Below are 144179 nucleotides of genomic sequence, written 5' to 3'. Positions count from 1 at the left end.
AGAACTTATTCAGCCTATAACTATAAATGTTTCTACCCTCTGACCAACCACCCTTATTTCTCTTGCCATCCTTCTCCTGGTGACCACTTTTCTACTCTGTTTCTATGAAGACCTACTGTCTTGAGCATGAAATATCCTTCACTCTCCACTCGCAAGGCAGCCCACGTTTTACACAGGCAAACACCTAAGAACCCAGATAAATTCACCACACTACTGTGGAAATGTAGGGCTGATGGCATATCCCTTCCACTGTGGAATGTTGGGCACCTTCCACTGAAAACTAGCCTCTGTCCTTCTCACTTCATGTTGGTAAGGACAGTTGATACCCCTTTTTCCATGCAGAGAGCTCAGAGTAATATTTCCCATTCATTAAAAAGGCCTAACAGAGAAAACATACACACACACACCAACAGAAGACTAGTTTCCTTCAAATTCACCCAAGTTTTCAGTCCTTAAACATGAACAAACAACGACCGATCGCCATCTGAAGGAAACAACAGCGTTAATTAAGTAAAGCCCCCAAAGGAGCAAACAGGATCGACTCACTAGCATGTGTTTACTTTGTGATTACAATCTGTATACACATATAGACTCTTTCTGTGGTTGAAGAATAGACTCTACTGTAGACGTTACAACCTTGAGAGTGTAGAGGTAAAGGTGGAGCGGACCCGAGTTGGGAGCAGAGGGAGAAGTAGAGGTAAAGACAAAGCAGACGCTTCAGCAGCAGCATCTTTCAAGGTGACAGAGGTTGTCAAGAGATATTGTTTCAATTTGATGGAATAAGGGAGAATACATTACTTCAAGGCATGAATGTAGCTAATAAAAGAACAATATCAAAAATATGATAAGATGATGGGAAAGGGGAGTGCCGTGTCAACTAAGTTCTTTCTTTTGAATGTATAAGTAAGTAGACATATCAATAAATCAAGTGATATAAGAGTAATCACCAGAACAAGCAAATATTGAAACTAGTAATTTTTTTTTTTCCTCTGGAAAATGACACTGAGGATGTTGAGTGTGTACAGGGGACTGTTGGTCTTCATTATAAGCCTTTTCTGTTCTGTTTCATTTCTTATCGTGTACATAAATTACTTTAATTTTTTAAAATTAAAGCTGTCCCTGGCCAGTGTGGCTCAGTGGATAGAGCACCAGCCGGTGCACCTAAGGGTCACATGTTTGATTTCCAGTCAAGGGCACATACCTGGGTTGCAGGTTCAATTCCCAGCCCTAATCAGGGTACATGTGGGAGGCAACCAATCAATGTATCTCTCTCATATTGATGATTTCCTCTCTCTGTCTCTCCCCTTCCCTCCCTTCTACTCTTCCTAAAATTCAATGGAAAGCCCAGCCGGTGTGGCTCAGTGGTTGAGCGTCGACCCATGCACCAAGAGGTCGCCAGTTTGATTCCCAGTCAGGGCAAATGCCCAGATTGTGGGCTGAATCCTCAGTGTGTGTGTGTGTGTGTGTGGGAGGGGGGGTCATGCAGGAGGTGGCCAATTGATGTTCTCTCTCATCGATGTTTCTTTCTCTCTCCCCCTCTCCCTTCTTCCCTCTCTAAAATCAATAAAGAAAAAAAAATTCAATGGAAAAAAATATCCTTGGGTGAGGATTAACAAAAACAAATAAAAAATGAAAGCTGAACATTTGTGCAAAAGAGAATTATTTTTTCTGATTTATGCCTAGATGTCCATTGTTTAGATGTCATGTGTCATAACTTACTGACGTAATTTCTTAATTAGTGCAGGTGTCATTGGATTGAGTAAGTGGTCCTTAAGCACATGCAAAGGTCAGATCCATCTGCTTAAGTCTCCTTGTCAAACCCCACACGTATTGCCACAGAATAGTGCCCAGGTGACCCAGGTGGAGAATCACCATCCTAGGCATCCAGGCATTGAGAAAGCCGATACACACCTCACGACCCTTGGCTCTGTCCACTGTTCTCTCTCCCTCAAATCCTCCTCTTTTTTTTATCTTCCACATCTCTCTCTCAACATAAGATTGCACCTCCCTTTTTCCTACTTCATGTTCAACCATGACTTGTCTCTAGATCCACTTCTGACTTCATAGCTTAATTCTGATTCCTTCTTAGTCCCTGGATTTATGGTTTAATTTGACATTTTTGGTCTTTAACTGCTTTGCTGGCCCCATCATCATCACCATCATCATCAAAGCCTATATACCACAACATTAAACTGACCTAGACCAAATCATTTCTACAAGATACCACACAATTCTGAAGAAGTTATAATGACACTCCCTGAGGTCCCTGTATTGACACAATAATTTAGGTAATTTGGATTAGGAAAATAATACATAGCCAGGAACCTGGGCAATCAAATTTGTAGCATTCATCACACCCTGGAGGGTGTTTCAAAAGTTTGCCTTTGTTCATACTACATTGTACAAATACTTTTCTCTAGGACCTACTGTGAAATATTTAAATCATAGTTCATTTTTATCAGTGAACTAAATCAATTTTATAAGATACTCTAATGCACATTTCACCACTTATTCCTAATTGCACACTTTACAATGTAGTTTGAAATGCATTTGTTTTACATTCTGCAGGTACTCCAGATGAGGGAAAATGGACATCAAGATCCTGCTAACACTAGGCAGAGCATTTACCAATGAAGAGTGCCAAAAGCTAGAGGGTCATTAAATATCTTAGCATTCACCCGGTAATTGCCTTATAGTGTTCGAACATTAAAACCCTTCCTTTTGAATACCCAAAACAAACATGTAACCATCTAGTAAATAAATTTGTTGATCATTTAATAGAAAACTTAAGTCTTAGAATGAAGATAATATACATTGAATTCCTTCTCTACTAGTCAAAGCTTAGAAAACTTGAGTAAGATTCATAATCCTTCTGACCCTTTTCCCTAAACACCCGAATGCAGATGGACTGACTATTCAGGGCTTTTGTTTACAAACACCAGAGAACAGCTCAGACTAATTTAAACAGAAAAGGGATGTATTTAAAGGGTATTGGGTTGCTCAAAACCTGAAGAATATTCCAGTATAGACTCATCAAATGATAAACAATTTAGGGAGGTGAGACATTGCTGAGATCTACACCACAGATGTATCAGGTTCAGGAAATCATTTTAGACAAACCCCCTGCATCTGTGAATTTCTATCCAGGCAAAAGATAGGCCCTGCTCCCACCTATCTTGGATTCCCTGAAAATAAAAATAATAGCTAATATTTTATAACACTTGCTTCATGATACACACACACACACACACACACACACTAACAATAACCACATGGGATTTTTTAATCAACTAACTAATGAGCTACATGTGAAGATTATTGCTCATTTCACAAATTAGGAAGCTCAGGCACAGAGATGATAAGTAACTTCTCAAAGGCCACACAGTTGGTGAATAGTAACGCCAGAATTGAAACCTGTTTTTTTATACTAATTTGTGTGTCCTTTGTGGTGATTAATATGCCAACTGCACAGATTATCAGGGTGCTGAATGCTCAGGGATTGTGTGATAATCATGTAATTTTATGTGATAATTTCCCTCAAATCGTCATGAAACAGGGATCACTAATAATGACATATTTTATAGTTGTTTGCTAAAGTACTTATGCTTTAGAAGTACAGACTGGCTTCCTATATTGAGTGGGTACAGTCTCCCTCTCTGGTAGAAGAAACATTAGTGTCTGAATATCCAAAATGCAGACAATGGGGAAACATATTGACAATGAATCCAAGAATAGCACCTTAGCACAGTGCCTCCCATCCATTTCATATCATAACATTCAGAGGAAATGATAGTATTTGCACATACAATAGCGAAACAGACCAGAAGGTTGGCAGGTGAAGCGGCCCCCATCCCACCTGGCCTCTCATGAGAGCAGAAGACACAGGTACCTGCAATCCATTCACAAAGCATCCGGATGAGGAACGAACAGTGCCTCGTCTGCCATAGAGAATCTTTTCAGATATTGATAATTGATTGATAATTAATACTTGAAAATATTTTAATAAAATATTCTGTTTTCTTTTTTTTAAAAATTACCAAAAGATTACTCACCAGACTCAAATCTCCTTATTTCATTTGCAGAGACCTTCAAGTTTTTGCAAGTAGTATTTGTAAATTATGTTATGTAATAGGACAAACCTATTAACACAGAAGTTAAAGAAGAACCGTTTAGTTACTATGATGCCTTGGGGTGTTGATCTCTTGTCAAACATCCACTTCTGTTTCTTGTGAAACATCTTCACATGTGTGGTCCTCACAATATTTCACAGAATGCAGTGTGAGAAGTGCCGATTTATACAGAACAGTCTTCTCTCTTCTCCTAATGCTACACCCTACTCACAAAATACCTATCTCTTCTTCCCCAAATGTGCCAAATTTTCATGTCTGGCCTTTGCATAAGGTATTCACACAAATGTCCTTCCCTCTTGTTTTCCAATGCTTTACCTAGTTAGCTGTCAACTCTCAGCAAGAAGTCACTGCTCTGACTCCATAGGGTGCCATAGGTACTCTTCCTTGTCACATTCCTTTGTCACCTCCTGTCATGGTGCTATTCATTCTGCAATACAATGGTTTATTTGGTAAGCATGGCCACCTGTGCCCCCAGCACCAAGCTTAGCATTCAGCACCAAAGGCTCGTGTTTTTTCTTCCTTCCTAAATGGTTCGTTGTTAATTTCATTTTCTATCTTTGTCACCCTGTATTCCCAGAATCAACCATTTTGATTATTACCAATGGAAAATAAAGAAGTGTGTTGACACTACTCTCTTTGCCTAGAGAGTAGAAAAACCTTTCAGTCATGTTGAATTCCTCCCCCAAAGTAGACATAACCTATGCACAACAGAACATGACAATATCTTCCACTGGCTCCCTGGAAACTCAACTTGTGTATCCAACCTCCTACTTGATATCACTCCTTGAATGACCAAAACCTTTCATTCATTCTTGATTCCTCCTTTTCACACCCTATATCCAGTTTGTTAGCAAATTCTGTCTGGTCCGCCTTTGAAATATACAAATATCCAACCAATGCTTACCATCTCCACTCCTTCTACTCTACTGCAAGCTAACCATACTCACGGAGACTACTGCAGTCACCTCACCTGGCAGCCTCCTCTCACCCCACCTTCCTGCAATCTTCTGTGACCCAGAATCCATCAGGCACTCTTCTGCTCAAAAATCTCTGCTCCCTGCGGTTCTACCTCTCATTCAAAGTAAATGCTGAAGTATTTTCAATTGCCTATAATGCAGTCCCTACATGATCTTTCCTTCCACAGTTTTGATTCTATCTTCATTTTAAATTATAATCCTCTTTCTCTCCCTCCAAATAATGTTTACTGTTGCTTTAAATGTTCCAGGCAGTCCTGCCTCATAGCATTTGCCTGGTTCTTCCCTCTGTCTGTCATTTTCTTCCCCCATATACCATGCCTACCTGGCTCACTTTCTTAGTGAGACCTTCTTTAAACATCATATTTAAAATTTTACATCCCACAAGAATATTCCTGACTTATTTTTTCCACAGTACTTACTACCATGTTAATGACTATGTATCTTATTTATTAATGTGTTTATTATCCATATATGCCTATTGGACTATAAGTCAAGGGTAATGTTTTTGTCTGTTCTGTTTATTGCTATTTCCTAACACTTGGAGTGATACCTGGTCCACAGAAGATGCTCAGTAAATATTTGTTGACTCTATGAATATTGAACAAGCAGAATTTTAGAATGGACTCTATATTATGGATTTGAGCACATAGCGGGCAGCTGTCAAAGGGCATCTGCCTAGATGTGTATGGAATATGCTTGTTCCGTAGAGTGTAGCACCAAAAAAAGGATACCGACTTGCAAGTCACATGGAACTGTTTCTAAATCAGGATTTGATTTTGGGTGGTAAACACACATCGCAATATACACATGATGTATTTTAGAATTGTAAACTGGAAACTCATATAATTTTATTCACCAATGTCACCCCAGTACATTTCATTTTTAAAAATCACCCAATCTCTTGAGTGTCAGATCCCTCTTAGGTGAAATAGAATACTGATAACACTAATAATTGCAGTTGTGATAATATCCACTTTGCAAGGTTTTTTAAAGGGTAGAGGTAATGCAGGCCAAGTATCTAGCACAGAGCCTGTTAAATACTAACTGCTCATTAAATGGTAGTTATTACAATCATTTTTATCACCATTATTATTTGGGAGTATGAGGTAAACGAGAAAAAAATTTCTGGACAGTGGTATCTATTTGAAAACTTATTCTAAACCACTTGGAAACGGTGTGATTTATTTGTTCCTGCTTACTTCGTATAAGTAGGGAAAATGTATTCTCTAGAAAAATTTTTAGTGTTTTGTGACCCAACAACAGTGTCAAAGACAACGAGCCAGAATCCATTTCTGTCCTAGGTTCTGTAACTGAACAGCGAGGGCAGTGAAGGAGGATTCTTGACAATTGACACCATTCTTTGGTCACCTGGGCAAGCAAAGTTACCTGGAAAACCTGAGAGCTTACCACCCCAGGAACTCGGGCACCATCCTGCCCATGTCTCCCTGCTGGCCACTTAAGGGATCGTTACAACAGCAGGGTTCTCCCTGGGACTGAATAAAGTGGAGGCCAGGAAAATTAAGCCATAAATTAAGAGGACAAACTGCTCTTAATGAGACTATTGCACGCTAAAATCAAATCGTTGCATAAAAAAAATAAATGTCATCAGTTTGGATATATTTGGGCAAAATATCTCCTTGATCTTTCAGAAACTTATCTTCAAAAAAAAAAACTGTGAAAACCACTAGAGTAAATAACGATTTTCTAACCTTGAGTGCTTTTTCACACTAAGGATGAGAGAAAATAGAGCTATAATATAAAGTCAGTCATCTTAAGACTCCTAAAATCACTTAAACATTCAAATTAAAGTGCACATGTGCTCCTCATAAAACACACTGCTCTGTTAGAGCCCCCCAGGACTCAAGCTCAATACTGATTAAAGGAGAATGTTTCCCAAAGTAAGAGAAAATTAATAATAATGCATCAGGAAACATTCTCTGGCAGCCCGAGTTTCAAGATAAAGTCCCCATTACCTGGCTGTGCTTGGCACTTGGGATTTGCATTGTAGCCCAGCAACAACATCAGGCCTCCTACAGCTCACAGGTGTGGCCGCTCTGCAGAGCTGTGCGGAGTGTCTCACCTGCTCTCCTGGGTGATTCAATCACAAGTCGAAGAGATGTGAGTACGGAATATTGTGTGCATTGCTGTCGTTATTATTCATTGTTTCACTTTTCCTTTATACCTTTCATAGATGCTTTCAGTGAGTGTACCCTGATAAAAAAATAATTATTTTAGGAGGAAAAGGTGTATTAGCAATAGCAAAAAAACCTCAGCTACAACATTGTCATTCTGGACCACCTCTATCAAAATCCAGGAGTCTTCTGCCCCCAGTTCACCATCAGGGTCTCAATCTTGTTCAAAACCCCACTTGCTGCAGCCATACTTCTGCTGGCCCCTCTCCCCTGCCACCTGCCACCCAGCCATGGGAATTCTCCCTCCTGGAGTGACTATTGAGCCTCAGTGTTCTCATGCACACCCTGAGCCAGGCACAATGCTGCTCCTTCCAAGGTGTCCCCTAAATGCATGCAGCTTAGGAAAGCTAGACGTGATAGATTTAAGAGCCAGCCATGTTTCCTAAGATGACTAGTTCTCTTCCCCATGTCCTCTCTGTGGTCTGAACACTGAGAAGTAATTTAATTGAAGTTGTTTGCAGCTTTTGGTTCTGTAGGAACCAAGTAGACCCATCACCAGGTTACTTGATTTTATGACAAACTATATCACATTTGATACAGCGAGAGACAGAGGTAGTGAGTGAAAGTGTGGGTGACTACAACATTATGGCAGAAATTTTAAACTTCATTAAAATTCATTCTAATTTTTGTAGATGTCTATGATCACATACCGTCTCTATGTGAATATATTTTTATATATGTATATGTATATAAGGGTGCTGTATTGTACTCTTCTCGCCAAAAATTATCTCTTTCTTGCCAATATCATCCATACCCCTGCCTTCTATTATCACCTGTGAAAGGTGAATCACAGGTGGAAATCTCTAGCCCAGACATCTCCTCTGAGCTCTAGCCCAGGCTATTTGATACCTTCTCAAGCTGAACACGTATCAATTTACTGTCTTGCTTCCTTTTTCCATGGGGCAAGGTGAAATTAAGGGGAGTCTCTTCAAGTGTCTTCTTATATGCTCCCATCCACTGAGCAAGATAAAACAGAAATCTGAGTCATCGGTTTCCCTTCACTCTCAGTATCCAATCTATCACCAAATCCTGTGCATTGTATCATGTATTTTTTCTGGTCTAGTGAATCATCTCCATCTCCTTTAACACCATCATAGTCCAAACCATATAGGAATCCAAATAAGATTTTTTTTTATTTCAATAAATAAAAGCAGGAGCTAAAGTTGGGAACATGAAGTAAAAATTACCCATATTCTGAAGACACCAGAAAACACGCAGGGGCCCTATACCTCTCCAGGATTTATTAAGAAATATCCAAACCAGCAGGAGCCTCCAGCCACGATCCTATTGTCTTCCTTTAATTTATAAAATTAATGCCTATGAGGAGGAAGAACATTCAAGGAGAATAGGAGAAGCTATGATTAGAGAAGAGAAGAGTTCTGCAGTTTTGCAAACCACCAATAGCCCTGCCAACACCATCATTATCCCCAGGGAGTCAGGTAGTCAGGTAGTCAGGTAAAGAGATGGAAGGGTGGCTTCCCTTTCTCTCTCTCTCTCTCTCTCTCTCTCTCTCTCTCTCTCTCTCTCTCTGTTTATAAACTACTTGTGACTATTTGAGTGAAGAAGAAAAAGAACTGGAAACCGATGTCAATTCAGAGATGCAGGCACTTGTGTGAGTTGCCACATTTTTTTCCATGGCTCCAGTAAACACCAGGGGAGCGATGGGTGTGGATCATCAAGCCAGCACCTTCTGCAGGAGGACTGGCTGCTGGGAAAGGAAAAGTCAGCAGCAAGAAGGTGTGGGTGGGACGTGAGAGGTACCAGCAAGAGCATTGAAGCCACTAGACAGTGAGGAGGCTCTCAGAATGCTAGGTAAAGGATTCGCACATGGACTTCATCAAAGAAAATGGTATTTAGAAATTTTCCCCAAAGGGAATGTGGGAAAATCACCAAGTAAAAACAAAAAAACAAAAAGCATAATCTTCCTTCAGATCCCAGCTCAAACATCATTTCCTTAAAGCACCCTGCTAACCAGCTTACGACCCATGATTAAAATTCTCAAACTGTGGGTAACGCCTTCTGGCATTCATCAGAAGTGCATTTTTATATTAGTTTGTGTAATTATTTAAATTGTCTCTCTTCGTAATCTTCATCCTCCCCACCTCAACATTATGCTTTGTGATGGCAGAAACAGGGTCTGTTGATACTCTGTTTTGTATCCCATCTGTCTCACACAGTGTTAGACGCAGAGTAAAAAATAAGTCAATGTTCGACACATGAATGCAGTATAAAATGTATGTATTATGATCGTAAAAATAATAGCTACTAAATTTAAAATCCTGGAGTTCATCAGCAGCTTTTTCTCTTAATCTGGATTGTTGTTATTGAATCTGCCAGTGTTCATCAATATTTTGGTCAGTTGGTCAAAGACTATAACAGTTTAAAAAGTTGATGCTGAAACTCAAGATGCAAATAAGATCTCAAGTTTTAAGTCTTTGATCCACGTACCCCTGGGTCGTAGAGAGGCTACTCCTGAACATCTTCAGGTTAAACTCAGGGAGCTCTTAAATAAATCTTCTAAAGAACAAATATCGAAGAACAGAAAACACAAATATGCAGACTTACTGACAGGATCTACTTTCTAACACTAAATGGAAAGGAAATTATACCAGCAAAAGCACTATGACGGTGAGTACATAGTAAGTCCCTGGTAAATGTTAGAAATTTACTGTACTTATTAGATAGGCATAACATTTATTTTTTTTTCTTTATTGATTTTGAGAGAGAGAAGGAGAGTGAGATAGAAACATTCATGAGCGAGAACATCAGTTGGCCACTTCCTGGATGCCCCACCCCCACTGGGGATTGGACCCACAACCTGGGCATGTGCCCTGACCAGGAATCAACTGGTGACCTCTTTCTTGGTGCATGGGTTGACACTCAACCATTGAACCACACCAGCTGGGCGAAATATGCATAACATTTCTGTTTGCTGATAAAGTATGATCATATGCAAAATTCAGTTGCAATTTCTTTCATGTTTAATTTTTAAATACATTAATATAGTTAAATTATGACAAGCTAATTTTTATACTTTAATAATAGACATTAAAAAGTCAAACATTTTTACATTTTTATTTCCATTTTTCTTACATTAAAAAAATCAGTCATACACTGTTTTATTGGAATTCAGAGACATTAAATCAGCTTTATTATTTTTATATTTCAATCTAGAAACAGTTGACTCTTATAGACATGCAGCAACCAACTTTCTCAGCACCAAGCAACATATGGAAAGCTACCCAAATTACTCCAGATTCATTGGTTAACAGAAGCTGTCATGGCTCAGTAGTACTTTGTGTTTCTGAAAATGAAGCAATGTCAGTACTAGATGAGGTTATTCAAAGTGTGAAATTGGCTGCTCCCCTCTGGGAATACCATTTAGAAAATAATCTAATGTTTTTTTAGTTTATTCTAAAAGAGATTAAATAATTTTCAAAGGGCTGCTTCAGGTTTGGAGAATTTTTTTCCTCTCTAGAAAGAACTTGACCATTTTTCAACCCCAGAATGTCATCCTCAATCTACAAAATAGATCATACACTAAGACATTAAAGTAAAAACCAAGCCTTATATGTACATCAAAGATTCAGTCTGTGCCAAACAGTGACAAGCTTTAAAATGAAGAGAAAAGCCAGCGTTCTTTGGAGTATAAGTGCACTAACCCTTCACCAGAAACTCTTTGATTTCACATGTGGTCTCAGCTCCGCAGGCCCAGAAGTTCCACATAATTAAAAACATATTGAAGGCAAGAGTTTCTAAAAGACATATTTATACAATCCTCTGTCTTACTTAATCCAAAAGAACATATGCAATCTTATTTTAGATATTAACCTTTATCATGGAAACTGTGGCTCAGACATGGCAATGACAGTTTTTCATTAATTTTTGTTGAGTGTAACAAGGTTAATAATTAGGACTTGGTTTAAATGAAAATAGCTCGTTGCTTCTCTCTCTCTCTCTTTTTTTCTTGAATTCCTGGGGTGAGCCATAATCTAAAATGACTATCCCATGTTATTATTCATGACTTTATCAGTACCATTTATAAAAAAGAAATTATGTTTCTGTGGTTACTACTGTATAAAGTCATTAAGCATTAATGTGAGGAGAAAACACACACACACAAAAACACCCCATGATAAAAATGACATTTTTTCTTTCTACAGGTGTAGCCTGCAAATCGATTCAAATAAAATGAGGAGGGCTGAGCTGCAGAGGGTAGAGAAGTGGTTGAGACCCCTGTATGAGAATATGATGTTCATGACTCATTGTCAGGAAGCCATGCTCTTTAAATTTCAATAATGGTGATGACTTTGTCCTGAGTCATCCACTCTCTTGCCCAGATGTTTCTGTGACTAAGTGCTTAATTTTCAACAAGTGCATTTCAGCAAAGCAAACAGATAGCACAAGATATGTATATTAATTTATATTGTTTATAAAAACCAACAATGTAACAAATTACTATAATTTCTAAACCATCTCTTATAAATATGTACAAATTTCCTTCACAAAATGACTGAGCCATAAACATTTTTCAGCCCTAGTGACTAAAGGCTCTTCCTCTCTGATTTCCAGCTGCTCAGCAGAGTTTAAGTCACCAGCAGCTTTAAAGGACAATTTCATATTACCAGTTGCTAGGGTCATTTTACTGCTATTCCCAATACATCTAGAGGCACAGATTTACCCCCTTTATTCCACAAAACAGGAAGCAGAAAGAGATTTTTCAACTTGGCTCTGTGCTTAGAGAAAGTGCCGACATATGTTACAGCCTTCATTTCAGTTCGGTTGTATGGTTTCCTGTAAAAGGCAACCGGTTCAAGGACTAGGTGATCATAATGAGTACTCTGTCACTACTGAGCAGTATGTTCTAGTCAATGAAGCCTAAAGACAGTTGATTACTTTGAAAAAAATAGTTCAAAAACTACAATCCATATTTACATAAGCCATGAGTATTCTTATAAACACCACCTTTGAAATACTTGTTGAGAACAGAGGTCGACCACGCCTTCTTAGGGTGGTATGCAAGAGGATAGAAACTGAGGCAACAGAGTTCTCCTAAGGGGGGTTGAGAACACAGTCAGTGCCATACCATTATGGGGTTCTGAAATATTAGGTGAGGTTAGGCCACATGTTTTTTGAAAAACCGTTGAATCCAAAAAGGGCTAGCTTTTCCCATACCGTGCACTTGGGAAACGTTAGCGCTTGACCTTCTCTCTCCAGGTCTCGCAACTCAACGACCTGCTGAAACTCTGGAAGGAAAAAAAATAAAAGGTAGCAGGATCAAAAACCAATGGATCTCTTCAGAAAGCATCAGGCTGCAAGAAGACTAGGATACATTTCAGTAGCTTTATCAAAGACCCCCCTTTCGAAGGCATGCAGGGGATGTGCAAGTCAACTGGAATCTGCGATTCCTGACCAATGCGCAGAGTATGAAATTATAACGTGATGTCCTCCTGAAATTCACGAACTTCCTCTTTCTGTCCTGCACTATTTATATCGATTGTCTAATAAGCAGAGCTCATATAAGATAGAAATTAAGCATAGTTGATACTAGTAGTGAATTTACAGTGACCTGCATGTCTGCCTGGTTTTTCAGTGTAATGTCTTAGAAACAGAAATTGTGATTTTTTGAAAGAAAGTGGCTCTGCTTAGAATGGTAGACATATCTTGGATAGGTAATTCCTATCTCTCCATTGTTTTTCTATTATTATAAAATGCATAAAGAAAATATGCCATTGCAGAGATTTTTAAAAATATTTTTAAACAGAGGGCATTATCAAGTGTGCATTTTGTAAAATACTGTGGGGGCGATATTGAGAGTGGCTTTGAGTGTAGAGAGCACAGAATCAATTAAAAGGCTATTTTCAACCACCTCAGGCACATAGGAGCCTAAGACTGAAGGTCTGGTTTTTTCCTGTGAGCCCAAACCAGCACCACTACCTATTCTTCCATCACTCCTGTAAGAATTCAAATGAAAGCCAAGAAGAGAATCAGTGGAACTGAAGTAATGATCCAATGTGACCGGTGAGAGTCAAAACTCATGAACAAGGTAAGGTAGTGGGTGACAGGAAGACAGCCCCAAACAGTATTTTAGTCAAAAGGCTGGAGAACAGAATTTCTGGACCTTTGTAGGGAGCACTTTTTATTAGGGCCTTGAGAATACCCTGATTTCAGCACTTAGTGGAGAAGAGGCTCTCAAGAAGAGAAGATTGGAAAGAAGAGAGCTTTGAAAGCAATACTGCAGGTAAGCAGCGATGTGGACTGAAAGAATCATTGCAAATCATTGCAAATTTGGGCAGCCAATGTACTGTTTACTACAAAGCGAAGCATAAGATGATTCTGCACACAGGTGTGGGATGGAAAGGCTGAACACCATACTTTTACTTGGCTCCAATATTTTATTTGGAAGTTTGGATATTCCCACCACCAGACCCACTCATATTCAAAAGGAAGTTCAAAAATGCAATTAATATCAAAGGTCATTTATTTCTGTGTAATCATCTGTTTAGGATTAACAATTTGACTACATAATAATATTTGCAATTTTAATCATTTCTAAATGTACAATTCAGTGGCATCTGTTACATTCACATTGTAATTAAATAATTACCACTATTTCTAAAACATTTTTGTCAACCCAAATAGGACTCATTAAATGATAACTCCCCATTCATCCCTTCTCCACCCCCTGGTAACCTCTAATCAACTTTCTGTCTCCATGAAGTTGCCTAACCTAGATATTTCATCAGAGTAAAATCTTACAATATTGTAATTTTATGTTTGGTTTATTTCATTTAGCATAATGTTTCCAATGTTCAGCCATGTTGTAGAATGTATCAACATTTCATTAATTTTTCTGGCTGTATAATATTCCATGTTATGCATGTGCCACATTTTGTTTCTCCAGTCATCTGTTGATCAACACTTGTCTTGTTTCCAACTTTTGGCTATTGTAAATAATGCTGCAAAAAATATCATCATACAAGTGTCTGAGTCCATGTTTATAATTCTTTTGGATTATACTTAGGAGCATACTTGCTGGGTCATTTGATAATTCTGTTTAACTCTGTGAGTAAACACCAATTTTTTTTCCACAGTGACTGCATCATTTTACATTCCTACCCGCAATGTAGGAGGGCCCTGATTTCTCTATATTCTTATTACACTTATTATTTTCTCTTTTTTTATTATTATTTTAGCTATCCTTGTAGGTGTGAAATGATATGACATTATGATTTTCATTTGCATTTACCTAATGACTAAAGTCCATTTTTTTGTGAATGTCACATTTAGTAAAATATTTAATATTTATGTTTCTAATTTTTTATTTCTGGTCTTTTATTTTCTAAGGTAGTCTTTAAAACTTTGTAACCTTAAATCAATATTTTAAAATGTGTTTTAAAGGAGAGAATAACCTTATTGGCTTTTTTTCATTTGTAATATATTCTAGAGTTGAATTCAGCAATGTTTTAATAAAAAAATATATAGTTTTAATTTTCTTAAGTACAAATATCCATGAAGAAGTTCAAACAAAACTGATAGCAGCAGAGAACATATTCAGTGTTCAGACATTGTTAAACTCTTAATAAAAGCTTCTGGCTTGGCTGGTGTGGCTCAGTGGTTGAGAGTCGACCCATGCACCTAGAGGTCGCTGGTTTGATTTCTGGTCAGGGCACATGCCCAGGTTGTAGGCCTGACCCCCAGTGAGGGGCATGCAGGAGGCAGCCAATAGATGTTCTCTCTCATCGATGTTTCTTTCTCTCTCCCTCACCCTTCCTCTCTCTCTATAATCAATAAAGAAAAAATAATCTTCTGATTCATCTTATTTAAAGAATATATAAAACACTATTCTTGTTCAATGAGATACTGTTTAAAAGATGATATATATGACTTATTTCTTGTATTATCTTCTTGATCAAATATTATGCTGCATTATTTTTAAATGTGACTTTGATTTTTGGGTTGTTTGTTTGTTTTTTAATTGTTGACATTATTACAGATGTCCCCAACTCCCTTCCCCTTTATCCACCTCCACCCAGACCCCTCTTCCCCTCCCTCTGGCCCTCACTACATTGATGTCTGTGTCCATGGGCGATGCATATATGTTCTTTAGGTATTCTCCTCACCTTCTTGCATCCTGTCTGCCCCACCCACCTACCCTCAGACATCTGTCAGTATGTTCCATGTATCCATGTTCATCAGTTTATTTTGTTCATTAGATTCTACATATAATTGAGATCTTATGATATTTGTCTTTTTCTGACTGGCTTATTTCACTTAGCACAATAATTTCCAGGTTCATCCCTGCTGTCCAAATGTTAAAAGTTCCTTCCTTTTTACAGCCTTGTAGTATTCCATTGTGTAAATGTACCTACAGCTTTTTTATCCACTCATGTACTGATGGGCACCTGGGCTGTTTCCAGACCTTGGTCAATATAAACAACACTGTTATGAACATAGGGGTGCATATATTTTGTTCTGATTGGTGTTTAGGGATTCTTAGAATATATTCCCAGAAGTGGGATTGCTGAGTCAAAAGATAGTTCTATTTAATTTTTTGAGGAAACACCGTGGCTGCACCAGTCTGCATTCTCACCAGCAGTGTACTAGGGTTCCCTTTTCTCCACTTCCTCTCTGGCACTTGTTGTTTGTTGATACATTGATGGTGGCAGGTGTGAGCTGATATCTCATTGTCATTTTAATTTACATTTCTCTAATGATTAGTGACTTTGAGCATTTTTTCAGATGTCTATTTGCCATCTGTATGTCCTCTTTGGAAAACTGTCTAATCAGATCCTTTGCCCCAAAAATGTGGCTGTGTTTTTAAATACCTTAAAAATGTCATCTGAGCCACATGACTTTGTAAGATACAAATAAAAATATTTGCCTATCTTTATACTTGGTCTTCTTCCATTTCATGCCTGTTTTTATATTCTTATTTTGTTTTACTCAAAGTATAAAAATTGGAATTTGTTTTTAAAGAGCTGTTGGGCATGATACACAATGATTATCATATAGTAAACATAAGTGGAGTGATTCTAAAAATATATGTCTATAACTTGGAACTTAACCTGTAATTTGGGTATCCAGTGATTTTAAAACATTAAATTCTATACTCTATGTAGACATGTATATTACCTGTTCCTTATTTTAAGATAAATAAATCTCTTTCTAAAAAATTGTTATTTTTATAATTTATTCTCCATAAAAGTATACATTAATTTGGCATTTTGTGTTCTAATTTCTTAATCCATATGTGCTATCACTGAAGTATATTCAACAATTCAATGACAATTAAACAAATATTTCTCATTCTTTATTAGCATGTCATTGAAAGTTCTAAAATAAGAAGTAATGAAAGCTTTTCTGAATTCTCTTTTTAAAGTGAAAGTCACTTAAGAGATTGCTAATTTGTCTTTAAGATTTTTCTCTTATCTGTCTCCAAGAGCCATGCTCACCAACAAACCTCTCCCACTCAAAAGCATTGAAATAGACATGCTGAAAATGTGTCAAGGATATACGTCTGCGGTATGAAAACAGGAGTGGGTTGCTTCACTTCCATCTCCTTCTGGAGGATTAAACTGATACTAATCCTGAAAAATACACATAGAATATTTCCTTTCCTTAAACACACACTCACACACAAGTCATTTAATAATAGGGGAGGGATTCTTCAACAGCTTTAACTTGGAAGAATGGGAGAGTGATTTTGAATTGCTAAGATAATAGTTTAAAACATAAATTATTATCGGTAGGTTTTGAACATGTATTGTCCAGAAGACCCTAATAATACCCTTTACTAACCATTCCTCACATAATGGAGGGAAGTAACTGACAGGACATTCACAAAGACAGAAAATGGGAGGGAATAGCTGGCCTAAAAATTAATAACTGACAAACATTGTACTCTGGTCTCAACTAGACTTCCCCCTACCAACGAGAAGAAAATACACCTTGATAGCACGTAAACTTTTGAGTTCATGGGTAGCATGTGTAGTCTTATTACCAAGAATAAAATTAAACACCAATGAAAACATAAACTTAGAGTAATGTTTGCCTTGGATCTTAAAAGAAATGGTTGTGTGTGAATCTGAGGAACACAGCCCACAAAATGGATGATGGAGCACCATTCCACCCTACAGTCACCCCTCCAGACTCTTTTAAGGTCTGAGTGCATGAGGTTGAGAAGAGAGTGCACATGACTGGACCCAAGAGAGCTGCAATACCCAAATGACCCTCTACCCTCAGGGAGGGGTGTTATCACTTAGGAAGTCCATCTCAATTCATTCTTTAAACATGACCAAAGGCCCAATAGAGCCAAAGCCAAACTCTCCGGAAAGAGCTCTTCACTAATTCACTGCCTCTCAGTTGCAAAGAAGAGGACATCTAAGTGATGAAGGGGCTGTGCTCTCAGCTAAGTGCAGTGGGTATCTGAGAACTCCTAAGGAATATGTGGGTGTGTGTACATACACACCCTGCAAAAAAATATCTGAGAGAAAGTGGCTGCCATAAGGAGTCAGCCCACTGTGAAATATCTAAACTATTCTCTAGCAAAGAAAAGTGCTTGGATTTTTTTTTTAAATCAACCATAATACATCACCTGACAGTCTCATTTGCCCTAAATAAAAGAACATCAAAATAATGGTGTTTCTAAGCTTCAATCATACACAAATACTTACATCTTCTCTTGATAAAATGGCATAGATATCTTGATCAAAAATATACCTAAATGTATTATGGGATTTTTTTTAAGATACAACAATACATACAGTAATAAATGTTCTAAGCTATATATTTTACAATATCCTTTTTAATTTTTATTATTTGTTATTTCATATAAATGTCCCTGGACCTAATATTCATAGATTTACTTTCATCTGTCTCCTCCAACTTCCAGGAAAGAAGAACCTATCCTTTAACATACAAATTTAAAAATGTGTACACAGACTCTTTTTTCACATCAGAACAGAAAAATTGATAGTTTCACTGGGAATCCACAACCTTACTGTAACACAAAAGAAATAGCTAATGTCTGTCTCTGTGGTTAGATTTCAAATAAGGTGGCTGCTTCATCAGAGCTCCTGGTTTCTTCACCAGCTGTCTCAAAATAACTTCTTCTAGACTCTTGCTTCTCAACTGAGCATAGACACCGCTCCTAATTTTTCAATGCAGAGTTAACATAGAGCTATGGTGTTTAACCAAACTTGATTCATCTGATTCTCTAGCAAAGTCAGAGACCCCAAAACTCAAAAAAAGAATGTCCCAGAACACACTAAAAAAAAAGAGCAAATAACTATTCAAAATTGAATTAAAATTTGTGCTGCCTCAGCCTTTCCCCTGGATTTAGGTTAGAAAAGGGAATTGTACCTAGACCTCTGAAAGTTGAATAAACATTAAATAACATTATGCTTATGAAAATCACCGTGGTTCACTATACGCATGACATTTTGCTGATAAGACCCAGTGAGGACAAAGTAGCATATACCCTCAATACCTTCAGGGGAAATAGCATGTCAGAGGATGAATAATAAAGTCCAGGGAAATTTAGGTATCTTTCACTACAAGTTTCTAGGTATGCAACATTGGCAACATTTCTTTTAAGTCCCAAACGAAATACATGTTGCTTTATCTTGTACATTCTACCACTAAGAGAGAGTCACAACATTTGGTGGCCTTTTTGGAATTTGAGGTAACATATATTACATTTAGATGCCCTACTCTGACATGTTTACCAAACAACCCACGAGGTTGACAGTTCTGAGTGAGGTTAGTATAAGAGAAAGCGTTAAAACTGGTCTCAGCTGGATCAGGCTTCAGGATAAGGTGTTATGCTATCAGGTCTTTAGGAGTCATTGTCCATTAATCTATCATGGTTCAACAAACCACCCAAGTCATAATTATTTAAAATCAGAATAATCATTTATTTAGTAAAATTTGGACAGGGCTCCATGGAGATAACTCATTTTTCTTCTGCAGTGTCTGGGCCTCAGCTGAGGCGACTCAATGGCTAGAGGCTTGGGACTACTGAAGATTAGTTATGCAATCTCTCCCTGTGGCCTCTTCACATAATAGTTTCATATCATGTGAGCTTCCCCATAGGAGGACAACTTTGGAGTGACTGTATTTCTTACATGACTGTTCAGGGTTCCAAGTAGAAGAAGTAGAATCAGCCAGTCCTCAGAGCAATCTGTGCATTACTACTGCCATCCTTCATTGATCAAGCAAGTTAATAAATCACCCAGACTCAAAGGGAGGGGATTAGAGTAATTTTCAATAAGCATAGTAAAGGAGATGCAGCCATCTTTAATCTTATGACAGTGCTCACTCAAATTATGTGTGACTGAACAGACTGTTGTTACAATCCTGTGGCAGGACTTAAGTATAAAACCACAGCAGAAGTTGTGGACAAAACCATGTCCTCTTTATTGAGTATCCGTTCTCTTTTTGAAAAATAGTTTTTGGGCTCACTGTTAAATTCAGACACAGACTTAACACATGACTATGAAACACCAAGTAATCAAGTGACCTGAGGAGCACATTATCAGTTGGGTATCATCTGATTGACCAAGTAAAGAAAAGCATGCCCATCCAACTTTTAATTCCAACTAGGAGAGGGATATACATTATCAGGCTTAGGCAGGTCCTGAATAGACAATACATGGGGGGATGGGATGGTCATATCCCCAGGGTGATTATTCCTGCTGCAAACACCCGGGTCTCATTTAGAATTCCCTCATACTAATTGGTTGAGAAGGAAGAAAATCTCAAACCTGGTTGACAGATGGTTCTTCATGATATCCTGATATCACACAAAACTGGATTGTCATAGCTCTATGTTTTCCATTTAGGGTGGTCCTGAAGGACAAGGGGAATGGCAACTCCTCCAAGAGGGAAGAAAGTCAAGCACCATGGTCATTGTTGTGTTGTCTTGGGTAATTCTTGCCATCCAGAGTTGATAGGAGTGTTGATGCATGGTTGGAGATAAGAAGGATTATATCATGACTGCTGGGTCCTTCTTACTGCACCCACATACATTTGCATAAGAGAAAGAAATTATTCACGAGCTAGTACAGGCAGGATCATTAAGTGTTCAAACCTCTCAGGAGTAAATTTCAAGTCACCTGTCAGCTAAAGAAAGTGTCCAGTGAAAATATTGGCTAAAAGCAAAGAAAATATGAAATGAATAGTTAGGAAAGAAATTATTATATATAAAATATAACTTTGTGAACAGCTTTATAAACAAGAACTATAATGATGACCCACATTTTTTATTGTTCTATTCTGTTCTTATTTCTATAACATTCCTTTTCTTTTCCACACTCCCTTTGACCAATGATATTATACAGGATGTGCAGGTAATGATAGCGCAAAGACTACAGGATATCAAGATTCTGCTAAATTATGAATGGAAAGAAGAATGAACATAAGGCAGAGATTAATGCAGGAAGGAATGAGACTGTGCTATCATTTTCAGAGGGAAGGTTTGTTTGGGTTTGTACAGGAATAAGTTCATTATATTAGAAGTAGCACTTTAAAGTTACAATGTAGTTATTTGGAATTTTAAATATTGAAAGATAGATAGATAAATGTTGAAAAGCCAAAGGATGTATTGAGCAGAGAGTGTACATCAGCTCACTAAATACCAATTTGAGTCCCCTTGAGTTTATCTTCCTATATTACAGTGACTGGAAGTAGAATTTGTGTATTAACATGCCAAAGGGGAAAAATTGTTATTTTAATAGGTATAAAAGTAACATTCTGAAAAAATCAACTTGTTTTCCTGATTGTTTCAAAATTCTTTGCCAAAAAGAAATAGAAGTAGGAGATTCCAAAATGGTAGCAGAGTGAATGGAAGCTACACAGGCCATCTCCCAGGACCAAATGGGAATTACAACTAAAATAAAGACAAATCGTCAGGAAAAAGCAACAAAAAAGCAGCTTTCGAGGACCATATAACCAGGGACACTGGCTCAATCCTGGTAGGATTGCGGAGGTACGAGAGGAGGGCTGGGAGCCCACAAACAGCAGCGGTCTGAGATGTGAGCAGCACCCTCTGGGTTACATTCCCAACTGGCTCCACAGCACAGACCTGGGACAGATGCTAAAATAGCCACAGCCACTCACCTTGGGCTCTGGCAGAGGGAGGGTGGACTGGACTGGAACTGTGTGGGGACACTTGGGATTTGGGGAGCACTCAGAGCTTTTGCTGAGTTGCAGCCACACAGGACAGTGGCCTTACTCCTTCCCAGGGCTCAGGGGAGAGGTGGTGGCCCCTCCCTTGGATATTCAACCCCACCCGGGGGGCCACTGAAATGCAAATTGAGGCTCATTAACAACCAGCATCTGCTCCACCCTTGGGAAATCCCCTTACCCTGAGCACCTGAAGGAGTTTTTCATTCAACTGAGAACCCAAGGCTCTTCAAGTAACCATGACTAATAGTCTTCAGGAAAAAAACTAGAGGATAACTGAACCTTTCTTGGGCTTGCAACTCTCCCCAGGAAAGTAAGACTTGACAGTGGTGTTTAATGTGGGTCCTCCCACACTCATCCAAAGCCAGGAAAGGGAGCCACAAATAGCAGAATTCTAACACCCAAAGGGAAAATTTGGCAGGCTCCAAAGCCCACTGTGATAGCCAAAATGGTGAAACACAGAAACAAATGCCAAATGAAAGAAAAAGAGACCTCTACCAAAGATGAGATAAATGAGGAGCAGTTAAGCAAGTTAACAGAGCTAGAATTCAGAGCCATGATCTTGAGGAAGCTCTACAGCTTGAGTAAGGACATCAACACTATGAGTAAAGATATAGAAATGTTGAAAATCAACCAATTGGAATTTAAAAACCACTAAGAACAAATGAAGAATGACATATTAGAAATAAAGAACACATTGGAAGGTCTAAACAGCAGAGTAGAGGAACCAGAGGACCAGATCAGTAAATTAGAAGACAGGGTAGAAAAAATACCAATCAGAAAACCATAAGGAAAAAAACAATTAAAAAACAGGAAGACAGCTTAAGAGAACTGTGGGACAACTGGAAATGTAATAATATTTGCATCATAGGAGTCCCCAAAGAAGAAGAAAATGAGCAAGGGTTAGAGAATATATTTGAAGAAATAGTGATAGAAAACTTCCCTAATTTGGTGAAGGAAGAAGGCATTCAAGTTCAAGAAGCACAGAGAGCCCCAAGTAGAAGAACCCAAACAGGCCCACACCAAGACACATAGTAATTAAAATGCCAAAAATTAAAGACAAAGAGAGAATCCTGAAAGCAGCAAGAGATAAGCAACAAGTTACCTACAAAGGAAATCCCATAAGGCTCTCAGCTGACTTCTCGACAGAAACACTACAGCCCAGGGTGGAATGGCACAATGTAATCAAGGTCATGAAAAACAAGGATCTGAATCCAAGACTACGCTACCCAGCAAGGCTATCATTCAAAATAGAAGGTCAAATAAAAATCTTCCCAGACAACAACAACAAAAAAAAGTCTAAGGGAATACATTAGCACCAAACCAGCACTGCAAGAAATGTTAGAAGGACTGCTGTAATTAGTAGAAGAAATAGGAAGAAAAATATAACCACACTAAACAAAAATGGCAATAAATAAGTACATACCAATAATCACCTTAAATGTAAATGGATTGAATGCTCCCATGAAAAGACACAGAGTAGCTGATTGGATAAGAAAGCATGACTCATCTATATGTTGTTTACAAGAGACCCACCTCACAACAAAAGACTTACATAGGTCGAAAGTGAAGGGATGGAAAAAAATCTTCCAAGACACAGAAAGGAAAAAAAAGCTGGGGAAGCAATACTCATATCTGATAAAATAGATTTCAAAATGAAGGCCATAACTAGAGACAAAGAAGGCCACTACATAATATTGAAAAGATCTATCCAACAGGAACATATAACCTTGATAAGCATATACACACCCAATATAGGAGCACCAAAATGTATTATATATCTTCTGGAGGTCTTCAACAGCAATACAATCATAGCAGGGGACTTCAACACCCCGCTGACATCACTGGATAGATCCTCTATACAAAAAATTAGCAATGAAACAGAGTCTGTAAATGAAGTACTAAACCAAATGGATGTATTAGATATCTACAGAGAATTACACCCCAAAACTACAGAATTCACATTCTTCTCAAGTGCCCATGGGACATTCTCAAAGATAGACCACATGTTAGGACACAAACTAAATCTCTACCAGTTCAAGAAAATTGAACTCGCCCTGGCCAGTTTGGCTCAGTGGTTAGAGCGTCGGCCTGCGGTCCTGAGAGACCCAGGTTCGGTTCCCGCTAAGGGCGCGTACCTCGGTTGCAGTTTGTCCCCGGCCCTGGTCGGTCGTGCGGGTGGCAGCCACTTGATGTGTTCCTTTCACATCGATGTTTCTCTCTCTCCCTCCCACTCTACCTGAACAAAAAATGGAAAAATGTCCTCGGGTGAGGATTAAAAAAAAAAAAAAAGAAAAAAAGAAAATTGAACTCATATCAAGCATCTTCTCGGATCACAATGGCATGAAACTAGAAATCAATTACAACAAGAACAAGCAAAGACATTTGAACACATGGAGGCTAAATAACATGTTATGAAACAATGCATGGGTTACCGAAGAGATCAAGAAAGAAATTAACAAACTTCTTGGAAACCAATGAAAATGAACACACAACAACACAAAATCTATGGGACCCAGCGAAAGCAGTTCTGAGAGGGAAGTTCACAGCACTACAGGCCTACCACAGGAAACAATAAACATTTCAAATAGACTATTTAACCTCACAACTTAAAGAACTACAAAGCAAACAAAAAGAAAACCCCAGAGCAAGTAGAAGGAAGGAAGTAGTAAAGATCAGAGCAGAAATAAATGACATAGAGACCAAAAAAACAATTCAAAGGATCAATGAAACAAAGAGCTGGTTTTTTGAAAAGATAAACAAGATTGATGGACCCTTAGCTAGACTCACCAAGAAACAAAGAGAGAGAACCCAAATACACAAAATCAGAAATGAAAGAGGAGAAGTAACAACTGACACCATAGAAATACAAAAAAAAAACCCCAAAAAACAAACAAACAAACAAAAAAACATTAACAACTACTATGAACAATTATATGGCAACAAATTCAACAATCTAAGTGAAATGGACAAATTTCTAGAAACACACAGTCTCCCAAAACTAAACCGAGAAGAGATAGAAAACTTGAACAGACCAATAACAACTAAGGAAATTGAAGAGGTAATCAAGACTCTCCCAGCAAAGAAAAGCCCAGGGCCGGATGGATTCACGGGGGAGTTTTATTGAACATTCAAAAAAGAACTAAACGCATTCTCCTCAAACTATTTCAAAAAAATCCAAGAACAAGGAAGACTTCCAAACTCATTTTATGAGGCCAGCATAATTCTAATTGCAAAACCAGAAATATACACAACAAAGAAAGAAAACTACAGGTCAATTTCCCTGATGAACATAGATGCCAAAATCCTGAACAAAATATTAGCATATCGGATCCAGCAATACATCACAAATTATTCACCATGACCAAATGGGATTCATCCCAGGGATGCAAGGCTGGTACAATATTCGCAAATCAATAAATGTGATACACCACACAAACAAAATGAAGAATGAAAACCACATGATCATATCAATATATGCTGAAAAAGCATTCGACAAAATCCAGCATCCATTTCTGATAAAAACGCTCAGCAATGTGGGTATAGAGGGATCATATCTCGACATAATGAAGGCCATATATGAAAGACCTACAGCCAACATCATACTCAATGGGCAAAAACTAAAAGCATTCCCCTTAAGAACAGGAACAAGACAGGGATGCCCACTTTTGCCACTCCCATTTAGCATAGTACTGGAAGTCTTAGCCACAGCAATCAGGCATGAAGAAAAAATAAAAGGGATCCAAATTGGAAAGAAGGAAGTGAAACTGTCATTATTTGCAGATGACATGATATTATACATAGAAATCCCTAAAGACTCTATCAAAAATCTACTAAACTTAATAAAGGAATTTGGCAAAGTAGCAGGATACAAAATTAACATGAAGAAATCAATGACATTCTTATACACCAATGATGAACTCACAGAAAGAGTAACTAAAAAAACAATCCCATTTACCATCACGGCAAAAAAATTAAGATACCTAGGAATAAACTTAACCAAAGAAGTAAAAGACCTATTTGCAGAAAACTACAGAACATTGAAAAAAAGAAATAGAGGAAGATATAAAAAAGTGGAAGCATATACCTTGTTCATGGATTGGAAGAATTAACATCATTAAAATGTCCATACTACCCAAAGCAATCTATAGATTCAATGCAATTCCCATCAAAATACCAATGACATATTTCACAGAACTAGAACAAATGCTTCAAAAGTTCATATGGAACAAAAGAAAAAGAAAAAACAAAACAAAACACGGAATAGCCACAGAAACCTTGAAAAAGAAGGACAAAGTAGGTGGGATCACAATGCCGGATATCAGGTTATACTACAAAGCTACTGTAATCAAAACAGCTTGGTAATGGCACAAGAACAGGCATATAATCCAGTGGAACAGAACAGAGAACCCAGAAATGGCCCAAAGACATTACGCTCAACTAATATTTGACAAAGGAGGCAAGAGCATACAATGGAGTAAAGACAGCCTCTTTAATAAATGGTGTTGGGAAAATTGGACAGCTACATGCAAAAAAAAATGAAACCAGACCATCAACTTACACCATAAACAAAAATAAACTCAGAATGGATAAAGGTTTAAATGTGACCGATGAATCCATAAAAATCCTAGAAGAAAGTGTAGGCAACAAAATTTCAGACATCATATGCAGCAGAATTTTCATTGATACATCACCTAAGGCAACAGAAACAAAGGAAAATATGAACACATGGGACTACATGAAACTAAAAAGCTTCTGCACAGCAAAAGATACAACCATCAAAATGGAAAGGCAACCCACTGTATGGGAGAGCATAATTGCCAATAATACATCAGATAAGTGGTTAATTTCCAAAATATATAGAGTACTCGTACAACTCAACAAAAAGGAGACAAAGACCCCAATTAAAGAATGGACAGAGGAGCTGAATAGACACCTCTCCAAACAGGACAAACAAATGGCCAAGAGACATATGAAGAAATGCTCAACATCACTAATCATCAGAGAGATGCAAATTAAAACAACAATGATGTATCACCTCACACCTGTCAGAATGGCCGCCATCAACAAATCATTAAACAACAAGTGTTGGCGAGGTTGTGGAGAAAAGGGGACTCTAGTACACTGCTGGTAGGAATGCAGACTGGTGCAGCCACTGTGGAAAACACTATGGTGTTACCTCAAAAAATGAAAGAAATTGAAAAAGGAGTAAAATATTCAAACAGGAATTCACTGAAAAGGAAACTCAAATGGGAAGCAAGTGAATTTTCCAACTCCTTTGAGTTTAGGTTGGATCCATGTAACAGTTTGGGCAAATGGGAGGTGGGCAGATGTTATGAAGGCCACTATGGTTTTGGCGAAAGAAGAGAATGAAATGGAAGAGGATGAAGGAAGAATGCTTGCTACTATCTCATAACTTGTTTCTATATCCCAGTTAATGACATCTCCATGCCCAGAAATGTTCTGCCTCCTCTTTTTTTTTTAACATCCAACATCCAATCCATCAGTGAATCTTATTGCTCTGCCTTCTGAAAACACTCAGAATTGAACTTTGGTAGTCATCTTCCAAACGATCATCATTTAGCACTTGAGTAAATGCGATAGCAAAAAAATTACCCTCCCCGCTTCCTTACCCATTTTTCTATACCTAATCACACAACAATTCTCCTGAAATGTACATCGGAATTTCTGTAACATGATTGTGTCAGCAGTGTAATAGTTTTAAATTTTCCAATGTCTCCTGAAAACCAAGTAGAAAAACCAGTGCAGCTAAGGACAACATAGACAACACTCCCAGAATGTGGGCATGTGCTGGTGACATGCCCAAGATTAACAGCTGTGTAACAAGGCAGCAAGAAGTGAAAGACAACTAAATGTTTTCAAAGTCCCAGTAAATATGCGCCCCGAAGGAAAGGACTTGCCCTAAGAGGAAGTGGAGGGAAAAAAATCTGAGAAAAATGAGTGCAATTAGAGAAAAACCTTCATAAGCTCAGAGTTCCAGGTAAGTGTCAAAAATGACCCAGACATGGGGGAAGGTAAATGGATATGATGGCTCTTCAATAAAATCTCACAAATATCCAGAAAATACTTCCCTCCTCTGGAAGGACAGTGCCTCACCTGAGCAAGAAAGGAACTGTGTGAAGGAAAGAGAATTTTCAAGGCGCTCAGAAAAAAGGAACCCCAGGAAGTATGATGTACTTTGGGAGGAAGGGCTTATAGACTTCAGGGCCAAGAGGCAGACGGTCTTTCTAAGTCAGAAATAGCTTCAAGAAAAAGTGGCTAACAGAGAGGGCATATTTCGAATCTTTACCAGTAAAACAGAAAGAAAAATTTAAACCCTGATATAGAAAAAGCTACCTTGGCCTGTATTTCTCCTAATATCCCAGGAAATGTCATCTTATTTTGTTCCTGATTCAAACATGGGGCACGCACACGCACACGCACACACACACACACACATACACACACACACATACAGAGAAACTTCTATCGTCATACAAATTACTATTAAAATATAAGTGAGGCCTTAACAACATTCAGACAAACAATGAGAATTCACCAGAAGAATGAGGTCATGGAGCAGATGCAACCTTCAATGTAATATTTCAATATTAGGAAACAATTAAAGCTTTGATACAAACAGCAGAAATAAGAAGTAAAAGAGCTCAGGAGAAATTAATTGATATCAGCAAAGAGCTAAGAACAAAGAAAAGCTCTTCCATAAAAAAACTAAAAGGTACAACATCTCTGGCTTTAAAGATGGAAGATGACCATTAGCCAAGGAATCCATGTGGGTGGCTCTGGAAATGGGAAAAGGCAAGGAAATCAATTATGCATTAACCTTGACTTTATAGCCTAGCGAGACCCATGACAAACACCAAACTTTTAGAATTATAAGATAATACATGTGTATTCTTTTAAGTCATAAATCTGTGGTGATTTATTATCTCAGTGATAGAAAACAAATACAATATACATGTACTAAAATTGTTTTTTAATGTATAAGAATGAATGAAAACAAAATATGGAATCACAGAGTATACTCGGAGACTTCTGATGTACTGGGAAGTGTTTTTAAAAGTCTCAAGATGGCAAATATATAGTTATTTTCTACTAGTGTTAATTAAACTGTGCATACACTCTTTATTGTGAATTATATGTTTTATATATAAAAATATTTTTAAAGACAAAACCAATGGACCAGGGCTGCACGCTACATTAGTAGCATTGCCTTCCATACCCTGAATGGACATCTGCTTAGGCTGTGGATTTGTTTGTCAGTCCCAAGACTCTACCCCTTAAGACAGCAACGTTGTGTGAATTTCTCGAGATTGTGTGGACATCATGAAATGTATCTATGTCTGAGTCCATTGCTGGCATCCCAGTCAAGAGGGCTGCCCGCTCGCTGAGGAGATCCAACCTCCAGAGACTGTGAGGAGACCACCAGTGGCAAGAACTGGTGTGAAAGGCGCTGTGCACCTGCTGGAGCAGCCGCTGGGTCTCAAACAGAGGGAACTGTACAGTGCTAGTCCCTGCCCAGCCTGCTTAAGAAACCACACATGTGCTCACAGACAGCCAGCATCTGGACAGGTGCCACACAGATGCAAATGACAGCCCACTAGTGTGTCTGTCTCCAAAGCACATGCAGCCAACAAGAGCGCAGTGGCCAAGACCAGCTAAGTAAAGAGATGTGTGCCCTTTTCTCTACATCTCTCCTCCCCAGCTCCCTCTGACCGAGTGAAGCTGGCTCCCAGCTAGCAGAGGTGGGGGAGGACGTGACAGAGAAGACTGTGCCCAGTCTCCATTCCAAGTCCCTTGTGCCAACAGCCTGTCCTACAAGGGGAAGAAAAAGAGTTTTGAGGAACATAAATTAAAATTTTAAACCAGGCGGGAGTGAATTTAATGATGGAACATGACCAGATAATTATGGAATCTGCCCAAGAAATATATCAACAAGGAATGGGGGGAGGGGATTTGATGTAGAAAGTTATAAGACTATAACTGAAAAAAAAGGAAACTGTGTCAACTTAAATCTACCAAATTGATACTCTTTAAAAAAAAAAAAAAAGTTACGTAGATAGAAAAGGGTCCCATGATCCTCTCTAAGCAGCTAAATGCAATGTTCAAGTTCAAAAGTGGTGGGGACTGAAGCCTCTACATCAAGCTCAGGCACTCTTTAACCCTAGATAATTTATGTAAGCTGTAGTTTGCTAGTCTACAAACTGTAGAATAAATACTAGAAAGTGCATCTGTTTGCTCAATTTTAAAAAGGATAATAACAGTAGCTGTTTTCTAGGGTTAAAAGGATTGAATCCGACTATAGGCACAAAGTGGGCACCAGGGAGCTTGACGGCCAGCCAGCGCTCACTGAGAACTGGAGTGACTGGCTGGGAGCTAGGGAACTCAAGAAGACTTTTCAGGGATGGCAACACTTGAGCTACAGGATCAATTATAGCCTAGAACCTGGCCCAGGAGGGGTGGTGGTGATAAGAGGGGAGGGGGATATTCCAGGCAGTGGGCACACATAAGCCGAGAAACAAAGCAAGACACAGAAACATCATGATGTTTGAGAGTGCCCACCCCTCTAACATCACAGTGGTATACAAACAGCTTGTGCGCCACTGGGGATGATGTACACACATTTTAGTGTTGCTGAGGCATAAACTGTTAGGGAATAAAGTCTAGAAAATGGATATAAATACTAGACCATGAACAGCCTTGATGACACTATTCCGTATCCTTCTGCATCCCAGTAAAGGTCCAAATAATTTAGTTACTATACATACGAGGTCCTTGTCTATCTGGCTCCTGGACATTTGTAAAGTCAAAAGCTCATGCACGCGTAGACAGGTTTATAAATGACTCCAGCATGACCTGAGCTTTCCTGAGGGCATTGCAGGTCTCATGTCACAATACTCTGCTCACACTAGTCTTCATGCTTGAAGCAGGCTTCTCCTCATTTAGGTGATGAATTTCTTCTTTCAAATTTAATGTAATTGCTGCCACCAATGGGAAGCCTTGTAATTCTTTCTTTCTTTTTTTTTTACTATTCAACAAATACTTATTGGCACTTCTTCGTACATGGCACTGTGCAAGATTTTAAGGGCCCAAATGTGAGCATGCAAAGTTACTGTCCACAAAAGGGAACAGCTTAGGAAGGAGACGGCCAAGTAAATAGGCAATTATTAAACGACGTTATGGCTCAGATTAGTACAGAGCGCTCTGCGAGCCCTAGACTCCTAACCCTGGCCTCCAGGGTCGAGGACGTTTTCCAGCAAGCCATGACCTCTCCTGTGTTCCTATCACACCACGTAGACAGCTGAGAGAAAGCAGGAGGGAAGAGATGAAAATGAAGCTGTGCTTACCTTACTGTGCTTCGATACGTTCAGAAGCAATGATAAAGCACTTTCCGTGAGCATCTGACATAATCCTCACAGCTCCAACAGATAGCGAGTCATCATTCCCATTTCAAACGTAAAGAAACTAAGGTAACTGGGGTAAATTAGCTTACCAATGTCCCGCAGCTAGTGAATGGGGGAGTCAAAACTCTGTCCTTGAACAATTAGGATGCAAAGCACCACACCATGCCCTTTGTACAACAATGAGATGTGTCCATGTTAAAAAGATGATTGTAGATTGAGAGCAATTTACTGTAAATATCGTTGACATGTCCACATTAGCCCATGTCATTCTAGACCCCAAGAGATCCTCTAAGGCATAGAGAATAAAGCCTGTATTGCACAGGAGTGGGCAAAGGGATGTTTACAGTGGTAATACAAATAAATAATACATTAATTAATAACAATACAAGAATAAACTCTGTTTTATGTACTCACCGCTGTAAACCTATTGTCTCTAGTCTCCAACAGAAAGATGACTCAGAGTTAGTCCTCAGTAAATGTTAACTCAACTGTATTAACACAGACGTGAATGAACGAATCCTCCAGTGAATGAATTATCATAAGAACAAGAAAGAACTGAATACGTGGGAAAAGGCAGAGAGCTTTAGAGGAAGGTGACAGGTGACAGCAGGTAATGAGCAAAGGTCCAGGGCAGGATGGCAAGTTGTCAGCATCAGAGAGGTCCAACCATACGCAACAGGCAGATGTCCTGGCAGCCTGGTAGATCTGTGTCAATGGATTTGGCAGTAGGGAATAATAGATGGACAACCAGGCAGGCAGGTGGTTCGCACCAAGGATTTTTGGAAGCAGGTAGCAGGCAAAACAAGACCTCATCCCATTTAAGGACCGGAGTCATAGAGTAGCACTCTGATCCCAGACAACAAAAGTGGCAAAGGAAACAAACAAAAATACAAGACCTGAAGCTTGGATTCCAGGTCAACGCCAGGTGAGAAGCTGATAGAGGCCAAGCCAGGAGGCTTTGCAAACAGGTCTCCCTGTACTGCCTCGTTCTAGAATCCCTCTTGCTCTTTGGACCAAGAGGTCCTGCAAGGACTGTTGGTTAAGCCTGTTTATGGTAATTTATTGGTCTCAGCTGTGGGGCTAGGCAGAGTCTGGAAGAAGGAAGTCAAGCACATCATTATTAAAGGAAAGTTTCTGTGATCCGGCCAAAACCAGTGGAGTCATCCTTGATTCCTCAAATTCTTTTATGCCACAAATCCAAACAGTCAGCAGATCCTGTAAACTCTACTTTGAAAGTGTATCAAGCATCTGATGACTCCTTAATAATCCCACTGCTATGACTCTGGGCCATGCCACCTTTATCCCTACCAACCAAATAGCAATAGCTTCCAGCCACACCCCTGGCTTCTGCTCTTTCCCCTCACCCCCGTACCCTTGCCTCAGTCCCTCTTCAGCACAGTAGACAGTGACTTTATTCTCATTGTGCTCCATTTTCTATTTGGCTGTTGTCTTTTTTTCTGATTGATATTTATCAGTTCTTTATAGAGTTGTGTTATATACACATTGCAAATAATCTTGAAGGCCATGGCTTGTCATTCATAGCATTCCATTCACAACCCTCCAACGTATGAGCTACAAGGCAGTACAAAATTATCTGCTTTTCTCTCTTACCCCATCTCTTACAACTCCTTCCTTTGTTCATTGCTGCTCTGTGACTATGACAGGTAAGCTCTCACCTCAGGGCCTTTACACTGGCTGCCCTCTGCTAGAATGCTCTTTCTCCAGAGAGCCTCTGACTCAGCCTCTTGCTTCCTTCACATTTGGACTCAAATATCACTTTTTCAGTGAGGCCTTTTCTGCTACTCTGCATATAATTTCAGAAGCCCTTCCAACTCACATATACACATACTAACCCCTTTTCATGATTTACATTTTTCTCTTTAGCGCTTATAATTATCTAACTTGCTATATATCCCATCTACTTCCCTTGTTTTTTGTCTCTGTCCATCACTAGAACATGAGCCCCTTAAGGGCAGGGACTTTCATGAGTTTCCTTCCTTTCTCTATCTCCAGTACCTAGAACAGTGCCTGCCACATGGCCACATGAAATTTTCAACATGAATCCACCAAATGAATTTTAAAAAATAGAGATTGGAACATTTATGTGTGAAGAAGATCCTGGTTATGACTTTGTGATTAACTAAAACCAATGTTAATTTTATTTTAATTTAAATTATGGACTCAATAAAATTGAGCTTCTGCTACTGTGTGTGTGTGTGTGTGTGTGTAAGAGAGGATCTTAGATATTTCGCAGCTATTCTGGCTATTTAAAATCAAAGTTAGAGCCTTTAATATGCCAATGCATTTATTAAATCCCAAGAAAGAAATGTAGATATCAATTTCCATTATGCTGGCTTATTTACCAAGTGAATTTATTGTTCTAAGAATACCAATTTTATAGGCAAAATAATGGTTTGAGAGTTCTTCAAAAAAATTGTCCTAAATATGTACGATTCCCCTTTCTCAAAATCATTTGACTCCCAGTTTATAAGAACAGAAACTTCAAATAGTAGACACATGTACCAATAGTCAGATATTGATAATAATTACAACAATCTTTCTTGCTTGCTCTCAGATTTGACCTCAGAATTGTATTCAACACACTACTAGTAGCAGTTGATTAGAGCACACCAGAAATTTTAATTGTACCCCCAATCACAATGTAGCCTCAATCTACATTTAAAACTGAATAAATTCATATAACCAAGCCATACTAATCAATTTTTTCTGTATATATCCTGTAATTTTCACTGAACCAACTCAGAATCAGTACACTACAGTGTGATGTTCACCCCAAATGTCTCAGCATATATACATGGTCCCCATTCTTTGCAGATCACTCAAAGGACCACGCTCATTTATAACCACTGAACTGAGCAGGATCCCTTTAGGCTCTATGCTACTCATCACTCTATTCCTTACATTCTGATTCACCTACGTAACCTTCACAGAGCCGGGCACCCATCTTGCAGAGTGAAGGTGCTTACTATTTTCTAAGTATCTGTCAACTAAAAATACAACAATAACTTCTTATTTGAATATTATATTCTACATCTCTCCTTCCTTGAATTCCTTTACAAATCTGCAAAGCCATTCAAAAACAGTTCCATGTAAGACAAGAAAGTTCTTAGCGTGTACTTCAATGGGCTACTTTGATCAGTCATTTTTATGCTATGCAGTTTAGACTTTTGTTTCTAAAACAAACCATTTTATTTTTTATCATTCTCTGGCCTACCTTCTGGAAAAAAATAGATAATCCCAAATTATCTCAAGTGCTCTCCTTGATTTCGTCTGGTTACTGTAATGTATGTAAAGGCTGTCTCGCTTGGATTATAAATTCTTAAAGATAGAAACAATATTTTCCACTGTGTTTTTATTCTCCACCCTGCCAGGACAGACACTTTCGAAGAGCTTTTTAAGTGAGTGGTTGAATGGCTGAATGGCTGAAATTTAAATAAGGTCTCATACAATATTAGGTAAATTCTACTAAAATCTCATTGTGAAGATTTACACGAGGCTATAAAGGCCTATAATACACTACTTTATCATATGCATAATGTGATCAAGAAACCAAAGAACCTTTAATACAACTTTTTGCAATGTAAATATAGATCTTCTGATTTGCAATGCAATTCAAAATCAGTTACCTGGGCCCTTCTAGATACTAGATATTTTTAGCAAGCTACCCCTCTCCACACACACATGCACAAAGATCGGTGTTAACTTTACACATCTCTGAACTGGCTCTGCCATGAACCAAAACATAATAAAGATGGGAGAAGCTATTGTGAAATCAAACCTCTGTCTCTCTCCACCCTTCCTTCGATCAAACCCTGGAAGTAGGGCTGACAAGGCAGCACCTGCTCCACAATCCAGCTGCTGCCATCTGGAAACCTTCAATGATCTCAATAAAATATAACATGGACCCTAAAATTCTGTAACTTGCTCCATCCACAAAGAATCTGACTGTAATAATGAAAAATCACGTTCTCCGGGGTAAGATAAACATTTTTATTATTTTCCAAGAAGGAACAGAGGATTATTGTCCTATATTATGCGACAGATCTGTTAAAAAATAAATAAATAAAAGAATGTGAATATACAGGCTCCGTCTAATAATCACTTTTATAAATTATTTAGGCTGACTCAAAACCAACTCTATACTGTCAAGCCATTGTGGGAATGTATGATATACAAAATTGGGTGCAACCAATACAAATCACATACAGTTTTTTACATCTAATTCCATAAACTCATCCAATTATGTTGAGATGTAAATGTACTAATGCTATTGTAAAACAATAATATTCAGCTTTTTCAGTTCAATGGTGGTAAGTTAAATAATTACAAGAACATTAAAAATAAAGTACATATAAAATATAAAACTCTATATCTTATCTTATATATTTGGGAGGTAGATTACCTTTTCTTTCTTTCCTTTCTCTCACCTTCTTTAAATACTGATGAGGAAACATAAGCATTTTCCATCTAAGTAAATTCCCTGAGAAGAGCCACTCTCTAAGGTTTGATTAAAACCAGCTGAAGAAACATGATAAGCCCTGTTTCCTAAAAGTAGAGAAAAGGTGTGTTTAAGCAGTCATATTTTAACTATTCCTTCACGCTTCACTCTGGAGAAATTCACTAAAATAAAGCAGTCAGGAGTTCCTAGATTCAAGCAAATTTTTTCCTTATCCCTTTGCTTTTCAAAGGTAAAACAGTTGATTTTTTTTTTTTAATGAGCATGTGAGAAAAGAATAAAATGTAAAAAGTGCTACATAATATCCTCCTGAAATAACTTTCCAAGGGTACCAAACTCACTGAGGTAGATTCCAGGTCTCCAAATGATGACAAATATCCCAAATTATGAACAAATGTACTGTAAATATTTTGGTGCTCTGTCCTTTTCCAATATCTTCTCTCTGCAAATATCTTGCCTGTAACTCTCCTGTGTGCTTTACTATGAGGTCATTATACCGAAATCTGTTGCTGTACCCAGATTCTCTTTACTTAAAAAACACGTTCATAATGGCATGGAAATGATCGTGATTAAATACTGTTTTTCATAGTTACTACACAGCTGTTCAAGGACCAGAAGCCCAGTGAGCTCTGAAATTCTTCACAAAGAGAAGGCACACCATAGCTAAAATGAGTGGAAATCCACTTCTGAGTCATGTATGATAATTTTATATAACATTTATATTTTTTGCAAGAAGCTTGAAGACATAATACCTGGCATGTAGTAGACATTAGTGGAGTTTGTTGAATTGAATGATTGACATCGTTATACTTTGATGTCATTGGTTTTACACACATGGACTGCTATTAATTAAACTCTATGAGGTGAAGAAAAGTTGTGGTTGGTTCCACCACCCTGTTCTACACTCAGATCACAGGCAACATGTTTGATTCCTAGAACACTATCGTTGAAGATTCTGGCTAACACATGAAGGATTATACAACAAATTATAACCATGAAAGAAAGTCACCAACAAGTTACATTTGACTTTGGCAAGTAAATTATTGGTGGAATAGCCAAGTTGTTATAGGTGCAAAAATTTGCCCAAACAGCCATTATGACAATCTAGGGAAGTTCATGGAAGTGTGCTTTTTATCAGGAATGCTCGTTTGAAAGTTGTTTCTTGGGACACTTGTCTGGCATCTAGCTGAAATGTGTGCATTGCATGGAGCCATCCTTGACAGGGTGGGTAGAGGGAACATGTATGTGGTCTATCTGTGCACTTCTAAGAAACAACAGGTTCTGACAGGCAGCTATGATGATCCAAAATGAAGAAGCATCAAAAGAAATAATAAATATTTTTTAATATAATTTTTCTTTATTGATTTTAGAGAGAGAGGAAGGGAGAGGGAGAGAGGTAGAGACATTGATGAGAAAGAACATCGACTGGCCACCTCCCTGCATGCCCCTTACTGAGGATCGGCCTATAGTCTGGGCATGTGCCCTGACCAGGAACTGAACCTGTGATCCCTTGATGCATGGGTTGACACTCGACCACTGAGCCACACTGGCCGGACACTAAATACTTACTGAGTATGTACTGTGTGCCGATGCTAAATCTTGTTCTAGGCACTAGAGAAAAAACAGTGAAAAGTGCAAGCAAAGCTCTTAAGACACTAATTCGGGGGGGGGGGGGAGCGATGAGGAACTAATAAACAAGTAAACCAATGTAAGCTGATTCAGGTAGTGAAAAGTATTTCAAAGAAAATAAAGCAAGGGGATCCAACAGAGAACTCTGAGGCAGAGTAGACTGGGTGGCTAAATAGAGCCTGGGAGGATGATATCTGGGTAGAGACCTATAGAACATTAAGGAGCTTACAATGGAGAGATCTGAGCACAGAGGATTCCAGACAGAAGAATAGCAAGTATAAGCTAGACTTATTCAAGAAAGTAAAGGAAATAGGCCAATGTGACTACAGCACACATAGCTATGGTGTATAGGAGCACCAGCAAGACTAGGACAAGATTGGATAGAACCTTCTAGGCTGCGGTTAGGATTAGGGGTTGTATCTAAAATGCAGTGAAGACTCACTGGAGAGTTTTAAGCAGAAGCATCACATGATCTTGCTACATTTCTAAAAGATCATTCAGCTGTTGCTTAGAGAATGTTTTGTTTGAGGGCTGTGGAGGAGAGACCAACTGAAGACTTTGGTAGTAGTTCAGGTGAGAGAGGGCACAGGCTCTTGGACCATGGTTATAGCAATGGAGCGGAGGACAAGTGGGTGAATTGGGTGTATATTTTTGAGGAGGAGACAACATTAATTGGATGTGGGGGTAAAATAAAGGAACAAAATTAATTGCTATGTTGTACACATGAAATTAATATAGTGTTGCATGTTAACTGTCATTGGAAAATAAATTAATTTTTTTTAATGAGAGAGACAAAACAAGGATGACTTCTACATTTTACTTGAGTAACCAGGTGGAACAATTTGAAGAGGAACAGGTTTGGAGGGGGTGCTTTTGAGATGTCTGTGAAACATAATAATAGTATCTACCATGTAGAAAAAAGAATATATGCAAAACAGATCAGTACCTAGCACACTGTACTTGTTCACTAAATATTAACTATTAAAATTACCCTTCAAGTGGAGTTGCAAGGGTATTGAGGACACAGAAGGGTTCTGTGAGCGATCGGGACACAGATATAAATATGGGGGTTTTGTATAATTCAGTGCTGCTCAAACCATTTTTGGTGAAGGGCTTTTATTTTGAATGCATCAAGGACCAATACTTTTGTAAAATTCGACAAAAATGAATTAATTTACAAACAAAATAAAATTTACCAAGTACAAGTGACTAATGTGCTTCGAAGCCAAGGCAATGTCAAATCGCTATAAAAGTTTCTATATCTTACTCTCAATTTCTGTATTTATCTCTCATTACAGACCAATAAAGGACAATTTGCCGACCAACACCAGGGCAGGAAATACACTTTGAAGAACACTAGAGAAAGGAGGCCCTGAGCAAACCCTGAGACATATTTAACTCACTGGGGGGAGGGGGGTGCAGAGAGGATGTTCACTAAAGGAGTCTGAAATAATCCCAGCACTGTTTGAATGCATGAGCTCACAAGCAAAGGAAAATCATGTATATTTACGAGTGATCTGTTTTAAATAGGTAAAAGAAAAAAGCCTAATCATTCCTGCCAGGAACTCACTCTTCTTCCCACAGATGACACATCTGAAGAGAGACACCAGCTTCCGTAATTCATCCTCGCAAACACTTCAATCTAATCATGGGAGATGCAATCTAGTGCTCAGGATGCATTAAGTATCCAAAGCGCCTTCACTACCAAGCTAGGCTCCGCTTGTGAATAGAACAATTATCAGACCTGATAGCTCCTGAGCTGTGCCTGTCCCTGAAGGATGCTCCAGGCCCCAAGCATCAACCTCTCTGTCAATCATTCAAGACTCTTGCCTTGCCGTGGCTCTCTCACTCAAAACTCTGGCCCCGGTGGTCCAGACGCCGGAAACCAACATATGCCCCAGATCAGAGGGCACCTGAAATAATTCTTAGGGTAAATGGTCAGATCTCTGGGTAAGGACGTCAACAAAGTAAAAACTCTTCATAGAGTCTAGCCTTTGGTAAGCAAGACTTGCTTAACTTCCCAGGTTCTTTACCCTCCTGCAAAACACCGCCCCCGCCCCCGCCCCCAGACTGCTTCCACCGGGACCCCGCTGCAGCAGTGCTGTTTTGTCCCTTAAAGACCTGCTGTGGTTACCGGCATCCTCCTAAAACACAGGATAAATAACTCCGGCTGCGGGTGAACTTGAAGTTGGAGGAGCCTGGGCGCCAGAGCGTCTAATTACAGGGAGTCTCGCAGGTTTCCGAGGCTCCTGCGAAGCTCCGGACGCGTCTCCGGAGCCCGAAGCCCCACTGGAGACCCTCCGCAGCGTGGGCGCGGGACCAACGCGAGCGCGCGGGGCCCTGACCTCCGGGGGGGGGGGGCAGGGCTGTGACTCACGCGGCCCCGCGAGGGGGAACGAAGAGGCACCGCGGACCCAGCCTGCGGAGGGGCTGAGCCGGCTCGCGAGACGCATGCGCGCTGCCAAGCGGCTCCCCTCCCTCCCCGCCCACCGCTCCCTCCTCCCTCGCGCCTCCCCTGCATCCTCGCCTCTCTCCCTCTCTCCTCGCCCGCTGGGTGCTGAAGTTGGACGGATGGCAGCAAACAGGCTCCGCTAGAGGACCAAGCAGCCCAGCCTCGCGCCCCCGGATCTACCTGTGCGCTGCCCACACCTCCAGGCTCCTGGGTAAGATGTTGCCTCCGAAACCCAGCCGTGCTAAGTAAATGACAGCAAAATGTCTGCTTTGCACCAATGGATGAATTTTTTTAAAGGTGGTGGGGGAGGGAAACGAAGGCAGGAGGGGGCGGAGAGTGCAACTGCCGCTGCCCCGGTGGGGGCGGCTGCTGCGCGGGGGTCTCCGGGCTGGGAGCGGGGGCCGCGCCTCCGGGCTGGGAAGTTGAATCCCGCGTTGCTGCCTCGGCGCGGTCCGCTCGCCGCCTCCCGGGTGCTGCGGGCGGCGAGGCGAGTGTCCTGCCCGCCCAGGGGACCCTCGCTCGGTCCCTGGAGGAGAGCTACCACCTTCGGGCAGCCCGCAGGGAGGGCCGGGCGAGGACGGCGGAGACCCCGAGGGGGCGCGAGGTCCTGCGGGATTTTTCTGGTTGGTTGTTAGAAAACCGAATGTGAAATTAACAGTGTCCAATCGACCGAACACCTCGGGCGGTATTTTTTCCTTTCTTCACCTTGGGGAAAATGCACTATTCAGGTGGGGAAGGTGTAAAAACCGGATTGCAAAAACGCATACCTTGAGCATCTGAGATATCCGTGTGTGTAGGGGGTGGGGGTCTCTTTTGTTCCTTCCCCTCCTCTTAGTCGTAGCAGAAGAGCTCCTGTGTGCTTGGCTTGGGTAGATGCCCACCCGCCGAGGGGACGAGGAGCAGGAACGCCCACCCAGCCCCTGGCCGCTGCCCGGGTGGGTGTACCCGAGGCTCCCTTGCTGTGGGTGATGAGGATTCTTTTCATTATCCACGGATCACAGGTTAATAGCTGCCTCCTCGCCAGCATCCCTCTTCCTCTCCATGTGCTGCGGCAGAGGCTGGGCGCAGACACTCGGCGGTTTCCTCCCCTTCTTGCTACCTCCCAGTCTCCGTGGAAAATGTCGGAGGGCTTGAGGATGGCGGAGGGACAGAGCTGGCCTTGGAAACGCGGAGGCTGAGATGCCCGTCGCTGGCCGGAGGCTGCTGACCGAGCGTCCCGGGCAGCCCGCGCCATCCTCCGGAGTCCCCGGGCTCCCGGAGGAGAGCAGGGGTCGCCTTGCCAAAGAGGATGCCTTCCCTGCGGGCACCCACTCTGCGCCTCCGCTTGCATCCGGAGCCCGGACGCCCTCTCACCAGGGGCAGTCAGACGCTGGGCAAGGCTCCTGGCATAGTTTTCCTAACCTCCATGACCCTTTGATAAAAGCTTCCTTTTTAAGAGCCGCTGGAAGGTTTGTCAAGAGAACTTTGCAAGCTTCCCATAGATGTTTCATTTTTTTAAAAAATTGTTTTACAGCGAGATTATTCCCACCATGGGATAACTCTCGCAGATAAGAAAAAGAAATCGTATAGTTTGGTTCCCGTCTAGAATGAGCATTTCTGACCCTGGATGTCCTCTGCATTTCCGGCGTTCATTCATCCTGGTTTTCCCGGGTGATGAACCATTCTGAAAATCAACGGGAGAAATGAGAAACAGTTTTTACCCTTGTAATGGAAAATAATGTTTTCCTCCTGGTTTCATAGCTGCTAGACACTATGTATATTAATTCTGAAAGCTCTGAAACACTTTAAGTAAATATTTGTTTCTGAAGTTCTTTGTAGTACTCGTAGCAGTGATCCATGCAGTATACATTATAGCACTAAAATATAATGAAACTGTGATTTGTACTCATTAATTCAAATGAATGAACGGTTTGACCTTCTCCAGTTAAGTTACTATTATTAAGCTATTTCTTCTGTTAGCGTGAACTAAAACAGTAATTAGCACACTTGTGGGAGAGTAGATTCATTCACTATTTTTATAATCTTAAAAACTATACTGGGAGAAACTATGGAAGGGTACTTTATTTGCGATTTTTGGAGAAGAGAAAACAAAAGCAAGTTATTAATATTACAAAGTAATTGGATGGTATAATTTATTAAAGAAGATGAATCTCTACGGCAGTGATACCTGATCTCAGAACCATGGACACTTACCCTTCTTCTTGAATTTGTAGTCTGAAACATTACAAAACCACTTGATTTGCAGAACAAAAAACATAAGACTGTGCCAATTTCTACCCTTTTTGCTCCAGTTCCTCAGCTTTTCCTTGGTATTTAGTCCCCATGGAATGGAATTAACAAGGAGTATTCATTTGACCTTATTGTATCAGCCAAAGCTAAATCTGAATCTATAAAAATTCTGGTTGACTCATAGACTAAAAAGTAAGAAAGCATTTACCTGGTAATCCAGTTGTAGAGACAGTGACCTTAGTATTAGAATTCAGTTTGCTGAAAGACATGGGCTTTTCTAGAAAAGTAGATGGTGGACATGGTCACAGAAATATGGAGCCAAAGGGGATGGGATCCTTCCAACTGCCTTTCTGCTGAGAATCCTTTTTCTGATTATCCAGCTCTATTTACCTCACCATGAAGATTACCACCACCCAGAAGTGCAGATGCAAGGACCACTGTATACCCAGTGGATAAGAATGACACTATATGATGTTGAAAAGCATTTATTTCATCGTATTACTATAGTTTCAGTATGACTGCATTTACAGGCTTCAAATTGTATGACATTTCTGGAGGGATGTCTGGGATCCTAAGAAATACAAGTTCTTATGGAAAGCTTAAAAAGAGAAAACAGTCTTTTGATGTAGATAGCCAGAACTTTTAGTTCAACATTGAGGGGATACTTTCACCTTCCCCATCTCTGTCCATCTCCACTTATTCCTCAAAGACTTTCCTAATATTCAAAGAAATTCATTTAGAGTGTTGTTCTTGCCGTGTGCCAACGCCTAGCACATTACCTAGCAAAGGTAGTTGTTAAATAAGTATTTCTTAAATGAATAAATTTTGTGCAATTGATATGGCTCACAAAAGTTTTCCAAGTTTGGGATTACATTTTTTTTTAAAAAGAATGATCATGCTTATTACCAAACACAAGTTTGAGATAGTGGAGATCATGTTCACCATCCTACATCTTTTGAGGAAGCAGTTTCTAGAATTATCACTTTGTGAATATGCATGCTTTTAATATAACATTTATATCATTGATTTGTTTCCAAATTGTAAAAACAGTATATACTCATTTTAGATCCCCCAAACAGATTAAGTATTGTATAAAACTGAAAGTTTAAGTTACCTGTTGGGAGGCCTGGCTGGTCCTGGCTCATCCATTTTATAGCTTTGTCACCAAGATCTAATGAGTCTCAGTTTCCTTAGGTATACAATAGAGATAAAGACACACCTTCTAACATGTGTCTAGCATGGACTGAGTCCTTATAATTAACCCAATGTCTCAAGAACTGCTATTGAATATACTGGGTAGTTTACCACCAGTACATTTTCTATGCATAAATGGACACACACACACACACACACACACACACACACACCTGCTATATTTTTAAGAGTTAAAATCACATTGTAGAACTTTATACTTGCTTCTTTAAAAATTAACAATACTTTGCTGGTGTATCCCAAGAAATTTAAATTGGTATTTTTCATACAATTTAGTGACTGCAAAATAACTCATCTTGTGGATGTCTTGATTTATTTATACACTCTTCTTTTTGAATTTTTATACTCCAGTATTTTCCTGTTTTAACCAATGTACATCCGTATGCCTAGGTTTTGTCTTCATATCTGTATAGCAATGTTTTCCCTTTGGGCCTGATGCTTAGAACATCTAATACTTACCAATATGATATCATCTTTTTAAAAACCTTTGTTAACTCGATAGGTGAAAATTATATTTTTCATAATTTTATTTCTTTGGTTACTAATAACGCTGATTAAATTTTTGACATGCTTACAAGAAAAAAAATTGTCTTGTCTTTAAGTATAGCTTGTTCAAGTCTTTTGCCCATTTTTACATTGGTATCCTGGTCCATTTTTCTTATCTTGGGTGGTAATATTAATTTCTTAAAAAAGGCAAAAGAAAACAAAGGAAATGCTTAGTGACAAAGAAGACTTGTGACAAAGACAGAATTCGTTGTGGCTGAACCAGACTGCAGCTCCGATGGAGTACAGCAGGCTGGACATGGATCAACCATGGGATTGTGGCTGCTGTGGTGTCCAGAACACACGGCCACCTGCCACCAGGCCTGGGCTTTCCCATGTGCACAGTACCTTCAGAAGCCCAGAATCACTTCATGGTTGGGGTCTGTCATCTTTCTGCTCAGGTCCTTTACTGTGAGAGTTTGTACATGAGCAGTTCCCAGATTTTCATGGACTGTTTCTGCCAGTTGCCAATGTTATAGGCCTTTGGAGTTTCCTTAAAATAAATGAAACCGAAAGGAAACATGGGAGTAGATGGACGTCCCATGGAGCATGAATTGAAATTTCTTATCAGAATGAAATCCATCACATTTAATTATAAAACCGTGTCAGATTAGCATCATATCTCCAATTTTAAGCTGTAGTGAAATTTAAATATTTAGAAGGCAAGAATCTAATCTAGTCTCTTAATAGTGCCTCATATGATTCAGTACTCTTGTAAACGCCTGGTTTTGACACTTTTAATTCCACCACTTTTGACAAATTTGGTTTCAAACACTTAAATATTTAGCTTGAAAACATTATTAAAGTCCCTTGGATATTAAACTACCTAGAAAGAGTAAAGTTGTAGAATTATTGCAAGTTTCAGTTTATCCAATATGGTAAAATGCTCAGTAATTCAGAATTAACAAGCCTGGGATTGACAGTAAATGGGAGGCCCCCGGAGGAGAAGCAGTGAGTGGTGGGGGAACCCAAAATCTCATTTCAAATAGAACTGAGTTTGAATTCTTGCTCTGCTGTTCCCTAGATGTGCAGGCTTTCTTATTGACTTATATAAATGCTTCATACTTGAAATTCTAGCCTGTGTAATAAACATCTAAAATCTCTCCAGATTTCTTAAACTTTGTGTTTGAGATTAAAAAAAAAAAACAACTCTGTGTCAATAAACGTAATTTTACTATAGCCCATGTGTTTCACAAAACAAATATTTACTTCCTTGTATTAGATCACAGGCTTTTCACAGGACTGCTGACTGGCTATTGAAATACAAAGGTTATAATTCAAGAGCCATGGCATTACAATAAAGCAGACATAACCCAGGGGAAATTATGACATAAATGAAATGAGCAGGTAAATATTTACTTCATTTCTTTAGTTATCTCAGGTTTCCTAATGGCACAGTGAGTTAAATCCAGTGAAAACCCTTTTGTGAAAGTTGACAACACTGTCCCTATTTATTTCTAGACTCATTGAGAGGTGGGTACTTGTTTCTGGTGTATTATAAAAGGCTATCTAATCTAGAGGTTTTATGAGCCAATTTTGGTTCTAGGAAGACTACTCCATGTCCTCCCCCCCCCCCCCCCCAGTTTTCCCTCAACTGTTCTACTATCTTGGGCTTCAGTTAATCAAAATCAACAAACTCTTTGAAAGTCTGCTGTATGAAAAGTAGCAATCTATATGATTTAATTTAGAGAATGTGAAAAAACAGATGGAAAATTGCCTTTGAAAAAGAAGACTTTGAAAGCAGAGAATGTAATTTGGTAAACAAAAAAAAAGCCCAGTTTTTGGATTCAGATAACCAGGATTTAGCCTTCATTAAGCCTTGGTATCATTATCTGTAAAATCGAAGATTATTGAAGGAGTCAATGAAATTTTGTCTATAAAATTACTTCATATATATATATATACACACACACACATATATATATACAATCACTATGAGATTGTTAGATACTGTACTAGAATTAAATAATTAAAATAAACCCAAGAAACACTCCATAGGTGATGTACTTGAAGGAATTTTAATTTCTTGACAGTATTTGTCTTAACTAGTGGTCCTTATTAATGTTGAAGTTGCTCTCTGTGTGTTTGCTGTGTTATCCTTTTCTGACCAGCTTTCACCAACCACTTACATGACTCATTCATAAACATTCTTGAGCACCAACTATGCGCCAGGCTCTGTGATAGGATGTTTGCATGCAAAAAATTAATTAAATATGGCCTCTTTCCAAAGGAATTCACACATAAGCTTCTTCAACTTACTATTATTTTGCATGTATCTAGTAAGTAATTCTAACTTTACAAGTCATAACTAAATATACCTTGGGCGTAATATGCAAGGATCTCCTTATGATTTAGCATTTTCAGGCTAATTGATCTCTAAGTGTAGAGGTCTTTACCCCTAACAAATGCTGCTAAGCCGAGACTCAGATAAGGGGAAGGAAAAGCAGGAAGTGTCTCTGCTGGTGGATGATCTAACAACCACCACTACATACAAATAACAAAACCCAGGAGGCTTAACCCCCTTAGTGAACCTAGCTCAACTCCCAGTTCTCCCTCATTACAGTAAAGAAAACATATACATACATGTGTACGATACCTTTTTCCCCCTCACTTGAGGCTACCCTGGGTGATTATTATAATATAATTTAAGGTATATTAAAAGGTTGGGATAGGGGTTGTTAAGCCAAGGGAGACTAAGCAATATCCCCACACTTCCTTAGGATCCACATTTCCCATGCAATAAAAGTATTATAGAGTTTTCTCCTATACTATTGCAGTTGTTTCTCTGATAACACTCTTTTTGTAATATAGCAAATTGACCAGAAATTCAGGGTGCTCCCTTCAGATATTTTTTTTCTTTTTAAGAGAAAGAAAACTATTTCAATACCTACTTACAATCACTAGGGTGTCCTCGAAATCTAGCCACTACCAGGTTGATTGTGCTATAGGAAGATTAGATATCATTTATAAAGTCAGGGTAAGGACTTCAGTTCTTCCTAGCAAAATGATGTAAATGTACAGTTAATTTAAAAACATACAATAATGAATTAACTTGAAAGAAAGCCTAACTCTCATTTCAGCCACTAAATCAACTTGCTTGTCATTAAACCACTAGATGGGCTGTTAAGAAATAACTGTACCTGCTATTTCGAGGTTTGAACCTATTTCTTTTGCAGTGTATTTCTACTTGGCACTACCATAGAGCGTTTTACCTGTGGCCTGTGAGTTTAATATAATCAAGACTCAGTCGATAAAAGCAAAGGAAAACCTAGCATCTTTTATGAGGACACTAAAGCATAGACATTCTATAAAGTAAAATAATGACCTATATAATTTATAAAACCTTAATACAAACTGAATGCTATATTTTGAATTGGAGTATTAAATACTCTAAATTGCAGTGTGAGATACTCTAGTGTAAACTGGACTATTAGCTTTTTTTCATACCTGTTATGTAGGAGAAGCTAAACATTTGATTTTTCCCTTTCTCCTTTTATTATTATTATTATTACTATTATTATTATTATTATAAATATATGTTATTTCTAACAGATAAGTTGAAGAGAAAAGAGTATCAATTATTTTTGCACATCTAACACTGTACGTAAAATAGGTGTATTTTTTTTTGTAATTTTAGGACAGTTATATGATTTTTTGACTAAAATGTAAGACATATCAGGAATTCAAATGTTAAATCTGTCAGAAAAAAAAGTTCTTTTATTTTCTTCTAGTAGTCAGAAACAAACTGACCTGATCCTCATATTTCTCTAGATGACGAGTAAGTAACCTTGACGATTTTGATTCAAGCAACTGGAATCCATGTTTCCTTTATCTGCTCATGTCCAGTAATCGGAATGTTTGCCGAAGACGTATTGTTGACTAAATTGCCATTAGTAAACCTAATGTCTAATGGCCCACCTATATTTAAATAAATGATGGGTTTAGTGGAAGCATATATTTACTGTAATGCGGCAAACAAAGCGATAGAAAAATCTCTGCAAGAATTGTTTCCCAAGTTGATTATTTGGCAGAGATGATGTCTGTGTCGGTGTCTGAGCAAGTGTGGGTTTCCCCTTTCTGTCCGTGGCTTGTAGCAGGGAGCAAGCAACCTGATGTTTGTGTGCCCACAGCCCAGCGTTTAGAAAGCAAAGGTACACGCTTGGGAAAACAAGGGGAGCGTCCAACGAGATAAGAAAAAAAGTCAAGCAAGATGCAGGAAGGCCAGGCTCAGAACACAAGACTATTAGCTTAAAATTCATTATATCTTAAAGCATAACATCATTCAATATGTTATTATATAACCCTGCTGTGTTATGTAACCACTTCCAGTTTTATGAATTCATGTGACGTAATCTTAAGAAAGTAATTTTTTCCCATTAATTCAGTAATTTCATTGACTGAACATCTGAGTAATGCAAGTGGTGTTTTGTGAGGTAGAATTTCATTAAATAAATGTTAACTCCAGGAAGGAAAAAATGTGAAGCACTTTCATTGACCTGACATGGGTTATGGTAAATAACTAAAAATTCTTGTAGTTGATAACAAGATTCAATCACATTGATTTAAAAAAATAAAAATCTGTTCCAAATAATTTAAAAAGTAGAATGACTCCTAACTTCATCTTACATAAAAATCTATTTTATTTTTGTGATGTAGAGAGACCTCTACATTTTACTTTAAACCACCAGCACTAAAGAAACGCACCGGCTGAGCTTTGTTTTGTTGAGCAGTGGGCAGTTCAATGACTAAATGTCCAAACTGTTTATTAAGACTTTGGGTAGTGACATAGATGCTTGGAGAAACTTGTCTGCTCCTTGTCACTGAGATTATTTTTAAGGGAATGTAGAATTAATACTTAGTAGGATCACTGAAATTAGTTACTCTGTGAAGCTGCTGGTTCCAACCAAAATCAGCGTTGGCACGTGGTATGTTGGCCTCACCACTAGCCCCAGGAGAGTTCTAGATTGGTTAGACCTCAAGGAAAAAGCAGGCCATGTGCTTGAGAGCAGAGCTCAAAGGGTTTAATCCAAAACATTAAATTAGGGTCAGGCAGAAATAGCGGGAGGAGAGAGTGGTCTTTGGTGCATTTGTAAAGATGGTCAGTTGGTCTGATTTTCCAAGCGTTTGCATTGGATTTCAAAGTTGTCTTCATCGCTTCTTTTGTTTCCTACCTTCTTATTCATAATTAATGCAACTAATTGGAGTCCTACTCTGTGACTAGGAAGACTAAAATTAAATAAGACACAGCTAAGGCTTTGGGAGCCTAAAAACTAATGCAAGAAAGAAAATACATGTGTACATACCTGCCAGAATGCTGCCATCAACAAATCATCAAACAACAAGTGCTGGCGAGGGTGTGGAGAAAAGGGGACTCTAGTACACTGCTGGTGGGAATGCAGACTGGTGCAGCCACTATGGAAAACACTATGGTGTTACCTCAAAAAATTAAAAATTGAGCCCTGGCCGGTTTGGCTCGGCGGTTGGAGCGTCAGCCTGCGGTACAGAGAGACCCGGGTTCGGTTCCTGCTAAGGGCACGTACCTCGGTTGCAGTTTGTCCCCGACCCTGGTTGGTCGTGCGGGTGGCAGCCACTTGATGTGTCCCTTTCACATCGATGTTTCTCTCTCTCTCTCTCCTTCCTCTCTCTCCCTCCCGCTGTATCTGAACAAAAAATGGAAAAATGTCCTTGGGTGAGGATAAAAAAAAAAAAGAAAAAAAAAATTAAAAATTGAACTGCCATTTGACCCACTGATCCTACTTCTAGGAATATATCCTAAGAAGCCTGAAACACCAATCAGAAAGAATATATGTACCCCCATGTTCATAGCAGCACTATTTACAATAGCTAAGAGCTGGAAACAGCCCAAGTGTCCATCAGTAGACGAATGGATAAAAAAGCTGTGGTACATATACACAATGGAATACCATGCAGCTGTAAGAAAGAGATACCTCTTTTTTTATTATTAATTTGTTTTAGTTACAGATGTTTCTCATTTTTCCCCCATTGACACCCTCCTTTGAGGCGACATGGAGGGACCTGGAGAGTATTATACTAACAGAAATAAGTCAATCAGAGAAAGACAAATATCACATGATCTGACTCATTTGTGGAATGTAATGAACAATACAAGCTGATGAACAAAACAGACCCAGAGACATAGAAGTAGGGTACAGACTGACAGACCTCAAGAGAAGAACTGGCTAAAGGTCCCACCTAAGGCAGTGGGAAGATGACTTTGTGAGAACATGTTTAACTCAGAGCCTCCAGGATTGGGTCACCAATGAGATTTCGAAGATGTAAAAGGACCCTTGAGGTTCACGTGGAGGATTTGAGCCTGTGTGTCTGTGTAATACGGATGCTATTCAGATCTGGAGAGATCAAACTGATGCAGAGGTTAGGGAGGAAACAAGCTGAGTTCAGTTTGGGAAATAGTTTGAGCTAGCCATCCAGATGTTCAGCAGGCTGTTGATTAAAAGCTTAGTTGATTCGGTAGAGAGTGACAGGTGTGATTTTGGGCTCTATCAATAGAGAGACATAGTCTCTAGAATGAAGTTGGTGACAGCGTTGTTCTACTCTACGTATTCAAACCACAACTGGAATGTTAATTTGAACTTCTTTGTTTTTTCAGGACACCATAGTTAGAGGTTTTGATACAGATGGTAAACTATTATTACTCAAAACCAATAATTCATAGCAGAAGTGATTGGAGGAATGTGAACTTTTTTTTTTTATCCTCACTCGAGGACATTTTTTCATTTTTTTGTTCAGATAGAGTGGGAGGGAGAGAAAGGAAGAGAGAAAAACATCGAAGTGAAAGGACATTGAGTGGCTGCCACCCACGTGACCCAACCAGGGCCGCACGACCCAACCAGGGCCGGGGACAAACTGCAATTGAGATACGTGCCCTTAGTGGGAACTGAACCCCGGTCTCTCTGGACCGCAGGCCGACGCTCTAACTGCTGAGCCAAACTGGCCAGGGCGAATTTGAACTTTCTTAACCTGAAATAGAGTGGTTGCCCTAGAGAATGAGTGTTCCACAACTTGGGGAAGGGCCACGTGAAATAATTAGACTAATTTTAAGTTGCCCCAATGATATAATGGGAATAATAAAACCACATGACCAACATGTAAGGAGATATTATGGGCAATGCCCCTGGTACACATTTGGCATTTAGTGTGTCTCAGCTTTTAACATTTCTCTTAAAAAGAGCGTTAAAACCAGTGGACACACGTCACAGAGATAGATCGTGCCATTCTGTTGAAAATAACTTTTTAATCCTCAGTGCTGGCTAGCTAGATGGGTTGCCTTGAAAGATGGTAAATTTGCTACCAAATGCTTGTTGGACAAACACTTGGCAGAGATGTGGTGGAGGAGATTTCAGGACTGGGAGGGTAAATTACTTCAAGACCTCATTCTAACTATGAGCTTCAAATGGTTCCAGGGAATGTGGAATGCAAACTCAGGAGAGAGGCTGGGACTGGAAATAAACCTGAAAATCGTTTACTGAGAGGTGACAGGAGAAGGTGATTGCCAAAGGAAAAGCGTAGAGAGCACCGAGAGCCTAGAATAGAATCCTGGGCATGTGGAGAAAGAATGAAACTAAAATACTATATATATATATATCATGAGATGGCCAGAATGAAAAAGAAGTGTTAAAAAGCGAATGAAGATACTGTAGTATGCCGTGAAACTGAGTGTTGTTTTTAACCATTTTCATTCATATGTATATTAATTTTCCAGAAACTGTTGGAGGGGAGAGACAGGTTTAAGACAGAAAAGCAGCTATGCTTTGTCATGTGACAGAGAGGATAAGAATAGGTCTAAGGCAACACGTAGGATTTTGCAATGAGGAAGTTACTCGTGATCATTTAGAAAGCGCTCGGGATTAATGATTTACACATCATCTATTTCCCAAAGGTTTGAGGCAGCTTAAATAAAAGCCCTCTTCACACAGGCAATGAAAATGAAACAAAATAAAGATAAGAAATCACAGAGAGAAATAAATGGGGGCGGGAGGGGTGAACACACCCCAGACCGTGGATGGGATTTTTATTGTAGCAAGAGCTCACTACGTTTTAGCTATGGGGTTCAAGCAGCCAGAATGAAAGGGTCACAGGACAGGTTACTTATCATTCATTGGTTAATGAAAGGAAACAAGTTTTCAGAATAATTTTTGTTTCTTGGCACTAAATTCTATAGAGTGTATCCCGTGGACTCTTAGATAAGGAACAGTGACAAGTTAGACAATGGGGCTGACGGTGATACTGTGAAGATGGCAGGCTTGCTTTGAATTGCTTTTTCTTTCTGAAGCCCTTGAAGGTCAAGTATGTAGTATTAAAATGAAGTCTGGGATAATTTCAGAGTAGTTGAGGATCTGAATACTGTTGAGACTGAAAAATCAGCTTATATGACAGCCTGAGGGAGGAGGACATCCCAGACAGAAGATTCCAGAATAGTTTCAGGAACTCAGGGGAGAGAGGGTACCAAGGACCTTCAACCTCAGGTCCTTTGCACTGGCCACTCCCTCTGCCTAAAAAACTCTCCCCCTGATCTTTCTCATCTTTCAAATTTCAGTTCAGATGTTACCTCTCCAAAGAAAACTTTTCTGGACTCTGCCTGATGCACTCCCTTCTTCATCCATCCATTTCGACTTGTCACTCTCTAACAATAATATTTTACTTAATTCCTTGCATTTACTGCTCTGTTAAATTATTTTATTTATTGTCAGTCTCCCTCCTCCCCCAAGGTAGAAGGTAGACCAGTACACCAAACAATGCCAGGGACAGAGTAGGTGCTCAGTATGTTTAAGGAATGGATATTTTATGTCTGGGGAAGAGCTCAGATCAGTGTTGATATGAAAACTAAACACATGGTTGTGCTGGGGTCGGAGTAAGATCTCCCTAAAATGTTAGCTGAGCAAAGACTAGTGATTCTGATAATGACAAATTTCATACTGGGAATTTTAAGAACACTGGGCTTTGGAAGATGAGCACAGATTCTCTGTACATTTTCCTTTTCACTCACAAAAAGCCCGGGTACTAATATGAATGGGAAGTTTATGAATATTCATTGAGCAGGTTTCTTAGAGGTGAGCCTAGGTGGGAAGAGAGAAAGGGCTCTACATTGTGGCAAATCCCTTTTCCTCTCCCTTTGGGTAAGATTGTTTCACTTTACCCATTTACATTTTGGAGACTAGCTTTCAAAAATATCTTTTGTTATTTTAACATAAATAATCTTACAGGGCTCTCTCTTTCTAAGAGGAATCAGCTATTTGGTGCAACTCCTTTTAGCTATTCCTTTTAGCTGACCCTTCCTGGCAGCTAATAGAACCCTCACTGTGTGAAAGTGTGTTTGTGTGTGTGCACAAGTGTGTTTGCCTGTGTAAGAAATAGATCAGAATTGCCTACACTCTAAATCAAATCACTAACATATCAATATAAAAGCAGAGAGGAGCGTCTTAGTACTGGAGGAAATGAACCAGCTCGGAGGAGACCAGCTCCGCGATAGTAGGTGAGCCAGGGGGCACTTTGAGTGTAGACTGGTTGTTGAAAAAATTATGAAGAGGTTGAGGACTAAATAGAGGAGAGGTAACCACAGCCTCAGGTGGGTAGCAAAACCAAGAAAAACTTTTTAAACTTTATTTTAGGTGTAGGGAAAACTGAGTTTGTTGGCCACGCAAAGCAAACCTATCAATGGAGAAAGTTTAGGGAAAATGCTGTGGAATTCCCTGGAGCTCCAATTTTATTCAGTCTTGAGAAATTTTACATGTGTCTTGATCAAACTTAAAACAAATATTAGGAAAAAGCATATGATATTTATTATTTATTAATTCACTCATTCGCTTATTTTAGGTTGGACCTGGTGCTTGGGAGACATTTTGCTTAATTAGGCCCTATTTTGGGCTTTGCCTCCAGACTTCAGGATACAAGGTAGCAGTTCAGAGATAGTGGAATTTCCCCAAGGCTATGGACAGGTAAGGTGCTTGAGAAACATGGAGCATAATAAGCTCAAAAGGAACCTTGAAACCATCTGAGTTCACACAATAATGGGTCTTTTTTTCCTCTCACCTCCTCATTATTAATATTTTAACTCATAGCCAGAAGAAAGATGTCGTGGGACAAATATACAAATTGACTTTTCTCCAATCACTGGAAGGCTCCAAAATGACAAAAAGTGTTTTCAGCTTAGAAGAAGACAAAATAAAAAATAATGTAATTTTCCTTCTGTATACTGAATGAAGAGATTTGATCATAATATTAACAGCATTACTTGTCAAATGACCAACTGTTTGGCTGTTAAAACAAACAAGTAAAAAAGGACTCTCCTAATTATTATTTGTTAATGGTCCCACAATAGGATGTCTGATCTAATGTGTTCCCTTGTGTAATGAGCAAAAAAGTAAATACCAAGTTTCCACCAGGTAAGGACGCAAGTTTAAAAAATGAAAATGCAGCCCTGGCCAGTTTGGCTCAGCGGTTAGAGCGTCGGCCTGTGGTCCAGAGAGACCCGGGTTCGGTTCCCGCTAAGCGCACGTACTTCGGTTGCAGTTTGTCCCCGGCCCTGGATGGTCGTGCGGGTGGCAGCCACTCGATGTGTCCCTTCATGTCGATGTTTCTCTCTCTCTCTCTCTCCCTTCCTCTCTCTCCCTCCCACTCAATCTGTTCAAAAAATGGAAAAATATCCTCGGGTGAGGATAAAAAAAAAAAAAAAATGAAAATGCAGACTGGTGCAGCCACTATGGAAAACAATATGGTGCTACCTCAAAAAATTAAAAATTGAACTGCATTTGACCCAGTGATCCCACTTCTAGGACTATACCCTAAGAAGCCTGAAACACCAATCAGAAAGAATATATGTACCCCCATGTTCGTAGCAGCACTATTTACAATAGCTAAGATCTGGAAACAGCCCAAATGTCCATCAGTAGACGATTGGATAAAAAAGCAGTGGTACATATACACAATGGAGTACTATGCAGCTGTAAGAAAGAAAGATCTCTTATCCTTTGAGATGACATGGAGGGACCTGGAAAGTATTATCCTAAGTGAAACAAGCCAAACAGAGAAAGACAAGTATCACATGATCTCACTTATTTGTGGAATATAGTGAACATAACAGTCTGAGGAATGGGGTAGTCCCAGAGACGTGGAAGTGGGGTACAGACTGACAATCTCCAGAAGAGGGGGTGTTGGGGGGAGAGATAAACCACAGAACTTATATGCATGAACAATGGACATGGACAACAAAGCTGGGGATAGGGCAGGGAGGGAGGGGGAAGGGGGAATCAGTGGGGGGAAAAGGAGAAACATCTGTAACAAAAATAAATTAATTAATTAAATTTTTTAAAAAATGGAAATGAGCATTAAAAAAAGAATCACCTCACTGCTCATTGGAAAAGCAGTCTTTTGAATTCAATATGAAATAAGGTAGATTTTTTTATACTTACCCATTCTCTTATTTAAAGGCTGAATAGTGAACTGTCATTCAAAATAAGGGGATAAACAGGAAATTGAAGTGCAGATAATAAAAATGAAAGAAAGAAATCAGTGAAAAAGGTCAGATCTTTCAAATCACAAGGCCAAAACTAAATTTATAATACTACATTACACTCTGCGTTTCACTGGTGTTCCACTGCACTTGGTTTTTACATCAATTATCTGGGAATGAAGAACAAGTGATTTGGAAAAAAGTTGAAAGTTACATAGGCTGAATGGTTGAGAGACAGAATACTTTTGTATGGCTCATCCAGTGAAATTTCTCTTTTAACAAATACTTTTGAGCACCTACTAGGTGCCAGGCACTGTTCTGGGAGATTCAGATTTATTAATGGACAAAACAGACAAAAATGCCTGCTTCCATGAAGCATCTATGCTTGATCTGTGATTTTTTAAAATTGGCTCATAGAGGGAATTCTTTGTAAAGCGTTTGGAGTTCTTTATTAAACAGGCCGTTGAATATATGTATAGATAGCATCCAAAGCTCTGGGCACAGGGGGGAGAAGCGGGCTCATTTTACTTGGGCTAGAAATCTGCCTAACCTCCAGTAATTTCCCAGGAAAAGGCACCTGTTTTATCGGCATCCCTTCGCCGTTTTATGTATTTGCCTGCCAGACTTGCTTCCTCGTGTTCTAGGCTCTGAGGTACATTTCAGAAAATTTAGAGCATAATTAACTGAAGCAGAGTTCTGAGGTACATCAGAAAATTGAGATCACATTTAGCAGAGGTAGCAAACCAGAAGAAATGTGTTCCTGAAATGCATATTTAGCCAATAAGCTAGGAATACAGTGTTATTGTGTCTAAGCTCTTGGAAAAAATTATGTATGGAAGCGGTATGATGTGCAGAGCCAGAACGGGAGTGAAATGAATAAAAATGAATAAAGAGAAGAGGCAGAAGCAGCTTAAAATTACAAGGAAGGAAAGATGGACTTGGTTTTATTTATTTATTTAGACAGGTGTTGAGCAAATTGCTCTATCATTGACATGAGCTCAAAGTGTCCAGTGATAGGAGAAGCATTGTTTCCAGCAAGAACTCACTTGGAGTGATCTGAGCTCCCCTTTACCTGTGCTCTGTCTTGGTTCATAATGACATAGACAGTATCACAGGACGGCTTTGTTTTCAAGGGTGGCACTGAAGCAAGAAATGATGAATTATCAAGTGCTGTTAGGGATTTGATTGTTGCCAAAAGGAAATGAAGGGGAGACATCTGAATGTATTTCAAAAATGTATAACTGTAACTAATGCTCTGCTTTGTATTTTTTTCCCCCATGATGAACTTGAGAAGACATTACAAGTACCCCACCACCATATGCAATAATTTAAGGCTAAACAAAGCAAGGGATGTTTTTACAACTGAGACTTTAAAAATATTAATTTTTTAAGTAATAGATTGTTTGGATGGAGTTAAAATTTGATTATTATAGTGCCTGATAGGCTAGAAAATACAGTGCAACTAAACGCTTATTTTGTTTTATACCAACACTATGACTAGGTTCTAGATTGCATGAGGCTACCCTGCCCAAGGTTATCATTCTGCTCTGAATAAATCCCAAAGTCTTTACATTGGCCTGCAAGGCCCCGTGTGACCTCCACACACCCTGTCCACCCCCTTCTCCTAATAGCTCACTGACCTTTTAACTGCTCATGTAATAGTCCAGAATATTACCAATTCAGGTCCTTTGTTCCTCGTGCTGGAATGTCCCTTTTCACAAATATCCATGTGGCTCATTTTCTTATCATCTTTATCTTGGCTTAAATGTCACAACTCTTTAGGGACTTCTTCTTTGACCATTATTTAAAATTGCAAGCTCCCCTCCCTTCCCACTCCCACCTTTTTCTCTCTATAGCAATTAGAAGTTCCATGTAATTTTTGTCTTGTTTTCACTACTGTAGCTCGGGTACTAAAACAGCCTAGCTCAAAGTAGCCGTTCAATCATTTGTTGAATAAATCAGTGAATTCATCTGTTATGTGCAACATCTATTCTTCTATATCCAATATATTTCTCTTTGAATAATCTTTATGTCTGTGATCTAATTTCAAGCCTGGTAGCTGGTTAATATCTGACCTTAGTCAAACATGGTTTGTATTAAAAGTCATTTATCTTAGGTTTCACTTCTGGCTCTGTCACTTCTAATTATGTGAACTTGAGTGAGTCACTCTGTCTTCCCGGGTCCAGTTTTTCTCATTTGTGAAACAGGGCTAATTATACCTAGCAAATTAGTAGAAATATGACAAACACTACAACTATAAAGTTCTGTAAGCATGTTAGTTGGTAACAATTTTTATTTCTTATCTGTGCAAGGAACTGAAGAGCAACATTGCATAATGAAGAGTGTGAACATAGCAGTCGAACAGATATGGACTTGAGTTTGTTCTGTCTTTACTACTTAATTAGCTATATGACCCCGAGAAACTTCATTTACCACCTTTTCTGTAAATAAGGAAAAAATTCTATCTCAGAACTGACTGAAATTCTGAATGAGGTATATAGTAGATCGTTTTAACAAATCCAAGATCCACTTTTTTCACATTTGAACATTTCAGAAATCAGTATGTGTTTTACAATCAATAATGTCTACTGTTCAGTGAAATGTGGTATCTACTTCAGATTTTCATATGTGAAACAGGATGGTAATTATAGTTGAGAATCTTTCAGGTCATTTCGCCTATCTGTTAGGAAAAAGTGACTTTCAATGAATAATAACCAAGTGGTGAATTGTGCCTTAAATGTTTAATAGCCATTATTGTCTTTAAAATGTGTTTTTCTAATTTTACCTAAAAGAAAAATTACAAATTTCATTAAAGCATTAACCATGAAGTCATTATCTCAATTTATGTCCTTGTTAAAGAAGAGGTTGCTTTGTTTTTCTGGGTCCCTCTCCTGTATCTTCACTCTGGTTTGGTTGACACTTTCTCTTCTCTTTGGTTTGGTCATGGAGAACAAGAATAGAATATCCTGGCAACCGCACCAACCACACTTGAACAGAATACAGTTGCTAGGAGAAGAGGGTAGTAGCTGCACTCAAGAGGTCACGTGGCTCTGCCATCCCGGAGGAGTCAGTGGCCTGTGGCAGAAACCAACATTCTCCACCTAGCCTTCCGCATAGAAATATAACTGTTCTATTGTGCCAACTGTCAATGGGTGGTAATATTTTATGACCCATTTAAAATAAAATATGAACACAAAGGGAATTAAAAAGTTACTACTAAAGATGTCATCATAAAGAAGTGTAACATCTCAGCCCATTATTCCTAAATACTCTTCTATTAAACCGAAACTACTAATGCAGTGCTGTCACCTAGCAGTAGGTCATTACTCAGATGTTACAGCCTCCTATACATCTTGTGGTTTGTTGTAGTTTCCTGGTTTTCAGTTAAAAGAAATGGGAAAAAATAACTGAAGAGCGCTGTATGGGTTATTGCAAGAAATTCTACACTCATTAATGATATCCTTTGTTCACTGAACTATAAAATTTCTGAGATGGATGTACTTATCTTCCATAATGACTTTCAGTAGAGAAAGCTCATGGTACAATTCATTTTATTTGGTCAGTAATTATGGCTGAGAATCTACCGAGTGCCAGCCACTGAGTATCTGAGCTGTGGCTAAAATAAAATATTCTAAGATAGAATGCATAAAATAAGACACGTACACAATGAAAATAGAATGCCTAATGTTTGCATTGTACTTTTCCTTTATTTGAAGAGGGCACTAAAATGTTTTGGGCTCTGTTCTTATTAGCATTTGAAAGAAAGTAATATTCAGGACATAAATATTTTTTAATTCATTCACTAAGGCCAGCTCTCCCTTGGCAACTGTGATTAGTTTCCTCTACATGCATAGAGGTCTGGAGTCTAAGGAACCCCCGCTTCATGTTTTACAGCCACAAGAGCGAGATAGGCTACAGAAGATCTATGAACTTTCCCTGGAAGATTTTTAGCAAACTGATAGCCATCTGTCTTCCTTATGTGCTTAATGGGTTATGGACAAAGTCTACGATTCAAGTATACATCTATTATACTCTATCTACATTTTTTAGACAAAGGAAGATATGATTCAGTTCATCTAGTTGCAAGGCCTGTATAATTCATCTACCTTCATTTTCTCCTTCTCTGAAGAACTGATTCGCAGATTGACACTTAGGAAACCCTTTTATCTCATGAGCCCATGCCAACCAATTCTTTGATTCTTTTTTCCCTTTGATCTGAACATTAGAACATGAAATCACTAGCTTCCATTTGGGTGTGTGTCCATCCAAAATAAAAAATGGAAATAGGTTATAGAGTGATGTGTCTGTGACTTCAGTTTGGAACTTAAAACATTATCTGCCTGGACTAGGAAAGACTCAAGATTTATATCAAATAAAAAATTCCAATATAGTTAATCATTCTAGGAATGTAACAGCTATAGAACTAGTCTTTCTGTGTGTTCACATACGTTTGTGTATGCATTATATTTTAAATTTTACTTCATTTGAAAGATGTATGAGTTTTGCCTGTGTGTCTCTGGCATGTTACATTTCCTATGCTCCTACTGGTGTCCCGTGAGATGGCATCACCTGGTATCCACTGTTAGGTTTCTTAAAGGAGTGGTGAGAAAGCTTATCACTTGTCATAGTAGAAGACTGTAAAGGAGCAGAATGTCTTCAAAGTACAAAGGCCAGTCGCTACAGTGATGACCTACCCGACAATGAGTTTGATATCTTGCTGACAGTTACCACTACATAACCACCCACCACAAATATTCACCAAGGGTGGCATATTCTGTTAATTGCTAAAGTCAATTCTGCAAGGCTCCATTTCCATTTTATGAGGAAATTTTGGTGCATATAGAAATGACATCTGCCAGTACTTTTAAATTAATAGCATACAATATGGTCACAGATAAGATAGGATAGGATAGGATGGATAGGATAGGATAGGATACGACAGGATTCGATAGGATACAATAGGACTAATAGCATGAAATAGATGGGCATGAATGTTGAAGTCTGTAAGACCTGATTCAAATCCTAATTCCAGTGCTTTGAATATGGGCAAATTGCTAAAAATTTTTGGAGCTCAGGTTTTTCATTTGGAAAGTGAGGAAAATATTTACCTGATAGAACTTCAAAGAATAAATTAAGTAAAAAATCTAAGAGTAATTTCCAGTATATATTAGTACTTTTATTTCATTCCTTTTGCTATCTGAATTCTGATTCCAGGATTCTAGTGAGAGATTGATACAGAGAATTACATCCAAATATAAACAAATATCTAAGAGAAATAAGTTTTTGGAAGAAAGAACAAATAAACTACGACAAATAGAGATTATTACTGACTCTTACCCAAACAATATATAATATCTACAAGAAAAATATGGCCATGTATGGCACATAAATAAAAGCATTTTATCTTTAAATACATAAATTTGTGTTATATAAATATAACACAAAAGTCATATTACCCTTACATAAAATTTTGACTAATCAGAACACTCGGAATAAAGCTGCTAGGTAAATTAACTGCCAGGGGAATTAAGGTTCAACAAGTCTTCATTTCTTGGGGGAAACTCCTGTCAAATTAAAAATGTATTGATTTATTTTTCTGCCCCACCAAGGAGAATGTCCTGAATGTAGTCTTTGATTTGGAAATTTGGAGGAGCTTGGAAAATATTGTTAAAGCTAGGTCTCACTTGAAGGACTATCGATTTAAAGAGAAGAAGCTGAAGGAGAAGTTCCCCAGTTACATATGAGGAACAGTCAAGCACTATCTGTCCTTTCTCACTTATTTGCTCGTCTCTTCTCTCGGCCACTCGAAGAAGCACTATTCCCCTTGCGAAGCCGTAGTTGGCAGATAAGGACACGGATGTGTAGTGAACTTAGGTAATATGCTTACAGTCATTGGAGTGGTGAGTGGCTCAAACAGAATTTAAATATAGTACTTCTGATTAAAAAGCCAAACCTCCTTTTCTTCCACTCAAACACTCTCCTATTGTTCTTCACAAAGCCACTCATGAAATACAAAGTCACTTGGATTCCAGCAAAAAGGAACTTGGTATGAACACAATGCACACTTCCTCTAGGGTGGACACATCCTTTTTTATTTATGAATACATTTTAGAAACGAGTTTTTCTCATGGTTACGCTTTTCTAATAATAGCAGGGTGGGAAAATAAATCAAATCGAGTCAAGGTTATACTTAATTCGAACTTCATCTCCAACCCCTCCAGAGGTATTTAACATTTAGTCCAGATCTTCTCCACTCAATCATTTCTGTAAAGATTAAAAGTTCTGAAAGTAGCTACATTTAAATCAACAAATATTAAATATTAAAAATAAGGAGACATAGTCACTTTTCACAAACTCCGATAGAAGAGAAAGGTGAAGAAAGGGCACGGAAGGCATGCCTCACTTTAAAAGTGTGTACCAAAGAGTGAACGGAGTACACTTTTATTTCCACTAACTGCGGTGTGTGTGTGTACATGCGGTGTGTGTTCATTTTCCTTCTGCAATCCGTTGTGTCTAAAATGATCATATAAGTGATCGCCCAAGTCCATTTCACTTTGAACGTGAAAAGGGTGCTGGCAACATTCACCGCAAGCTAAGAGATGTGAATATGAACAATTCCACGCCACGGAGACGGGTTTCCCAAGAGTGGCCCCAGGAATCTTCCCCTCTGGTATTTTTGGTCTGTCTCTCTTTCACTCTCTCAGTGCATCTCCTCCTAGTTATTCCTGGAGACGTTATGTCTAGCAATTCTTCTTGCTCACTCTTGCCCCTTCCAGACCAATCTCTGTTCCTCCGCCCTAAAAATCTCCAAATTTGAACCTTACAGCACTCATTGTTGGAATCATCTACTTACCTCTTGCGTCACTGCCCCTCGTGTCCTGCCAACGTTTGCTCTTGGCATACTGTTACTCCCACGGCAGTACTCCTATTCCTAACGATGTGAGAGATCCACCCTAGCATCCCTTGACCCCCTGTTTCCAGGAATCTTCTCCTTTCACCTGTGCTAGACGCTCCTTCCCATGCCTGACAAAATTCTGTAGCTCCTCCATAATCTCAGTATTGGGCATCCCATTCTCTGACCTTACTGCCCATATTATTATCTCATTTTCCCCCCCAGACTTCTGCAATCCATTGACCACACAGGGACCTTGTTAACTCACTGTTCTTCACCCCCTTGATGTCTTTTCACTCCTAGGCGATAAAGCTTTTTAAAAATTCATCTCTGGATTACTGTTGACTAAACCCTACAAGGCAAAAAAGAGTTGTTCAATGAACATTTGTTCAACTAAAGAAGGAGAAATGTATGTAATGAATGTTTAAACCCACTGGTCCTTTCCCCTTCCTTTTGCTCTTAAATATTTGACCCTTTTCTCATGCCATATTAGTACATATTTTATCAAAAGCCACAAATAACAGCTGACTATTTCACTGCTTTTTCCATAATTTGTTAAGTAACAGATAAGTCCAAGTGTTCATTAAGCTATTACATTTTATTCTTAAGTTACCATCCAACAAGAAACTGAGTTGAAACAGCCACAGAACAAATAGGTTCCAGCCGGTTCCCCTCTTGCCAATGTTATATTTAGAGGATGAAGCGCTGTTATAAAGAAGAGGCAGTCTGTACCTTTGGCCATATTTTTCTACCATGTTTCTGAAATCCTTCAGAAAAAAGTTACTTTATCTGAAATAAACATAAAAGTTAGGGATTTTCAGTTTTCAGTGAATCAATCAACCTGAACACAGGCAGGCCAATTCTATGACTCTTTTATCCATCACATTTAACATGTTAAAATTTTGTAATGGAACATTTTCCTTATACAAAAAATATATTCCTAAGTCTTAGGGGTTAGTATGAACTAGGATGTATGTGGCAATGGCCATAGAGCGACAAGAATCAACGAGCTGCAAGAGATGAGATCATCTAGTTTGATCCTCCTCCTGTTATCGAAAAGGAGGAGGAAACCCGGTGAGATGAAATGGTCAACAATGTGATAAGGAAATGAACCCAAGTGCATACCCAGGACCTCCAGTTTCAGCAGCTCATGCTTATTGAGTGCTCAAGTGGGGAGCAAGCTCTTTGCCAAGCATTTTACATACATCACAAAATCCTCACAGTGCGCTAGTGAGATTAAGTCTTATTGTCACCTCCATTTTTTTTTTCCCAATAAAGAAATAGCTAGGAGAAACTAATCACATTTCTGTATGACACGGCAGGTAAGGGACAGAGCCTGACTTCAGCCTCATTGAAGCCACATTCCCCCAGTTCTTGTTGCCCTTTCCTAGCACTAGAGATGATTTTTCTCCTGACTGGCAGGCTGTTTGTCTTCTTCCCCTCACCAGTAACACCCAGAGGAAATGTCACTACTTTGGGAAGCCACTCCAGCCCTCAAGACTTCGGTCATACCTCTATCAAAGCCTTTCTCTGTGGCATTATTAACAATCTATTTATGTTTATTTCTTCTCTCAAGCCTCTTAGCTCCTTGAAAACTGTCTTATTTTCTCCTTACATTCCTTGGACTTAACATTTGAAGATAGACGATGTCTAAACAATGATAATTGTATGACTGTAAGACAAACAATATGTTTTGGAGAAATGAAGCTAAGATACTGAAATTTTGAAAACAGGTAGGAATGTAAGTATTGTGAGTAGTTACTTGCAAACCAAACTCTCAATGTTTCATATAGAATCTAAATAATCAAGTGCCTTCCTATATGGAGAGTTATGCATCTTTTTCACAACTTAGCAAATATGAATAATATGTCATTAAATCATTTCTTAAAATCTGTCGATAAAGTTGGGAAAATGGCATTTTGGTAACCAATTTGAGTCTTCCTCTTAAAGTGCTTATTTCATAGAAGCTTTGGCAGTAGTTTTAGAAATTCAATTCTGTATCTCAATAGAATAGTGTATATAATTCAAAAGTCTGCTTGTACTACGGATTCAATTATCAAGTGGACAGATTTTCCTAGAGTAAATACATCTGGTATTCAATTTTAAAATCATTTATTAAACTGCAGCATTTTCTAGAACACAAAGTAGAAATATTTAAAATTGTCAACATAATAATACTATTGCAGAAATGCTTCTCCTATTTTATTCACGCTGAATTCTTTTTGCTGCTTCTATTTTTTATTTAAATATCTATCACATGGTGGTCAAGATATACCCCCCTACATTTCTTTTAACAGACTTTTTAATATCAAAAAATGCTTCATTATGAAACATAATAATTTTCTCTCTCTGCTACTCAAGATTTCTAAACATTTTGCCAGAGACTGAACAAAATCAAATTTAATTAATATTGTCCACATTCAAGAATGTCACTTGAATTTCTATTTTTTCCCATTTAAATTATTTTTTCTGAAATATATAATGATTACTAGTAATCAAAATCATAGAAGCAGAAAGTAGAGTGGTGGTTGCTAGGAGCAGGGGACAAAAAGAATGGGGAGTCTAATTCTGCCTAGAGTCGTGGTTTTACAAGATGAAAAAGTTCTGGAGGTGGATTATAATGAGAGTAATATATTATGAATGTATTTAATACCACTGAACTGTACACATAAAAATTATTAAGATGGTAAATTTTATATTTGTATATTTTACCACAGTAAAAAAAAAAGTGTGGGAAAAATAAAGTGTTAAAAGTCACCTCAAAGTCTGTTTACCTCAGGAAAAGTGCTAACATACAGTAAGAGTTGTTTACTGATATTTCACCAAAATTATGTCAGATCTGTACCGAAAACAATTTAAGAGCATGGTGCTCTAATTTCAACACTGTCACCATTAATTCAATATATTTACCGAATGCCCAATATATACCCATATTTCTGCTTAGATCTGGGATGATAGTTATTAGAAAACATGATATTTCCCTCATTGATTTTATACTCTGTGACAGACATGTAAATGAGAACATAGGAATCCATACACAAAAATAAATAGCATATCCATGGTGTATTAATAAAACTACTATGAATGTTCTAAAAATATATAATGAGTCAGAAATTTTAAAAAAACATCAAACAAATATTAGACCCTTAATGGACATATCTGAGGTTGTGCATTGTTATTAAAATTATTAATTTTTAGAGATAAATGTTCATCTTATTTCTTTTATTTATAAAAATTATGTTATACATAACATAACATAACATTATATTATGTTATATATACATAAACCAGAACATTATACTTGTCTGTGAATGTGGTAACTATAAAAAAGATTAAAAATTAAAAATTAGCCCTGGCTGATTTTGCTCATCAATTAAAACATTGGCCTGAAGACTGAAGGGTTAAAGATTTGATTCCTGGTCAAGGGCACATTCCTGGGTTGCAGGTTTGATCCCCGGCCCTGGTTGGGGTCGTGCAAGAGGCAACCAATCAATGTGTCTCCCTCACATCAATGTTTCTCTTTCTCTCTCTCCCCCTCCCTCCCTTCCACTCTATCTAAAAAAATAATAATGGAAAAATGTCAGATGACAATTAACAACAAAAAAATGTTTTTAATTGGACATCTTAATTCAAATATGTTTTATAGAGATGTAATTTATAACAAAGCCAGATAGTATATTTGAGTGAAGGCATAAAAGCCATCCATTGAAAATCAGGGGTTGGCAAAAGTATGTTTGCAGTTATTTGTACGGAAATAATACAAATAATAAAATAATTAGTAAATAAACATTAATACAAGAATAAACTCTGTGTTTCACATACTCACAACCGTAAGCCTACTTTTGCATACCTCTGTATGTGCCTGTGTGCAGATGAGGAGGGGAAAGAAACAAAGAGGGTTGGGAAGTTACTGTGAGACCTCTGCTCTTCCCCCATTGATTGCGTATATAATCTTCAAGCAATCACTACATTGAAAACACCACAAAGAACTAAAGGAAAAAAGAATTATGAAGTTGAAACTCTTCTTTTTCCCTTGTAACACAGAACCAGTCTTCCTAAATATATTCAGTCTCTGAATTTCCTATATTTGGTTTTCAAAGAGTAAGTATGATAAAAACATGGAAATTGGAGAAAAGTAGAGGACTAGAAATTGTTCTTAATACAATGGGGATTTTTTTCTCTCTCTCTAATCATCAGCTTTAAATGCATATCACTTAGCTCAGCTGGTGTGGTTCAGTGGATTGAGTGTCATCCCATGGACTGAGAGGTCCTGGTTCGACTACTTGGTCAGGGCACATGCCCAGGTTGTGGGCTCCATCCCCAGTAAGGGGTGTGCAGGAGGCAGCCAATCGATGCATCTCTCTCATATCATTGTTTCTATCTCTCCCTTCCTCTATCTCTAAAAAAAATCAAAAAAAAAAATCAATAAAAATACATAAATAAATAAATGCATATTACTTAGGTCACCGTACCTATTTTAAGTTATGGATGTGTTTAATATGTTGTGGAAGAGTGCATACAGAAACCCTCATTCCTTGATGATACCAGATAAGGTATAACCATATTTATATAATGCACTTTCATACACATTGTGGCCTTTGGGCCTGAGAAAAACCCTGTAGGTAGTAGAGATTTTCAAATGAAAGCAAGCCATTGAGGGAAATTGAAACCATAACAGCTTCTCTAACACTTTGTTCCTTGGGGGAACTTGGACTAAAAGGATCGTACAACAGCAAAACACATCTATGGTACCAGTGATATGAGTCATCAGATGCTTTTTGTGTAATTCCAAAAAATTCATAAGCTAAATTGTACTGGGATAATTTGTGAGCAATGTCCTGACCTTTAGCATTTCCAAGTCTCACTTGACATTGTAGCTTGGAGGTATTTTTAAGTGGATTATGTCACTTTAATTTTGCAATATCCCAAGCCCATTCTGCTTCAAGCCATGTATAATTGTACCTTCTTTACTAAAAGGCAGAAAGGGGTTGAGGTCGGTAAAGACAAGAAGCACTCTGAAGAAACAACCAAATTAATGGGGCATTGTTTTAGAATACTGGTACCAAAATATTGTCATTTCTAGGAGAGGTCTTAATAAAACATATATTGATAAAAGATTCAGTGTCAAAAACAAATAGCAAGGATGCTTTTGACCATCTTAAGGAAATGTTACCTATGTCTTCAACTGCTATAATGAAAATCATGAGGTTAAAATTGTACCTTAGTATTTACATATATCAAGAAGACAATATTATCATCAGGCCCAGAAGAATTATCCAAATAGACAATCATGTGCCATGTAAAATTCTGATAGAGCACTTATCTAGGTGGATTAAAAGATGATTAATGTCTAGATTTAATTTAAAGAAAAATATGCAAAATTAAATCTAGTAATCTTTTAAAATTTTATTTTAATAACTGGCTTATATTAATATTTCCATATAGTAGTAAATATCAGTCTTAGGATATTTCCAGCTGGATCTGGACATCATAGTTCCACCAGTTTCCCAAATGTATTCTCTTTCATCTAAAAAACTTATGGTTTGATCTAAAGATGTGTCTTGTCAAATACTGATTGAAAATTGATATTCATTTTTTTTCTATTTTTATTAATTTATTTTTGTTACAGCCCTGGCCGGTTTGGCTCAGCGGTTGGAGCGTCGGCCTGCGGTCCTGAGAGACCCGGGTTCGGTTCCCGCTAAGGGCATGTACCTCGGTTGCAGTTTGTCCCCGGCCCTGGTCGGTCGTGCGGGTGGCAGCCACTCGATGTGTCCCTTTCACGTGGATGTCTCTCTCTCTCTCTCTCTCTCTCTCTCTCCTTCCCACTCTACCTGAGTAAAAAATGGAAAAATGTCCTCGGGTGAGGATAAAAAAAAAATTTATTTTTGTTACAGATTTTTCTCCTTTTCCCCCCCTAGACACCCTCCTCCTCATCCCACCCCTCCACCCCTTCAGCATAGTTGTCTATGTACATTGGTTATGCATACATGCATATAAGTTTTTTCATTTTTTTAATTCCCCCATTATATGATCTAGTTTATTATCACTGTGTATATCTGTTTCCTAAATATTCTGCAATAAACATATTCAGCTTTTGAAATACACAAAAACTGTAACCACTTTTTTTTTTTAAAAGTAGGGCAAAGTGCACAATCCAAATACCCAAAGGTAATCTAATGAACTGATTTAAGCCATCAGATCACAAGACAGAAAAATCTATAAATCACATTGCCCCTGTATTAACTCATATTAAGAAATATTATGCTAAAATTATTTGCCTATAACAATAATTATGTGTAACTAACTCAAAATGAGAAAGTTGGTAGGCAAACATTGAATCAGAGCAAGACGTAAAATAAGTGACTAGTATCCTCATGCTGTTATCTGATAAATGTTTCCACTGTGGAACAATTGGTTGTATTAAGTCACTCTTATGTTAAGCCATATGTTTACTTGACTTTCAACTATAATTTTTCTGTGTAAAGGCCATTATTTCTCTTCCTTTATCACAGTTTGTCTCACAAGATATAATTTAGTAACTTAGATTTCAGTCTTTTTTTATTACAATTGCACTTGTATCATGTCTCCTAAACTAATCTCCATATTTACAAAAAATTTGAGGGTCATTCTTGCAAATGAGGAATGCCTTCACATTTCAATTCTTGCTAATTTCGTTCTTAGAGTCTGACTTATTTTATTGTTTGTGCTCATGCACTGAGTAATATTATTTTAGTTGCACTTTCTAAATTTTTTTCAAATTTAATCATTTTCATTTTTCAGTTACTGTTGACATGCAATATTATATTAGTTTCAGGTGTATATCCCAGTGCGTAGACACTTTTAACTTACTAAATGATCATTGTAATCCATTTCATACCCATCTGACACCATAATAGTTATTAGAATATTATTGACTATATTCCCTATGCTGTGCTTTACATCTGCTTGACTATTCTGCAACAACCAATTTGTACTTCTTAACTCCTTCACCTTTTTCACTCATCCCCCCAAGCCTCCTCCCATCCGGCAATTGTCAAAATGTTCTCTGTATCTGTGAGTCTGTTCCCGTTCTTCTTGTTCATTTATTTTGTTTTTTCTTAGATTCAATTGTTAATAGATAGTGTATTTATTAACATTTTATTGTTCATATTTTTTATTATTTATTTTTGTTACAGATGTTTCTCCTTTTCCCCCCATTAACACCCTCCTCAACATCCCCTACCCCCACCCCGCCCCAGCTTTGTTGTCCATGTCCATTGATTATGTGTACATGCATATAAGTTCTGTGGTTTATCTCTTCCCTTGTCCCCACCCCCTCTTCTGAGGATTGTCAGTCTGTACCCTACTTCCACGTCTCTGAGTCTACCCTGTTCCTCAGACTGTTATGTTCATTATACTCCACACATAAGTAAAATCATGTGATATTTGTCTTTCTCTGCTTGGCTTGTTTCACTTAGGATAATACTCTCCAGGTTCCTCCATGTCTTCTCAAAGAATAAGAGATCTTTCTTTCTTACAGCTGCATAGTATTCCATTGTGTATATATACCACAGCTTTTTTTATCTGTTCATTTACTCATGGACACTTGGGCTATTTCCAGATCTTAGCTATTGGAAATAGTGCTGCTATGAACATGGGGGTACATATATTCTTTTTTTTTTATCCTCACCCGAGGACATTTTTCCATTTTTTGTTCAGATAGAGAGGGAGGGAGAGAGAGGATGAGAGAGAGAGAGAAACATCAATGTGAAAGGGACAAATCAAGGGGCTGCCACCCGCACGACCAACCAGGGCCGGGGACAAACTGCAACCGAGGTACATGCTCTTAGCGGAAACCGAACCCAGGTCTCTCTGGACCACAGGCCGACGCTCTAGCTGCTGAACCAAACCGGCCAGGGCGGTACATATATTCTTTCTGATTGGTGTTTCAGGCTTCTTAGGGAATATTCCTAGAAGTGGGATCACTGAGTCAAATGGTAATTCAATTTTTAATTTTTTGAGGTAACACCATATTGTTTTCCATAGTGGCTGCACCTGTCTGCATTCCCACCAGCAGTGTACTGGAGTCCTCTTTTCTCCACACCCTCGCCAACATTTGTTTGATGATTTGTTGAATGCAGGTATTCTGACAGGTATGAGGTGATACCTCATAGTTGTTTTAATTTGCATCTCTCTGATGATTAGTGATGTTGAGCATTTCTTCATATGTCTCTTGGCCATTTGTATGTCCTGTTTGGAGAGGTGACTATTTAGCATAATAGGATTTCCCGAGAGTGGCACAGATGCTCTTTGTTATTTATTTATTTATTTGTTTATTTGTTTATTTATTTATTTATTTATTTATTTATTTATTTATTTATTTATTTTTGTACATGCCCCCAGTGGGAACCGAACCCGGGACTCTCTGGTCCACAGGTGGATGCTCCAACCACTGAGCCAAACTGGCCGGGCAGCTCTTTGTTATCGAGCCTCAATTTGCATTTTTTTGGCCCAGCTGGATGGAGTTGAGTATCCGAGGGAGAGTCTGCTGCTTCTCCCCAGAGTTCTGGGAAGGAGCAAGATGGCCACTGTACTGTGTGGCCTCAACTCAGCAAAAACTCTGAGCGCCCTCCAAATCCCAAGTGTCCCCACACAGTTTCAGTCCATTCCACCCTCCCTCTTCCAGTGCCCGAGGTGAGTAACTGTAGCTAATTTGGTGCTCTGTCCTGGCCCTCTGCATTGCGGAGCAGATTTGGGATTTTAACCCTGAGGGCCCTGCTCACAGCTAAGACAGCTGCTGTCCGTGGGCTCCCAGTGCCCCTCTCATGCCTCTGCAGACCTTCCAGGCTCAATTCAATGTCCCTGGTTATGTGGTCCTCTCAAGCTGCTTTTCTGTTGCTTTTTCCAGATGATTTGTCTCTATTTATTTGTAATTCCAGTTTGTTCCTGGGTGATCGTTTATATAACTTCCATTCACTCCACTGCCATTTTTCTGTCTTCGTTCATATTTTTTATCTTTTTTTAAAAATTATTATTCTTTTTCTTTTTAAAGAAGGCCCTTTAACATTTCTTATAAGACTGGTTTGGTAGTGATAAACTCCTTTATTGTTTTCTTGTCTGGGAAGCTCTTTATCTGTCCTTCCATTCTAAGTGATAGTCTTGCTGGGTAGAGTAATCTCCATTGTAGGTCCTTGCTTTTGATCACTTTGAATATTTCTTGCCACTCCCTTCTGGCCTCTTACGTTTCTGTTGAGAAATCAGCTGACAGTCATATGAGAGCTCTCTTGTAGGTAACTGATTTTCTCTCGCTGCTTTTAAGATTCTCTCTTTGTCTTTCACCTTTGGCATTTTAATTATGATGTATCTTGGTGTGGGTCTCTTTGGGTTCATCTTGTTTGGGACTGCATGTGCTTCCTGGATTGTATGTCTATTTCCTTTACCAGGTTTGGGAAGTTTTCTGTCATTATTTTCTCAAATAGGTGTTTGATTTCCTGCTTTCTCTTTTCTCTTTCTGGTACCCTCATGATGAGAATATTGGTACTTTTGAAGTTGTACCAGAGGCTCTCAACTACTTTCAAGATACAGTCACTTAAACATTGGTAGACTTTTCATCCTCTATGAACCTTGCAACAGCCATCTACCATCTTTATTTGAACAGTGCATCATGAGAACAATAGGTACATAAAAAACCAAAATGGGTGGTTGATTATTGAGAATTTTATTGTTACTTTAGACCAGTGCTGTTCAAAGACCTTTTTGTGATGTAAATGTTGCACTATCCAACACAGTCACCACTGGCTACTTGAAATAGGGCTAGTGTAACGGAGGAGCTCAATTTTTAATACTATTTGATTTTAATTAAATTTAAATAGTCACATGTGGATTGTGGCTATTATACTAGATAACTCAGAGGACTATTTAGATAGAAAGAATCGTAGAATTTGCTCAACTAAACCTCCTGGTAATGTCACAAATTAACTCATCTTAAAGGCACAAATAAACTTAAGTTAGTGGTTAAAAGCACAGGACTTGGGGCCAGATTCCTGGGTTCACATCTGGTATCTGTATGTTTAGCCTAGAGCAAGTTATATCATTAACCTCTCTGTAATTTAGTTTCTAAATGTTTATATGATGGAGTTAAACACTAATACCTACTTGTTAATGTGTTTGTGACAATTAAGCCATTTAGTACTATATTCCATGTGTTTAGAATATTGCCTGCTGCCAGTAGTGCTTAAGTATTCTGAACTGGAAGAATATAAACAGTCAGGAAGCGACATGTGGGAGTTCGGGTTTCCTTCAGGGTAGTTGTAAACATATTATTCATTACACTGATTGTGGCATCACTTATTTCTCTGGAGATCTTGAAAACAGGATTCATAATTTCTTTTCAGCATAATTGATGTGCAGGCTGATTTATAAAGTGAGAAGTGAAGTCAGTGACCACTGATGGTCTGTTTTACCCTGATGACTCGTTGGTCATTTTTTTCATGCTGAGAATTAGATTTCAGATAGCCCATGAATTATAGAATATATTTTTAAAGCACCATATCCAAATTTGTCATTTGTTCTAGAAATCAGTTCTCACTGAGTATGATGAATCATGGCGTCACACCATCCTGTATCTCCCCCCCCCCCCCTTTAGAATTGTCATTTTCTCCGGTTTGTGAAAAACAAAAACAGGATACAATTACCATGGTACATTTGAAGATTCAATCCATAAAATAATTTTATAACCAATTATTTTAGTATTAGTTAGGAATAAGTGAAGTCTGTGAATTAGTAGAGATGTAATCATCCTTCAAAGGTTTGTTTCTCTCAGACAAACACAGATGAACATGGATTTTAAGAACTCTGCTGAAGTATCAAGCAAAACAAATTGACCAGGTTAAAAGGACAGCCACCTCCTCTACACTCCACTTGCATATGTGACTCTCTCTAAATAGTCACATAAACCTGCACGGCAATGACGTGATGCTATACTTGCAGACTGGGTATGTTGGCTTTATTTTGGGGAGGTTAATCTCTTGGGCACTTATTTCATTTTATTAATGCAGAAAATGTAAGAGTAATAGAGGAAATGTGGCTATGAACACCAACATAATATTTACTAATGCCACTCATAGATACAGAGAAAGACAGACATTTTGGGAGTGGTTTTTCTTTCAATTGACCTGTGCTACTCAAAGAACAATCCATGGACAAAAGCTGGTATATGAGCTAATAAGTGACTGATCAGTCACAGAATATGAGTCAGTGCAAGGCTTCCCTTATTCCTTTGCAAACCCCTCATCTCAGTGTGGACCAGTTATAAGCATTTTACAGACCAGAACTGTGAGAAGACCTGAGCTGGAATATTGCAGATTCAATCAGTTCTGCTAACCTGCCCCTTATCCAAGTGATGGCGGTCTGGTCTTGCCTTTGCTGCTCATTGGCTGTATGGTCCTGATGGAATTCTTGGTCTTCTTTTGTATCTTAATCTTCTTCTTCGTATGAAGAGAATGTGACACCTGATAGCCCCTGAGGTCGTTTTCAGAGCTATAATTCAAATTTGTGTGATGATTGAGATTAGGGATGACCATGGCTAGCAAGAGAGAAAAGGCTAAGTAAATTATGGCAATTAAGTAGTATACTATTAAAATGTGTCTGTGAATACTGTGTAAGATAGAAACATGATGATCATAAGTAAAACAGACGGTAGTTTCTATACTATTTGCATATATGCCATACTGTAACTATGTAAAAATGCATATCCAGAAACAACTGAGCTTAAAATTTTTTAAATCCACAACTTTAGAAGCATTGTGAAATTAGCAGGACTGTGCATTAACTTTTTTCTTTCTGTTACCTAAATTTTCATGACATGGTTATATGGTTCACAAATATAAATGAAAAATAGTATATAAATGTATTCAATTAAATAATACACCTATGATTTTTAGTCTTTTTCTATATAGCTTAATGAATGTAACTGTTCTATATGTCCACTATTGGAATTCCCTATGACATTTTTCAGCTCCTTCTTTTTGCACCAGTTAAAGCCCTTCTAGAGCAAATATTCCCAGCCACTCCAAAGTTCCAGAAGCTTTTTATTAGACTGTACCTGCATAACCTCCAATTACATTAAAGGAGACACGGCATCTCCTAGCTAAGGCATTCTACACCTGTTCTTTTCTTTACACTACATCCCAGAATTCTCAGGAACCTTAAATCACTTTCATCTTTAAAAATAAAAATTCTGTCCCTTGACCCTCCTTTTTCAGCTATTCTCCATCATTCCTCTCCCTTTTACAACCAAACATTTTGAGACTTGTTTAAGCTAGCTGGCTCCCTTCTTGTACCTTTCCTTTCTACCTCACCCTACTCCAATCAGTCCAACATCCTATCACTATATTAATACAGCCCATCCTCTGGTTGCCACTGACCCCCATGTAATTTTCTTGATTTCTGTATCAATCAGACAAAGAGTCCACTCTAGTGTAAAACAAAACACAAATTTGTTAAGGGCCTATAGGTAGCTCACAGATTTCTAAGAGGGCCAGGGACACAATATCTAAAACTAAATACCCAGGCGCAAGACCCAACAGGGCAGCTGGAGGAAGATATCCCTTCTGCTTCTCTTCAACATGGATAAAGCTTCAGGCTGGATGAGAGAAGTTTTGCTATTCCCATCCTTGAATAGCCAAACCCTTCTACCACTCTGCATGCTGGGAGACCAGTTCTCTCCAATGGGGTCATCTCTTTCCTCTGCTAGATAAACTAGTCATTCATCCAAATACCAACAAGTTATTCATCACTATGTTCTCACAACCCAAGATCACACATCATATCAGAATGTTATGCATCAGTGTTTCTATTTCATGATGAAGTTTACAATATTTTGTGTGTGTGTGTGTGTGTGTGTGTGTGTGTGTGTGTGTGTCTGTCTGTCTGTCTTTAAAAATAAACCCTTCATCTGAAAAACTATATCACAAATTTTATCATGGTAAAACTAATATTGTCACCTCAAGATAAGCATGCCATTTTATAGTTTGCAGCATCCACAAATTTAAGTAATTTTAGCTTACGTTCTCAGGTTTTCTTTGTTAAAATCATGGTTCTTTGAGTTTAAATTTAATTCATGTTGTAGCAGTTCTTATATTTCAGTTCTGGGATCTGATGATGGGATAATATTTGCTGGTTCTGTTTCTTGTTTGTTTCTCTTTCTCAAGAATTAATGAATCGTGTTCATCAAAGATTAGTACTAATGACCTTATTTCCATAAAAACAGACTTGCTGTTCTGCCAGCTTTCCTTTCTGCAAGCTTGCATGTAGAAAATAGTCCAATAGTTAAAATTTTAAAAGAAATAACACAATGTGCATGTCCCATAAATCTGGATGTGGCACAGACTTTAATCTGTGTGTGTTTTTTCAAAAGAGAACTTTTTAAAAATCTGTGATGGGAGCTGAAATCATCTATCCCCTAAACACTAATGGAGGGAACTAACTTTCTTAGCTTCATAAGATATTCATTGTAAATGAGATACAAATGTTTCTCACCATCAAAATTCAGGTAAACATTTAATTAGCAACACAATCTTATCTTGGAAAAATGAGGACTAGAATTTGTGGGGGAGACGTCTACAGAGGAAGTTATTTTTCAGATAAAGAACTGCAGAAATCTGTTTAGAGTCTTCTTGAGTTGTTGCTGAGTACTAGGCCCTGAATACATAAAGTGGAATTCCACAAAGTCAAGCAAAGAAGAAGACAAGAATTGTTAGCTAAACAGTCCCAGGAAGGAAAGTCACTCAACCTCCAACGAGCCAGAATAGATGGATAGTCCACAGTAACCACTTGGAGCATTTAGTGGGAACCCTGGAGAGATCAGACCTCAACAGGAGGGCTGGACTGCTTGCCCCTGGGGTGATGGCCACTCTAGACCCACAGTAGCAAAGCTTGGAAAGGATCTTGAATGGATCATGCTGACCTGCAAATAGCATAATACCCTTCTGGAACAATATTTAACTTCCATGAAAAGAAGAAAACTAAATTTAGGCATCCAACAATGTAAAATTACCATGTTCAGTATCCAGTGAAAATTCCTACACATACAAAGACACAATAACATATCATTCCTAGCCAGGAGATATATCAGCCAATAGAAATAGAATTTTAAAGGGCATACATAGATGATGGAACTAGTAAAAAATAATGTTAATACAGCCATTATAACAATGTTCAGGAGTTAAAGGAAAAAATGAACATAATTAAAAGAGAAATGGAAGATATTCTTAAAAATCAAAAAATGAAACTCTTATAGATGAAAAAGCAATGCCTGCAATACAATAAAAACACTGGATGGCTTTAACAAGTAGTGCAAAAAGAAAATTAGTGAAATTGATACAGTAATAGAGTCGATACAGACTGAAACACACAGAGGAAACATACTGAAATAGAAATGAACAGAGCCCCAGTTTTAAGCTGATCTATATATCAGCTGAAATTCTATATAATTGAAGTTCCAGAGTTTGAAAGGCGGCAGTGCACAAAAATCATTTGAAAAATGATTAACAGTTTTCTAAATTTGATGACTTCTGCAAACTCCAAATTCCAAGAAGTTCAATGAACCTCAAGCACAATAAACAACACTGATTAACATTATAACAAAATAAAAACCAGTGACAAAGGGAAATCTTAATAAAAGTCAAGAACACGCACGTACATACACATACAAATATATACAGAGCATTTATCTCCAGAGAACCAAAGATAACAGCCAACCTAGAATTGTTACACCCTTCATCTATCTTTCAAGATAAACATCTAAATCAAAATTTTACCTGCTGATCAGCATCTGAGAAAATTTGTGCCAAAAAGGAATTCACTACGTGGAATATTAAAAGAACGTATTCAGCCAGACAGAAAATAGTACTATGTGGGAAAAGTTCTGCACAAAGAAGTGAAGTCTTCCAGGCATAGAAAATACAGGGGTAGATAGGAAGTACATTTTTTCCCATTGTCTTTAAATATGTGTTGATTGGTAAAAGAAAAATAGCAACAATGTACATGGGGTTTATAATATGTGTAAAAGTAAAACATGTAATAATAAAAACACAAAGAACCAGAGGTGTGTGGAATGGAAGTAGACTCAAGGGAGAAAGGGAAGATGTGACTGATGGAAAACAAAAAGCAATAAGGGAGATTTAAAACTAACCATGTCAATAATCACTGTTAAATAAATGGTCTAGAAACATTCCACTTCAAAGGTAATATCCTCAGACTGAATAAAAAAGCAAGACCCAACTATGTGTGTTGCCCCCAAACCCCCCACTTTAAATAAAAAGATACCAGTAGATGCAGAGTAAAAGGATAAACAAAGATACATTGTCAAATCAGGACTCCTGTGAAATCTGGAGGAGCGATGTTAATATCAAAGACCTGGACTTCAGAAGAAGAAATGTGACCAGGATTGGAAAGTACATTTCATGAAGAAGAAATAAGAATGAACATGTGTGTGCCCATAATAAGAAGGCTTCAAAATACCCAAAACAGAAACATTTGAGATTTGAACGTTCCATGGTGAGAAAGTGGTAGAACAAATAGAAAGTTGGAAAGGATACAGCTGACTTGAATAACATAATCAACCCATTAAATTTATGAACATTGTCTCCAAGTACAGCATAGTACACATTCTTTTCAAGTACACATGAAATATTTACCAACACAGACCACTTGCTGAGCTATAAATCAATTTTTATTATGTAAAAAATTAAAATTACATTTTAAAATATATGCAATATGTTCTCAGTCCAAAATGGAATTAAATTAGAAATGAACAAAAGAAAGATATCTAAAAGACACAAACACTCAGTAATTAAACAACATACTTCTGAATAAACCATGGGTCAAAGAAAAAAACTGGGGGGAAAAAAAAAAGAAAATATTTTGAACTAAATGAAAATAAAAGCACATCATTTTTACAAGGCAATTACAGCAGTGTACTGGTGAAATTTTATAGCGTTTATGCTCACATTAGTAAGGAAGAAAGATCTTAACTCTAGAGTTTCAAAATAATAAGCTAAAGAGAGAGAGAAGTTTTCATCCAGAATTTCCGAAGGAGGAAAATATGAGCAGAAATAATGAAGATTGAAAATAAGCAAATGATAGAGAATTGGTGAAACCAAAAGCTGGATAATTGATAAAACTGATAAACCTCTGGTGAGTCCAGTCTTGGAAGAGAGAGAAGAGAGAAATAACCAAAATCAGGAATGAAGAAAGATCTACCATTTGAAAGGCTGCAGATATCACCAAAGAATTAACAGTTTCCTACTTAATGCAATACCATTATCTCACCTAGTCAAATTAGCGATAATTCTAGAATATCATCTAATATCCAGAGCATATTGAAGTTTTCCCAACTGTCCCCAAAATTATTCTCAGCCATTTTTTTTCAAACAGGATCTAATTCAAACTCGTGCATCATATTTTGTTCTGTTCTTCTAATCCTTACTAATTTAAAACAATCCCCCTACATTTTCCCCCACAGTAACAATTTTGCTAGAAGCCCAGGAAAGTTGTATTTTAGAATTTCACATATTTTGGGTATATGGTTATATTATTAATTTAATATGCTACTAGGTTTACATGTTTATGTTCAATTTTAGAATTTTTTAATTTTATTTTTGAATGTGAAAAACATTGTTCAACAGTCAAAACCATGTAAAAAGTTATACTCAAAAATCTAATTTCTAATTGTTCCTATTCCCTCTACTTTATTCCCACCCACCCACTTTTTTAGTAAAAGTATATAAATGTGTATGCAAACATGTATGAGTGTGTATCACATGTACATGTATTCTATTTACCTTTTTTGTGCATGCGCACACACACAGCATTATTCTGTCCATTTCTTTCCTCATTTAACATAGATGTGCTGGAAGTTATTTTATGTCAGTCACAAGATATTTCTCATTCCTTTTACAGGTGCATAGTCCCCCATTTATAAACGTGCCCTCCAGGGAGTTTTCTTAGTCTCTCTTCACCGTTCAGACTCAGGAGACTACGGTTTACTTAGAAGGACAGAGGAGAGGAACCCCAGTGACAGCATCAGTGTCCCTCTCCGCAAGAATCCCCACGGCAGTCCATGCTGGTGACGCTCAAAGGCAGTCCAGCAGAAGGAGACGAGATCTATAGCAGGCCAAGTGGAAGCAGAGATGGGGTCGAGGGTGGGCTCTCAGGGGAGCCAGTATCTCCTGTAACAATTCCATAGGCATAGTTTTCAGGGTCCCCACAGAGGCATAAACCTAGTTACAAAAGTCACCATCCTAAGTGAAGTTATTTAGAATTTATGTCCAATTCCTCCCCAGTCTAGATGCAGTTTACCAGTCACGGGTCATTTTCATCACAGACAGTATTGCTGGGATATAGTGGAAACCCCATTTTATCAAGTTGCCAGAAACACGGCTGGACAGTTAGCCAAGTTAAACCCCCATGCAGATGGGAAGAAGAATTTGACCAAGACTTCATCCACAGAATGGATCATAGTTGATCCAACCAGCTCCTGTGTTCATGAACATTTAGGTTGTTTCCAGTCGTTTTTACTCTAAATTATGTTGTGATATATGACATGTGTGTGATGTTTCTTATTTATAGAGATAATCTTCATAGTATTTTCATGGAGGTGGGACTAGCTATATCAAAGTATAAATGTATATGTACTTTCATTATGTACTGCCAAATTACCCTCCATAAAGGCTGAACAATTTTGTTTTCCCCCTTAGAGTGTATAGAAAGTAGCTCTTTCTCCATAGCTTTTCTGACAGATGTTACCTAGCTTTTGATTCATAAATCTGATATTTGAAAAGTAGCATAACAATGTAATATAATTTGTATTTCTTTTGTTAAACATAAGGCTACACTTTGTTTTCTTATGTAAAAATGCAATTATATATTTATTTTTAGTGAACCATCTTTCTATATATCTTTTGTCCATTTATGTTAGGTTTTTGGTCTTTTTTTTTTTAAGAGCTCTTTAATTGTGGGGAAATTAACCCTTTAAGCTATAAATTAAAAATATTTTCTTCCACTTTGTCATCTATTGATTATGCTCATGGTGGTGTCTTTTTGTTTTTAGTTTTGCCATACGAAAAGTCATTTTGTTTTCTAGAATTTGATCATGGTTTGCGAAACTTTTCCTTCTCCTAGGTTATAAGACTTCACACATGTTTTTTTGTAATACTTGCATATGTTTAATTTTTGCATCTATTTCTGGAATATATTTAGAGTATATTCTGGTATATATTAGGAGGACTCAGTTAAGTTTAATCTCTTTCCAAATAGCTATGATTTCTTCTAACATTACTTTAAAAAATCCTTTCACTTTTATTCTATACAAAATTTCCATGTGTTTTCTCTGTATATGGTATCAATATTAAACTAGGCTAACCTGTGAAAGACAAATAAGAATGAAATTTTACAAAATAAATCAAATTATTTTGAGTTTATTTAAAGCTAGGTTACTTCACCGGCCGGTGTGGCTCAGTGGTTAAGTGCCGACCCATGCACCAAGAGGTCACCGGTTCGATTCCCAGTCAGGGCACATCCCCAAGTTGTGGGCCAAATCCCCAGTGGGGGGCATGCAGGAGGTGGCCAGTCAATGTTCTATCTCATCAATGTCTCTATCTCTCTCTCCCTCTCCTTTCTTCTCTCTCTAAAATCAATAAAGAAAAATAATAATAAAGCTAGGTTACTTAACATGATTTATATAAATAATCTTTAAATTCAGCACAGAATAAAATGTATGAACTCATTTATTGGCATTGTTACTTACTCATCATTTTGTAAGTTCATCTAGTTGAAATAATCAGCCCAGTTCTGCCCTCTAGTCTGATCAGCATCCAGGCAGGCAGCCCCTGGCTTCATGATGAGTTACACCGTCAGGGGAGCAGATGGTGGTCCCTGCCTCACCAAGCTTCATCTCTCTTAGCTGTGTATTTCAAAAGGAAGACTTAGAGAATGGATTTTAGTTCTTTTCCAAAACTGAGGTTGCTGAGTCAAAGGCAAAAAAATCAATCAATAAACAATCTATCTTTGATAATATCCATGGACTGCTGCTGTACTAACAAAAAATCCTTTCTAAAAAATTACCAACCTAATTAATGATGAGATTAAAGACTGATGACAACATCCTGTTTACTAAGGCTTAGGAGGCTTAGTAAGTTGTATCCTGTTTATAACAGCTATATACCTGGTAATGGAAAGGCAGCCTTCTCTGGCCAATTATAGAATTAAGGAAACATTCTGTTTTCCCCCTCCTCCACAGTCGTTTTAGTATGGTAACTAGAGTTTCCAGACTTTCTGACATCTACTCTGCTTTTAACAGGGAGTTTTGTTGTGTGGAAGCTGTTGAAAATGAATAGTATTCTCAATAACATAGTTTATGTGACAAGTTTAAACAAGGGATGCAGAGCCCAACAGACTGAAGGGGGTGTGTTATTAGGAGAAATACAACTCATGTTGAATCGATTCTGTCTGCCTGTTAAAACTCAGAAACATGGACTTGGGATCAACAAGACACTGCTGACTTTTAGCTGTGCTGATTACATGTAAGTGAGCAGCCAGGAGTCAAGGGTCATACAACCAGCCACCACAAACACCATCAGCTTTGCAAATGGACAAAACTGTGTTCGTTTATGTCATGAATGGAGTCGGCTCTTTTCTTGGGGCTCGTAGGGCTCATTTTATCCACAAGAATTTTTATGTGCTGGAAGAAAACCCCTCATTATTTCAAGATTGGCATGAAATACATCTTAATATTCCTAAAATGCATCTGCATTCTAACACACCTCTTGAGTTTCTTTTCCATCTTATTTTAGGTCTAGATGCTATCTTTGGCCTGTTATGAGCTGTACATAGTAGGAATTTAATAGATGTATGTTCACTGATTTTCTACATTCGTAAACCTTCAGATATAAGTCACAATCTCTATATTTTTAACTTTGAATCAAATCTTTTGTAGCTCATATGAAATGGAAACAAAATATGGTAAATTTATTGGTATAATAAACCACTAATAGGTATTTAAATAAATACTGACTCTTTTATAATCTCCTTACGGATAGAACAATTTAACTGTGATGATTCCAAGTTCTTTTGGGAAGGTGGACCCCAGGAGCGATGGACACACTCCTACATCATGGATGGACTCAGACATCCCTCTTGTCCAGAGCGTCTGGAACATGCCCATTGCCCAGCACAGAGGTTTCATGTGGGTTCTCACTACAGGTTGTTATCACTTCTTGGGCCCTTTCAGGACTTTGTCCTAGAAATCTGTGCTAGCCCACATTGCCTAGGACTATTCAGAGAGAAAGAAGGATCAGAGACTGGACATAGGCAGTCTTACGTTTAAATCTGCACTAAGCAGCCCTGGCCTGTTTGGCACAGTTGGTTGGACATCATCCCTTGCACTGAAAGGTTGCCAGTTAGCTTCCCGGTCAGGGCACATACCTAGGTTGTACACCGGAGGCAGCCAATTGATTTCTCTGTCTCACATCGATATTTCTCTCTCTTCCTTTCCCTTCCTTTCTCTGTCTCTAAAAATCAGTAAAAATATTTTTAAATAAAATTAAAATAAATCTGCACTAATCATTCACTAGATACTCAGTGATTAACCTCTCCAGCTTCAATGTCCTTATATATAAAATGGCAATATCTGCCTCATAGGTTTCCATGCAGGAGGAAGTATATAAAACTGCTCAACAACAACAAAAATTGTCTGGCTGAATGTCAAATGGCGCAGCCACTTTGGAAGACAGTTCAGCAGTTTCTAACAAAACGAAACATACTCTTACCATATAACCCAGCTGTCATGCTCCTGGGTATTTACTCAAAGAAGTTGAAAACCTATGTCCATACAAAAACCTGCACAAGGATGTTTATATCAGCTTTACTTAGCATTGCAAAAACTTGGAAGCAACCAAAATGCCCTTCAGTAGGTAAATAGATAAATAAACTGTGGTACATCCAGACAGTGGAATATTATTCCGCTCTAAGAAAATGAGCTATCAAACCAAGAAAAGACATGAGGAAACCTTAAATGCATGTCACTAAGTGAAAGAAGCCAATCTGAAAAGGCTACATACTATATGATTCCAACTCTATGATATTCTGGAAAAGGCAGAACTCTGGAGACAAAAGATTAGTGGTCGCCCGTGGTGGAGGGTACGGGGAGATGAATGGGCAGAGCACACAGGATATTTAGGGCAGTGAATATATTCGTATGATATGTCATTACACATCTGTCCAAGACCATAGAATGCACAACGCCAAGGGTGAACCGTGAGGTAACTGTGGACTTGGGGTATCTGTGATATGTTGGGGTAGGTTCTGGTGAAGGACGATCCTGGGGAGGCTATGTATGTGTGAGAAATCCCTGCACCTTCCCCTCCATTCTGTCCGAAACCGAACCTGCTCTAAAAAATAGTCTCTTACAAAAAAAAAAAAAAATTGTAATTATCTGCATCCCACTTCATTTAATTATATGATCTATTTCTCCCTAACCCGGCAACAGTGTCAGAAGCTTTTGTTTAGAGGCTGACTTCTGCAGAGACCTAGGATAACTGTAGTTTGTTTAATTTTTGCAACATTTTAACAGCTTATCAATTATGTGGAATGGAGTGATGCAAGTCATTTTTACAGCAGTATGTGAGTCATGTACACTTTTTCACACTCCTGCATATACTGCTAAGTCTATCTCTACATGACAATATCAGCATTAACTGGGTGGCTGGTACAGCCAGGTACTCCCTTAGTTGCTGAAAATACTAATAATGCTATAGTCCCCTGATCTTCAGAACACTTGTGCAGAAAGGAGAAAAGCATAAAAATAAGTATAATCAACATAAATTGAGAGCTTGCCATGTGCCCGGCACTATGCTTATTACAAGGATATTTTCCTTTAATCTTCACACATCCAGGTGAATTAGGTAATGCTATTATCTTCATTTTATAACTGCATGATTTAGGACTCAAAATGGTTAGGTAACTTGCCCCAAGAGTAAGAGGTAAAGCTATAATTTGAATTCTCAACTACTATATTAGAGTGTATTCTTCATAACAATGCTAGTTACGACATCCGGTACAGACAATAAGTGTTAGGACATGTTACTCAGTGTGTGAGCACATGTGATCCATGTGCTGATTGGCAAAACATTTGTCATTGGCCCATGAGAAAGTAAGTAATGACATTGAGATAAGCAGTTAAAAGTGTTTTTAGCAATTTGACAGTAGTTTTATGTCTATTAAATCTCACAGGAAAAACTAAATGGGTCCAGTATATTCCATGGGTTCTTTTCACTTTATTACTCATTTTTGTAGTATTTGACAAAAGTATTGTTCCATGGTTGATTGGAAATTTAAAAACAAGACAGGACGAATCCTGATCCTTCACCACCAATAGTGCAATGAACCCAGAGGATCAGTGAAGTGGGGAAGTGTCATAGATGAAGAAGGAATTATGGTGACAATGTGAATAGCTGATAACTGACTACTTGCTATGGGCTTATCATTGTGCTTTGTTTCTTTCTCTCTCTCTCGCTCGCTCATACACACACACACACCATATATACCATATATACAGAACCATATACATATATGCCATACATACATACACACATATGCACATATACCATATATACAGTACCATAAATATACATATATACATATATATCTGTATATGGAGAGAGTTATTTAATATTTCACAACTCTAGAACTCTGAGTAAGATATTTATCATGCCCATTTTACTTGATTATGTGCCGGATATTATTGCCAATATCCATTTCTCCCCCAAGAGTTACTCTTTGCAAAAAACCAAACCAACAGGGGTTCTTTGTGGTACCCATGCTATTTCATGAATATATGAGGGTGGAGAATAACTGTGCTTCCCCAACCTACTTCCCCCTAAAAAACCCACCCTGCCGTTTTGCTTCTCAGCTCTTGCCTGCGTGTCGGATAGTGCTTAGTGAGCTGCGTGAACAGTGTGTCAGGGACTTCGGAGCAGGGCCTTTACTCCTTCGTCGTCATGCAGAACCTTCCTGCGGGCTGCTGCCCACTCTTCCTGGAAGGAGCCGAGATGTTTTGCTGTGTGAGTGAAGAGCGCTGATTGAATGACTGAGTCACTGGTGCACTGCCTGTCGTCCGGTGTGTTTATGAAAAAAGGAAAAAGATTGAGCTGCTATTAACTTTGTAACATGGGGCCATTTTGCTGAAAATACTTATGTGAAAGGCAGATTAAAGGGAAGTAATAAATTTGATGAAACAGTCATAATAACATGCTTTAGGGAAACATGACCATACATCCTCTTCGAGAATATTTTTTTACCTTGAGTCAAACACGGGTTTTTGAAAGTTTTCTGGTTATTGTATCTTTAGATGTTCTTTCTTAGATGTCAATTAGTGTAAGACAAACTCTACAGAACGTACCTTTGGAAACCAGAGGTGATAAAGTCGTTCAGATGCGGAATACATGTGGGAGAAGGCAATGTGGGGCTGCTCCTCAACACAGAGAGTATTACGAAGGGCAAGAGAATCCGAGGCGACCTTTGGTGGTGTAGCTGTGGAAGAAGATTTGAACAGCATTCAAGGATGTCACAATAAACACAAACATAAAACACAATATTTGATGTTTTAGCTCCTGCTGGGGTTGCTTCCACATAGTATTAATCTCTTATTCCCATTTAAAGTGTCTATATAACATTTTTCTGTAGTAAATTTCCATAGCAATTATCCCTGTTTTTTGTAGCTGTCTTAAATCCGTGTATGAATAATTACTGTTAGGAGAAATAGTCTTTGGAACACCCTTTTTCAAATGTTATGGTTTTGTTGTCTCTTCTATTTTTTTTTCCCCATTTGAAGTCTTTTTTTAGTTTTATTTTTTTTTCTTTCCTTATATTCACTTGCTTATCTTTATGTGAATGGAAATAATGAGCACGTCTGCTCTCTGGAAAACAGTTTGATGACTCTGAAAATGAATATGTCACATCGGTGAACGTGCAGTCAGTACTTTCCTAAGTAAACACGCTTGCCTCTCTGTTAATCAGTGGCATTTTCTAGAATGGCCAATGAAACATACAGGGCCATGCTAAGGGATTCTCCGTCACCGTGCAGTGTTTATAACGAAGAGTATTCTCACTGTAATGCCTTTTTGGTCGTGTTTCTAAAACAGGTACCCTAAGCTAATGCTCCCTTCCTAAACTAAATCAAAGCCAGAATAATCCAGGTAAAAATTGGTTTTTTAAAAGCTCTGCGTTATCTGCATTGGTCTTCTTGACTTTCTAAAATTGCTAAGTAATTGAATGACCTTCCTCGTCATCTGAGTGCAAACCTAGAGTCTGACAGAAAACCTGTGCTGGAAAGAAACCTTCCATTTCTCTCATGTCACTCATTTAACACGTATCGACTGAGCTCACTGGTTCTCAGGCTAATTCATGTGATGAAGATCCTGGAACTATGGCACTTGTTACCATATATCATTTTGATGACATTAACATTGAAATAACTAATTTTAAATGTGTGTGTACAATTAGATAAATACTGGTTTATATTAGATTCCAAAATGCAAAAACATTAGTGGATACCAACATTTTCAGAATCCAAAAAGGGATAATAAACATTATGAGAGCCATTTCTCCCCATTAAATTAACTTTATTCCTTGGAGCAAAATAGAGGAATGGTTTTCTGAGGAGTGGAATTCTTGCTCCAGCTCACAAAATGCCACTTCTTGGTGGGAGCTTAACTGAGACACATAATTACTCCTCCATGTGTACCAAGAGTACTAAGATGAACAGCTCAGCCTCCGCACTCAAAGAGCTCAAGGTCTTGTAGAAAAAATGCACATGGCACAGCTATGAAACAAAATGGAATTACATGTCAAAGAAGATGGGGCCCTCCCAGCCCCCACGGGCTGGAGGAAGTGCCTTCACGGGGTGCTGGGAGAGATGCTAGGATGTCCAAGTCCAGGCATCTAAGCAAGCTTGTATGCAAATTGCAAAGTGGTAGGTACACACTACTGTGTAGCTCTGAGGGAAATGCACCTATTTCTTCCCAAATGGGAAGAAGACAAGAGAGGGGATGATAAGTAAGATGAGCGTTGAAAGGATAGTACGGTAGTCCCCCCTTATCCATGGGAGATAGGTTCCAAGATCCCCAGTGGGTGTCAGAAACTGTGACTAGTACCAAACTCTATGTATAGTATGTGTTTTTCTACACATGCCTGTCATAAAGTTTAATTTACAAATGAAGCACATGAAGAGATTAACAACAATAACTAATAACAAAATAGAACAATTATAACAATATACTGTGATGAAAAAGAATGCGAATGGCCTCTCTCTCTCTCAAAATACCTTATTGTACTGTACTCACCCTTCTTGTGATGATGTAAGATGATACAATGCCTATGGGATGAGATGAAGCGAGGTATTCAGAATAGTAAACAATTTAAAACTAATAAATTGTATATTTCTGGAATTTTCCATTTAATATTTTCAGGCCATGGTTGACCATGGGTCACTGAAACTGTGGAAAGTGGACTGCAGATAAAGGGAGGCTACTATATCACAATTTTGAAAATAGCACATTAAAAACTATGCCCCCATCCCACCCCTCATGCCCCCCCCCCCAAAAAAAAAGCAAAAATGGTTTGGATACAACTCTCGTTCTATAAATGTGCCATAAGACAAGACGTGACCTTGGAAGCTTGCTCCTTTACATACATACATGCTGGCTCAGCTGAAGCAGGTGGTTATCAGACATTTTACATCGAGCAGTGAGTTGTTTTCCTTCACAGGGAAAATGCATCACGACTAGGCATAAATATCCGTACATGTTGAATTGCTTCCTTGTCCACCCCGGTACTAAAGAGAGCCCCACAGATTTGGCTTATTTAGCAAATAGCTTTTTGGGGGCTAAACACTGAACCAACAACTATATGGCAAAACTGAATGCTTCCACTAAGCATGACAAGATGGCCACAATTACAATGAACTTTTCCGGATAAGGAGTTGATTGTGGGTACTCTGGGTCACTTGAGTCTCAGTTCATTTACAAGTGATAAAAATGACAGTGTTGATGGTGAAATGAAAAGCCAAACCATTAGTGTAGATCCCTGAGATAGGAAGGTACCACCCAATGGAAACAAAAACCCACCCAATAAGAAGAGAAATGATCTCTCAGCAAAAACACATTGGTGGAAGTCTTCAACATCTTACCCTGAAAACATTGTACCACACCAACTTTTAGGCAACATTGTGAACAACTCTCTCCATTATTACCTTGAGAGAGCTGTCACTTATTGAGTGTTTAGTATATATATACTTGTTCCGATTATTTTTACATGGTTAATCCATTTAACCATCACAGTAGTAATGATGTACCAGTTAGTCCTATTACTATCAATAATTACCTACAGATGAGGAAACTGTGACATAAGAGGGTAAGTGACTAACCAAAAGTCATCCAACTGATGGCAGAGGCAGATTTGGACACGAACAGCCTGCTTCCAGAGTTTGTTAAATCACCACACCATAGTGTAGCTTGCAGGAAATTACCATTAGTATATTTGTAGGTTTAAGTTCTAAAAATACACCAAGAGTAAAGTGAGACATCACTAATTTTGATGTGCAAAGTCAGTTATTTCCCGATTCAGCTAATTTTCCAAAATTGATCATCTCACCACACCAGCATCTTGACCATTAAGGAAGATGTAGGTACCAATTTGGATTTCTTAATCTCTTTATTTTGTTCACACAGCCCTCCAACCCCCCTCCTATCTGGCAACCAGCAGTTTGCTCTCTGAGTCACTTCAAAATTATATAAGTGTCTAACCACTGTGAGACAGTATAAAATAATATTGAATGTCAACTGTAATTGACACATTTTTTAACAAGAAAGATGTGGAAACATTCTTTTTTTTTTTTTTTTTTTTTTTTTTTATCCTCACCCAAGGATATTTTTCCATTTTTTGTACAGATAGAGTGGGAGGGAGAGAGAGGAAGGGAGAGAGAGTGAGAAACATCGACGTGAAGGGACACATCGAGTGGCTGCCACCCGCATGACCAACCAGGGCCCGGGACAAACTGCAACCGAAGTACGTGCCCTTAGCGGGAACCGAACCCGGGTCTCTCCGGACCGCAGGCCGACGCTCTAACCGCTGAGCCAAACCGGCCAGGGCTGGAAACATTCTTTTTCTTCTGACGTTAGGAAATATAAAACAATTATGCTTATATTTATGTATTACAATATCAAAATACCAAACAAATTTTATATGGATTTTCTAGATAGAATACGAGTGTTCACTTTGCAGCAGCAATTCCAGCTTCCATTCCCTAGGCCGCCTGGGTATGAGTTTATCCCCATCCTCCACCTGGGGCGCTGTGGGGAAAAATAAGGAGCAGAGTTCAAACTCAACCGTGGGAACATCTTAGACCTATAAGAATTGTACTAAAGTTTGCAAATCTCTGCCTTGGGAAAAATAGATTTTTTTAACAATCAGAGTAATCTTTCATATTCACCATCAATAGTCAATACTTATTGTGCATCTATTATTGACGGCAAACACTTCTACATTACAGGAGAACCAGTACGTAAGATATATTTTTCTCTCTCCTTCACATTAAGAGTTTTACAATCCCACTGGGAAACATTGTATTAACAAAACAAATGAAAAATAATATTAGTCAGTGTTCAAGAAAGGACAATATGATCTTTAAAGTGTAGATTTTAAAAAACAGGGATTCCTCATCTCCTTCCCAACTGTATTTTAAAGAAAGTATAGTTAGCTGGGGCAGCCCATTTCAGGACTAATAACCTCAGAACCAAGAGTCTAACCATCCATGTAAACTTACAGTCACTGTAAATCCACCTCTTTCAAAGTGTTGTCTAACTTTTACTTGATGCCCATGAATGCTTGGCCTGATGCTAATCTCACAGGTACATTGTGGTCTCATCTCAGTATCAGACAAACATTCCATGTGTGGAAGCAAGAATCTCTCAATTGTTCCTATTCATCAATCCATCTTCTATCATTTAGGATTTTACAAAACAGATCTGTATTCTCTTCTAACTGGCATCACTTCAAATAGTAGAAAATTCTGATTCTGATGATCTGAGTCTTCTTTTCTTTTTTTTTTTTTATCCTCACCCGAGGACATTTTTCCATTTTTTGTCCAGATAGAGTGGGAGGGAGAGAGAGAGAAAAACATCAACACCCACACGACCAACCAGGGCCAGGGACAAACCACAACCCAGGCCTGCGCCCTTAGCGCAGAACCGAACCCGGGTCTCTATGGACGGCAGGCCAACGCTCTAACCGCTGAGCCAAATCGGCCAGGGCTGATCTGAGTCTTCTTTAGGGCTAACACTTTTGTTCTAAAAGGAGTATTCTTATGGGATGTATTTTATTTTTTTAATGTACCTCCTTCTAGTCTTCTGAACACATTTTAATTTTTTTCTTAAATAGTGGTGAGCAGAGTTGAACATAACGATTTAACCAGCCCAAAGAAGACCTTTCACTAGTGCTTTTAAGGAAAAAATATTGCTTCTAGTAATACATTCTAAATTTTCATTAACTATTTTGTTTATATTGTATTGTTGATTAATGCTGAATTTATTGTCTAGTAAATAACCTAGAATTTTTCATATGCTCCTGTTAACCATGTTTCTCTCAACCTAGTTCTATGCATTCTTTTTAGATCCAAATTCATATTCTTATATTTACCCTTTTATAGTTCAGCTTTTTATTTTGCTCATTGCTCAAACTGTAAAGATATTTGAACTGAGATGTAATTGACAAATGACATTCTGTACATTTAAGATGTACAACATGTTGGTTTAACATATTTATATATTGCAATATGATTACCACTCTAGTTTAGCTAACACCTTCATCACATCCCATATTTATGATTTCTTCTTTGTGGTGAGAATATTTTAGATCTAGTCCCTTAGCAACTTTGACATATATAGTACAGTATTATTAACTATAACCACAATGCTGTTCATTACATCTCCAAAATTTATTCATCTTCTAACTGCAAGTTTATACTCTTTGACCAGCATCATTCCCCTTTCCCCCACCCCCCACCCCTGGTAACCACCAGCCTATGTTTCTAGTAGTTCAGCTGTTTCAGATTCTACATATACGTGAGATCGTACAGTATTTGTCTTTCTCTGTCTGCTTTATCTCACTCAGCATCATGCCCATGTTGTCATAATTGACAGAGATTGCTTCTTTCTGTCTTGTGGCCAAATGATAGTCTATCATATTGTATGCATAAGTATAAGAATAATTGTTTTATATTTCCTTACTTTGGAAGAAAAAGAATGTTCCTACTTTTTAAAAAAAATTTGTCATTAAAGTTGACATTAAATAGTGTTTTATATTTGTTTCAGGTGTACAGCATAGTGGTATATAGACATTTATATGATTTTCAAAGTGATCCAGAGAATAAACTGATGGTTGCCAGATGGGAGGGGGGTCGAGGGGCTGGGTCAAAAGGTGAAGGGATTAAGAAGCACAGTTTGGTTCCTGCATCTTTTTTTTTTTTTATCCTCACCCGAGGATATTTTTCCATTTTTTGTACAGATAGAGTGGGAGGGAGAAAGAGGAAGGGAGAGAGAGAGAAACATCGACGTGAAGGGACACATCGAGTGGCTGCCTCCCACACGACCAACCAGGGCCGGGGACAAACTGCAACCGAAGTACGTGCCCTTAGCGGGAACCGAACCCGGGTCTCTCTGGACCACAGGCCGACGCTCCAACCGCTGAGCCAAACCGGCCAGGGCGGTTCCTGCATCTTTCTTAATGGTCCAGATGCTGGTGTAGTGAGATGATCAATTTCGGAAAAGTCAGAAGACTTAGGCAACGAAAGGTCTTGAAAATCTAACAAATGATATTTGGACCCTTTACAGTGATTTTAAACCATAGCATCTCTAGAAATTGACTGATAATGGGCACCCAAGATGCCATTTCCCTCTGAATGTTTCCAAATGGAATACTTAACACTAAGGAAATTAAGGTAGTTAATTTTTAAGACAGTTATTGAATCTTTCTGCAAATTTTTGTGACATAGATTAAGACCTCTGATATAAAGCTGTGTGTGTATGTGTGTGTGTATGTGTGTTTCTGAAGAAAAAACAGGCAAAAATCTCTACTTTCATGGAACTTAATTTCTAGTTGGTTAGATACACAAATGCATGAAACTTAGAGCATGAGGAATGATAATATGTAATATGGAGGCAAATTAAATAAGAAAGGGTGGCAGGTCATGCTGGGGTGGAGTGAAGGCGTTGTGATTTTAAATGAGGCAGCAGGAAAGGTGTCACTGAGAATGTAACATGTGAGTGAAGACATGAACCTCGACTGCGAATGCCCCAGCGCAAGGTGTCCCAGGCGTGGTTGAGGAGCAGCGAAGAGGCCCCGTGGTTAAACAGGGAGTAAGGAGGAGAGAAAAGAACATGTATTCAGCCCTGGCCGGTTTGGCTCAGCGGTTAGCGCATTGGCCTGCGGTCCAGCGAGACCCGGTTCGGTTCCCGCTAAGGGCACGCACCTCGGTTGCAGTTTGTCCCCAGCCCGGGTTGGGCCCTGTGGGTGGCGACCACTGGATGTGTCCCTTTCATGTCGATGTTTTCCTCTCTCTCTCTCTCCCTCCCACTCTGTCTGAACAAAATATCAAAAAATGTCCTCGGGTGAGGATAAAAAATACATACATACATACATAAAAATAATATGTATTCAGAGAAGTGACTAAGGACCAGATTACAAAAACATTGGCTTTTACTCTGAGTAAAATAGGAAGACACTGGAAGATTTAGAGTGAAGTTGGGTGGAAGATTTTTTGCTGATATCATCTACTTATGCTTTAAAAGTTTTATTTTAACAGAATGAACTAGGAAGAGGAGGAGACGATGAGGGAGAGGTAGGAGGAAAGTGGAGGAGACTAGTTAAGAGGCCTCACATTTGCTGATCTGCTGATCTGCGTGAAATTGAAAAGTTGAAGATGACTTCAAAGTTCTTTTGGTATGAATAATTAGAAAGATGAGGTTTTTTGCTTACTGAAAGTGGGAAAAATGTGGGAGGAACAGGTTTTTTTTGGGGGGAGGGTGGATAAGAGAGTCAGATTAGAACATGTTATGTTTGAGAAAACCAAATGGAGATGTCAAGTAGGTAGTTAAGCATATGAGTCCTGAATTCAGAAAAATATCCTCTTTGTTAAAGTGTAAGGTTGAGCCCTGGCCGGTCTGGCTCAGCAGTTGGAGCGTCGGCCTGCGGTACAGAGAGACCTGGGTTCGGTTCCCGCTAAGGGCACGTACCTCAGTTGCAGTTTGTCCCCGGCCCTGGTTGGTCGTGTGGGTGGCAGCCACTTGATGTGCCCCTTTCACATCGATGTTTCTCTCTCTCTCTCTTCCTCTCTCTCCCTCCCACTCTATCTGAACAAAAAATGTCTCGGGTGAGGATAAAAAAAAAAAAAATTGTAAGGTTGAGAATTTTTTTTTATCCTCACCTGAGGACATTTTTCCATTTTTTGTTCAGATAGAGTGGGAGGGGGAGAGAGAAAGAGAGGGGAACATTGACGTGAAAGGGACACATCGAGTGGTTGCCACCTGCATGACCCAACCAGACCAGGGACAAACTGCAACCGAGGTGCATGCCCTTAGCGGGAACCGAACCCGGATCTCTCTGGACCACAGGCCAACGCTCTAACCTCTGAGCCAAACTGGCCAGGGCAGGTTGAGAATTTTTAACAGGAATCTAGTAGGTCCAGTAAAAATGTCAATGAGTTAATTAAATAATTGAAATAAATAAATGAGAGGGAGTAGAATTCCCAGGATGGGGTACAGTGGCCATCGAACATTTGCAAGTGAGGGAGATAAACAGGAAATAACAAAGTAGACTGAGGAATGACCAGCAGGATTGAAAGCAACTGGGCGACTGGGGTACCCAGGAAGGCGAAAGAGGAAAGTGTTTCAAAGAGGATGGAATGATCATTGTGTCTAATGCTGATAAGCCCAGAAAATTATGATAAAATGAGTCAGAGGTAACAACATGGGAACATTGTGATGTATACAAAAACTGTCGGTGGAGGGATAGGGCAGCTGTCTTATTTTCCAAATTTATGTAGTCAAATTTATCTCTAGACTGTTTCTAACCAGAGAAGCATGGGGTTTTATTTCAGCTAGTCATTGATTAAGTCCAGCATCATATTTTATCCATTTCAGCACAATTGCTTCTTCTGTTCCTCTCCTTCCCTCTGATTCTGTTTTCTTCTGACCAAAGTAGATTTCAGCAGGATTTGAGTAACAAACTCAGTTTGTATGTCATAAATCATCTTCTCTCTTGAATTTGTGTTTAGCCAAATATAAAGTTGCAGGTGATAGATTGTCTCCCTCAGCACGTGGAAAACATTACTCTCTTGCCCTTTGTCTCTGTTATCTAATATCGCTCATGAAGGCTACTGTCAGTACACGCTACACCTCTGTGGGTCATACCTCAGCTTATTCTTTATCTTAGCGCTCTGTGGCTCTATTATGCTTGTAAATATGGATCTGCTTTTATTTTTATGTTATTAATTCTCTGCAGCATGTCATGTGCTCTTCTGATCCGAGGCTTCGTTTAGTTTTGTTTTCTTCCATTGCTGGAAAGTTCTCAGCCAACTTCCCTGAAAATAATACTTCCCTGATAACCTGTCGATTCTCTCCTTCTGATAGAAATGTCATTGGACGTCTGCTGGAGTTTTCCAGTGCTACTTTTCAGTGCTACTTTTCTTACCTGCCAGGATCCATGCTTGTCTCCTTTATGTTTCATCTTTCCGTCTTTTTTGCTGAATTCTGGGCACAGTTGTTTGGCACCATTATTTATTCTCGTTGGGAAGATATTATTCCGTCGACATTTTTTAATGGCTGTGTGTGTTTGTGTTTACGTTTTTCTTTTTCATTCTGTCTATTCTTGTTTTATATTTGCTTTTATAATTCATTGCTCTCTTATATGAATGAGACAAATTTCACGGTCTTGCCTTTATCACACTGCATGCTTATCACACCGATTTTAGATTATTCTGTCATTTGGATTTGATCAGGAGTGTATTCATCTCCTGGGTGTTGAGTTGGCTCTCTCTGTTTCAGTGTTATTTGGATCTTTTGCTTTTAGGCAATACATTGAGTGAGAAATATATTTCTCACTCTCTCTCACTCTTCATAATGTAATACTTCTCTCTTGTGTCCTTTAGCCCCTCGATACCCTCAGTCTCACAACAGTACTTGCATCAGCATCTCAGGACAGCAGTGGTTCTGGACATGTCTCTGACCCATGTCACTGAACGGGCGGGCTGCTCAGCCTAAGTCAGGTCTGGATGGGGTTTTGTGGGGTGTTTTGGGTTTTTTGTTTGTTTGTTTTTTCAGCATCCTTTTATGAGTAGCAGAACCACAGCCCCTGACTTTAAGCAGCACCCTGAAATCTGCTCTCTCACCACTCACAGTGGAGCATTTGATACCCCATGGGAGTAGGGGACCGTTGCAGCTTTCTGTTCCCATACCTGAATTGAAAAATGACTGTCTTTAGGCCCCATTTACTGACCATTGTGGTTTTTTTGGTCTAAAGAGATGCTTATCTTGTTTTCAAGAATACAGTGATTTGCCCTGGCCAGTTTGGCTCAGCGGTTAGAGCGTTGGCCTGCGGTCCAGAGAGACCTGGGGTCGGTTCCCGCTAAGGGCATGCACCTTGTCCCCAGTTGCAGTTTGTCCCCGGCCCTGGTTGGGTCGTGTGGGTGGCAGCCACTTGATGTGTCCCTTTCACGTCGATGTTTCTCTCTCTCTCTCTCTCTCCCTCCCTCCGGCTCTATCTGAAGAAAAACTGAAAAAATGTGCTCGGGTAAGGATTAAAAAAAAGAAGAAGAATACAGTGTTTTTTAAAAAGTATCTATCATTTTATTTAGAACTAAAAATGTAATTTTTAAAGCATGAGCTCACAATGCCAAAATAACCTGAAGTAGTTTATATTTTTAATACGTATTGCTCCCAATTATAAATATGACCATATATGTCTATGATATACATACATTGCATATTTTTTAAAAACATTGCTCAATATAATTAATTCCTTTTTCAAAGAGGTCATGCTAAATTTGATATTAGTCTACTAAAACAAAACCTTATTTTTATCCTCAACAAAGTTCTGGATCAGATTGGATTTATATATAGAAAGCAACGCATTCGGTCTGATTTGTAAGGTCACAGGTAGGGTATGCTGTACCCCAATAGTTTCTTATCTGCCGGGATCTGTAGTATAAATTCCACCAAAGTAATTATCCTGGATTGCATATCTTTCCACAGTCCTCTACTAAATGAAAATAAATTTAGGTGGTGGAGGGGAAGGAGGTAATGCCTTTGCAACAAGGTTATATAACAGAGAATAAGGCGTTTTGCCAATATTATCAGGATTGGCCCCTGGAGGGTGTACCGTAAGTGCCAAAAAAGGAGATTGAGTGTTTTGAAAAAAGGTGAGAGAGCACCAGAAGCAAACTTGATCTTCCTCACGATGTTATATAAGTCAAAACATTGCAACAATGATTTATGAAGCTCAATTAACCTCACTGTAAACATCAGCGGAGAAACCAGAAATACACGCCCCCTATAATATTCAAAGGTGTTCATAAAGGAAAACAGATGTAATCATTGAACAAAGAAGGAAGTTAAAAATAAATTTTCAGACCTTATATTTACCTTACCAACTGATTTTGATCATGTGGCAATATTGTTACTAGAATTTTATGCAGCAGATAATGATAGAACTTTGTCCCCAAAAGCTTTTAGGAGATTCTCCTAAAAACATTTCTGGAGAATTTTTAATTTGATGGCCAGGGCCTGTTTGTTTTAGCTTTTCTAAAGTATCTTCCTGCCACCACCCTTTAACAAGTTTCAGCACAGGCAACTTATATTTACTGTGATTTTTTTTTTTTCATACCTTATGTTTTCTGTCTTCTTCCAGCCAATCCGGTACTGACGTAGCTGAGATGCGGAAAAGGCAGCAATCACCAAATGAAGGAACACCTGCCGCGTCTCAAGCACCTGGAAACCAGAGGCCCAACAACACATGTTGCTTCTGTTGGTGCTGTTGCTGCAGCTGCTCCTGGTACGTCCTGTTATCTGGCAGATACTATGCCTGAGCCGGGCAATAACGAGAGAGTGAACGTTAGGGTCGTGCAAACTTCTGTCTGTCTTTTTCTTCCCTTTTAAAAGTAGGACTTACTGGAGAACAGCATTGGTTTAATGCAAACATTTTCACATGCAAAATTGAGATTAATGGGAATAAAAATTCCAGATGTGGGGAATTTGGATCAGTAGCAATAATTATGATTTGGAGGTAAGGGCTATATCATGGAGCAATATATATTTTTAAAGTTTTGAACCTATTCTAAGACTAATAACAAAGTTATTGAAGCAGAGAATCACAGTTATAATATCATGTTTTAAAAGATGACCTTGATGATAGAGGGGGACAGAAGGGGGAAGGAGGATGTCAATTAGGGAGGAAAAGGAGAAACATCTGTAACAAACAAACGAATGAATGAATAAATAAATAAATAAATAAATAAGATATATATATATATATATATATATATATATATATATTTCCTCAGACTCTACATTTATGACAGTAAAGAATGAAAAACTATTTTATATCATGTTTTCCTTCATTCATGCTTCTTCAAGATCTGGGTAAAAGTAAGGTTATGGTTCTATATTTATTTAACAATAAACAGTATCCTCCAGTGTTACAGAAGGTGCAAGAGCATCCATGTCTGGTAGTATTGAATATACTACTCAGTGTTCTGTTTTAGTTATATGCTATTTCATAGGGTGTTGAAGGTTCACTTACAGAGTCAGAAAACTGTGAGTCAGGGTGGCAACCTCAGCCAGAGTCCTGACAGAGGCAGAAAAGAAGTGTCACAGACTCATGCTGACAGATCTAAAGGCCAGGGGCTATGATGGGTATGAAGGCCAAGTCAGTTAATTAAAAACTCTGAACTCCGAGCCAGAGAATCTGCTTTCCATTGCGATTTTATCACGGACAGGCTCCGTGACATTAAAGTTGTAATCTCTGTTTTTTGGCTTGCACGTTGGCAAAATGATGAAGAGTTACACAAGTGGATTCCCAAGGTCCTGTCTAGTGCTAAATGCTCACGATTCGGGCACTTCTGAAAACCAGCTCCAGATGCAGATTCCCAAAGTGCCTTCAAATAAAAAAAGCAGCAAGACCCAGAGTCCAAATATATGCAGATGAGATTTCTCAGGGGGATGTTAGACTGATGGAACTTTCCATAGAACCGTAAATTTCAGAGTCTTCTAAGATCCAGTGGATCTTCTGGGTTAGCAGTGGTTTCCTGACTCCCTGACTTATTTCAGAACCCTAGAGAAAGGACCAGATGCTTGTATATCTCCACAGTTTCCCAACAGGCATTAAGGTGATTTTATGATACAGTGGCATGATGTTCTATTGTGGCCAAAATAGAAGGTGAAATGTGTACTGGTACAGTGGTAAACTTGGTGTTGAACAAGCTCTGAGCATCTACCAAACCTCATTTCCAGAAAACCATCAGTTATTGTTGTAACTTGGAATATTTAAAGGAGTTTTCATAAGTATCAAAATTGTCTCCCTGATGATGATTCTGTGTTAGGGAAAGTCATACATGATTCCTTTCTTTCATTCTTAAGGCTTCACTCTTTCAGATTGAGGGACTAGAGTGCTAGACGGGGGAAATATTTCCATAAAATCGTGCGGTTTTATTTTCTGTATCACTCCTAAAGAGATCATCCAGCTCTGGTCTTAACCCACGAAATGCAGTGGATGATGGTGCAAATGAGATTCAATATGGTGCCTCTGAGGCTGAACTGCCTGGGTTCAAAACCCGTCCTCATCCATCACTATCTGCTTGACCTTCAGCAAGTTCCTTAACGTCCTCAGATTCCTTATCTGCAAATGACAGTAATAAGAATCCCTACCTCATAAGGTTCCTGTAAAAATTAAATGAAATAAAACACAGATGAGCTGAGCACACTGCCTGACACATTTCAGGGAGCATTTCCTAAGAGTTAGCTCAGTGGGCTACTGAACACTTCATATTGGAAAAATAAAATCTCTTTAAAGAGGAGCTGGTTTGAAATAATGCATGTTGAAAATCAGCCTGTGGTTATAATGCAAACAAACAAACAAAAATGTGTTGGAAAGGAAAGCTATTTTATTTAAATTGTATGTAAAACATCTCAAATTGTTTCACGGTGCTGAGAATTATACTGTTCCCATTTGCCCCATCCCATGTTCCAGTCCTCAGTGTATGACTCTATTTACCTGCCAAATTTAATTCTGAATCACTTCAGGATTAAAACACCCAAACAGACAGAGTACTGAGGATTCATTCTGCTATATTTGTTTGCTGTCAAACAGATATTTAGCCAAACTTGCTTTTATTAACTCTTTTTCTAAAATATGTTGTTATTGATTTTTTAAAGAGAGAGGAAGGTAAAGGGAAAGAGAAACATTGATCAGCTGCCTCCCTCATGCTTCCTATTGGGGATCTAGTCTGCAACCCAGGCATGTGCCCCGACCAGGAATTGAACCTGGACCTCTCAGTCCATGGGACAACGCTCAATCCACTGAGCCACACCAGCTAGGCTCATTAATTCTTAATGTGCACAGTAAATAACAAAATATTCAACATGAGCTCATGAGCATCAGATTGCCACAGAACACAGACTACAGATCTAGAACAGCTTTTGAAAACTGCTTTAACTCTGTGTACCTCCAGGATGACATGTATTTGGACCCAGACACATGGTGCCTTAGATGAGTGTTCTATTAGTTCTAGAGCAGTGGTTCTCAACCTGGGGGTCGCAACCCCTTTGGGGGTCGAACAACCCTTTCACAGGGGTCGTTTAAGACCACCGGAAAACACATATTTCCGATGGCAACTCATAACAGTAGCAAAATTACAGTTATGAAGTAGCAACAAAAATAATTTTATGGTTGCAGGTCACCACAACATGAGGAACTGTATTAAAGGGTCACGGCATTAGGAAGGTTGAGAACCACCTTAAATTTTAAAGGGATATTGGATCAAAAAAATAAGCCCTAATAACCAAAGCAACAAAAAAAGACATTAGCAAGAACTGTGTTTGTAACAATGTGTCATGGGTGCCTGAGTCTAGGTTATAAAATGCACAATCTATAAATTTACAAGTCTTCTATATATGATAAATAGAGGTAATTTCTACCGTAAACAGCTTGATGAAGAAATGGAAGTTAAACTGTCTTGAACTACGGATGTTATCTCATTGCAAATGGAAATGTCCTTGACACATACATTTTTAAAATACAATATCTGTACTTTGAGTTTAGGAAAAAAAACTTGTAAAGGCTTATTAGAGTGAGAAAAGAAAAAAAAGGAAAGAAAGAAATGCTCCAAGTTTTTCAGAATAGGTCAAAGGAGCAGAACAAGAAGAAACACTGAAAAAATGTAATTTAGGGACAAGGCAAAGTTAGAAATCAAAATATGAGTAACTGTCATTTGTAAATAGAAGCAGTTGTCACGTAGCTGATTTTACCTCCTTTTAAGGAAATAGAGTACTAGGAAAATAAATGTCTACATCTAGTAATAAATATAAATACCCCTTGCCTGGCCGGTGTGGCTCCGTGAGCCTCATCCCATGGACTGAGAAGTCCTGTTCTATTCCCGGTCAGGGCACATGCCCGGGTTGTGGGCTTGATCCCCAGTAGGGGGCGTGCGGGAGGCAGCTGATCCACGTTTCTCTCTCACTTGGATGTTTCTATCTCTTCCTCTCCCTTCTCCTCTCTCTAAAAAAATCAATAAAACATACTTTAATTATAAATACTTCATCCTAACCTCACATGTTATGGATTTTTTTAAACAATACAGCATTTCCCTCAAATGTGCATATCTCATTTACATTTCATTGTCAACTACTCTCTTCTTTTTAAATGTATTCCTGTCTTAAAAATTAGCACTACGATGTATTGGGGGGGGGGCAGCGGTTGTGGTACAAAGAGAGGGAGTAACTGCTGAATATTTCCAGTTTCCTTCAAAAATCTAAAAAGTTTGGATTTTGTGCACGATGACTAATTAAGCTGGCCTGCTCTGTGTGCTGTCAGGGAGCCACTCCCCCCCCCCCCCCCCCCAGGTCAGTCTGTCTGTCTCCCTTTTCTCTTCGCAGCCCTCCACTTCAGGAAGAGAAAGCAAGGGAGTGAGGCTTAGACCATTTAACCTGTGTTACATGCATGAGTCATGGAAGCCTGAGTCTTGGCCAGACAGTGAAGTCTCTACATTTGTACATTCTATACACCGACCAGGAGAACCTGTGTACAGGTTCAAGGTCCTGCAGACTTACTGTTTCTCTTTTATCAGGATTCACACAAAATGACCTCCCTCGTCAGCTAGTTAACTCTCTTCCCCCTTCTTTATGAAGACGGAAACTTTGAAGGATGAGGGACTCCTCACAAAACTGCCATCACCAGGACAGTTTGCATGGCTGAGGCCACTCAGATGGTCACACCAGAGACAACAGGCGGAAAAGTAACTTGCAAATTAGAAACTGCTGTGTCCTCCACAAGAGGGGCCTCAGGAAGGAGATGAGAGATGGATCTTTCAAAATCCATTTCGAGCTTAATGCTATTTTCCAAATTGTCCCTGGACCCTCTCCTAACATCAGAGGTTCTATTAAAGTAAACCAGACTGGCCCTGGCCAGTTTGGCTCAGCGGTTGGAGCGTCGGCCTGTGGTCCAGAGAGACCGGGTTCGGTTCCCGCTAAGGGCACGTACCTCGGTTGCTGTTTGTCCCCGGCCCTGGTTGGTCGTGCGGGTGGCAGCCACTTGATGTGTCCCTTTCACATCGATGTTTCTCTCTCTCTCTCCCTTCCTCTCTCTCCCTCCCACTCTATCTGAACAAAAAATCGAAAAATGTCCTCGGGTGAGGATAAAAAAATAAATAAATAAATAAATAAATAAATAAATAAATAAATAAATAAAGTAAACCAGACTGTTTTTTTCCCAAATGAAGTCTTTAGGTGCTCATCCATCCCTGTTTTAATTCCTATTATCCCTAATGGTATCCTACCAAGCCAGACAGACTTCCATGTTTAGTCATAAGAAATTAGAACTCCAGAGACTTCAGCTATCATTGCCCCAAAATGTTCCCACTGACGACTCATGCTGCCTCCTGGTGGTGAGGGGAAGGTTCTCAGGGAGTGGGGGGTCCCCATATTCAGTTTGGCTGACTACTGTCCCAGGCTCCCCTCTTGCAGTTTCCAATGGAATTGTTCTGTCTATAGCTTTTTTTTTCTTCCCCATATTAGACATAGCTATGAGCTTTTGTTAGGGGGAAAAAAGACCCTTGCTGAAAAATTTATTTGGAAAATGCTGTGTCTGGTTTCATAGAGGACAGAGGCCTGCCTCCTGTCACCACGCCTGTTCGCACGAGAAGTGGCACTCAACTGTGATTCCCTAATATCCAGTCCCTTGTTCTGTCCACTTTAAGGTGACACTTTCAGACTTTTCCTTTCCAGACTTGATATGAGCCATTTCCAAAGCTGCTTCTTTGCAAACTCTTCAAGAATTACATCAAATACAACTTTTCCATCGAATTCACAACCTCATGCGCTAGGATATCTTGTCTACAGTATTTGGCCCAAATCACATATCCTTCGTTCTTCTCAGGAGAAATTGGTCACAGACTGAATTTAGTAAATTATCCCTGTGAAAGCTAAAACCGCCTCCCTTTTGAACACATTGGTTCCCAGAGTTCCCAGACCATGGGTAGATCTGACTAAACGTTAAACATTCATAAACATGCTTTGGGTTGCCCCCTCTCTCCATTTTTAACAATCACCACAGCCTCTATAATTTAAAACTGTAAAAATAAGGTCCTATTTTATCCTCTGACGCTGTCACATTGCAGCTCTCTGCCAATGGAAACACTAAGATGCATGCTTTAAAAGCCAAAGGATATTTTTTGAAAGGAAAAACAAATCCACGTCTGCTCCATGGTAAAGAAACCACCCTCTGGAAATAAATCTGCTCACACAGGCAAGATGAGTCATTGCATGTGAGGCACCAGTGAATACCGAGTCTCCCTATACCTGTTGTCCTCCGAAACCTGGTTCATCACACGTGGGAATATACATGATCTGCGTAGGACTTCCGAAGTCCTTGTGGCCAGATCATCATAAATACCATTCACAGAGAATTCTGCAGTTTTGAACCTCTATCTTGCATGGCATAGATAAATTCTCTCAATAGCTTTTTTATATATATGTATATATTTATGTGTATATATATATGTATATATATTTTTTTTCTTTATTGATTTTAGAGAGAGAGGGAGGAAGAGGGAAAGAGAGACAGAAACATTGAAGAGAGAGAGAACATCGACTGGCCGCCTCCTGCATACCACACATTGGGGATTGGGCCCACAACCTAGGCATGTGCCCTGACCAGGAATTGAACCGGTGACTTCTTGGTGTATGAGTTGATGCTCAGCCACTGAGCCACACCAGCCAGGCTCAATAGCTTCTTTTTAAAATTTCTATGTACTGATTTTTAGAGAGAGAAAGAGAGAGAGAAACATCAATTTGTTGTTATTTATGCATTCATTAATTGATTCTTGTATGTGCCCTGACTGGGGATCGAGCCCACAACCTTGGTGTATCGCAACAATGCTCTAACCAACTGAGTTACCTGGCCAGGGCTCCTCGATAGTTTCTATAACTTACACAATAAAAGTTATTATTTTTTAAATTATTATTTGTTTTATCCACACTAGAGGACATTTTTGTATTTATCATCAGATAGAGTGGGAGGGAGAGAGGAAGGAAGAGAGAGAGAGAAACATTGATGTGAGAGAGACACATCGAGTGGTTGCCACCCACACGACCCAAACCGGGGCCAGGGACAAACCGCAACCGAGGTACTTGCCCTTAGCGGGAACTGAACCTGGGACTCTCCGGTCTGCGGGCTGACGCTCTAACCGCTGAGCCAAACCAGCCAGGGCCAATCAAAGTCATTTTTTAAACTTGTTTCACCATTGCATAGATAAAGTTCCTCAATAGTTTCTATAACTCACACAAAGACATGTACCTACATGAACCCAGGTTTCCCAGGCCACATGCACAAAATCAGGAAGTGAACATTAGGACTATGCATTTGTTAATTCACCAGTTACAATTTATTGTTGCCTGGTACTGTTGTATTTCATTAACTTTCACCAGATTCTCCCTGCCTCTACCTAGACAGGGAACAAATTCTCAATCAGCAGTGGAATATTGACATGGATATTGGGTATTACTCCCCAGGTCATCCTCCAGAAAAAGCTTGGTATTCAGGCTGCCTCTGCCAAGTCTTTGTTACATATGATCAGAAGGCTATCTGTTGGAAAACTGCCAGAATTAGACCTCCTTGACCATTTTCCATTGACGACATACCACTGGTACTCATATATATGGCAAGAAAAGTACTGGAGAGATTACAGATTCAAGAAAAACTGAGCGTGTGTCGTCAAGAATTTGCAGAAGGTGAGAAAGAGGAGGGGAAGATAACTCCACGTTGCTTGCTCGAGTGACCAGGTTAACAGTGGCTCCAGCAAATGGGAAAACACAAGACTAGGAGGTTGTTTAGCATGAGCTATGAACCGGGCTTGCTCTGTTGAGGTACCCAAGAGTCAGTCGTGGAAATGAATTTGAAGCTCACAGGGCAAGTTTCGATTAGAGGTCACAGTCTGGGAGCCATTATTCCGCAGTGTACAGGAGGTGAGATCGATGGCCCAGAGTGGAGAGCTAGACTAAAGCTCTAGGTGACAGCATTATTGAAAGAGAAAACGGTGGACACTCTGCAAACACAGAACGCAGGGGAGAGACAGTCTGAGCAGTGACACACCAGCACAGTATCCGAGTCTAGTTTCACGAAGACGGGAACGGCCGGTTGCAGATACACCAGGGAGGCCCAGTGGGTTGAGAACTGTACACCTCTCATCTGGCCAGCTGGGAGGTTCTCAGTGAACTGGCTGAGAAGCCTCTTCTTCCCATATATAGGGAGGAAGAATTTAGAGAGAAGAGCTGCCAACAGAGAAAACGAGTGTGCCCCTTATCACAGCTCTGAAGACACCCTGACCTTTCAGGATGAAGGTTCAATTTGGGGAAACCTGGAGTTCCCGTCTGGATCTCATCAAATGAATCCAATTTTTAAAACAATATGAAATTCGGTTCTTCCAAATCCAGACCAAATTTTAGTAGCTATCTGGACGGTATTTAAGAACTTCTCCCCATCCTCTCTGAATTAATAGTGACACAAAAAAATGAAACTATGACATTTTGCTACCCCACCCTATCTATAAAATGCCACCGTTGTACTATCTGGTGGAAGTAAGTTCTAGCATTTAATTGTGTCCCTGTCGTCAAAACTCTTCATTATTTGTTTGGACCTAGCTTACTCTTCCATGGTGCAAGCATGGTAGACCCGCTGAAATATGCCGGCTATTTTAGGACACCACTCAAGAATTTTTTGGTTTTTGTCAGACAAGACAATAAAACCCACTTCTTTTGAATATGGAGTTGATGTTGAATAATTCTGCTTCATTGGGTTTTAAAAATATTATAATATCTGGTGCTGTAAAGTTCATATCTTTGTTCAAGCTATCAATATACTATAATTAAGGTATATGTCATGTCCAGCAATGTGGGTTCCTAAGTAGAGTAATGTTTTTGTCATTACTACTCTTTGTAGAAAGCAATATCGATTATATAAAAGTACAGAGCCATTTTCATTAACCCACCTTACAAGTGATAGTGTAATGATAACTCCATGTGATTCATTCTAAATAGATGTAGTCTTGCCCCACTGGTGTGGCTCAGTGGTTGAGTATCGACCTATGCACCAAGAGGTCGCCGGTTTGATTCCCAGTCAGGGCACATGCCCAGGTTGTGGGCCAAATCCCCAGTGGGGGGCATGCAGGAGGCAGCTAATCAATGTTCTCTCTCATCGATGTTTCTCTCTCTCTCTCTCCCCCTCTCCCTCTCTTTCTCTAAAATCAATAAAGAAAAGAAAATCTAAATAGATGTAGTCTTGCCATATTAAAGATTACACACATAAATTCTGGTAACACGTCTTCCTCATGTGAAGCCTATTTTGAACAGGCAGCGAGGGGCAGGGAAGATACATGGCACTGGAATTAGACAGACCTGGATGCATCCCAGTTTCGTGATGTATGACTGTGAAACCTTAATCTCTCTGAGCCTCGGTTTCTTCACTTGTAAGATGTGATTAAGAACATATATAAATTGGCCCTGGTTGGTTTGGCTCAGCGGTTAGAGCGTCGGTCTGAGGTCCAGAGAGACCCGGGTTCAGTTGCCGCTAAGGGCACATACCTCGGTTGCAGTTTGTCCCCGGCCCTGGTTGGGTCGTGCGGGAGGCAGCCACTCGATGTGTCCCTTTCACGTCGATGTTTCTCTCTTTCTCTCTCCCTCCCACTCTATCTGAACAAAAAATGGAAAAATGTCCTCGGGTGAGGATTAAAAAAAAAAATCGAAAAAAATAACGTATATAAATTGTACATTGTAGGGGCCCCTGAATAAGCCTGTATTGATAGGTATTATTTCTGATGCCGTCTTACATCTCAGGCTGAAAGGAAATGACCAGACTTTGTAGGGTCTGAACACTGTATGCTTAGAATGTTCTGTTTACAGGCTGTCAGCGAAGGTAACAGAAACTATTTTTGCATTCTGTACCCCCTAGCCCTTTGTCCCCAACTCTCACGTTAATGATCACAGGTGTCACTAAACACGCTCAGAGCCTGCACCACAGGGCCACAGGACCCCCAGTGTTGTAAGCTCATTAGATCTGGGGTCCAGTTTTCCAGGATCATTGCCCTCATGCACACGCATATTCACACACACAGTGACTGGAGATACCTGGGGAGGAATGAATGGCTGGACTAATAAGTGACCCTCGCCTCTGTCAGATGTTTTTGTGAGTGTCAACTACTACGGGTCTAATTTTTCATTCAGGTTCTTATGACAAGGACACATGTTAACTAAAACCAGAAGCTTGAGCTTCAGCTTCACGGATGCATTAAAAGACTTGGATGATTGCGTACCATTTTCATAATCATGACTACTAACTAAATAGACATCCATTTGGCGCCATTCTCATCCAAGATCTTTGCTTTCCCACAAAAGCGTCCTCTAACTTAATTATGTCCTACAGGGAAAGTTACAAAGGGTTGAAGGAAGAGCTTAATATAGTATTTCAATCAAACTGATCATTGAAGTAGAAGATTCTGATGATGGTGTATGTTATATAACGTGCATCTAAATATTCAGTCCTGTGATTCTCTTGATTTTAAGAGTGGGGGAACCCTGTTTATTTTAAGAAGCTTTAGTTATTTAACAAAACACTGTGGATCCAGATTTTGATCATATAATAACTTGAATGCAGTTGGCATTCTAAATCTAATGAATGTATCAATGAACCTAAAATATGCGGCTTGGAGTTTAAACATTTACTATCAATAGAAGAAGGGGATTTTTGCAATCCAACTTTTCAGACAGAGGCATGTATGTATAAAAGAAAATTGGTGGCAAAGAGAGAGTATGAGAAGATGAAGAGATTTCTCTTCGGTTTTATACATCAACAAAGAAATTTACATTTACATACAACCTGGAGAGCATTAGGCTAAGTGAAATAAGCCAGTCAGAGAAAGACAAGAACCATATGATTTCACGCATATGTGGAATCTAATGAACAAAATAAACTAACAAAACAGTAGAAACAGATTTATAGATACAGAGAACAGACTGACAGCTGTTAAAGGGGGTGACGATTAGGGGGCGAGGTGAAAAAAATGAAGGGATTAAGGGGGGAAAAACCTCAGACACAGACAATAGCTTGGTGATGGCCAGAGGGAAGAGGGTGGGGAGATAGAAGAGGGTGAAGGGGGGTAAATGGTGATGGAAGGAGACTTGACTTGGGGTGACGAACACACAATACGATATACAGATGATGTATTATAGAAGTGTACCCCTGAGCCCGACATAATTTTATTAACCAAGGTCACTTCAATACATTCTATAAAAAAGTAAAAAACAAACAAAAACATTTACTTACAACCAAACTGGAATTGAAACGTTTTTTAAAAAAAACATTTTAAGTAAAACAAGTATTTTTCTGCCTGTTGGTAGTTAAAATTTTTTTCAAATTAATTTGCTCTAAGAATGTGTGGCCTAAGTTCCATATTACTCAGCAGGAGACATTAGAATTCAAAACAATTTCTTGTTGGGATTTTATAGGATTTTTAGGATTATGCCTGCCTTTTTAAAAAAGCAGAAGTATTATTCTTAAATCAAATGATTTGGGGCTGGGGAGTATCCAAAACATTTTCTAAATACCAAAAAGGGAAATGGGTGTCATTACACACACCTCTCAGGATTAAATTTATCTCCTTTGAGTTTGTTTCACTCTCAGAAAAATTGAATGACTTTTTTCAAATGCCTTAAAAACATACAATTATCAAAACTCCACACATATGAGAATAGAACTTTTCCCCCCAAATAAGGATAATTAATTATTCCCAGAAAAACTTTTCAGTTTTATTCTAAGTGAAACATTCTATCTATAAAGGCAACACAGCCATCTAGTGGATAGATTTTTTAAATCATGGATTATTTAATGTAGGAGTTTATGAAATAAAAGCTTAAGCCAAATGAAATAGTTGTTTTATGATGTATGACCCATATTCTGAACAGTAGGTAAATTATTTATTAATAGGGCAATTTTTCAGACAAGTATTGTGTTACATTTCTGGACAAATCTCTTTCTAACCACTATTTTCACCTCCACATACTTCATTCCAAAACCAAGTTTTGCCAAAATGTACACATGAAAGAGAAGAGGTTCAATCGTAGGTTTGACGCGACCTGTGCTTTGTCATGTCTGAAGTTATGGGCGGTGTATGTTGACTGCCCCACCTTCCAGGGCCTTCTTTCCTGCCCTGTGTTGCCTTCTGAGCACCGCATCCGTGCTCTCCTTCCCGCACCCCCTTCTCCCCACAGGTATCTCTACTGATGGGGCAAGCTGTGCTCCCCAGGGCGACTGCAGAGGCGTCGCCTGACCTGCCGTCACAGGTGGCACCCCCTCCTCTTCCTCTTCCGGGCTGTGCTGTCCAAGCCTTGTCCATCGGCCCCTTTCTGGCCATCGCAAGTCTGGGGCACTGAGAGGTGCTCCTCTCCAATATCTATTGTCTACGCAGCCCCCTGGGCAGGAGCTCCTACAGGGGTGGCTGGGATAATGCCAACAGAGGGGCGTTTGCACTCAGTGCACTGGACTGTGGTGGGAGGTTTACCCTTTCCAAACATGTCAGAGCAATCCCTTTTTGTAAATAACCTAAAAGGTGAAGTGCCACAGTTAACTGTTGATGTAAAGGGAAGCAGCTTCGGGCCGCAAATGCAACCACGAGACAAGAAGTCGGAAGACATGAGTGTCAGTGCCAACCCCGCGCGTGGGAGTTGTGGGCATCGCGTAAGCCGGATTGTTTCCTATGGAATAAAATGGGAATGAACAACACGTCCCTGCTTGACTGACAGGACTGTTGTGACAAAGCAGCAGCAAGGTCGGTGAGGAGGGGTTTTATAATAACGGCAGGTCTGGGTCTATTTCCTTAGGTGGAGGTGAGCTCTTCGGTAAAATGGGAACTGTCATTTTAATACGCAACCAGTTGGCCCTCCAGTTTAATTAAGCGTGTGTAATCATTTGCCTTTTTGTCACAGTTTTTGGTCTTGGGCTTTCTAACCTTGTGCACTAAGTCACTACCATTGTCCTTATTATCAATGAGGAAAATAAAGCACGGAGAGCCAAAATCATCCTAGAGGAAACATGTTCTAGATTTGAAGTTCCTCCTTGTGTCTCTGGCCCATTACATAAGCACGCCTCACTGCCTATTCTAATGTATTGCTTGCACCCCAAAACGTCTGATCTTTGCACTCTCCTACACTTATATCAGGCCTTTGTACAGCTCCCAGCCTCCATACGTCTTCCCCCCTCTACTTGGAATCCCCTTTGTCCAAGTCTGCATCTGGCCAACACCTGCTCATTTCCAATCCCGTGTAATCATTACCTCCTCTGGGAAGCCTCTCCCAGTTCTCTCATGCAAAATTGTAGCTGCTGCGCCCGTGTCTACCAAACACCGTCTGGGTACCTCTGCTTCAGCTCTCATTGCGATGCCACGTGATGCTTTCCCACCTGCCAGCGCGCCTGGTCAGACTCCTGTCTTATTGGTTTGTTTTAAAGTTAACTTTATTGTTGGAAGTATGACAGATTTCCCGCTCCCCTTTTTCCCCCATTGACCTCCTCCACCCTGCTTCTGCCCCAGCCCAGTAGTGTGGTGACCACACTACTATGTGTCTGTTGGTTATGCGTATAAGTTCTTTGATTTATCTCTTCCTTTCCCCCTCCCCCCTTCCCTCTGGGGTTCCTCAGTCTGTTCCTTGCTTCCTTGTCTCTGGATCCGTTTTGTTCATCATTTTATCTTGTTCATCATTTTATTAGATTTCACATATAAGTGAGATCATGTAATACTTGTCTTTCTCTAACTGGCTTATTTTTTTTTTTTATCCTCACCCGAGGACATTTTTGCATTTATCTTCAGATAGAGCGGGAGGGAGAGAGGGAGAGAGAGAGAGGGAGAGAGAGAGAGAGAGAGAGAGAGAGAGAGAGAGAGGTGAGAGAGACAATGGTTGCCACCAGTCTCTGGTTGCCACCCACACAACCCCAGCTGGGGCTGGGAATGAACCGCAACTGAGGTACATGCCCTTAGCGGGAACCGAATCCGGGTCTCTGGTCTGCGAGCCGATGCTGAGCAAAACCAGCCAGGGCTGACTGGCTTATTTTGCTTAGCCAACAGAAAGAGAGAGAAAGAGAGAGTTTGATGTTTCATTTAATTTTGCATTTATTGGTTGCTTCTTGTTTGGGCCCTTACTGGAGATCGAACCTTGGTATATTGGGATGATACTCTAACCAACTGAGCTAGCTGGCCAGGGCCTCTTTGATCTTGAATGTCCAGCCCAGGCAATGTTGCATCAACCAGGTGTCTCAGACATATTTATGCATTGCTTTTGACTACTACATAAAGTTGTATTATTTTACCATAATATTTTAACTGAGGAAAATGCAACATTTAAAGAATAACCTACCAGTTCTTTTCCAGAACCTGGAGGGTGTTGATTCCATTTTTGTACTGGGAAATTTGAGGTAGACTGTTAACAAGGAAAAACTAATATCACGATGTGAGAAGACTAAAATATTGAATTGTGTCTGCCTTACCAATGACAGTGGTTCTTTCTTGAACCTTGATGTTATACTGCATTAAATTTAAGCATCTTATTGATTTCACAGCTGAGTTTTTGTATAAATATGTAGTTTTGTGCTCAGCCTCTATCTCAGAGTTCCCATGGCTACTGCAATCATTTCAAGGGTTCTCCCTAAGAACCAATTTTTTCTTGCAAAAGTGGACTGTCTTCCAAAATAGGCCCCCCACATACCCCTGATGACAAGTCAGTAGGTGAGCTCTATAATGGGCAGCCAGTGGTGTAATCCTCACCACTATCCAAACTCCCCTGAAACCAACAAACAAACAAATCCATCACACACAAAGTAGGCATTATTTCTTTATTTTCTGAAATATACCAAACATATTTGTCCCTTCTCAAAGTCATCATCCTTGAAATGCTATTTTTCCCATATTCAGCCTAGGCTGTTGGGATTTTCTTCCTCAAATATTTAAGCTTTGATCAAGATCCCACCCAGCCCCTGCCGTGAGCATTGTATATGCATTCTGTTCTGTCTGTGGCCTTAGATGTTTAAAAAGTAGAAATGTTCATTTAAAATGCTACAAACACTGTAAAAGTAAAAAGTATATAATGTCTCACATGATCCCTCACTATTTTTAAATTTGATATTTTCCTTTTAGAGCTTTCCTGGAGCACATACAATATTCATATGTTGATCAAAAGGAAAATTATCTTGCAATTTATTGCCTTAAAAAAAAAACACTATATTACTTAGAACAGGAACAAGGGAAATTGGGGACAGACATCAGTCATTGCTAAGGCATCAACGGCAGTCTAGTACCAACTCTCCTATCATTTTCCCCACTTCTTTTCACCTTAAAATGGCATTATCAGTGGTTCTTGATCATTAAAACTTCGAAACTGATTTTTTAGGAACAGTACTAAAGGACAATTGATTAACAAGATACTTGTTGATTGCTAAAGTCCAGTTTATTTGTACAGGACAGTTTTGTGTCCAATATTAAATCAAGAAATGGAGCAAACAGTACCAGTTAAGCACGTATTAAACGTGTCTGTTAAGTCGTTTTAGTACATATGTGTGTCCGTGTTTTACCATCTGTAGAAATGAAAGATATGAACACAACCCAACATTTCAAAATGATCATTCTAATATGGTGGCATTTGGGATGTTTGTAAATATCACAGAAACAGATAGAAGAGCCAGAATTCACGTTCAGAAACTCATCAATCATGCATGTGGATCCCAGATTTGTTGCTCTACAGTAAAGACACAACGGAAAAAAAATTTTTTTTCAAAGATGTTGCATAAAAGGGAGAATTTGTGTGTCAAACCACATTTGTGTGAAAATGTAACAAAAATAAAAAAGTAAATGTATAATTTAATCAGCAAAAGCAAGCTCTTTTTCTAGTCTTTTTATAGCACCTTACTTGTGTGTGTACACACACACACACACACACACACACAAACACACACACATAAGCTCAGTAAAGCTTGGCAGAATGAATGCTGATTTTCTATTTAAATATGATCTTTCTAGAATTTCTCAAAAATTTGCAGATTTTATACATTTGGCATCAATAATTTCTCCCAGGAAATTTCACAGAATAATGTCAACCTCCTCCCACCCACTTTCTCGTAAGTATGGGAAATACATTAAATTCCAGAGACGCACTCTCTTCTAAACACATACCTGACCTAAGCATGTAGCAACACCGAGGACTGAGGTTTCCCGGGCTGCGCACACGTTCACAGTGTCCACACATGGGGCCACAGACAGCTGTGCAGCTCTCCCTGAACCCCACGTCCCTGTGTTCCCCACAGCTACCCGCCATTGAAGGCTCTGCAATCTCTGCTTTCCTGCAGGGCACAAATCAGATTGCTGGGTGTTGGAGCGACCGTCAGCGGTGGTTTCTGCTTCCCAGAATTCTTTGGGCCACACCACTTTTGTGAAGACTTACTCTTTTTTTCTGCATAGTTCTAACCAATAAATCTGCCATTCTCCCTAGAGGGGAGCTTAATTTAATTCACTATTAGTCTTTGATTTTCTTTTTTTTTAAATCCTCACCCAAGGACATTTTTTCCATTTTTTGTTCAGGTAGAGTGGTGGGGAGAGAGAGGAAGAGAGAGAGAGAGAAACATCAATGTGAAAGGGACACATCGAGTGGCTGCCACCCGCACGACTGACCAGGGCCGGGGACAAACTGCAACCGAGGTACATGCCCTTAGCGGGAACCAAACCCAGATTTCTCAGGACTGCAGGCCGATGCTAATCTTTGTTTTTCACTGAAGTGTTTGCTTTTTTGTTTTTACTAAAGAATGCTTTCCAGTTCTTATTGGGTTCGCTTTCCTCCGGGTAGCCCACTTTCTCAACTAAATGTCCCTAGCTAGTCCCACTGTCAGGTGTAGATTGGCCACTCTTCCTTAAATGTTCCCCTTGTTCCGTTCTCCCCATTCTCGCCCTTGCACCGGGGAAGAAAGAATGAATTAAGGAGACATTGCCTCCGCTTCCCAAGCCAGACTTTCCACATTAAGAATGACGGCCTGTTGGAAGCTTTCTCCCACTAAACTCCTTCTTTCCACCATAACCATATTTAATGACCCTTTTCTTCATTCACATAATAAGTAGTTTATTGTATCAGGGCCTATCAGGGAGCATGGTTCATAATAGGCACTCAGTAAAAACAGCAAGGTCATTTGCCAGAATTGGGTTCAAATTCCAGTCCTACCAAATATTTAGTGTCTGACTTTGGGCCAACGTAACACACAGCTTTGCGATTCACTGCTCTTCTGTAAAATGGGGATGGTGATTTTTTTATCTTTATTGTTGAAAGTATTACAGATGTTCCCCTTTTTTCCCCCGTTGACACCCTTCTCCTTGCTCCCTTTCCCCTCCTGCCTTCCTCACACTCTTGTCTGTTTTCATTGGTCATGCATATAAGTTCTTTGGTTTATCTCTTCCCAACCCTCCTCCCCCACCCCATCCCCTTCCCCTCTGAGGCTTGTCAGTCTGTTCCCTATTTCCATGTATCTAGATCTATGTTGATCGCCAGCTTATTTTGTTCATTATATTCCATACAATACATTTTTCAGGTAAAAAGTTTCTGGCACATAATAGGCACTAGAAAATAATAGTTTCCATCTCCCCTTGTTGAAAGAATGAATGGATGAATGAATGAATGAATGAATGAATGAATGAATGAAAAAGATGTTATCTGAACTTCTTTTGCTCTCTGACAGGCTACCATGAAGCCCCTCAGCTTCTACACAGAGGGATCCGTTTTCTAATTCAGTAGTTTGACTTTTCCATGTCACCCTCCCCACCTACTTCTTAGTATCTGCCCATAACCTCCTCATTGTGTCTAGTCCACACCTAGAACGTGGGCACGCCACCCTAAGGCATTGCTGGGTTACAGTGTACCTGATGCAGATAATTCTTGTTCTGCATTATTAAAGCCCATGGCATTATCCTATATCCTGTAATCCTGTAGAATTCCCAAATTTATGTCCCAGAGACAGAGACTCCTCGCACCTAATGTTCTTCTATCCAGAACCTCTCGAGACATTGGAGATTGACTCAATGGGATGGAAGGGCAAAGACAAAGTCAAATATAAATTCAGTAATTCAAACTTGAGTGGGTGGAGAAACAATGGTATAGGTGACAGAAAATCTGGTCTGCAAAGAAGGATGATGTGAATTTCACAAATGCTGTTTTAGATTCTGACACATTGTACCTTTTTAGCTATCAATGAGGCGGGGCAGGGGGGAAATAAATGGAAAACAAACAATGAATAGAACTAACCAAAAGTCAAAATGAAGTTATTCCAAAGAGTAGCATAATAATGTATATCAAATAGTATTGAAGCATATAATCATGTAGGAGTCTTAGGGATTTTAACTAATTTAAATTATGTAAAGATGAAGTCAGAATGTATAAGAGTATCTATTTTTGAGTTCTGATTTACTTTATACTTTTATTAAATAGTGATTCTCTTTGCTTTACTTGACATGGGCTTAACCCACATTTAAAAATGGCATTGCTCTTTTTGTACCCTAAATGTTCTCACATAGCTAGAAATAAAATTCTGCCGTGAAGTCTTTTTTTGCAATTTTTTTTTCTTCTTTCGATAACTGGTTTTCCCTAGACAAAATAAAGTGTTCTGCTACATTCCAGCCTCACTGTTAGGAACGAAGAAAGAGCGGAAACTGCAGAAAGACCCACACATACCACCAAAATGGAGAGTCTCCAGGTCCTGGAGGAAGGGTGAGTGACTCATGTTACAGTTGCATCTTGTATTTATACTCTGCTTACATCTGCTCAGCGCTTGACTCTCAGCTCTTTCTTCCTGTTGCTCCTCAGAATGGTTTTGTGAATTGAATGCATACACAAGCTGGGGGGGGGTCTTATTTTGTGGCTGCAATTGCTTTTCATCAGTTTTTCTATTAGTAATGTTAAGCTTTCAGCTAAAATATTGCCTAACTTTCTCTTTCAAAAATGATTGTTTCATGAACTTACTCCTCCAAGTTGCCATAATTCCTTACTTCCCTTTTCTGAGACTATTTCTTTAAGTTGGTCTCTTTATGTTGGAAAAAATCTAAAACACACACAAAATAGATGTGGGATTACCCAAATCGGTGAGAAAGGTCACCCCGCTGGTTTCTGGTCCCATTCCCATCAGAAGACTCTAACCAGGTATTTTCTCCAAAATGAGAAGTTCAAATGCAGAAATGAATCTATAGAATAAGGTCAAAATACAAGTCGATTTATTGTGTAATTATAGGTGCTTTCTTTTTCTACTTATGAGAAGATTTTAATGTTGATGCTTTGTAGTAATTTTGTCTTCTTTTGAAATTTTTTTAATGAATGAGGAAGTTCAGACATTTTAGAATAGTAAAAATCTATTTAAAACACTTGATCAGGTGTATTTTAACTTGGAAACTTTTTTTTTTTTTTTTATCCTCACCCGAGGACATTTTTCTATTTTTTTTTTTTTTTTTTTTGTTCAGGTAGAGTGGGAGGGAGAGAGAGGAACAGAGAGAAAGAGAAACATCAATGTGAAAGGAACACATCGAGTGGCTGCCACCCGCATGACCAACCAGGGCCGGGGAAAAACTGCAACCGAGGTACGTGCCCTTAGCAGGAACCGAACCCGGGTCTCTCCAGACTGCAGGCCGACGCTCTAACCGCTGAGCCAAACCGGCCAGGGCTAACTTGGAAACTTTTAAGTACACTAATGTATAGAAAAGCAAGATCAACTTAACCGTAAGAATCTCCAATTTGTTTCTTGCACTTCTTTGACGTATAAACAAAGGGAGAATAACTGGTGGTTTCTGCAGGAAAGTAGTCACTGAAAACTTGAATATACAGATGTAAAAAGTCCTCATTGTCATTGTAAGAGTGCTACTGGCCATGGTTCTTTTCTTCTTCTTTTTTTTTAATCCTCACCCAAGGACATTTTTGCATTTATCTTCAGATAGAGTGGAAGGGAGACAGGGAGGAGGAGAGAAAGAGAAACATCAATGTGAGAGAGACACATCTAGTGGTCGCCACCCACAGGACCCCAACCGGGGCTGGGGACAAACTGCAACTGAGGTACACGCCCTTAGTGGGAACCAAACCTGGGGCTCTCTGGTCCAAGGGCCGATGCTCTAACTGCTGAGCCAAACCAGCCAGGGCTCTTCTTGAAGGAAAGATTTCAGTGAAGAGACAAGTGCAGCAAAGCCAGCAAGAATGTATCGTCCTCAGCAAAAACTCGCTTAGGACAGTGCAATGGGGAAGGGCATAGAAGGAGGAACAGGAGAGCCCAAACTGGGCTGCTCAGGCTCACTGGGAAGTCAGAGAACAGGGGGCCTTGGAGACGGGTGCAGGAAGTTTGCCCGGGATGAGCTGCTGCTGCCCATCGCTCCCTTAGCAGCGATTCTCAACCTGGAGGTCACGATCTCTTTGGGGGTCAGACGACCCTTTCACAGGGGTCACTTAAGACACATATCGGAAAACACATATTTCTGATGGTCTTAGGAACCGAGACACGGCTCCTCTGTCTGTCTCCAGGCGGGTCCGCCCACGTGCAGATACGCCACATACAACATGGGGAGCTGTATCAAAGGGTCCGGCATTAGGAAGGCTGAGAACACTGCCTTAGAGGGAAGAAGAGGGGAAGGGAATGAACAGGCCTGCTTCCCTGGGGGAGGGCATGTGCTGGGTCCTCTGTTTGAGGGTATTTATCTTTCTCTTGTAGGTGGGAATCTCAGGGAAGGTCTCAGGGGAGGGTCTCAATGGAATATTCACCAGCTTTTCGGGTGTGCTCTTTCAGGGTCAGTGGCTTCAGGGTCTGCTGCTCGTTGGCTCCAAAGCAGTGGGTCATTAGTCAGTGCAGCTGGTCCTGAGTCATTTGTCTGGTTTTGCTGCATTTCTGGGCCTGGAGCTGAAACACAACTGAGGCCAAACCACGTGACCAGAGATAAGCTAAGGGAGGAAAGGTTTCCCTGGGGGTGAGGTTCTTGTTTTTCCAGTTTTGACCCCAGCTAGGCATCTGGGACTTTCTGCCCTGGTGAGTTTCTGTACCTGGCCCATGGTCCTTGCTCTGCTCACGTTTGTCTAACTGCCTGTGACAAGGGCACTGTGCTTTGTAACGTTGGTAACTCCATTCATGGGCAACAATTCACTTCTAAGACGGGGGGCAGAAGTAGGTTTACAATTGTGAGTACACAAAACACGAAGTTTATTCTTATATTCTTATTTATTAATTATTGCATTATTTTCCCACATGAACAACCATAAACTTACTTTTTGCCCCACCCTCAATTTAATAGAATAACTATTAAAGTTTAGGAAAATATGTGACAAGTGTACACAATGTAATTTAGATCCAGTGATAAATGCAAAAAAAAAAAGCTACCAGAGATGAAAAGAGAAACTGTGTCTTATGGCTTGAAAATGAAAAATGTACATCAGATGCAAACAAATTCAGTTTGCCTTTCAAACAATGACTGTTTCTATCAATTTGCATTATATTAAGGTTTGAACATTTCCCATCTTCATTAGGAATTTATGATGACCATGTGCGTAGTGTGTATAGCTCTGCTATTTGAACCCTGGGCTCCCTGATATGCAGCTCGTACCTAAAACTCGTTTTTGTCAGGACCCAGAAGTAACTAACCTAGTCCTGGCAGATTATTTGCCAGATCGGCCCGAACTGATGAGCGGTGACCACTAGATGGCAGCAATTGAATAGCGTTTCTATCTGTTCGTCCCCCTACCTGAACTAGCATTCCTAGGTCCATGTTGCCTTTGATGACCGGCCCATTCTTTCTCGGCAGCCAAAACCCCACCACAGAAGAAGTCTTGTCCTGGTCTCAAAATTTTGACAAGATGATGAAGGCCCCAGCAGGAAGAAATCTTTTCAGAGAGTTCCTCCGAACAGAATACAGTGAAGAGAACCTCCTTTTCTGGCTTGCCTGCGAAGACTTAAAGAAAGAGCAGAACAAAAAAGTCATTGAAGAAAAGGCCAGAACGATATATGACGATTACATTTCGATACTGTCACCAAAAGAGGTAAAAAAAAACAACAACTGGAAAATATTGATATGGGCTTCCTAAGACCAAGGATGAACCCAAAGGCACTTGTGTCCAAACTGGGTAATGCATGGGGTGTGGACAGGCTAGGAGGCTTCTCTGGGGAGAACAGGTGGACCCCGTTGTAAGGCTCTACCTGAGTAGGTGTCTGAAGGCTAGGTTTCCCCACTGTGCTTTCGTCATCATCTCTGGCTGAATCTGTGGTAGTCTACCTGCTTCTCAGAACTAACATTAGGAAGCCTGTTAAACATACAATTTGCTATGACTTGAACTAAAATGGAAAAGAGTTTACTTTGGGGCAGTGTTTCTCAAACTGTGATCCCCAGATCACCTGTTTGAGATTCACCAGGAGCATTTGTTTGAAAAGCAAATTCTTGTGGCCTACCCAGGACTTCTGAATCAGACATTTTTTAAATAGAGCCCAGAGATCCGCATTTTTAATAAGATTTCCACATACATACGAGTTTGGAAACCTCTGGTATAGGGGCTCAAAAAAAATCCCCCAAAAAAACAAACAAAAAAAAGTTTGCTGATGCTTATGATACAATTTTTACAGAACTGAAGAATGAGCCTTTATGATCCATTAATATTTTTGCGGAGAGAAGGGTAGGGTAATTATTTTACTTATTCTAGTTTTGCTGTTGCGGAAAGTGCAAACTATTTTTCCCATTGCCAGAACGTACCTGATAAATAAGGAATATTTCAAGCAACCAAATTAACACTTTTCCATTCACTTTTTAAAAATTAATTTGCTCCCAAGAAATGTTCCAGCTGTTTGAGTTAAAAGCTGTTGGTAGGGGAGGGGTTAATAGTCTCTCTGCTCAGGCCTCTGGAGTGCTAGGTTCCAGAGGTGTTTTCAAGCATCTGAACTCGCAGGTTCCTGGAATGCCTTCTCTTCTCCGCACCACCCTTTTTTTGTCTCCTAAACACTGTGGTTTTTACCTGTGCATTAAAATGTCCTGGCCTGGTACTTTCCTGCTCCCAGAGTTCAGCCTTCACACACACCCCTCTCTTGTGTGCAGACATTTATGAAGTCCCTCAGAAACAGGCCGTGCTCATCTGTGCCTCATCCAACACTTGATGGGTCCCAACTGCCTTATTTCTTGCCTTGAAATCTGTACAGTGGATTAGTGTCTACTTTAGCAGCCTCTATGTTCGAAAGCCTATATAAATTATTTCACCTCTAATGAGGTATACCTAAATAATTGATTTTTTAAATTAGATTTTAAGTGCCATTGGTACTCCAGAGTACTCCATTCATATTGGCTCTTAAAAATGAGAAAACTTAAATTGGATACAAAAAGTTGTTTCATTTTTTTTAATTTCCTGTATTGACATTAGAAAGGTATTCATAGCAACAAGATGGAGAGAAGCTTTTCTGTAGCCTTAATATACTTATTACTGATGCCTTTGTATTTCTAACACCATTATACTTCTACATCCTAAAAATCCATTCTTCAGCCTTCTGGTCTATCTAGAACCTTAGCATTTAAACAATTCTACTTGGATTTTATTAGCACATTAACTTTTTTTCATTTTTATTTAAATATTGCGTTACATGGCAAATATATTAAATAATTCAAATGTGTCCAGACATGCTTCTCTTGACCATAATTATACATAATACAGAGTTTGGGGAAGTTTAGCTAGTCCATTTCTCTGCCCAAAAATGTAATATGTATCATCTTAAAATGATGATTGTCTAGGTTATCTAGTTCATTCTTTTGTACTATTTTGGTATCATCTTAAAATAATGACTATTCCTTTTAAAAATAAAGTTAGTAGAAAGAACAAGTATGTTCCATATTAAGTACATGTAGTTTCTTTATTTCAGTCAACATTTTCTAATTTTTAGCTTTATATGGGAAACACTTTTGCTTTATCGTCACAGCTCCTGATTTCCAAATGTCACTGATTAATGGAACTTTGTAAAATACTTAATTTTCACAAAATTACTTCTTCTTTGGGCCACAGTTTAGAGCTATCATAGTTATTGAAAGATAAACTATTGGATTTTATTCTGTTAGTGAAAGTAATGTAGTTTTGTGTTAGCCTATTTTCTTGACTTTGAACATGAGTTTCACCCAGCAGTCATTAAAATAATATTTCCTGATCACAAACACAATCTTTGCTGAATTAAATAGATTAATATTTAGTATAATAGCGATATTTATTTTCTCCTTAATTAAAAAATTTTTTTTTCTTTTTTGATTTCAAAGAGGAGGAAAGAGGGAGAGAGAGATAGAAATATCAATGAGAGAAAACATCGATTGGCCACCTCCTGCATGCCCCCTACAGGGGATTGGGCCCACACACAACCTGGGCATGTGCCCTGACCGGGAATCAAACCAGTGACCTCTTGGTGTATGGGTCCATGCTCAACCACTGAGCAACACCGGCTGGGCTCCTTTATTTAAACATCTATAATTAGGCCATTACCCACTCTCTGATATCCTGAAAATACTAAAAGGGAGAGACAGAGACAGATGAAATACAAATTTTTATCATTGTTACTTGTAAATATGCTGACTTGTAAACCACATGACACAAAATCTAAATTTTGGACTGTATGAAGTACCTTTGTTTAGCCAACTGACTGCTTTCCTATCAACAGAGTAATTATGCAGGGTTTGGCAAAAGTACGTTTACAATTGTGAGTACAGGAAACATAGTTTATTCTTGTATTATTAATTTTTTAATTATTGTAAACCTACTTTATAAATTACTGTAAACCTACTTTTACCCAGCTCTGTATTTGATTATTGTTTAGCAGTAAAAACAAATAATCTCAAAGTAAGGATTTGCAATTATAAAAGGCAATTGTTAAAAACTTATATTTTTCAGCAAGGTGTAGATATATTTACTCTTGAACCACGTCACATGACTTGATTTACTGATACATTTGCAGTATGGCATGCACTTCATTAGCTATCCCAGAGCCCTTTTCAAACTTTTATATCTGGCTGACCCTTCTATGAAAAAATTTGTCGATTTCTAATCAGCCTCAATACATTACCCACTGTCTGACAATACTGAGTTACCACCCTTCAGATTTTGTTTTCCAACCCTGGAGAGAACACATGTCACATCAAGACAGCCCTGACTGAACAGTAGGAAGAGCCCTGAACTCATACGCAGGTACACAGGATTCTAGTCCTGGCTCTATTTCAGCCTCATTGTGTGACCTGGGATCAGTTAGTTCCCTAAATTCAGAAGGGGCACAGAGAATAGTAAACCAAACTGGGAATGGCAGCTGTAAGGCCCTTGTGCCACTACTTTATTCTTCCTCCCAATTGACATGCTTAATAAATCATAGTCCCCCTTACTGTGGTCTCCAGGTTCAACCTCAGAATCTCAGTGTGGTACTCAAAGCAGCTACTATAAACCAAGCGGGTTGGAATCGTTTCTCATTTGGGGGCTAGTCTTTCTACCTCTGAAATTCTGTAACTGTTTCTCCTTACTCCAGATATTTTTAAAGAACGTGAACATCTGAATCACTTATAAAGTGGTAATGAGTAAATACTAAAAATTATCGGGATTTTATTCTTAACTAGAAACTCACTTTTCTTTATTAAACTTTCATTTTACCTTAAATTATTTGAGTTATCATGTTTCTCTTTGTTCAATGTAGAGAAAGTCTACACTCTTAAAATTATTTTTATGTATATAATTTATTTACTACGTGAAGCCAGAACTCTGGAAATTGCATTTCATTGTTTATTTTAAAAGCATGATTTATGTCTTTTTAATAATTTAAGCATTATGTTATTAAATAGATGTTTGCAATCAGGGGGCAATATAATTTCCATTTCTTGGTATAGTATACATTTTGAGAGGGGAAGGGCCAAATTTTAAATGAGAAATGAAAACCTAAAAATAAATTTCAAAATAGCATTTCTAAAGTAAATTTTCTTTTTTATGCAATGCCTCAGAGAAAAAACAAAGGGAGGTAAGGCAGGAGTTTAAGACCAACAGTCGCCTTGCTGCACGCAGCAGACGCTGTTGGCAGCTTACATTGATTAAATATTGAAGACAAACCCAACACAACAAAGAACTTTAATTTTAAAAAGTCTGTTTAAAAGGTATGATGAACTATAAACAGCGTTGAGTTATTGAACAAAGAAATAATTATAAATCCTGTAACAAATGTAAGACTTTCATCTGAATTGATGAAAATGATATGTGTGCAGTTATCTACAAACTTTCTGGGTGGCGGCACTGTCTGTAAGCAGGGCGGTCATCTGGCCCTGCCACTTACCTTCCATATGACACTAAGCAGCTCCCTCCAGTGCTCTGTGGACTGAGCTTCCTTGTTTCATGAAGTGATAGTATGGGATCTAAAACCTACTACATCTGCCTGGCCAGTTGGCATGTCGGCTTGCGGACCAGAGAGTCCCAGGTTTGGTTCCCGCTAGGGGCACGTACCAAAAAAATAAAATAATAAAATAAAACCTACTAAAACTGTGACTTTTGGGTTCTACCATGTGATGATTTTTATAGTAATAGAAATTGTTTGCTTCTTCTGATTTCACCCCAAATTTCCAGTTGCTATCTGGGAGGAAAAAAGCAATACACCTATTTAAACACCTGAATTATCTAAAAATAATGCATATGTGATAGACATGTGGATTCTGTGTGTACACATACTTTCCTTTTCAAGAAAAACTATGTGAATTCAGAACTTTCAATAATTTACATCAATTTTTAGAAACAGAGTTCACTTGACTGTATTTTCTTGGATTCATTTCTTTGTACATGCTTGTTATTGTTCAAAAAATACTTTTTGAGTATTTCCTATGAGCTAGGTAGTAGACCAGATGTTTGGGACATGATGGTGGACAACAACAACATTGGCCTATCCCTTATGTAGCTTACATTTTTGAAAGACAGACAGATCATGTCAAAAACAAGTAACTAAAAATTGTGATGCACATTATGACGGAGGTAAACATTGAATGATGTAGTTTAGAATAGGGGTAGTCAGGTAAGGTCACTCTGATTAGATAAAATGCAACTTGATATAAAGTCTACAAACATGGGTTTGATCAAACAGTTGTCATCATACTTATGATCAGTTATTGTAATTCCCTTACATTGGACTTAAACTTTGTAGTTGGTGAAATGGTCTTACTATATAATTACAGTATGAGTCTCAAAATAATCCTTTAGCCACTGAGACAGCAAAGGAAACTTTTCCCAAGAGAGTAGTAAAATGGACTGTGCAAGGACATTAGAATTATACTCTTGTAGAGAGAGAACATAAGCCCAAGTTTTCCTGATTCCAAATGTCGTGCTCTTCCAACTACAATATGCTGATTAGTTATTCCACGGTCTAGTACTTTCTTCATGACACTACTATAGATTTCTGTGAACCCCACCTTAAAACTTGAGGCAAAATGAGGAATAGCAACCTTAACGACATGCCTGAACTAGCAAGATAAACTGTACCATCATTTTGACCCTAGCAAGAAACTATACCATCATTTTTATCCTACCAATGATCTTTGTTCCAAGAACAAAATACCAACAATCAGTCTTATTTGCATTTTATGATTGTTTTCAGTAGAAATAATCAACATAAAATATGACTAAAAGTCCACATGGTAAAAATTTCTTAAAACTGATGGGAGAACCAGATATTCTTTAGATCTATAAAATTTAACATGAGAAAACCAAATTTAGTTAAAATTAAAAAGAACATCTCCAGTGGCAGAAGCTATAATTGGTCAAATTTAACGTGGACTTATAAAGAAAAAATAAAAATAATCTATCAGTAATTTACTTAGAAAAGAATTCTAAATAAAACAACTTCAGTGAAATTAAAAATAAAAATGCAACAAATGGGGTTTAATCTTAATCATGATATGCAAAAAATTATCCAAGGAATTAACGTAATTTACTTAAAGAAGGGTTTCTATAAGGAAAAAAAGACTTGCAGTGAAAATTCATCGTTATTAGTGTAATTCTGCCAAAAATTTGTCCAATTTTCCATTGCATGTTAAAGGCTAGAACAGAAAGGCAGCACCAAAACTTGGTGTGCTCCCTTTTGGCAATAATCATCTATCTTAATGTTGGCCTCCACAGGGTAGGACATCTGGTAAAAATAAGCACGGTATATAACTCAGTTCGACCCACGGTCTCCCAAGCCACACCAGCAAGATTTGTCTTCCTCCTCCCCACTTTCCCTCCACCCTCATGTTGAACCTTTAGCTCTCATTACACTTTCCTCCCAACTAGTTCGTGGGGTTGCCAATGGATATGTTTATATGTGCAAGCCACTTGCTTTTCTTCTTGCCTGTCTCCTCCTCCCTGCGGGAATGAACTCTTCCAGTTCACTGAGGCCCGTCACCAAGTCACTGATGTCCTTTAAAGCTCCAGTTGCCACCTCTCCACACTGCTGTTTCCAGCACTGCTAATAAAACTGCCAGTGACGTGCTGTCTTGTGCCCTGTCCCACAGTAGTTCTTCTCTTTTAAACTCTGCTACTGCTGCACCCGTAACTCTTTCTGCCACGTGGCTGTGAGTCTGTGAGGACTAAGAAGAGAATTTCCATTGCCCAAGGGCTCTCTTGTCTGTGCTACTCAACTTTCTGTTCCTTTAGGATGAGTTCTTTACAGGAAACTTCTCAGTCCCTCCTGCACTGGACCCCACATAAGATGGCCTCATAAGCCATCCAGTCCTGCCTGAATCCTAGGGTGCCGATGGCTCAGCGCCCGTGCTGGGAGCCACCCCCAGTAACCTGTATTATAGATGTTCCACAGTCTGAAGCACAAAGATGCCACAAGATGAAACTATAGATTGTTAGACCCATGGGGTTTATCCTTGTTATTTGACCTCTCTACACTTCTTTTGACTGACCGACAACCTTTTCAAACAAACAACAAGATATTAAGGTAAATATTTTATTTTATTTTACTTTTTCATCATCCTGTATGTATTTATTGAACACTTTTTACACAGACTGCAGTTGGGGGTGGGGCTCATGCAGATTTAGACTTTGCGCCGATCTCAGTGAGTATGTTTAGCCTTTTTTTATTATTGAATTTATTTGGGTGACGTTGGTTAATAAAATTATATAGGTTTCAGGTGTACAATTATATAATACATTATCTGTATATTGTATTGTGTGTTCAACACTCCGAATCAAGTCTCCTTCCATCACCATTTATCCCCCCTATATAATCTTCTACCTCTCCCACGCACCCCCCTTTCCCTCTGGTAATCACTGTGCTATTGTCTATGTCAATGAGTATTTTTGGGGGGGCTTCATCTTCATCTCTTTTCACTCAGCCTGGAAACCCCCATCCCCTCTGACAGCCATCAGTCTGTTTTCTATCTGAGTCTGCTTCTATGTTGTTTGTTAGTCCAATTTGTACATTACATTCCACATATGAGTGAAATCATACGGTACTTGTCTTTCTCTGGCTTATTTCACTTACATTGTGCTATCCAGGTCCATACGTGCTGTGGCAAGAGGTAAGATTTCCTTCTCTTTTGTGGTTGAGTGGTATTCCACTGCGTAAGTGTGCCACAGCGTTTTTATCCACTTAGCTACACATAGGCACTTAGCTACACACTGGGCTGCTTCCAGATCTTGGCTATTGTAAATAATTAGTTTTTTTGGTTTCTTTGGACATATTCCCAGAAGTGGAATTGCCGGGTCATAAGATAGTTCCATTTTAATTATCTGAGGTAACTCCATACTGCTTTCCACCGTGGCTTCACCCATGCGTTCGCACCAACAGTGCACAGGGTTCCCTTCTCTTCACATCCTCGCCGACGCATGTTGTTCGTTGATTTATTGGTGATAGTCATTCTGACAGGTGTGAGGTGATATCACATTATGGTTTTAATTTGCATTTCTCTGATGATTAATGACATTGAGCACGTTTTCATACATCTATTATGTCCTCTTTAGAGAAGTGTCTGTTCAGGTCCTTTGCCCATGTTTTAAGTGTGTTGTTTATGTTTTTAGTGTTGAGTAGTATAAGTTTTTATAAATTTTGGCTATAAACACCTTATCAGATTTATCATTGGTAAATAGGTTCTCCCATTTAGTAGGTTGTCTTTTCATTTTGTTGATTTTTTTTTTTTTTTTTTTTTTGCTGTGTAAAAACTTTTTAGTTTGATGTAGTCCCAATTATTTATTTATTTATTTTTTCATTTGTTTCCTTTGGCTAAGGACATGTATCTGAAAAAAAGTCTTCATGAGAAAAGTCTGAGATTTTATTGCCTTTGTTTTTTTCTAGGATTGCTATGGTTTTGAGTCTTACATTAAGTCTTTAATCCATTTTGAGTTTATTCTTGTGTGTGGTGTAAGAAGTTAGTCTAATTTCATTTATTTGCATGTATCTGTCCAATTTTCCCAGCACCATTTATTGAATAGACTGTCTTAACCTCATATCATGTTCTTGCCTCCTTTTTCAAATATTAATTGACAATAAAGGCATAGGTTTATTTTTAAATTCTCTATTCTGTTCCATTGATCTATGTGTCTTTTTTTATGCCAATATCTTGCTGTTTTGTTTACCATGGGTTTGTATCAGGCAGCATGATTTCTCCAACTTCATTCTTCGTCCTTAAGAATACTGTGGCTATTCAGGTTCTTTTGTGGTTCCAAATAAATTTTTGGAATATTTGTTCTAGTTCTGAAAAATATGTCTTTGTTATCTTGGTAGGATTTGTGTTGAATCTATAGATTACATTGGATAGTATGGACATTTTAATTATGTCAATTTTTTCTATTCATGAACACAGTATATGCTTCAACTTATTTGTATATTCTTCAATTTTTTTTCCCTCAGTGTCTTGTATTTTTCTTAGTACAGGTCTTTTACATCCTTGGTTAAATTTATTTCTGTGTGTTTTATTATTTTTAAAGCAATTGTGAATAGGATTGTTTTCTTAGTTTTTTTTTTTCTGATAGTTTATTATTGGTGTATAAAAATGCAACTGATTTATGGATGTTTATTTTGTATCCTGCTACTTTACTGAATTCATTTATCAGCTCTAGTAGTTTATGGGTAGAATCTTTACTTCTTCCTTGCCAAGTTGGATGCCTTTTATTTCTTCTTTTTTGTGATTGCTATGGCTAGGACTTCCAGTGCTATGTTGAATAAGAATGGGGAAAGAGGGCATCTCACTCCTGTTTCCTCCTGATCTTAAGGGAAACCCTGTTAGTTTTTGCCCACTGAGTATGATGTTGGCTGTGGGTTTGTGATATATGGCTTTTTTTTATATTGAGGTATATTCTCTCTATTTCCACTTTGTTGAGAGTGGAATGGGTGCTGGATTTTGTCAAGTGGTTTTCTATATCTATTGATACGATCATGTAATATTTATCCTTGATTTTGTTTATGTGGTATAATATGTTTATTGATTTATGAATATTGTAGCAGCCTTGCATCCCCAGAATAAATCCCATTTGATAATGGTATATGATCTTTTTGGTGTATTGCTGGATCTGGTTGGCTAATATTTTGTTGAGGATTTAAGCATCTATGTTCATCAGGGATATTGGCCTATAATTTTCTTTCTGTGTAGTACCTTTATCTGGTTTTGGAATTAGGATAATGCTGACCTTGTAAAATGAGCTTGGGACTCTTCCTTTCTCTTGAATAATGTGTCATAGTTTAAAAACAATAGGTGGTAGTCCTTCTTTGAAAGTTTGGTAAAATTCACCTGTGAAGCATTTTATTTGTTGGGAGTTTTTAATTACTGCTTCAATTTTATTAGTTGCAGTCTTCCTATTCAGATTTTCTGATTCTTCCTGATCCAGTTTTGGAAGATTGTATGTTTCTAGGAATTTATCCATTTCTTCCAGATTGTCCAATTTGTTGGCATGTGGTTGTTCATAATATTTTCTTATAATCCTTTATATTTATTTGGTGTCAGTTGTTAATTTTCTCTTTCATTTTTTATTTTATTTATTTTTTTCTTGATGGTTGTAGTCAGAGGTTTATCAGTCTTGTTTATCTTTTCAAAGAACCAGATCTTGATTTCATTGATCTTTTGTTTTGTTTTTAGACTCTATTTTATTTATTTCTGCTCTGATCTTCATTATTTCCTTTCTTCTGCTCACATAGGGTTTTATTTGCTGTTCTTTTTCTAGTTTTTTGGTTCTTGTATTCTTATTTTTATTTGCTTCAAGGTATTATTTGATTTCTTCCTTGATATCATTGTTAACCCATTTCTTATTTAGTAATATGTTATTTAGACTCCATGTCTTTGGGTGTTTTTTCAGTTTTCTCTTGTAATTGATTTTTAGTTTCCTACCATTATGATCAGAGAAGATGCTTAATATGATTTCAATCTTCTTAAATTTATTGAGACTTGTTTGTATTTTAACATGTGGTCTATCCTAAAAAATGTTTCATGTGCACTTGAAAAGAATGTATATTCTGTTGCTCTGGGGTGAAATGCTCTGAAGATATCAGTTAAATCCATTTGATCTAGTGTGTCATTTAAGTCTGCTGTCTCCTTGTTGATTTTCTATCTGAAAGATCTATCCATTGATGTCAATGGGTGTTAAAATTCCCAGCTATGACTGTATGACGGTCAATGTCTTCTTTTATGTCCATCAAGATTTTCTTTATATATTTGGGTACTCCTATGTTGAGTACCAAAATGTTACAAGGATTGTACCCTCTTGTTGTATTGCTCCCTTTATCATTATGTAGTGTCCTCATTTGACTCTTACTATAGCCTTTGTTTTAAAGTCTATTTTGTCAGATATAAGTATTGCTACCCCAGCTTTTTACCCTATCCATTTGCAGCAAATATCTTTTTCCATCCCTTTTCTTTTTGTCTGTGTATATTTTTCATTCTGAGGTGGGCTTCTTGTAGTCAGCATACATGTGGGTCTTATTTCTTATCCGTTTAGCTATCCTGTGTCTTTTTATTGAAGCATTTAATCCACTTACATTTAAAGTGATTATTGATAGATATGTATTTATTGCCATTATATCCTTTTAACTATGTTCCTCTAGGTTTTTTTTCTTTTTTCTTCTTCCTCCTCCTTCTCCTCCTCCTCCTCCTCCTCCTCCTTCTTCTTCTTTTCATCCTCGTCCGAGGACATTTTTCCATTTTTTGTTCAGATAGAGTGGGAGGGAGAGGGGGGGGAGAGAGAGAGAGGAAGGGAGAGAGAGAGAGAAAGAGAGCTAAACATCAATTTGAAAGGGACACATCAAGTGCCTGCCTCCCACACAACCCAACCAGGGCCAGGGACAAGCTACAACCGAGGTACGTGCCCTTAGTGGGAATCAAACCCAGGTCTCTCTGGACTGCAGGCCAATGCTCTAACCACTGAGCCAAACCAGCCAGGGCCCTACTTCTTTTTCTTAAAGAAGACTCTTTAACATTTGTAGTAATACTGGTTTGGTGGTAACAAACTCTTGTAGCTTTTTGTTGTTTAGAAAGCTCTTTATTTCTCCTTCAATTTTAAATGATAGCTTTGCTGGGTAAAGCCTTAGTTGTAGATCTGTGTTTTTCATCACTTTGAATATTTTGCCAATCCTTTCTGGTCTGAAATGTTTCTGTCGAGAAACCAGCTGACAGTCTTATGGGAGCTCCCTTGTAGGTAATGAACTGTCTTTCTCTTGTGCCTTTTAAGATTCTCTCTTTGCCCAGCTGGTGTGGCTCAGTGGATTGAGCATCAATGCATGCATCAAGAGGTTGCTGGTTCCATTCCTGGTCAGGGCACATGCCTGGGTTGCAGGCTCAATCCCCAGTTGGGGGTGTGCAGGGAGCTGCTAATAAATGTTTCATCAATGTTTCTATCTCTCTTTTTTTTCTCTCCTTTCTCTCTCTCTAAAAATCAATAAAAACATATTTAAAAATTTTTAGTATTCTCTTTTTGTCTTTAACCATTGCCATTTTAATTATAATGTGTCTTGATATGGGGCACTTTGAGTTCATCTCTTCTGGGACTCTCTGAGCTTGTTGGACTTGTGTATCTTATCCCTTCACCAGGATAGGGATCTTTTCAGTCATTATTTCTTCAAATCAGTTCTTGATCCCTTGCTCTCTCACTCTCCTTCTGGTATCCCTATGATGCAGATGTTGTTATGTTTCATATTGTCTCAGTGGTGCCTTAAAGTATTCTTTTTTAAAATTTTTGCTGCTCTGATTGGGTGTTTTCTACTACCTTGTTTTCCAACTCACTGATTCAGTCCTCTACTTCATCCAACTTACTGTTTATTCTTTCTAGTGTATTCTTCATTTCAAATATTGTATTCTTCACTTCTGACTTGTTCTCTTTTATGGTTTCTTCATCCCACCTACCCCTTATTTCTTCTATTATAGTCTTCCCTTAAGATATTGTATTCTTCATTTCTGACTGGTTCTTTTTTTATGGTTTTATGACTTTTTCATGCTTTTGCAGTTCTTGCTAAGTTCCTTGAGCATTCTTATAACCAATTTTTTATTTTATATCTGGTAAATTTTTTGCCTCCATTTCATTTAGCTGTTTTTCAGAAGATTTTTCCTGTTATTTCATTTAGGGCATGTTTCTTTGTCTCCCCATTTTGGCTGCCTCTCTATGTTTGTTTCTGTGTATTGGGTAGATTTGTTATAACTCCCAGTCTTGATAGGGTGGCCTTATGTAGTTGTTGTTTTATGGGACCCAGTGGCACATTCTTCTTGATCACCTGAGCTGGGTACTCCAAGAATGTCTCTTGTGTGGATTACATGGGGACTGCCTGTTGTGAATGAGTCTTGATTGCTATTGGCCCATTCATGCATGGAGTCCACCTTCATGCTGGCTGACTATGAGAATCAACCTCAACCACAGTGTACAAGCTGCTGTGTAGGTGATGACCACCCAAAGTGGAGTTCACTTCAGCAGGGTCTGGTGCCTGCTGAGATTTCCCTTTGGATATGCCACTTGTGAAGCTAATTGGATTTGGCTCTGACATTATCTGAAGCTGGCCACTGGGTGTATTGGTTCTGGGGCCTTTAGGGAGGAACTCTGGTGCAGGCCCATATCAGACCCTGCCAGTAACTGGCCCTGTGCAATCTGTTTGCAACTACAAAGTGATCCACAGTTTGTGCCTGCCTCTACTGGTTATACCAAATATCCCAGGGTATACCAAATCTAGCCTCCATCCTCTGGGTGCTCACCTCTATAGTGCGGCATGATCTAAAGGACTTGCCAAGGCCAGGCCAGGCCATGCCAGCAGAGTTTATCAGGCTTATATAGACCAAGATTTGGCCATGTGAAGGGAGGCTCTGTACTGGTCAGGCTTGCTGGGGGAAAATGACCTCATCCTAGAGCCACACAGCTTTGTCCCAGAGTCTGCCAGGAGCCCAATCTCAGCAGGGTGGGGCCACTGGAAGTCATGAGGATGGAACTAGTGGATCTCTCATGAGGGGGAGGACTCAGTTAGACCTGGGGTAAGGTATGGGGGGGCCCTTCCCAAAGCTACACAACTCAGTCTGTGCCAGATTCTGGCCAGACTTCTCCAGGATGGAGCCACCATGAGTTGGGAGGGTGGAGCCAACAAAACCCAGAGAGTGGGAATAGCAGGTCTACCAAGAGGGGGAGGTGCCAGTCTAGTTCATGGATAAGCGGGAAGAATGGCCCTGCTCCAAAGCTATACTACTCGGTCACTGACACCCCCTGAGTCTGCCCAGACCTCTACATCCTTGCCCAGGCATCTGAGTCCTTAGCAGGGTACAAGCTTCACAGAGTGGGGCAATAGGAATTCCAGAGGGTGGGGCCATTGCATTCCCCTAGGTTGGTGTCATATGAAGGGGAGTGCTCCACCCAAGAAAGGGAACATCTGAGTTGTGGGAGGGTGACTCAGCACAGGTTTCCTGGTCGCTGTCCCTTCAGATCTCTTCCCAGAGCCACAAACCCCTGTCGGTCTTCTCACAACTCTAGTTCACTCTGCCCTCCCTCTGCTGGAGCCCAGGGTGAGTGGCTGTGAACAATATTTTGTGTGTTGCTCCTTTAAGAGGGCACCTGAGTTTCTAGCAGACTCCCATCTCTCCCTGGCAGACAGAATCCCTTCAATTTTCAGTCAGATATTATGTGGTGCCTCTTTCTGGCCCTGGTGCTCTGGGTTGGGGAGCCTGGCTTGGGGCTGGGACCCGTGTTTCTCAGGGGGAACCTTTGCAGCTGAGATATCCCTCAGAAATATTTTTTAAAGGGAAATAGGAAATGTGCTTTTGTTACAGATTACTAAAGGTTGAATGGTACTACTTGATCTATGGTATTTCACTACTGTTTTTAATTTGAAAAAACAAACCAAAAATTTACAATGGGGACTCAAGATATTTAGCAAATCAAGTTACTTTATTTCTGTCTTAAGATAATTAATATGATTAAAGCTATTGAAAAACTGTTATACTATATTCAATTATGTTATTATTTAAGAAATAAATGACCTTTCTTTATCACTAATCTAACATTTCTTTCTCCATTGAAACAAAAAGTTCTCAAGTTTGAAAGTAAAAGCAACATTCATAAAAACAGTGGAGTGCATTTGCTAAGACTTCACCTTATTATAACATCACATTACACAATAAGATCAACTAGTTTAAACTCCCATGTCAACGTTTTCCTTGAGTAGCAACACAAATATTTTTAAATGAAAAACTGAGAAAAAAAATCTGTATCTTTTATTACTTTGTACTTGATGATGATCTTATATGACAATTACAGTGAGAATAAAATTGAAATGACCTAATTACAGAACACTTTAAAAAAAATAATACCTGACAAAGAATATATAGTTCAGCCAAGAGATGTTTAATTTTTTTTCTATATACAAGTTGGTTTAACTAAACCACAGAAATTTAGTCTGGATCACTGTTTCCTACCAAAGCCTCCGGTAGCAGCCATCCCCAGGGTGTATCAATCAACCCCATTCCACATGGACCACAGAGCTCAGGAACCTGGGGACACCAGGTGGAATATGAGTAGTCCATCACTGGGACTGTTTCAGACCCCAGGCGTAATTGAAACAGTGGGTGGAACAAGAATCCAGAACCAAAAAAAGCTTTTGCAAAATGACTGTGATGAAACATTTAGGTATAAATAATATGAAAGGTATGTATAGACTTGAATACATCATGAGACAGATAACTATGGATCAGGGTACCCTAGTCCATGTAAAACAGTGAGCACTGAGGAAACCAATTAGGACTCAGTGATGATTTGCCTTTTGCAGGGTTTTGCTAACATGCCATTTTAGGGCAGAGCTTAGTTCTGTTCCCCAAAGATGTTCTTATTGCTGTTTATTTTTTTCTACTCCCCTTACCAAGATGCTCTACCAGTTCCAACACGATTAACATTTAGAGAGGAAAAAAGATAATTGAATCACTTGCAGAATTTCTGTATACTTTTCAAATAACATTATATAGATTAATGAGTGTTCTAAATACCTATTTACATTTCTCCTTTCAACGATTCCAATTTAAGCAATCATTCTGCTTAATCTTTTTTGAACACTCAACTATTACTTTGTATTACTATGCTTAAGTTACCTAGAAAGGGCAACAAAACAGTTCAGCCCCATTTCAGGAAAAGTTTCCAATCAAGACTAATTACGTAGTGACAAATAACAAGGAATGGTGACACCTTTGGGTCAAGACTGACAAGGAAGAATGGGCTCTGATGCTATGATTCATCTCCAAAAAGAATATGGTACAATGGCCAGCACCAGCCATACTAACACTGAACCTTTAGTGCTGGTCACAAATTTGGGTCTCTTCTCTGAAGCTAGCAAATCAAGTGAAGTAATTGGGTCAAAAAAGTTTTTATATGAAGTTTTCAAAATCATTCTATTGACACATTTGCCTTTCAAAATGTACATGAAACATAGTTTTCTCCTCTAATAACCCAGATTTTTTTTCCCTCAGATAGCCCATCATGTAGCTACAGATAGACTATTCTACCTTGAGATGTAAAAGTAGGGGAAAAAATTAACAGCGTCTGCATAAGATTCTCTACACACTGTTGTTGGATGGAAAATAGAAAATTTAAAAAGGAAAGAAAGAGAAAGGGAGGGAGGGAGGGAGGGAGGGAGGGAGGAAGAGACGGAGGGGGGGGGGGGAAGGTCCTGTCTTAGATTCTCATAACCTTTTGGTTTGCGGTTCATAAATTCGATTCTGATGCTAAGGTGGCAGTGTATGTAAGTAGATTTTTGTTTTCAGTGAACGAGACCTGGGCAAAGATGACGTTCTCTCTTTTTCTTCAAGAGTTATCAGATGGTACATGCTCCTCAAAAGCCTCACTCTCTCAAACTAGAGCACATTCCAGGATCACACAGCCTTCTTTATTACACTGGCTGTCTTCAGTGGCAAACTAGTAGATCCATTCCAGTTTGCCACTGAGGTTTTTACATGTGGCAGCCAGTGAGCATGACCTTGTCTTGAACTTGACTGGACTGCAGGTTAACTACCTAAGAAACTTGTTAAAAAGAACTGCTTTGCCAGTGGTGCCTGGAAACTGACGGGGGATGTGTTCTGAGCAGCTGGTCAGAATCACATTGCACTTGCCTGAGAAAACATGAGTACCACCGATAGGATCGAGGAAAATCCTGCCCATTTTTTAGTTGAAGTTCTAAAAACTGGTGTTACTTTAGGTTTTCTGTCTGTTAAGGAGACCTCAAGTGGCTGTAATATCTGTGGCTGCGAAATCTGTGGCTGCTTCTGCTTAACCTTTATTACAGAGATCTTGGGATGCATTCCGATACGATGACTATATAATTTCCCATGTCTTGCCAAGTAGACCTAAGACACGAAGATGCCTGCTCTAGTTCTGCTCTATTAGGAACTCCCATAATCCTGGTTTCCTACTTTTCACAAAGTAGGGCTTGTTGGGATATGAAACTGTCAGCATTTGATACACGTTAATTTTTTCTAGAGAACTACTCTCTGCAAAATTTTTACCTTGCTCCATAAAGAGGGTCACCCCAGTTGTTACATAATAGGAGGAGGTAAAGTCATATTCTCCCTAGGGAATTCGCTGGTACCTCAACAATAAATAGAAATTGTCAAAAACTATTCTTTTGGTTGTTGTTTGTTTTTGTTTAATTCAACTTTTGAAGGAGAAAAGTGTGCAAGGTTATATAATCTCTAAAAAGATAACCTCACGATTTAGGTAGTTGTATTTACTCTTTGGAATTTCTCTGAAATGTCATGAACCTATAGTTATTTAATTGAGACATTTTGAAAAAAATATTATTTAATGTATCTGCTCTTATTTCTTTTTAGGTCAGTCTCGATTCTCGAGTTAGAGAGGTGATCAATAGAAATCTGTTGGATCCCAATCCTCACATGTATGAAGATGCCCAACTTCAGATATATACCTTAATGCACAGAGATTCTTTTCCAAGGTTTTTGAACTCTCAGATTTATAAGTCATTTGTTGAAAGTACTGCCAGCTCTACTTCTGAATCTTAATTTTCATTAAAAAAACATCACTTTGGAGGGCTGGGATGGGAAATAGAAGTAATGAAATAACACCAGAAACGGAGTCCCTGGAGAACTACGGTTTAGCAATTCCTCAGGCTACTGTGAAATAAAACCATATGGTCTTGTCTCCATTTTTATCAAGGTTATCCATGGTTAACTTTGGAGGAAATACCACATACAACAATGAATTGCCAAATTAAGTTTGTTTTATTCAACACTCATTCTATTTGCAAGCAAACTGTATTTGTAGTCCTATGAACAGTCTCCTAGTGTATTTCCAGAGACTGCATGTGCAAAGTAAAACTGCTTCATCTGCCAAGTAGTTGTTGTGATATTTAATCCAGTGGCATAACTTCTATCTGTATTTAAGGACTTTTGTGCAATATGGTCTTACAAAAAAAATTGCCAAAAAGTTGGCTGTGGTTTGCGTTTTTAAATATAATCTAAGACAGAAAAAGCCAATTTTTAAATTGTAACACAATGACATTCAACATGCTATATACTGTGTTTCATACACTAATTTTGAAGCCAATATATCTGTACATGAAAAAAAAGAGCTATTTATCTCTGTTTGTTGGAAAATGTTACTGGGGGATTCCTCTGGTTGTACACTGCCAAAACTGTGGCATTTTTATTACAGAGGAATTTGTCGTGTAAAAAATCACTAGACAAAAAGAGGAAAAAATAAGCACAAAATCATTTGAAGAAATTCTATCTCCATGAAAAATCAAAGAGTGATTGTTTTTAACTGTAACAGAAGAAAATTAATCTATGTATATATCACATGTCCAATACTGTAATTAATTTATTAAAGACTGGCTCTCCAGTTCCAAAACAGTTGTGTAATGTATGTACTTTAGTAAGAAAAAAATAATAAGCTTGATAACTTAGTTTTGGAATATAAAGAAAGAATTTAATAAAGGAATGCCTACATGTAGCATCATAAAAAATGTTGATGAAAAGCATCGTTCCCTGTGGCATATTTTCCTTGAAAATGAAATCCAGTGAAAAGCTGTTTTTAACCAAGACAAGTTTTATAAGGGTTATGAAGAAGATAATTCTCTATTTCAGACCTTACCTGTTTTCACATAGTATCTTAAGAATTGCTTATTTTTCAAATGTTGAAACCAAACTATTTAATTCTCATCCATAATTGAAAGGCAGTGCAGTGCTCAAATCTCTTAGCTGCCATATTATTTTTTAAAGTATCACTAAATCTGTATGACAAAATACTTGCCTGACATGGGCATGTACTTTCGACATTCAAGAAAATAGTATTCTGTTGTGCACAGACACAAAAATCAGTGTCGTATTTATATCAAGGCGTTACATTTGAATATTAATACCCCCTGGAGGCTATTTTTTTAATCTTAAACTTATTAAATATAATATTGAGCAATCTAAAGTGAAAGTTTTAAAAGTATTTATATCCACTGAAAATACTGGCCTTATATTAAGGATGATATTAAAATTATAGGTTTTCTTTGTCATTTTTAACTACCTCTCATTTTTTAATTTATTAAACATTAACAAAACAAGTTTGGGTTTTCTTTTTAAATTTTATTTTACTTGAAAGGTTGGCATCATAAGTTTCTTTTTCCATAAATTTAAGACATTTTAAGACTTGTTTTTTTAAGTGAAGTTGATTTTCTAATTTACATAGAATTCAGGAGAATTGTTTAAAAGGGCTATTACCTATTCCCTATGCAAATATTTTAGCTGTTGCAGTGTTTGACAAAATGGGATTTTAAAAAAAGTTTGCAGAGTAGAAAAAAAAAAAATGTTCTGTTTACACTGGCGTTGCTGACTATCCTACCATATTCAGCACTTTTAAATACATTATTTATGAAAATGTACTTAAAATACATGATAGAAAATATTTATAATAATCATTTCTTTTAACAAATGCCTGTTTTTGTCTGAAAGTGTTAGTGTGTTAAGACATACTTTATCCATGTCAATTAGATATTTACTATTTGAATAATAGTTTTCAGTTATATGTTGAAAAAAGATAGCTATAAAGATGTTTACAAAAAGTCATATTTTTTTCCTAAAGAGTGAAGAAAAACCTAAAAGCATTATCACTTCTATTGTGAAGTTCTATTGTTCCTGTATTGTTAAAAAAAAATTTTGGTTAGAATTGAGTTTATTATGCTACTATGATGTATACACATATATGTTGTATTATCATACTTGTTGCTGTGTTTGAAGAACAATAAATTGGTGCACATGACTAGAAAATATGTAATATACTGATATACTGCATGCATCAATCTTTTAAAATGTAGACTTTATATTCCTGTTGTTGCTATATATGATGGTGACCTGCTAGTCAGTCATAAGTTATCTTTATAAGATACTTTGGACTCTTAGATGAATTGTCTGTTTGACAATACTTTTAATATTTTACCAAATGTAAAAGATAAGGGCCCTTATAAAGAGTCCTGATCTCTAACTTGGGCATTTGTAGAATACAGACTTTGAAGTTAGTATATCCTTTTGAAACCTGACTAGGAAGTTGTGTTGAGAATGATTCTAAAGTAGATTTACACATTAGATGTTGCTAATCATGCTATGTGAGTTTTTCTGTGCTAAATTCCTATTTTGGGGAGGAGAGTGTTTCTCATTTAATTTCAAAATGTTTAAAGTTTCTATCTAGGAGTATGTCTGTATATTTGCAACTCTATAAATTTTTCAAGTATGGTATAATTCCTTCTGTTTTAATTACAGAGCTATAATAAACAAAAAATGCCCTCAAATGGTGTCTATGCTACCATTCCAAGAGCACAATAATCGTTTGGGTAGAATTAGATTTTTCCTAGTGAGTGAATTCCTCCCTGAGGAAAAATTCGCACTTTAGAAGGTACACTTGTGTTTTAGATTGGCAATATATCTTTGCATACTGTTAGAATCTGCTAATGCACACAGAAAGAGGTCACTGCTTTTTCTATAGTGCCTATAATGGAAAGAAAAGTAGAGGATATAGATTATATATAAATATATATATATATATATATATAAATAAACTGGAGAGCCAGATTTCTTCAGAGATGGGTCTTGTATATAGATCACATAATAATGGATGGATGACACTTCTTTACTCTGGATAATTGTTATTATGTTTACCTAAAGGTAACATAGATATCCCAACAGTGTTAAAGGGCAGCTCTAAGCACAGTAGTGCACTGGCATATGAACAACAATAGCAAAAGACAAGTTTGATGTCAATGTCATTAAGTGCAAAAATCAAGACCATTAAGAGGTCTTTGTTTTTAATCTTAAAATATGTACATAGAATGACCAGTTCTGATATCTGGTCCTGGTGCATGGGGTGTTGAATAGTAAGTATCCTTTAATTAATGCTGCCTAGGTTCTTGCTTACAGAATCAAATGTGTATCATATTTTTACCTGATAATTCAGTTTTGCGAAAGGACTATAGAACTAGCTAAATGATGTTTGTTTATTAGGGCAAAAATACATTGTCACCACATTAAGCTGATTTAAAATAATACCTGATTCTTAATTTTTAGTTTATCTATTTTTTCTATACACTTTTTTAACCTACATTGAAAAAAAAGTCATTGTAGTTGTGACAAATAAAATCTGCAAATATACAATATATCAGATGTATTGAAGAAAAATAAAATCAGAAAATAAAATAAGAACTTTTTGAGCACCACCTAAATTTCTTAGATCTAAAATGCCTATAGCTAGAACTCTATGAAGCATGAATTTTGAACTTTGCGCTGCATACATTGGCAAATTATTGTGAAAGCTGGTAAAGATATTTCCAGAAAATGTTCTGGTCTATGTATTTATAGTGACATTTATGACAGTTAATTTTCAAAGTATATATATATATTTTAAAAATCACTTTTTTTTTTATCCTCACCCGAGGACATTTTTCCATTTTTTGTTCAGATAGAGTGGGAGGGAGAGAAAGAGAAACATCGACATGAAAGGGACACATCGAGTGGTTGTCACCCGTACGACCCATCCAGGGCCGGGGACAAACTGCAACCAAGGTACATGCCCTTAGCGGGAACTGAACCCGGGTCTCTCCGGACTGCAGGCTAACGCTCTAACTGCTGAGCCAAACCAGCCAGGGCTTCAAAGTATATTTTTGCAAAGCCTTATATTTATGTTCTCCTTTCAGTTCTTTATAAATTCTGACCAATATAAAATGTTAGTTCTCCTGAGAAAATAGTATTAAATCTGTAAAAATTTTAGCTATCCCTCACTTGCTACAACTGCAAATTATTTACCAGTAAAACTGATACAAAAAACTTGCTTCAGATCTTCCCTGCAATACTCTTAACAGTTTCCTTGCAACACGCACCAGATTGTGAAGTTTAATTTCCAAATATGAGGCTTTAATTATAAATTTGAGTTCAAGCTACATTTTTGTCTTATGTGACTTTGGGCAAATCATTTATCCTGAGCATGTTTCCTCATCTTCAAATGAGGACTATACTTAATTTACAGGATGGTCATGAAAAGGAAATGAAATAAACATGGAAAGAGTAAAATGTTACATATAATGTTATTTTAACAAAGTTCTCCAGCTCAATAATAATTCTCATTTAAAATATATATATTAAATGCTGTTTTTGATGCATGTTTCCCATATTTTTTCAAACCATACTTTAAAAATATAATTTAATTATTCATCCAAATTAATACAACCAAGCTTATTTTCAGATGGAGGAACATATGAATGTTATTGCTTTGTTAAAAAATGTGATGCAAAATCACCATTTTCAGTTCACCAACATCACCCTGATTCTACAATCAAGAAAAAATATCACACACATACACATGGAGATATATATATATAGTTAGATGTGTGTATGTGTGTGCATATCTATAGGCTTAAATCAAAGTTTAAATAAGAGAAATCATTTGAAAAGTTTACTTCCTTTGGAATAAACAACATTCCCAAGAATGGGAAGAATATAAATATCAAGTAATTTGCCAAATAAGTATATGGAGTGTAGAACTAAAATTAAATTATGAGACTGGCCATTAGAAAACATTGATATGGACATAAAATAGAAAGCATTTTTTAATATTACAGTAGTATGATTTTTAAAATAATTTTACCATGAAAATAAAAGAATAAAAGGTATTTGTGTATTCATAAACTTTTTTAAATCAACATTTTATTTTTTGAATAGTTTCAGAATTACAGAAAAATTGCAAAACTATTAGACAGCACACCCATGAGCTATCTGCCACATAATGAACCAAAACCAGTGCATTAAGTCTACACTTCATTCAGATTCCCTTAGTTTTTACCTTTCTGTTTCAGTATCCCATTCAAAATACCACATTACATTTAGTCATCATGTGTCCTTAGGCTCCTCTTAGCTGTGACAGTTTCTCAAACTTTTCTTGCTTTTGATGACTTTGACAGATTTAAATAGTGGTCTAATATTTTGAAAAATGTCCCTCCATGGAATTCAGCTGATGTTCTCCCCTTGGTTAGACAGGTGTGTTTGGAAGGAAGACCCCAAAAGTAAAGTGCTGTTTATATCACTTGATATCAAAGGTGCATATATCATCATGACTTATTCCTGGTGATGTTGACTTTGCTCATCTGGCTGAGATAGTGTTTGCTAGGTTTCTCCGCTGTAAAATAACAGATTTTTAAGAGGTTATATTGCACATAAATTTACTATACATTTACACTGAGCTAAAAAATTATGAGCAGATTCCTCAGCACTGCTATTAGGTTCCATTGATTGATTGCTAACAAGTACTATGAAGAAAATACAATGAACTGAAAAGTGAAATGGGAAAATTCCCAGTGTGACCTTGAATACTTAATTAATGGAGGTGAAAGTGAATTTTTCCTTTGAAATAGTATAATTTAATTCTCTGTATCTCTTTGGTAGTAAAGATTTTAGTCTTACTAATTGCCATAATAGGTAATTTAAACAGATAATCATTTTGCTGAGTTTTTCTATACTGCTCGCCATTAAACAATAAATACTGAATATTGAAATAATGTAAAGGACTTGACTTTTTCCCCCTTGCTTTAACCTACTTGTCATAAATACACTGTTTCTTATATATGATTTTAGTATGTTTGCTAATTATGAAAAATAATTTAAATGTTTGGTTCTGTAAAATTTATCACATTGAACATGTGTAATTTTTTACTACCATGTTCATCACACTTAATAATCTATATCCTTATTTTGGACTCCACCAATATTTATTAGTGGACCATAAAGAAATTGTGAATGCATGAATACAATTTAAGAGATACCGTGCTTATTTTGTAATGCCAGAATAACTAACTGTAGGTACCTATAAACTGATTAGATAATCCAGATTATTTTTCCTCCGATTTAAGTTGTTTTGGGTTTTTGTTGCCCCTTTGTTGAGTCTATTTTATCGTTTTACTTATGTATAGTAGATTTCCTGAAAATACGAGAATTTTCAACATGTAACAGAATTTGAGCATGACGGTAATGTAAGAAAACTTAGAAGTCTCAAACTGTGTATTTGAGTTTTCAAAGTAAATCAAATTACAGCTGTTTTCATTTGACTATATTGTGTAAACCTATGGATATTATTGTAAAATGCACTGCATTACACTTTCTAAAAATGTTTTGAATTAATAAAGAATCCACCAATATATCCTTAACAAATTACTGTTTCCTCATTGGTGTAACATTATAGGAGTAAAAGGTACACTTATATTACTCAAATGTCTTATGCATCTGAGGGAAAATAATTTGACTAGATTCTTTACATTGTTCTATAAGGTTATTGTTATCAAATTTTTGCACCTTTTATAAATAAAAGTATATTCTTGAAATGAATTGTTTTGAGAATTAAGATGAGAGATGTATCATGTTGAATTCAAATGACTCCCACCATACCTGTGGTTAAAGAATTATTCAAAGTTCTGACTTGGGAAATAACTGTTCCTAGTAGATATAAACAACTTGCTCAGTCCTATTTCATATCAGCTCAGAATTAAAATGGGTTTCACTACCACCTTAATGGAAAACGATTTTATCAAGTAGTGTGGCTTGACTACACATTCAAACTGAGTCAAAAAATTAAGGTAATTAGATGGAGCCTCGAAGTAGCAAAACCTATTTTTGCCGTATATTTGGAGGCATCCCATTCTGCCACTTCACTTTGCATTTGTATGTAGAGCTAAGGAATAAAGAGGCAACACAAGCTCCTGTTGTAACCTGAGTGGTTTTGATTACATGACTCCAGGATGACTTGACCTTGTCAAGGGCATATTTTACCTTTTTCCCCCCCAAAGGAATAAATTACAAGCGTTTTCAGTATTTCGGCTCTCTGAACAGTGAAAACACCCCTTAGCAGACCCTGCTCAAATCAGATAGTGGGAGTTTCCAGACCGGTCCTTTCACACACATCCCCCGCCCCCACCGGGTATTTATTTCCTCATAGCCACGCCTCTGGTGAGCTGTGAAAGTCTACTGAATAGTTAAAAGCACTATTTCAATAAACTTCAGTATTCTCGGTCCCGATCCAGTATGTCGAGTTTCGGGGATCAGGGCAGAAGACTTTGCTCCCCTGCGGTTTGTTGGAACAAGGCGTCAGGCAACCTCCTGGAAAAGTAGCCAGGGGGAACTAGGGGCGAGTGCGAAGCGCCGCCGGGAGACCAGGGGGGGACGGAAACCGTTCGGGAGCAAGTCACTTAGGGGCCGACAGGGAGGGAAAGGCGACTTTGCGAAATCACTCCTTGGCTGCCTTCTGCACACTCGCCACGTCGTGATCTGCACGAACCCTCTCCACCGACGCAAAAAGAAACGTTCAGCTCTCGCCCTGTTTCCAAACAAGTCGCTCTCGGAAACGAAAGGCCCGGTGGGACCGCCACTTGCTTCGCGGAGACCTCGGCCGCGGGGGCGAGCACCGCCGCCCCGCTGCGGCGCCGGGAGAGCCGCCGGGAGAGCCTCCGGCCGGGCCCCGGAAACCCATCCTCGACGTCAG

The 144179-nt window shown here is 38.6% G+C and overlaps 1 protein-coding gene and 1 pseudogene across 1 annotated transcript; one reads left to right on the top strand and one right to left on the bottom strand.

Moving 5' to 3' along the window:
- Nucleotides 1-39535: 39535 nt before the first annotated feature.
- On the top strand, nt 39536-137024 carry RGS17 (regulator of G protein signaling 17). Its single transcript, XM_036249002.1, has 5 exons — nt 39536-39677; nt 96826-96969; nt 115374-115463; nt 118520-118754; nt 135995-137024. Exons 2-5 carry the CDS (start codon nt 96851-96853, stop codon nt 136181-136183), a joined length of 633 nt encoding a protein of 210 aa, XP_036104895.1. The 5' UTR covers nt 39536-39677; nt 96826-96850; the 3' UTR covers nt 136184-137024.
- On the bottom strand, nt 134973-135326 carry LOC118621641 (annotated as a pseudogene).
- Nucleotides 137025-144179: the final 7155 nt, after the last annotated feature.

This window comes from Molossus molossus, unplaced genomic scaffold (assembly GCF_014108415.1).
Source record: "Molossus molossus isolate mMolMol1 unplaced genomic scaffold, mMolMol1.p scaffold_m16_p_8, whole genome shotgun sequence".
Lineage (NCBI taxonomy): Eukaryota > Metazoa > Chordata > Mammalia > Chiroptera > Molossidae > Molossus > Molossus molossus.
The sequence above is the reverse complement of the archived record's forward strand: the minus strand, read 5'-3'. Positions and strand labels throughout refer to the sequence as shown.

Excerpts from the sequence above, each read along its gene's own strand:
- RGS17 (XM_036249002.1), top strand. The coding sequence starts at position 96,851 with ATGCGGAAAAGGCAGCAATCACCAAATGAAGGAACACCTGCCGCGTCT. Across the intron at positions 96,970-115,373 it reads TGTTGCTGCAGCTGCTCCTG|CCTCACTGTTAGGAACGAAG; the intron begins GTACGTCCTGTT and ends GCTACATTCCAG. Across the intron at positions 118,755-135,994 it reads CGATACTGTCACCAAAAGAG|GTCAGTCTCGATTCTCGAGT; the intron begins GTAAAAAAAAAC and ends ATTTCTTTTTAG.